The 144,179-nt window shown below is 39.1% G+C and overlaps 6 protein-coding genes and 2 long non-coding RNA genes across 8 annotated transcripts; all 8 read right to left on the bottom strand.

Moving 5' to 3' along the window:
* Positions 1–14,343: 14,343 nt before the first annotated feature.
* On the bottom strand, positions 14,344–16,501 carry LOC116264823 (uncharacterized). The gene is made up of 3 exons (XR_004174929.2): positions 16,079–16,501; positions 15,875–15,964; positions 14,344–14,816 (listed from the first exon to the last, which is right to left on the bottom strand). It is a non-coding gene; the product is annotated as an uncharacterized LOC116264823 (long non-coding RNA).
* A 21,853-nt stretch (positions 16,502–38,354) lies between these two features.
* LOC116264007 (peptidyl-prolyl cis-trans isomerase FKBP53-like) lies at positions 38,355–44,152 on the bottom strand. Its single transcript, XM_031643879.2, has 11 exons — positions 43,818–44,152; positions 43,620–43,693; positions 42,883–43,112; positions 42,648–42,793; positions 40,029–40,344; positions 39,717–39,917; positions 39,303–39,579; positions 39,077–39,164; positions 38,924–38,965; positions 38,787–38,835; positions 38,355–38,710 (listed from the first exon to the last, which is right to left on the bottom strand). The coding sequence occupies exons 1-11, from the start codon at positions 43,828–43,830 to the stop codon at positions 38,632–38,634; spliced, it is 1,515 nt and encodes a 504-aa protein (XP_031499739.1). The 5' UTR covers positions 43,831–44,152; the 3' UTR covers positions 38,355–38,631.
* Positions 44,153–46,440: 2,288 nt separating this feature from the next.
* Positions 46,441–48,281, bottom strand: LOC116263560 (peptidyl-prolyl cis-trans isomerase FKBP53-like). Its single transcript, XM_031643297.1, is given in 7 exon segments — positions 46,441–46,609; positions 46,684–46,732; positions 46,827–46,868; positions 46,975–47,062; positions 47,189–47,477; positions 47,606–47,803; positions 47,920–48,281. Coding segments are annotated over 7 exon segments (1,107 nt in total). The 3' UTR covers positions 46,441–46,530.
* Positions 48,282–54,542: 6,261 nt separating this feature from the next.
* Positions 54,543–55,871, bottom strand: LOC116263559 (protein PAT1 homolog). The gene has a single exon (XM_050080358.1). It carries the CDS (start codon positions 55,869–55,871, stop codon positions 54,543–54,545), a length of 1,329 nt encoding a protein of 442 aa, XP_049936315.1.
* Positions 55,872–69,677: 13,806 nt separating this feature from the next.
* Positions 69,678–74,006, bottom strand: LOC116264008 (peptidyl-prolyl cis-trans isomerase FKBP53-like). Its single transcript, XM_031643882.2, has 11 exons — positions 73,867–74,006; positions 73,670–73,743; positions 72,940–73,169; positions 72,704–72,849; positions 71,375–71,651; positions 71,027–71,224; positions 70,619–70,895; positions 70,397–70,484; positions 70,246–70,287; positions 70,102–70,150; positions 69,678–70,025 (listed from the first exon to the last, which is right to left on the bottom strand). The coding sequence occupies exons 1-11, from the start codon at positions 73,877–73,879 to the stop codon at positions 69,947–69,949; spliced, it is 1,473 nt and encodes a 490-aa protein (XP_031499742.1). The 5' UTR covers positions 73,880–74,006; the 3' UTR covers positions 69,678–69,946.
* Positions 74,007–76,187: 2,181 nt separating this feature from the next.
* Positions 76,188–76,785, bottom strand: LOC126410523 (uncharacterized). The gene is made up of 3 exons (XR_007574635.1): positions 76,753–76,785; positions 76,610–76,658; positions 76,188–76,535 (listed from the first exon to the last, which is right to left on the bottom strand). It is a non-coding gene; the product is annotated as an uncharacterized LOC126410523 (long non-coding RNA).
* A 335-nt stretch (positions 76,786–77,120) lies between these two features.
* On the bottom strand, positions 77,121–82,684 carry LOC116263558 (peptidyl-prolyl cis-trans isomerase FKBP53-like). Its single transcript, XM_031643295.2, has 4 exons — positions 82,624–82,684; positions 77,822–78,161; positions 77,532–77,729; positions 77,121–77,403 (listed from the first exon to the last, which is right to left on the bottom strand). The coding sequence occupies exons 1-4, from the start codon at positions 82,682–82,684 to the stop codon at positions 77,121–77,123; spliced, it is 882 nt and encodes a 293-aa protein (XP_031499155.2).
* Positions 82,685–86,184: 3,500 nt separating this feature from the next.
* Positions 86,185–142,876, bottom strand: LOC116264074 (protein PAT1 homolog). The gene is made up of 5 exons (XM_031644020.2): positions 142,308–142,876; positions 138,863–139,014; positions 123,077–123,133; positions 105,733–105,802; positions 86,185–88,776 (listed from the first exon to the last, which is right to left on the bottom strand). The coding sequence occupies exons 1-5, from the start codon at positions 142,378–142,380 to the stop codon at positions 86,726–86,728; spliced, it is 2,403 nt and encodes an 800-aa protein (XP_031499880.1). The 5' UTR covers positions 142,381–142,876; the 3' UTR covers positions 86,185–86,725.
* Positions 142,877–144,179: the final 1,303 nt, after the last annotated feature.

Below are 144,179 nucleotides of genomic sequence, written 5' to 3'. Positions count from 1 at the left end.
GTAATAATTTGATTTCTTCAAAAGAAGGGGACAAATAAATATTACTGACTGAAGCAAAACTGAACCATTTTGCAACAAATTCAGGTGATGTTCCTTGAAAACAAATAATTCTAGGATATATCCCTGAAAAATTTGTTAAGAAATTTCCTTGTGGATCTTCCATAGGGAGTTTATATAATTCAAAAAGATTTTGACCATACAAATTCACCAGTTCGGGATTTGTTGGAATCTTTTTCATTAAAACTTCTGCGGGGTTTTGAATTCTCGTAGTTTGAGGTTTCAAGACGAGGTCAGCCGCTGTATGACCAGAGGACTGTCCTTTATCTTTCTCAGTTACCCGAGTCAGATGCGACTTGTCTTCAGCCACTGAATTCTCAGGGGTCTGAATTTTCTCTTTCCGAGTTATTGGGTATAGAGGCAACTTTTTTTCCTCAACGATTTTACCCGTTAGAGGACTTGGTTTTGCAACCCTTGTAACCACACCTGTTTTAACCAGTGAGGTTAGTTCTTTCTCCAGATTATAGAGGTGATCTGTTATAATATCCTAGCTCTTTGAAAAATCAGACTGTTTTTCAAAGAACTCAGTCAGCAATCTCTGCTGTTGTCTTTTGAGTTCGAAGAACATATCAACTGCCTTCGATATTTCTTCAAGGATTCCTTCTATCTTTTCCCTGCAAATCAAGTAGTCTAGATAAGATGTCAGCAATGCTATTATCTTTACTTTTGATATGCTCAAAAGTGCACTGAGAGGAATACTGAGTTACAATATCTCTGAAATTTAGCCACCTTCTAGCAGACGACCTTTTATGTGTTTCATGCAGCTGTGAATGAAACTTAACAATTGCTTCACAATCAGTTCGTATTGTAAAAGCTTTTCGTAAGATAAATAATTCAAATGCTTTTAAGGCATAAGAAATTGCTAAGAGCTCTATATCTATGGAAGATTTATTACCTTTTTCTTGAAATTTACCAGACGCATACCTGCAAATTTCTTCACTTGATTTGGGATCATATTTTGATGGTTTAGCAAGTAATACTGCTCCCCATCCAAGATGAGATCCGTCAGTTTGGATTACCAAATAGTCAGTGCTAAGTGGTAACCTTAGAGGTTTTAGTTGTTGCACTAATTCCTTAATTTTCTTAACCTGGTTTACATTCTTCATTGAAGAATAAAACACTATTTGGTCTTAGTTTTGCATAAAGTCCTGACACAAGATTATGCATTTGTGGAATATAGGGTCTCGCATAATTTAAGACTCCTAAAAACTGTTGAAGCATCTTTTTGTCTTCAATTTTATTGGGAAAATCTTTTATGATTTTCTCAATAATGTGTGGCTGGAGTTTTATATATCCATTGCCAATTTCAGTTCCTAAGAATTTGATGTGAGTTTTCATCAGCTCCATCTTTTTCTTAGAAATTATAATACCATTTTTCTCAAAAGTTTCAAACACCTTTTTGGGATGCATAACATGTTCTTTCTTAGGTTTTGAGAAAACTAAGATATCATCAATATAAACTATAGAAATATCTTTGCAACTTTCCATAGCAAGATCCATTTTTCTTTGAAAAACACTAGGAGCATTTTTCAAACCAAAAGGCATTACAACCCATTCGTAGTGTCCTTGTGGGCAAGTGAAAGCAGTCCATGGAATTGAACTTTCTTCCATTCAGACTTGCCAAAATCCACTTTTACAGTCGAATTTTGAAAAATATTTTTTGTCTTGAATTCTTTGGAGCAAGGAATCTTTATCGGGGATATTATATCCATCATCCCGGGTATTATCATTCAACCTTCTATAGTTGATGACCATTCTTGATTTCCCTCTTACTTGCTCAGAGTGTTTATTTACAATAAACGCTGCAGACCTGTGAGGGCTAGAACTCATTCTGATAACCTTTAGGTTAATCAAATCTTTTATATGGTTTGCCATATCTTTTTCTTCTGCTAGAGAGAGTTTGATATTGGTTGTTTTTATCCTAAGATCAGGATTAATTATATCAAGTTTGCACATAACTTGGTTTTTCTCCCAATATTTATGGGGATTATCTCCTATGATTTCAAGTTTGGATAACCTAGAGATTAGGTCATCAATCTCTTCATAGCTTGAATTAATTCTAACCTGCTCGAAGCAGTTTAGAATTCTTTTTGTATCTAGAACATAGTCAAATGTTCCAAATCTATCAGAATCAATATCAACCAATCCTTCATATTTCGGGATTAGGTGGTATTTTACTTTACATTCTAGAAAGGTAGATATATATTCCTTATCCATGATGCTTTGACACATCATAGCTTGCTTTTTGCATTGTCCTTTAATGGGACAAGTGCATTCGTCTTGGAGTGGAGGAGGTTTAGATGGTGATGGTCCCACCATGCTTGTCTCGCACTCTGGATTTTGGACATTTCCTAAAGTAAAGGTTTCTGGTTTGTAGAAGATTTCATCAAACCAGCTTGGTGGTTCATGGAAAATCTGGAGTTGGTTTTTAGTGAGCATCATTCCGTGATTGACACCAATAAGAAAACTAAGGCCTATAATAAAATATATAGGCTTAAGTGGAGATTTCCAATATAAATTCTTAATATGTAAATGTATAATTATATATAAGTTAACATATGTATATATATATAAGAATATGAATATATATATATTATGTATATATAATTATATATATATATATTCATATTCTTATATATATATATATATATATATATAATTATAAATATACTAATAATATATGTATATGTAGTATACATATATGAATATATATTATATGTATGTATGTTATATGTATTATATATATATGTTATATACACATGTATGTTATGATATATATTGCATAATAATATATTACAGATATATTGTTATAGATACAATACAACTTATTATATTGTATATACATATGCACGTGGTATATAATATATACAACGTAGGATATATACATAGCATATTATATACAAACACACCTATATGTACACACATATATATAATATGCATATATACATATACTGTAACAAATAAAATATGCATGTATAACATGTGAACAATATATACGTATAAGTAACATATTTACAATATTATATGTTACATGATCTATACATATATTATAAGATATACTTGTATTATTACATATGTTGTCATGTATATAATATATTTATATAACAATCTGACATATATATGCGTAGATATATGTATATACAAATAGCATATAGGTTATATGTGTAACCATATATGTGATAACATATACATATAACATAATATATGTATATATGTATCGTACGTAAAACATATATATATGTATAACATGTACCATATGTGGCATACATGTAATATGTATGTATATACATATGTATTATACATGTATACATATATATATTCTCTCTCTCTCTCTCTCTATATATATATATATATATATATATGTATATATATATATATATATATATATATATATATATATATAACAATATGCATGTATGACAATATATACGTATATAGTAACATATCCATTCTTCTTCCATCTTGGGTTTTTTGTGGCTTCTGTGGGGTTTCTGAATAACATGTTATCTATATATATATATATATATATATATATATTCTGTTGAAGTTTTAGCTTTGGAAGGTTCAGTAGTTAAGCACGTTCTGCTGCGTGTTTTTTTGTGGTGTTTTGATAGCATTTGGAAGGCTCTGGTATGTGTATTGTGGACTGCAGTTCTGCTCCTTTGCAGGTAGATGGCCTCATTTGTAGATGATTTTTCTCTCATTTTCTAATCCTGTTTCCAAATTTCCTTTGTATTCTAATGTATAAAAGAGACGCATTGCATATCATGGGCTTTAGTAGATCAGATTTCGGTTTGCACTCTGAAGAAGATTGAATGGTTATTCTCCAGAAATTTTACTTGATTTTAACAAATGCCGAAATTTATTTGGCATGATTATAATCTTGATTTCAATGCTCTCGTGGTCTCTGAATGGCTGCCTGAATGTGCTATTCCGGCTCTGTTGTTCGCATGTCTGCATGTCTAAGTAGATCTGCTCCACTTGCTTGATCTGTACACTCTTGTCTGCATTGATGTATATTTTGGATAGTATATATTTTACAAATTATAATTTATGCTCTACCATACACATATTCTGATAGTATGAATGTATGTTAGATTTATGATATTAAACCAGGATCAAAAGAACAAAAGATATAGGACAGTGTGATGGTGGGGCTCTGCTCATGTGCAATATGATTGTCTTAGTCTTGGCACAAGATTCTTCACTTTCAAGCATAATTTCCTTCAGCATTATGGTGGCATCTTTCAAGCATGATATACTTCAGTGTTACTAGTGCACCCACCAGTACCACCAGATCTATGTTTGCACAAGCATGATTTCTCTTTTTAAAGATATCATTTACACATACATTGCATATGAACCATATCAATCTTACATTTAGTTTCTATTTGAATATATGCATATATTTCTGCGGCCTTCCATTTAGTGGTAGGATAGTTGATAGAATCTTGAGATGATTTTGAAATATGGAGTAGACTTGACCTGCCGTTTTTATGTGCTTCCAAGTGACTTTCTTTTTTCTTAACTAATTTATTGTCATTGCTTTCTTTAATCATTTTGTTGTTTTCATATTTTAAGTGAGAGTTATCACACCCTATAAAGCTCTGCATTTTTCTTTCTTATTAGTTAAATATGTATTTGTGTGTATATGATTGTGGGCATAGGATCACACACACACACACACACACACACACACACACACATATATATATATATAGATATATTTATATTTATATTTTTATATAATAGTAGACCTAGTTAAACCTGCAATTAAGTCATAACGAGGTAGCCATGTAGTCGCAAACAAGGGGATTACTACTTTTGCATGGATAATGGAATTAACAGAAATATCAAATGAGGCATTTAAACAAGACTACAAAAACTGAAAAGCCACCCTCTTTTATGAAAGTGTAGCAGCAAATTTGGATGAAAGCCTTGGTGCAACTGAAGAGGGCCTATTTGATCTTGTCCTGCAATAGTTTTGGTGGCCATTTATGTCACATGGGTGTGGGTACGGTACGGGTACGGCGAAGGGGTTTGCAGTCACTCTTTCTCAGCCTACGCATGACACACCAGTCTCTGCACTTTTGATATCAAGAAGACGTGGCCGTAGTTCTTATGGTAAAACTAGGGGATGTGGTATAGGCTGTGGTGCAGGATGCGGCGGAGTTCACTACTCTTATTGTGGCAAACTAGGTCATTTAGAGGACTGATGTTGGAACAAGCATCCTCTTCTTTGTTCTACTGGTCCACCAGGGCATGGTGGAGAGAGAACCATTGCAGAAAGAGGGACTTCTTCATCTAATGCAACTTCCTCACAAGCTACAGCTTCTATGGTTGAGTTCCCTACCTGTTCTCCTATACATCCATCATATTCTCTCAACTTAAGTAAGGAGGAATATGATCTGGTTCTAGCTCAAAGGTCCCCCTCTACATCTACTAGCACTGCTGCAATAGAGTCGGCTTTCACTTTTGATGCCCCTACCAATGGCCCAGGTATGATATGGATGATTGATTCAGGAGGCTCCAGGCATTGTTATAATCAGTCATAGATGTTTTTATCATTAACCAGGTTCACTACACCACAACACGTCATATTGTTGATGGCAAGTTGTGTAACACTCATTGTTTTTTGTAGGTGGGCCGGATCGGGTCCAGACCCAGACCCGAATCTAGCAGCCTGGGAGCCCAACGTCGCCCTCCTCTCCCTCGTCTTTCCCTCGTCTCCCTCGTTTCCCCTCTTTGTCTCTCCCTTTGCTACGACCACAACGCAAAGAAGAGGAAGGCGGAGGTCAGTGCAGCGGTAACGAAAGTGGACGGCGGTGGCGATGCTCAGGTAAATTAGCGGTCTCTCTTTCTGTCTCTTCCTCTCTCTCCCGTGTTATTCCCCTTTTTGCCAGCCCTCTCTCCCGCACACTCTATCCATGCTCTCTGCTCGATTCCTCTCCCCTCTGTTCGAGCCCTCTTTGCTCACCCTCTCTCTATGCACGCCCTTTTCCTCCCACGCATCCTTGCATGTTCTCTCTCTGCCTGCACTCTCCCCTCTCCATCAGCACCCTCTTCCCACGCCCTTTCCCTCTCTCACAGCCCCTTTACAACGACTGTTGGCCTCTTCTAACGACAAAACCCTCTCCTAAACCTTCTTTTCACCGATTTTGATTCTCTTATCACTGTTTGATCAGATTTCAGCATGGGGACGTGTTCTTCCCCCTCATAACAGTGGCTAGAACGCGTTGGTGGTGGCGGCATTGAGAGATTTTAGCCATTTGAGGACTTCTTGAACTCGTGAGTTGGCTGCCGGGAAGACCGCACCAGTTCGGATTCTTAAATAGGGGTGAGCAATGCCTAATTGAGCCTATATTGTTGTGTATTTTATGTTGGAGCACGTATAAATATTGTTTGGGCATGGTAGAATTAAGTATTGGTGATTTTAGGATGCATGTTAGCGACTTTGCTTTTTGGAGAAAGTTTAGGATTATGTTGGAGAAGCAATTGTTCATGTCTATAACGATCTTTTAAGCTTAAAGTGTTGATTTTCGAAGCAATAGGGAAGCATGGTAGAGATTGTGATGTTGTGGAAAAGATTTAGAACCGTCTTAGTGAGCACGTGGCGCATGCTTTTGTGAATGGGTGTATCTTGGCGTTATTTGGGGAAAGAATACGTAAGTTGGATGTAACTATTGGGTTGACGCCTCAACTAAAGAAAACAAATGAGAATTGTGTTAGTGATAGATTGATCGCAGCCTTGAGTTTTGACGTTTGGTGGCAACGTCAGGAAGTTGGGAGGAGGCCTATTGGAGGGCTTGTAGGTCGACACTACCCGTCGACACCCTCTTGAGGCGATGACATGCCTCACTGGTTATATTTTCTACTTGTATACATTGTAAAGCGAAACGAGTAGAGAACTTACCATTTGATTATGTTTGCAGGTACATCGGGCAGGTCAAGTAGGCCTTGAGCAACGTGGGTTGTAGTTCGAGGTGTTTAGTGGATGCGCGACAAGTATGGCGACATTCCAGGCAAATCCCTGCCTGAGGCCAATGTGTGAATATGTGTTCCTAGGATCGTGGGATCCTAAGATTGTGATGTGATTGAATGATTGTTCTGTGAGTGAATGTATGTATGCATGAAAACGATTTGATATATGATAAGTTTTGTTTTGGAAAGCTATTAGAAGCTTATTTTGAAAATGTTACGCATTGCATGTACATGCTAAAATTGATAACTGCTTAGGACAGATGAGGTGGGGTATCGAGTCCAGTGTCTCCTCGACCCCAATCGTGCATAAGAAAACATCATAGAATGATAATTGCCTAGGGCAGCTATGAGCCAATCACGGATCGAGACTACTCTTCGTGGTTTGGCTAAGTTTTGAAAGATGTGACTGATATGTGTGATTGTGAATGTTGTGAATTGTTGCATATGCATTTTCATGAAAAATGATCCAATTGAATGAATTGAAGGGTAGTTGTACTTGTATTGTTATGACGGCTAGCTAAGACTATTAATGTTATGTGTAGCCCTCGTGCGAAGGCAATTGGAGGTGTGGGTGCACTTGTGAAGTGAACCAACCTCATGAGCTACCCAGTCATTTTGTGAATGATTTGTCATGTGACAAGTTTTGTTTTGGAAAGCTATTAGAAGCTCGTTTTGAAAATTATCATGCATTTGCATGTGCATGCTAGAATTGATAACTGTTTAGGACAGATGAGGTGGGGTATCGAGTCGAGTGTCTCATCGACCCCGATTGTGCATTAGAGAGCATCATAAAATGATAATTGCATAGGACAGCTACGAGCCATCACAGATCGAGACTACTCTCCGGGATTTGGTTAAGTTTTGAAAGATATGAATGATGTGTTTGATAAGATGTGAGTGCTAATGAATGTGAATGTTGTGATTTGTTGCATGTGCATTGCCGCGGGCAATGATGCAAATGAATGAATTTGAGGGTAGATGTACTTGTACTGTTATGACGGCTAGCTAAGACTGTTAATGTTATGTATGGCCCTCGTGAGGAGGCAATTGGAGGTGTGGGTGAACTCGTGAAGTGTACCAACCTCATGAGCTAGCCAGTCATTTTGTGAATGTGCTATTATAATGATAATAATGAAAGATTAAGAGATGAGAGGCTAGTGGGATGTGCCTATGTGTTTGAGAGTTGTCCCACCTTCGCCACTGGTCTCGCCTGTTCGGAGCGCAGCCGGTGCAAGGCCCTAGGGTACTGTTGTGTGATGTGCTTGGAGCGTTGGGCTCTTGCCTTTCCAACCTGGGTGTCCTAGGGAAGGCTGAGTATCTCTGCTTGGAATTCACACACCCATGGATGAGTGCTCTACTGCTGCACTCTCGGCTATGGGCCGCCAATGGTGTGCACGTGCCTGTGTTTGCACCCACAGGAACTGTCAATTCACTAAAGCTAATGAAAATGAAAGTATGTGAATGAAGTGCATGTTATTGATGTGCATGTGAATTGAAATTGTGTTATCTTGGCCATTGAGTGGCCTTTACATGTTGTGGTCTATGTGAGGGGCTTTTTTGGCAAATGATGTGACTATGCCCCGACACGATATAATGATAATTTGTTTTTTCTTTTATGATTGTTATTATTACATATTTGAGCCCTACCCAAGAGGGTTTGGGATTTTCCTGGCTTGTTGCCATTCTGCGAAGGCTAAGTCTTCAGTTGTTTCTTTTTTTTTTTCAGGTTTTGGCGGACCTGGGGCAGCAGGTTGAGCAGATGGTTTCGCTCGCATCCTACTGGGGAGGTTTTGGGTCTTTGGTAGTGCCGCCGCGTCATAGTTTGGTCTCTTTGATGTCTTATTCTTTTTAGGCATCATAGTTGTGGTTTGGGGCATTTTTGTCATATACATAGATGTAATTTTGTACGAATTGAAATTGTTATATAAATGAAAGTTTGCCCCATTGTTTTGAAGGACATAGCTCCCTCCTTTTTGAGTTGTTGTGTAGTCGCACATCAATGCTTTATGTTTAGAAAAAAATTGTTTGAGGGTCAAAAGTCGGTGTGTGACAAGTTGTCCCCTATTCTGGGCAACAACTGATATCTACCTCACACCTTTGGGCACCATTACTCATGTGCTATATGCTCATCGATTTCCTATTTGTCTATTATTTATTAGGTAATTGGCTAGAGACTTACAGTGTAGTCATTTTTTTATCTTGGTTCATGTTCTTTTCAGGACTTACAAACTAGGAAGACGATTGGTGGTGGCCATGAACGTGAGATACTCTATTTCCTTTCTGTCCCAGTAGATGTTGTTGCATCCTCATTCATATTGAAGACCTCTCCTTTGTAGTGGCACCTCAGACTGGGTCATCCCTCTGTGTCCAAACTTCGTCACATGTTTCTAGATATTCCTGCATCAGAGTCTTTCTTATGTGAGGCATGCCAGTTAGGCAAGCATACACGTATCAGTTTTTCCTCGAGTCAGAGTCCATCTAGTCAAAGTCCTTTTAATCTCTTTCAGGTTGATGTTTGGACTTTGAGTCGGGTGTGTTTTTATTCACATTTCTGGCATTACCTTGTTTTGGTTGATGATTTTACTAGAGTCAGTTTGGTTTCATTGTAAAAAATATTTGACTAATAATGCTCTTGAATTTAAGTCTTCAGTTCTACTTCAATTTTATGCCAACCATGGGATTTGACCACAATATACATGTCCTAACATGTCCCAACAAAATAGTGTTGCGGAACGCAAACATTGATAGCTTCTAAATGTGACCTGCACCCTCATGTTGCATACTCATAAGGCAGCCTACTTTTGGGGTAATGCTATCCTTACTGCATGCTATCTTACTAACAGATTGCCCTCGTCTCCATCCAAGAATGCATTCTCATTCAACTACTATATCCATATTGACCATTATTTCATATACCTCTCAAAGTATTTGGATGCACTTGCTTTGCACACATTTTAGGCCCAAACAAAAAAAAAAACTTGCTTCCCAAGCTATCAAATGTGTGTTCATTGGATATTCTGCTAATCAAAAAAACTATCGGTGCTTTGATCCTTAGAACAAGAAAGAGATTATCAATGCGGATGTTACATTCTTTGAGTCTCATCCTTATTTTTTCACTTCATGTCCCACTATGTCTGAGCTCCCAGTTTCTATTCTCTTCCTATCCCCCCAGTATCACTTGAGTCTATTCCATCCTCTCCACCACTGTCAGGTGATTGTTTCCTTGATCCTCCATCAGTCTATACTCGTCGTCAAGGTCCTCTCTAAACTACCCACCAGAGTCTTCTCATGAGGTAAGTTCTACTGGTGAGACTGACTCAGGTAGAAATTACAACTATTCTGCAGATGATCTACCAATCGTCATTCGCATGGCCAGCGACAATGCACAATGCATAGGATCTCTAACTCTGTTTCTATGGTCCATTTAAGTACAAGTTTGGTGCAGTTTGATGGAGGTATGTCTAGTCACACTATGCCATCTTCTCACCACCAAGCCTTATTAGACTTACGGTGGAAGCAAATCGTGCAGGAGAAAATGGATGTTTTTCTTTCTAGGGAGACTTGGGGCTTGGTAGATCCACCGATGAATTGTGATGTTGTTGGCTCCAAATGGGTATTTGCCATCAAATATCATTCAGATGGTTCCGTAAAGTGATTCAAAGCATGTTTTGTTGCTAAAGGTTATACACAGACTTATAGGGTTGAATTCTTTGAGACTTTTTTGCATGTGATACGGTCATGTTCTGTTCACCTAATTATACCGCTTGCAGTTAAGCAAGATTGGCCTCTTTTTCAGCTTGATGTGAAAAATGCATTTCTATGTAGTGATCTCTCTGAAACTATCTATATGTAACAACCACCTGGTTTTGAATGACTGGGGGAGTGTTCCAAGGTATGCAAACTTAAAAAGACTATCTATGGACTTAAACAAAGTTCTCACACATGGTTCCATAAGCTAAGTGAGGTTGTCTTTAAGTGTGGATCTCGAAGATCCCAGCTTGAACATTCATTGTTTATCAAGCGAAGCACATCTATTATAGTGATATTGATTGTATATGTTGATGATATTGTTCTCATTGGGGAACATAATCAAGAGATAGCTCAAACAAAGGAGTTTCTACAGAAACACTTTGTCACAAAAGACCTTGATCAATTCTATTATTTCCTTGGTATTAAAGTGGCTCGTAGCAGTAAAGGGGTTGTAATGTCTCAGAGGAAATATGTTCTTGATCTTCTACAGGAAATAGGGTTATTGGGGGCCAAACCTGCCACACTTCCTACGAATCCTTGAATTCATATTCATGATGATGAATTAGAGACTTGTGACTCTCGATTTTACAGATCTCTGATAAGAAAACTCTTACATTTGACTATCACTTGACCTGACATTAGCTTCGTTGTGAATAAGCTAAGTCAATTCATGGAAAAACCTTGGAAAGTTCATTGAGAGGTTGCTTTAATGGTGGTAAAATACTTGAAATCAGCCCTGGGAAAGGGGTAATAGTTCAAAAAGGGAGAATGTGTGGACATAGAAGCATATAGTGATGCTGATTATGCAGAGTCAATAGATGATAGGAGATCTACTATAGGCTTTTGCATCTTTATTGGACGGAATCTTATTTCTTGGAGGAGCAAGAAACAGAATGTGGTTGCTAGATCTAGTGCTGAGTCTGAATATAGAGTTATGGCTCAACTGTAGTTGAAATATCATGGGTCAAATTAGTGCTTTTAGAATTGGAAATTTCAGTCAAACTCCCAATGAAGATGCATTGTGATAACAGAGCAGCAACCTGCATTGCAAATATCCATGTTTTCCTCTCAGAGAGAACGAAACACATTGAAGTGTATTGTCATTATGTTCGGGACTTGGTACAAGGAGTCATTAGCACTATTCATGTCTCTTCTAAATATCAAGCAGCTGATATGTTTACTAGGGCTCTTACCATCGGTGATTTCTTGAGAGGATGTAACAAGTTGGGCATGATTGATATCTATACTCCAGCTTGAGGGGGAGTGTCAAATACTCCTAGGAGTTGGTTAGAGTCTTTCTGAAATATTAGAAAGTTGAAATATATTTATTTTATTGTTATCTTATTTCTAGTGGACTGAATCTGTAATTTGGTTACCGCCACCCTAATCTTTTTTTAATCTGAGATTAGGGTTTCATGAATGAAAGAAAGTTCTCTCTCTCTCTCTCTCTCTCTCTCTCTGATCGCAACAAGGTTGATAACTTGACAAGGTGTTGGTTGATGAATTTGTGTTAGATTGATGAATTTGTTTAAGTATTGTTTGGTCATTTATTGGAACATCATATCCTTTTTTTGTGTGTAAATTAAAAAAAAGTGCTTATTGTCTTTTCTGTGTATATATTCTGCAAATATGTTTTTCTCAATCTTATAAAGCGAAAAGGACTGCTATATTATATATGCTTGCTTTCTTTGTCAACTTTATGGAAAAATAAAAGGTAGCTTTTTCATACTATTGGCAATGTTAAGCTAAGCGTTCCTCTTATGTCTATATTGACAAGGATAATTCTTTGATATTTCATTTGCTGGTCTGGCCTGCAAATAAAATTCTATACAAGCAAACTTGTGCAATTTTATAATTTATATTTAGTTGTGTTGAGATTGAGATTTATATGTGGTAAACATAAGCAAAATATGGTTACAAGTTTGTCATTTGCCTGTACTCGAGAATAGTATGGATATGAAGATGTTATGATGTACAACTAGAGTTGCCTGCAAGTTTGCCAGAAATTTAGCATGAAATCCTGAAGTTGGGTAGAATTTTCCTAAGCATGGTTATTATATTTCATCTGTTGATTTGTTCATAATAGTAGTTATGAATCATAGTATGTTTCCCCAATTTTACTTTTAACTTCTGAAAGTGGTGGAATATTCTCTGACACTTGTTATCGTAAGTCATCATCATTCTTTAATTTCATTTTTATTTTACCTCTACTTTTTCTTAAGATCAAATGCTATTGCTGTATTTTATTGTCTGACATTTTTTTAGTGTGCTGATGGATGCATGGGCCTTGTGATATCCCTGCAGTAAGAGGAAGAACAAGTTGTTCTTTAACATGAGAAGCTAATAAATACAGAGTTATCCTTCCAGTGAATAATCTTTAACTGCAGGCAATTCAAGTTTTTGGGAGCTTGAACTTGATGTTGACGCATATTAGACCAAAATGGTTGTCATGGAATGTGAAAGTAAGTTTTTTCAGATAAGCACTGGTTGAAGTTCTTCTTTCTTCTTCCTCTCTTCTTGGTTCCTATATATTTTCTTATTCTTATCTGTTTTTTCTCCATCGTTGGGTTTTTTTGTGGCTTCTACAGGATTTCTGAATGACATGATATATATATATATATATATATATATATATATATATATATATATATATATATATATAGTTTGAGCTTTGGAAGGTTCTGTAGTTAAACATGTTTTGCTGCGTGCTTTTTTATGGTATTTTGGTAGCATTTGGAAGGCTCCGGTAAGTGTATTACGGACTGCAGTTCATGCACATATAAGTAAGTAGTATATGTGCATATATAAATTATGCATGTTATTTTACTATTATATAACATGTATATATACTATTAATACATGCCCGTATTTATAATATATTATACACATTGTATATACATGTTGCATATATAGTACGTGTTATGTCACTATTGTAATACATTATATATGTATAATGTATTATGAATATAATGACATTTATTATGTTTCATATATGTATGTAACATATATGAAATAATATTATATGTATATATGCATATATATAGAACAAGGGAGCCTTACTTGAAACCCACATTCTGTACACTAAGGCCCATCTAAATTATGCGTTGTTGTTTTGACGAAGGAGTAATTTTATCTAGGTGCATTGAAGAAGATAAGGGTGCGTTTGATGCACAGGGAAGAATTTAACGTGGTAAATTTTCCTGGCAAATTTTACTGGAAAAAAAAATAGGATGAAATTTAACCCTCTTCCGATTTGAGGTCCTGTTTGATGCACTGGAAGAATTTAACCTGTTAATTTTAACCCTGTTTGATGCACAATGAAGAATTTAACCTGGTAAATTTAACCACATTTGATGCACATGATAGATAATTTAGGAGACTTTTTTCAGAAATGAAATAAGTTGTATGACAAACAATAAATAAAAAACATTCAACATAACATGGTGATTTACTTAAATGACACGTTCTGGATATAAGTCACATAAACAGACGGCATCAAAGTCGTTGCATATTGGAAGTTTAACGAGTATAGATTCACAAAAACATTCACCACAACTGGTTGTCCCATCCAGTACATAAGTTTGACTACAACCTGTATGAAAGTTTAACGAGTACAGATCCAACAAACTTTAAAACAAGAACCAAATAACATGTGTGTCCCATCCAGTACATAAGTTTAACAAGTACAGATCCAACAAAGTTTAAAACAAGAACCAAATAACATATGTGTCCCATCCAGTACATAAGTTTAACCAATCCAACAAAGAAACCAAGTAGTAACAAAACAAGCAATCAAGAAAAGTGGAATGTGAGTCCGTCCATTTGTCTTCATCACTTCTTTCTCTTCCGTTGCGTTGACATCGACAATGTCCAATGGCCTACATAATTGCACACCGTATTTGTTGTGCAGATATTCATTCATGTGATATTGAGTTGCTTCAAAGTTATGAAATGATCTGAACAGGGCACCCTTGTAGCGATACACTAATGGTTGGCACTGCTCCCAACTGTTGTATATTCCTCGTGACCTACAAGCATGGTTAGCACAAAACAAAGCAAGATTAGCATAGATTGAAGACTAAAATTTTTTCCGCACAGCATTTTTCAGATATTAATGACCTTCCTGCTAATAACCACAAAACTATGGCAAAAGAAGTGAAGCATTAAAACCTCAACTTTGCCAGATTAAACTTAAAACCACAAGTCAAATTATAATATCCCCCACAAACAATGTAATGCGAGTTTCAGCAACTTCTAATAAAAATACTCTGTAAGGAAGCAATGAACTAGGAACCACAACCGATATATACTAGTCAAAAAAACCTCAACTGAGATTAAAATCCTAAACTGTAAGAAGAAAAAAGCAACACATATAATTAAAAAAAAAACGAGAAATAAGAAAGAAATAAAAGAACAAAGAAAGCAGACAATTTTGTACAAGATTCTGCACCATAAGAAGCCAAGAATCCAAAGCCTAAGAATCTCCATTGATCAACATATAAGAAGCAGCAAATCAAAATAACCTCAAAACAGAGAAACGAGAGTTCAAAACTGAGAAACCAGAACCTCATTAATAAGTCAGTAACAAATTGTTACTGTTAATTTTCAGTGGAACAGACGTAAAGATTGGAGCACATTCGTGGTTCCTCAAACTTTTTGGGCATAATCACTGGACAATTACAATGGGTAACAAACGAACCCTAAATTTTACTTGTTGTGTCTGCTCATACCCCACTTAAACATCTACATGTCTCTGTTCGATCGCAGGGCATAGCAAAGATTCAAACTTCTACCTTAAACATCTGAAGGTATAGTTCTGCCTCTGGAAGTTCCCCCAGTTGTAAACATCAATCTTATAAAAAGGAAGAACAAAAGGGGATTTAAGACTGTTGAAAGGAAGAACCTTCTTCCCTGCCGGTGAAGAGCTATGCTCACATTAAAAAGGAAGAACAAAAGGGGATTTAAGACTCTGTCGAAAGGAAGAACCTTCTTCCTTGCCGGTGAAGAGCTACGCTCACATTAAAAAGGAAGAGCAACGTCCTTCTATGCTATTCTAAAATCACAAGAAAGGGGATTTGAGAAATACCAGAAGTTGAGAATACGAGGGCAAAAGCAACAGCGATGGCGGATCGGAGGAGCGGCGAACGTGGGGTTGGCGGCTGCAGCCCTGTCTTCCCTGCCGGTGAGATGCCAAAAAAAAAATATTAGGGCAACAGAGAAATGGAGATAAGGACGGCATCAGAGAGCAAGAGAGAAAGGGAGAAAGAGAGGAAGGGAGATGCCTCCGAACCTGCGAGCGAGAAGCTGTTTGCTGTGCTACAGAACTTAGGCCACCGATTAGGGCACTGACGCGGGAGAAGATGAGAGCAGCAGAGAGCAAGAGAGAAAGGGGGAAAGATCACCGGCAGAGAAGCGGAGCGGCGACCGTCAGTGCGGCGACGGCGGACCGGCGACGGTGGGAGCGGGAGATGCAGGCCTACTCTTCAAGCGTACTCTTCGAGCGAGAGGAGGAGCTGCGGGCAGAGGGACGAAATGAGAGGGAAAGTCGAGCGGGGGGGAGGGGATGAGTCTCGAGTGCGGTGTGGAATTCCACCCGCTCACGTTACGCGTTAAACGGGGTGAATTTCACCCCGTTTGACGCATGTTTAGGCGGGCGGGTGGAATTCCACCCGCCCGTCCAGTTTTTTCCGAAAAAACTGAAATCACCCAGGCAATCAAACGCCCCCTAAGGAAGTAGAAAAGGGGCTTAGTGTATAAATCAACTGCCCGTGGTTTTCCACTAGGAGGATTACAAAAAGTACCTTGGTGACTCACGACTCCCAATGATATGTTTCTAATGATATTTCAGGTACATCTTCATATTTATGAACATATTCTGTTAAATGCATAGATATTCTTAGACGGAAGCTTCTGGAATCTTGAGAAAAGAAAAAACAAATGAGCACCACGCTTTTTTTTTTTTTGGTCTCGTGGTCCTCATATGACTTTGCTTCACACCTTTCTTTATTCATTTAATCAAATTTTTTAATTTTTCCAAGTGCTCATCTTTTATGTTTATGTGTTTTGCTTTGGTAACAAAACTTTCATTTATGGGAGGGTTTTCTGACATTTGCATGGGAAAGCGAGAGCAGCTCACCCAGGATGCACATGCTTTTTATTGTGCCGTTTGCAAGTTTCCATGATCCCTAGACAATTTTTATGGGTCGGAGCAAAACTGGACTCATTCAGCCCACGGATTCTAACGTTGTTTCTTTTGATCCATATTAAATTTTAAATTTGGTCTATTCAAATGCAGCCCTAAAAGGGGCTTGATCTCCAACAAAAATACAAGAAAGAAAATGAGAAAATCAATTTTGTGTTTTCTAAGTTGCTTTTCTGTTTAATGATGTTTAATCTCTAAAAATTCGTAGTGTAAAGAAGAAACAATTAATTTGATATTGTCATATTTAACGAAAGTGATAACTACTTTTTTTTACAAAAAATGTGAAAAAAAATAATAAGAGCGAAAATATAAACTGGTGTCAAGTTGCAGTTGAAGTTATTCATGATTGAATATCTCATTATTTTCTGTTCTAATCAAATATCAACATAGGAAGCAGAGACGAGAGAGTTGGAAGGTGCAGATTGGTAACCACTTGTAGTTTTCTTTCTACTTTTATTTTGTTCATTTTGGAGCCAATACGATTCAAGCTTAGGTAAGCTTGGGTTTAAAATTCAGCAGTGCTCATAACCTTGATGTATGCATGAGTCCACTTCTTGAGAAGGAACAGTTTGGACATTGCTCCTTGGTAAGCTGGGAAAAAGTAATTGGCATCGAAGAATTTTACTTGCCTTTCAACAAATGCAAGTGGGTCACATTTAAGGAATTTTATACTTGCCTCCTAACAAATACAAATAGGTCAGATATAAGGAATTTTAGTCTCCTCCTTCAACAAGCAAAGCCCTAATGATAAAGACGAGGTCATTAGTGGCAATTTCTCTACATATATCTTCATGTGCTAAGTCTCTAATCTATTTATTTAAGACAACTACTCCACTTTGAGAGAACCATGAATGGCCTGTGAGTAGAGGGCAGCGAACAAATAACCTGCTCTGTTTTGACTGATGAGTCAAATTTGGTTTCACTGATGAGTCAATTCCAAGACCATTCAATGCAAGTGCCATTTTTCATACATGGAATCCATGTGACGGCATAGTGCTTTCTTATATCTCGAAGAAGATTGTTGTTTTTGGAGTATTCTCCCATTGCTTCATATAATTGGCATATTGACTGACCAATTTGCCAAATCAAAATTATGGGTCCAATACGATCCATATATGAGATGGATGAATATATCAGAGGACATTTAGTAACAAGAATGTTGCATTCTTTGAAATATGGTAGACCATAGATGTGCAAACTGTGTTCCAAAAAATGCAATGTTCTCATTTCGACATGCTCTCTTAGGGGTCGTTTCACAATATAGACACTTTGTGAGTGCCATAAATCTATTTCAAAGATTGGGCAGATTCACGGAATACTAGAATTATTGTTCCATAAACCTGCCCCAATTTCCAAGGCAAATTCATAGAACACTCACAAGTGTTCCTGTTATCAAACGGCCTTTTGGATATCATGGAAAATTATCGACATTCATGTTGAATCTTAGCACATTCGTAAGAGAAGCAATGCCATGGAAGAGAAGCACTAATAACGCCGGTCAAGTATAATTATGAAAAAGTTGTGCATGTTTACATAAATATGAATTCCCAACCACTAGAAGGGAGTTTCAAGAAAATGCCAATATGACATCCCTCATGAGTGCTCGTTTTATACTGACATCGTGTTAATATGACACATAGAATATTCTCACTTGTGTAACTTAACCTAAAATGAGATGGCCAAATTTTTATATATAGCTCACCTCTTGTTATGATGATACAGTCCCTCAGAATTTAAAACCTCGTCACTCTGTTTTATAATGTCGATTGACAAACACAGAACAAAGTCGAATGGTGTCATTTTGAGTTTTTTTTTGTTTTTTCCACAAAATTGTCAAATTCTGACACGATTACAAATGACAGCCTGACTGTGAAAATCATAGTCGTTTGTTTCATGTTAAGGATTAATTCTTAAGCAACGCAGAGGCAAGTGTGGTACTGTGTGGACAACTACTCACATTGGCCAACACATTTTTTTTATTTTCATATTGATTTTTAAAGAAAATTTTCTTCATTTATATATTGGTATTTTTTAAAATTTAAAATTTTACAGCTCTGTTATTTGTTGGCATGTGAAGTACTCTTCGACTTGGAAGATCCAATCTCTTACTTCGTTTCCATTGAATCTAGGAAACTCTATCTAACTTGGAAGATCCAATCTCTTACTTCGTTCCTATTGAATCTAGGAAACTCTATTCTAACTGATGGAGTTCGAATATGAGTTTGGTGTTGATTTGGTCTTCCTCTAGGCGGTTCACACAACATAAGGTTTTCTTCTTCGTCATGCCATGCTTGGTTCTTGCTAAAGTGCCCATGTTGGGGTTGCCCATAAGATACTCCATTCGGCCTAGGGGGTGGCCGAAAGGGGTCCTGCTGCTCGTACTTATGCCTGGGCTGTTGACCACAAATTGGTTGTGGCACTGGTGGTGGGTGTTGCTGCCCCTCACTGTTCAATCTTCCACCATTCCAACTAGGACCTGCTTGCGAGGCAAATGAGTTCACCTCGGGTGCTTGTAGATTGTTAGGCGTCCCACCTAGAATGCCTTTGCCTCGATCTGGGCCTGGATTAGGCCCTTGAACCGTCCTTTCTCCTTGAGTTTGACTCGTAAGTTGAGAAGTAGTTAAGGCCTGTAGCATGGCCTAAATTTCTAACTCGTTTAGCTTTGTGAGCTCTTTCCTATATCCCGACATTTCTTGCCTCATTCTAGACATTCCGTTCTCCATGAAAGCCATACGTTCGATTTGATAGGTTTGCATCTCCACAGAGTCCATGACTTGTTGCTCTTCGTGGCTAGATACCTCTTGGTGTATAGGCTCTTCTTGGACCAGTTGCTTTCCTTTCTTTACCATTTTGAGAGAGTATCTCGTCCAACTCCAAGGGAACAACACGATGAACTACTGAATTTAAGCTCTAATTGCTGAATTTTAATTTTAGAAAACAAATCCGACTGCTAACTTGGGGAATGTGAAAGCAAGGAGAACCTTCGTGATTTAAAACTGAAATCTAATGTTTATAGAAAACCGAAATCTAGAACCACTCAAATCTGATTGGAATAAGCTGAAAACTACCTGAAACTTCCAAGTTCTTCAACGGATAAAGCTGAAATCACACTTGATGCTGAAAACCGAATCTGAAATCAGTGATCTACTGATGAAAAATCACTAGAACTCAAATTCTGCTGTTGACAATGCCAAGGAACTGCTGTCAGGGCACCAGTCGCAGAATATTTCCAGAAAACTGGTTCAACTTGTAAATTCAATAACTTCCTAACCAAAACTCCAAAAATCGTGAAATTTTGTGGTAAAATATTAGACTCAAGAGGGAATCCAACGCCACCAATTTCTGCTTCTAACTCTGCTCCAGTGAGACACTCGTTCTTCTGAAAGTCACGCCTGGACCGATTATGTTCGGTCTGCGGCCTGTTGTAATCTGCGCAGGAATCTCTCCAGCGATAGGGGTTCACTAAAAAATTCATAACTTTTGATTACTAACTCCAAAAATTCTGAAATTTTGAACTTGAGGTTCTCAACACACTGGCGCTTCCAACGAGCCTATGCACGACCTTTTCTGACGTCGGAGCTGACAACGCCAACCACCAGAATCCGTTGGAGGTTCTGTTTTCATAGAATCTGTAATCAGCAAGCTGGAGATGTGTAAACTTTACTTTTGCAGACTCAAATGAACTCCGTTTCGCACCAAAATTGGACAGACTACGGGGAAATCTCCAGAACCAACTACTTGAACAGGTCGGACTGCTATTGCTTGGCAGAAATGATGCAACTCCCAAGACCAATAAGGCGTAACAATGGATATCCTGCTATTGCCGTAGAGAACGCCTTGCTGCTTACTTCTTGGCACAAAAGATATCTACTATCTAGGCTAACGTCTGAAAACTGCTACTCTCAACAACCTATGTCTACTTCAAACCAAAACCGAAACTGAAACTGCACCACTGAAATCCGACTATCTACTAGCTCAAAACTCCAAAATCTGAAAACACTTGCGGCAGTACCCTGATCTCGCTTTGATACCAAATTGGTAGATTTGGTATCAGCCGGTGTGAATTCCAAATCAGACGACACTCTACTGAAATCCGAAGTGATCACAAGCCGAAATACTCAAGCTGCTCCCAAGGTGGCTCTGATACCAAATTGATAGGATCTAACCTCGGAGTCGACCAAAACCCAATCCAAACTGTCTATCCCCAAGATCACTTGAGACAGCCTAAGCTAAACCTAGAACAAATTAAACACAATGACACTACCTGGCCGGACAGGACCCCGGTGCAACACCCAATAGGACAATCGATACAAGTCGGGTTACCCAAATCCCAAGCAAAACCTATTACAAAAACTAGAGTTGAAGAGGCCAGTACAAACGCGCGCGATACATCAAATGCACTCACATCTCACTCATCAAACCATAACAAACCATGCCTAAACGTACAAAACCACGCCCAATAACCCAATAAGAACGCTAACTCTCTTGTGTTCGTGTCTTTGGCCAATGGCCTCCGAGGTAACACAAATAAGAGTGGTGGCCAAAGCCGGTTAGAAAGCAAAGATGCAATACTCCCAACCCTCGAATCTATAGGGGGTTTAGGACATTACCAACCAAGTCAAGCTTGGTTATGATCAGCAAGGTACACCCGGGGTGAAAGCCAACCCTCGGGGAATGCAGCTACACGTACGAGAAGACCAAGGTCGAAAAAGATCCACCGGTTAATGCCGAGGATGAAGATTGCCTCCAAGCACCCGTGACCTCCAAGTCCTCAAGTAATAGAAGTAGCTCACTGCTCAAGATGGCTGAAAGGTGCTGGAATAAAGGCAGCCTCCTACTGCTATAGATTTCCAAGTAGAAGCCGGGAATTAATGCCGAAGATGATGAAGAACTCAGCCCACCTGGCTGATCGCAGCAACTAGGATGAAGGTTGCCAATGAAGCCCTTCCAACCACGAGTGAGGCCAAGGCGGCAAGGGAGTATGCGATCTGCCTTGGTGAGCTAGGGCTGTGGTTGCCGATGAAGCCCTTCCAACCACGAGTGAGGCCAAGGCTGCAAGGGAGTATGCGATCTGCCTTGGTGAGCTAGGGCTGTGGTTGCCGATGAAGCCCTTCCAACCACGAGTGAGGCCAAGGCTGCAAGGGAGTATGCGATCTGCCTTGGTGAGCTGGGGCTGTGGTTGCCTAAGTGAAGGGCTGAATAGGTTTAGGTTGACTCGGGTAGGCTAGGTGTAGGTGGGCTAAGCTAAGTCTAAGCTTGGTTGATTGTGGCTTGGCTTGGTTTAGGATTGACCAAGTCTAGTCAAGTTGACTAGATTCGGTCGGGTATACGTAGAGCAATTGTAGGGATTGGAAATGGAAATGTCGTGGGAAGTTGCTAGAATAGGATTAGGAGACCAAATGTGCGAAAGATAGGGTCAAACAAATGTGAGGAAGGTGGTCAAAAGTAAACTCCTACTTTTAAGGAAGGGTAGGTTGAGTGATTTAATGTTGGCTAAGTGAGCTAAAGTGTGATGCATGTAGGGGGAGGCTTTTCCTCAAATGTAGGTAAGGCCAGCTAGGTAGGAGGTGAACAGGAAAGAGATTGAGCAAATGTTGGACGTGGGGCCAAGGTCTCCCCAAATGCAAGGACTCTTGCTCTAATGGATCCTCAAATGTAGGATGGAAGTGGCACACATTTGCCAACAAATGTGGAAAAGCTTGGCGGACCAGCTCGAGTTCACACGTCCTAGGATGGAGCCACGTGTCCCTGATGGGTGGCTGCAAGCCCACACGGTCAAAGAAGAAGTCCACTTACCAAATGTGAAGAATTGGCAGCCATATGATCCAAATGTGCACCCGCGACTAAGGAGAAGAAACCCTAGGTGCACCTCCAACTAATCCACATGTTTTCCCACTTTGCCCCTTCCAAATGTAGTTGTTCTTTTGCTGGTTCAAGGGTAGACTTGTCCTCTGCAAAAGTTCACCAAATGTCTGCCAGAATAGTAGCAGAGGTCGCCGGAATTTCAGAATTTCGGCATGCACCAAAACTCCTCCGTTTGAACTCCAAATCGCACCAAACTTTGCCGTTTTCTTTCTCCTTATTGGGTGATGATACTCTTACTGGTTTTTCTTCTTTTTGATGCCTCTTTTGCACTGATTTAAAGATGTTTCTCTTGCTGATTTTCGGAGAGAATCTAAGGCCTAATCCATGGGATTTTGATGGAATTTCACCGGTGGAATTGCCTCAAACTCTCAAGTAGTAATACAATTATTCTAAGGATCCTTTGTGACTCGTAAGGAGAGGTTTAAGGCCAGTTTCAACCATAGAAATTGCTGCTCAAACTCTAGGGATGTCGCCTAGGGAGTGAACTCAATATACCTTGACCGAACCTAACTCTAAAACAGTCCAACAAGTTACACTTGATCTCCAAAAGAAATCACGTACTAACCTTTGAGATCTTGGTTGTAGTCGCACGCCATAATCACCCTCGTTGCCTTGGATGAGAATAGCCTTCCCTTAGACTAATCTGGCCTCTAACCTCCACTTGAGTTTGATGAAGGCTGCACCTAGATTGCCATGAATTGAATTGGGGAAAAAGTGAGCAGTTGAAGTTGCAATCCGCTGGAGCACACCTTGATCTTCTAGCCACCAATCCGTTGGTCAAGTGGATGAGGAAGAGAACAAGAAAAGAAGGAAGGGAAGAAGATTGACCATCGATTTTGAAAGAGCTTGAGTGAGGAAGGAAACCAGCCAAGGCCGGCACTTGAAAAAGGTGAAAGAGAGGAAGAGAGCGCACGAGAGGGAGAGAGGCCGAGAGGGACGTGAAGAGAGAGAGAGGAATTTGACAAATGAAATTCAATATTCTTGATTGCATACGAAATTGAATAATTTCAAAGTATTTATAGTCTTGGATCAAATACTGATAGAAACTGTAAATTCTCGAGGGATAGAGAAGAAAATTTTAGGCAAAAATGTTTAACATGGTTCGACTCTTTGTAGAGTCTACATCCACGGTCAAGAGCAATACTCTCTCAATCTCTCATCCATTACCATGAGATTGAGAGGTTCTATTTATAGAGATTTCACGGTTTACAAGATCTTTTACTGATAACTTTACATATGCAGATTTTGTAGGGGTTGATTTTCCCTTGTGCTGATCCATCCGACATTTGCTTCCTCGGATAGTGGCTTGATCCATATCTCCTTGATTTTCTCGAGTGATAGACCTATCCACATCTCCTTGATCTTCTCATGTGATAGGCATATCCTTAATAGCCCCCCTCAAATTAAGCATGGGAGACCGAATGCTTAATTTGCTGCGAAGTGCTTCAAACGGACGGTGGAGAGAGGCTTAGTAAACAGGTCGGCAATTTGGTCCATACTGGAAATGTAGCGAACTTGCAAATGACCCTTGGCAATGTCATCGCGGATGAAATGAACATCAATTTCGATATGCTTAGAGCGGCGAGGAAAGACTGGATTTGCCAAGAGATATATAACACTGACATTGTCACAAAAGATAGTGGGTACTTGCTAAGAAGAAATGTTCAGTTCCTGAAGAATGTATGTAAGGAAAAGAACTATTGTGGCAGTAGAGGCGAGCGCCCGATATTCAGCCTCACTGCTGGACCGAGCAATGGTCACTTGCTTTCGAGCAGACCAAGAGACAAGGGGGTCACCAAAAAAGACTGCATATCCCCCAGTAGATTTGCGATCATCAATATTTTCAGGCCAATAAGCATCAGTGTAGGCAGTTAAGTGAAGATGAGTGGACAGATGAAGGAGAAGACCATATCCAATGGTATGTTTGACATAGCGAAGTATGCATTTGACCGCAGTCCAATGTGTATCACGAGGAGCATGCATATATTGACAAACTTTATTCACAACATAAGAAAGTTTAGGCCGAGTAATGGTAAGATATTGAAGCGCGTCAACAACTTGATGATAAGGCGTCGGATCAGACAGAGGTATTCCATCATGAGCAGAGAGACAAGTGTTGGACGCCATAGGGGTGGATACCGGCTTGGCTCCGAGCATGTCATGACGCCTAAGAAGATCAAGCATATACTTATGTTGAGATAAAAACAGTCCTTCAGGTGTGCGATGAACTTCTATGCCCAAAAAATAGTGCAACTGACCCAGATCTTTGAGAGGGAAGTAAGCAGAAAACTTAGAGATAAGTCCTTCGACCAGAGAGATGGAGTGGCCTGTGATGATGATGTCATTGACATAAACAAGAAGGTAAATAAGGGTACCTTGTCGATCATAAACAAATAACGACGTGTCAATCTTGGAGCCGATGAACCCAATCTGCTGAAGGAACATATTCAGTTGATTAAACCACACCCTAGGAGCTTGCTTGAGACCATAAATGGCCTTACAAAGTCAACATACATAATCAGGAAATTGAGGGTCGACATAGCCTGTAGGTTGGGTCATGTACACAGCGTCAGACAAGTCCCCATGTAGAAAGGCATTGTTGATGTCCACCTGCCTGATGGGCCAATGACAACTGAGAGCAATAGTGAGAACAAGGCGAATGGAAGTATGCTTGACAATTGGACTGAAGGTATCAAAATAGTCAAGACCAGCCTCTTGGGTGAAACCTCGAGCAACCAAATGAGCCTTGTGATGCTCAATGGAACCATCTGGTTTGCATTTGGTTTTGTAGATCCATTTGGTATCAACAAGATTAGTTGCTTGGGAACGAGGAACCAATGTCCATGTCTTGATTTTGGAGGAGAGCATGAAACTCTTGATCCATAGCTTGTTGCCAAGGTGCGTGTTTCACAGCCTGGGAGAAACAAGTGGGCTCGATTTCTTGATGAAGGTGTACTTCAAGAGCAAGGGGAATGGGGTGCAGGGAAGAGGTATAAACCTTAGGTTTAAGAGAGCCAGTTTGGGGCCTAGTGAGCATATGGCGAGAGTGAGTGATGGAAGGGGTTTGCCATGGAATGGGATGGGGAAGGTCAGTTGTAGCTAGGTCAGGTGATGGTGAAGGTTGAAGGTCACTGGTGGGAGTCGAATTGGGAAGAGGAAGAGGAGATGGATGTGGTGGAGGGGGTAAGGGGGTCGGTTGTGGGAGAATGAGAGGTGATGGGGAAGAAGATAAAGGTAAAGGAATATGAACTGGCAGAGTGGCTGTAGGTGTCCGACGATTTGGTGATTAGGGCAGTTTTGAAAGGAAAAACTTCTTCATCAAAAATCACATTGCGATTCACCATGAGTTTCTGAGTTTGTTTGTCATAGCACATGTAACCTTTGCGTTGACTGCTATAGCCCAGGAAAACACATTTGGCTGAGCGAAACTGCAATTTGTAAGCAATGTAGGGTCAAACACATGGAAAGCAGGCACAACTAAAAACCTTCATAAATTTGTAATCAGGTGGTCGTCCGAATAAAACATGATATGGTGATTGCATTTTTACTGTAGAAGGCATACGATTGATTAGATAGACTGCGGTAGTGAAAGCAAAATCCCAAAACTGTTGCAGGACACCGGCATGAGCCATGAGTGTAAGCCTAGTTTCCACTATATGTCTGTGTTTCCATTCAGCACTTCTATTTTGTTCGTGAGTGTGAAGACAAGAGATTCTATGTTCAATGCCTTGGAGTTTGAGATAAGAGTGCAATGATCGATATTCCCCACCCCAATCACTTTGAAAAGATTTAATGCTGCACTCAAATTTGTTTTCAATTTTCTTCTGAAACGTTTGAAAAATGGGCAACACATCTGATTTATTTCTGATAACAAATATCCAAGTGTAGCGAGAAAAGGCATCCACAAAAGTAACATAATAACGATAACCATGTAAAAAAGCAACTGGAGCAGGTTCCCAAACATCCGAAAAAATCAATTCAAGAGGCGCTTCCACTATATTTTCAGACGAATGAAAAGGTAAAGCATGACTTTTTCCTAACTGGCATGCTTCACAAACTTTATTAGAGTCTTGGCAAAACACAGGCAAACCAAACTTAGATAAAATATGACTAACTACTTTCATGCAGGGATGTCCCAACCGATGATGCCAACCGTCAATAATGGTTTGTTCTCCTACAAGAGCCGTGGGTATGCATGACATCTTTTGTAGTTCCACCTGATAGAGTCCACCTTTAGTTTTTCCTTGAAGAAGAACTTGCCCAGTCTTGCAATCCTTAACAAAGCATTTGTCATAGTGAAACTCAAATATTGCATCATTATCTTTAGTAAACTGTTGGACCGAATGTAAGTTTTTCAAAATTGATGGTACATGTAAGATTCAATTCATACGAAAGTCTATATTGTCAACCTTAAAACAAGAATTTCCAATAGACGATATGAACAAACCTGTCCCATTACCTATTTTGAGTTGATCTTTGCTTTTGTAGTTTGAATTTGTTGTCAAGTTATTTAAATCAGCGGTGACATGATGAGTTGCCCCTGAATCTGGATACCATGCACTTTCTATCTCTTCGGATTCAGCTATAGCAGCATTGACCTGTGGTGGCTTGTCTATGAGAAACCAATATTCTTTGCAACGCAACGCACTGTGACCTGGTTGCCGGCATGCTTGACAGATGGTGCGACGATTGGTAACCATATGACCTGGATTTCCACGCCTGTGGCATACAACTGAGGACTTGCTCCAGTTCGACCAAAATTCAGATTTCTATTTCCACGACCTCGTCGATTGAAAGGCCTGCTTGAGTACCCTTTGTTTACTTGTTGATTGCCATCTGCAATATTGTTAATATGAACTGCATCAGTTTCAGGTTCATTTGCTTCACACTGAGCTTCATGAATCAAGAGAAGACTTGGAAAGTTGTAAAGACTTCTCCATAGTCTGCATTGATGATATTTTAGTCTTCTCAAAAACTAAAATGGATCACTTTATTCATCTCAAAAGGGTATTTGAAGCTTTTGAGAAAAATGGAATTATAATTTCAAAAAAGAAAATAGAGTTAATGAAAACCCACATAAAAATTTTAGGAACTGAAATTGGCAGTGGGTATATAAAACTTCAGCCACATATAGTTGAAAAAATCATAAGAGATTTCCATGACAAAATTGAAGATAAAAACATACTTCAACAATTTTTAGATTCTTGAATTATGCAAGACCTTACGTTCCATAAATGCATAACCTGGTAGCATGACTTTATGCAAAGTTAAGACCAAATGGTACCTTATTTTTCAACAAAGAAGATGTAAACCAGGTCAAGAAAATTAAGGCATTTGTACAACAACTAAAACCACTCAGTTCAGACTATTTGGTAATCCAAACAGACGGATCTCATCTTAGGTGGGGAGCAGTATTACTTGCCAAGCCTTCAAAATATGATCCTAAGACAAGTGAAGAAATTTGTAGATATGCATCTGGTAAGTTTCAAAAAAAATCTACTATATCTTCAATAGATATGGAATTATTAGCAATTACTTATGCATTAAAAGCATTTGAGTTGTTTATTTTGAGAAAAGCTTTTACAATTCATACTGATTGTGAAGCTGTTTTTAAGTTTCATTCATAGTTACATATACATATATATAACGTTGTAATACATATATATATATATATATGCAATGTTATCTGTATCATATGATACACATGCATATCATACGATACGTATCATATCATACGATACGTATCGTATAGGTTAAAGAAACCTATACGATATGCTTGTAATATGCGATACGCTCATGTATCGCAAGCGTATCACCTGTATCTCATGATACGGGTGCCGTATCGTACAATATGGGTGATACATCCCTGTATCGTACGATACGAGAGAAAAACTAAAAAGGGTTTCGACGGCCCCTTTTTATGTGTTCTTTTAAAACCTATGTTCCTCTCTCTCTCTCTTTTCTTGTTTCTAAACACTGCAAGAGACGTGGGAGAGATAGATTTTCTCCATTTGCATCAAGCTTTGCCGGTGAAAAAGCTTTCTTTCTCATAGTGGGAAGTGGGAACAGTGGGAAGCTTGGAGAAAGAGGGTTTTTTAGTTTCTAACACGAAGAAGATGAGAAATAACTCATTTTTGCCATTGATTCATTCATTTCTCTTATTTCCTACATTTATTTGTATGTTTTTACTTGTTTTGTGAAGATATAATGTTGGACCCTGCATGGCAGTGGTGTACAAGGGTGAATCCCAAAGATACGTAAGAGTTAAGTGTAATTATTGTAACCAAATCATATCAGGAGGGATCTCTTGTTTTAAACACCATATAGTTGGCACACACAACGATGTGGCTCAATGCATTGGCTCCCTAGAGAACCCATTGCCAGCCTATGTAAAGCACCAATGTTTGGAGCTTATTAATGCCATGAAAGCAAATAAGATCGAAAAGGAAATGCAAAATGCAGATGTACGATATAGAGACCCATATAAAGAGGAAGGAAGCGAAGGTGAAGATGTTGAGCTCGAAGAAGATGTTGGTGTCAGTTTGGGAACAGCTAAAGGGAAAGACATCATGCACACAATTAGTTCTTCTTCAACTACAACCAGAACAAGAAGAGGTTCAAGTGCAAGTACAATTTTACGAGGACGTGGCAGGAGTAATGGTCGTATTGGTGGTGGTAGAGTACCTACTATGAGGTCGAGTAATAGGTCTGTTTCGATCAAGAATTTTTTTTTCAATTATACTGTTGTTGGTGCTTAACCTGAGATTCGTACAACCATGTGTTAAAAAAATATTGTTGAAGCAGCAGATGAAACCATAGGAAGGTGGTTCTATGACGCAATCCATTCTCTTCAAACTCTTTTCATTTTCAGGCTATAGCAGATGTGATTGCTACTGTAGGCCGAAGGTATAAAATGTCCTCTTTTCATAAATTGCGAGGTAAAATTCTCAATAATGTAGTTAGAGATGTCAAGGCATATTGTGATGAACTGAAATTGGACTGGAAAGAGACAGGATGCAGTGTAATGGCAGATGGGTGGACAGACATCAAGAACAGAATATTAGTAAACTTCCTTGTATATTGTCCTTTTGGTACAGTGTTCTTAAAATTTGTTGATTTGTCTTATACTCTTAAGACTGCTGATGTTTTGTTTGAGGTTTTTGATAAAGTTATACAAGAAGTTGGGTCTCAAAATGTCATGCAATTTATCACTGGTAATGCAGCAAATTATAAAGCTACAAATGAAATGTTAGCAGCATGATATAAAACATTTTATTGGAGCTCATGTGCTACTTATTTTGTAAATCTAATGTTTTAGGATCTTAGTGAAAAAGATGATATGAAGTTAGCAGTTCAAAGATGCCAAGAAATCACAAAGTTTATTTATAATCATGCTTATGTCTTGAATTTGATGAGGAAATTCACAAATGGAGCTGAATTGATTCGACCTGCACATACACAGTTTACTGCAAATGTTTTGACTGTGCAGGGTATAATCAAGCAAAGAAATCCTCTCAGGCAGATGTTTTCAAGTAATGATTGAGCTGCATATCCACATGTCTATAAAAGAAAGGCTACGACAGTTGTGGATACTATATTCAATGTTGACTTTTGGGAATCATGTGTGAACTTATTGAAGATTTGTGTACCTTTAGTGAAAGTCCTCAGATTAGTTGATAGTAAAGATAGACCTTCTATTGGATATTTATATGAGGCTATGGACAGAGCAAAGGAGGCCATTAGAGATAATATGAAGGAAAAAAAGAAGTTGTACATGCCTATATAGAATATTATAGATGATATTTATATGAGACCATGGACAAAGCAAAGGAAGCCATTGGAGATAATGTGAAGGGAAAAAAGAAGTTGTACATGCATATATGGAAGATTACATATGAAAGGTGGTTTAGACAACTTCATTGCCCACTTCATGTAGCAACCTACTACCTAAATCCTGCTATTAGATTTCTTTCCACTTTTAAGAAGGACAGAGAGGTCGAGTATGGCATATTAGATTGTATTGAGGTATTAATAAGTGATTATAAAGAACAAGAAGCTATCCATGTGTCGATCAACAAATATGATACTTGTTCTGGTAGCATGGAGAGAGACACAACAATGAGATGCAGGTCATCTATGCGTCCAAGTATTAGAAAAATGGACATTATACTTCTTGGTTGTTATTTCATTTGTTGTTTATAGCTTCTACCTTCTCATATATTTATTCTATTTTGTTTTTACTTTCCATCTGTTATAAGATTTGTGGTGGAACCAGTTTGGGGTTGATTGCCCAGAATTAAAGAAACTTGCAAATAAAATCCTCAGCCAAACATGTAGTGCAACTAGATGTGAAAGAAATTGAAGTGTATTTCAGCACATTCACAGTAAGAAGAGGAATAGGCTGGAACATAAAAGGTTGAATGACCTTGTTTGCATTTGTTATAATATGAAGTTAAGACAAAGGTAAACATTGGTTATGTAAAATGGTAAATTCTAATATATATTTTAATTTCTAACAATTTGTTAATTTTTTCTCTTGTTACACTTTAGGTAACTAGAAACAACATCTATGAGGAAGCATCACACTCAATATGATCCTATCAACATTGACCATTTTGATATATTAGATTCTTGGGTTGAAGAAGAACCATCTGCAATACTTGTTGAGGACGATCTTGATTTTTTGAACCTTGAAGGAGCAGCAGAGATTATTAAAGACGGAGAAGCTGGGGAGCAATGGAATGTTGGTGTTGGTGACATTCCATTTCCAACAGAGGGGATAGAAGCACTTAATGAAGAAAATGAAGATGATGATGCAGATCACAATTGACGATGATTATCGTTGAATCATGAAAGATGATAACTATATGTTTTGACTTTTGAACTTATGAATTGTGATGTAATCTAATTCTCTTCGGGTGCTAAGAGGCTAAGAGTTTAACACTGATACTTATTATGTAATTTTAAATGTCTGATTTCTTATTTTGGAATGTGTTGTTCATACTTCATACTTCATATACATGAATGTTCCTTTAAATACATTTTTCTTGATTTTTTCTGATTTTTTTGAAATTTTTATAATTTTTTTCTATTTTGTATGCTTTTTTTTATATTTTAAAAAATTAAAAAATTAATTTTACGATACGTTACGGTATGTTTACGATACGTTACGGTACGGTGTATAGGTCGGCCCGACCAATATGCAATACGCTACGCCTTTTATAATATAGGTATATGTATAATATGTATAAAATATTTTATTATAGATACATTGTGTATATATAACATGTACATATATCATATATATCATAAAATATTTTACATAACATATCCTACGTATATAAAATTTACATCATTATAATATGTAACATATATATATATATATATATATATATATATATATATATATATATATATATATATATATATATATATATATATATATATATATATATATATATATATATATATATATATATATGTGTGTGTGTGTGTGTGTGTGTGTGTGTGTGTGTGTGTGTGTGTGTGTGTGTACGTGATAATTATACATACACAATACATAAGATATATGTGTAAATAACATATGTATATACATATGTTATAATGCATATAGATATAATAGATAAACATATTATATTTATGTACATACAATAGTAATATGTATAACATAATACGTATGCATATAATACATACTGAAATTATAGTAGGTATATAACATGCTAACATATTACATATATAATATGTTATAACATATTATATGTTACAATATATAATATAAAGTTATAAGTATATAATGTATATACTATTATATGTATATATTACGTTATATATTATGTTATGTAACATGTATATTATTGTAACGTGTATGTACATATACATAATATGCATTACACACACACACTCACAATTATAGATATCTACAATAATATATACATATACATAATATACATATATAACATTTTATATATATATATATATGACATACGCATATACGTATGTTATAATGTACATAGATATAATACATATATGTATTATATTTATGAACATATGTATAGTAATATGTATAACATAATACGTATGCATATATGATATGCATATAATACATACAAGGTGGTCGTTTTCAGGTGTAATCAACACACTTGTTGTATGGTGCATTCATGAGGGCGATTTATGTGTTATAGGGAGGCGTGAGGGGAGCCTCTCCCCTCATGACGTGCAAGCCCCTCTGGTTTGCATGTCACCAGGGGAAGGATTCCCATTACACATAACCTGCTTAGGTGCATTCGTGGGTCTGAGACTCTGGAGCAATTTCAAATAGTTAAAATGTGTAACACACTATCATGCTGATATCTGCCTTGACCAAGCACTACTCAGCACCACAACAACATCGATTGAGTGGTAAATGGGCTTTGAAACTAGTTCTTTTGAAGCATTCTATAGTTTATTCACATAAGGAATCAAATTAAAAAGTAGTAAGCATATTGGGAACCAGTGCTTACATGAGGACCAGAAACAAAATCTCTAGTTGTACATCATAACATCTTCATTATCCATACTATTCTTGAGTACAGGCAAATAACTTGAAACCATATGCTGCTCCTGTTTACCACAAATGAAATCTCAACCTCAATTGCAGCCCAAACCAGCAAATGAAATATTAAAGAATTACCCTTGTCAATATAGACACAAGTGGAGCTCTGAGCTTTGTCATCAGTATGAAAAAGATACCTTTTATGTTTTCATAAAGATAAAATAGAAAGCAAGCATATATAGTATAGCAGTTCTTTTCGCTTCATAAGACTTGAGACCATTGGTAATAAATTGTGACGACATAACATTTACATGGACAATACTAAGTTATGTGTCCGTACCAATTTTCATTAATGAACGTGTTTAAGACGATCAATGATCAATAACATCAACAAAATAACTACATAGAGAATATCTAGTTATATGTTTGTAACAAAATAATTCAAACTACCATTCATTTTTAAATGTGTTTAACATGATCGATGATAAATAACATCAACACAACATTTACGTAAACAACAAGAAGTTATATATTTGTAGCAAAATCAATGAAAGAAAAACTTTGTTAACAAATGTATTGTAGACAATCGGTGACAATTAACATCAACATTACATTAAGTAGACGACACAAAGTTAAATATTCGTAATCAAATCAATTAAACAAATATTTATTGACAAATTAGTTTATGACGATCAATGATAAATGACATCAACATAACATCTACATAGACAATACCAAGTTATATATTTATAATTAAATTAATTGAACTAATCTCTTCAACAAATGTGTTCAACACAATCAATGATAATACCATGTCATATGTTCATAGTCAAACCATTTGAAGTATTCTTCATCAACTCAATAACATCAATGTAAAATATATGTAGACAACACCTCAAGTGATATGTTCATAATCAAATAGCTATAGAACCTCTAAGAATTATGTTGTACTATTTTGATTACATATATCCTCACATTAGCAAATCACCAGGAGCTTCCACAACCCATTTTTCAATTTACATTTGGTCGAATTTAGATTTAAATGACCCATTTTTGTTGTTTCCTAGCAATTTCTTCACATTGGATAATTTGATCACCTGAAAAACTTAACTTTCAAACTTTTTCTAGTGTCAAACTGACTATTTTCAGTGAGACCACCAAATTTTGGGGCCAAAATGCCTTCATAAACCTTTTATTTCCCTCCATTTCAACTGAAATGAGTTCACTAGATCAGTGATTTGCATAATTCTCAGCACTAACACTAGTCTGGTGGAGCTCACATTAAAATTTTCGAGTGCCATAAGATAATTTTTGAAGTTATTTTCTGTTGACTCTTCCTAATTGATTTTTAGAAAGTTGTCCTAACATCAAAATCACTCTCTCTCTCCCCTCTATTTTGAGCGTTTTAGCTGAAATTCTCTCAATCTAGGGTCAATTAGCATCTGTCGAGCTGGCAACATGTTCTTCAGTATTAAATTAACTATCTTGAGCTTAGTTTGGATTAATTCATCCAGAATCAAGCTCATTGTTTATTTCCATTTATTTCTTCCACATGTATAGAGCTCTCAGTCATACCTCAAACTTTTGAACTGAAATTCTCAAAATCCATAATTTAAATTTGTGAATTATTCACATGAATGTGATCAGAAACATCCCAATAGAGTTTCAGCTTTAGTCTGGATGGAGCAATCCCAAATCATGCAATTCAACACTGCCTTGAGCCAGTCAAAGTTGTATGAATCTGGACATCATCACCTATGAGTTCATAACAATGTTGTAAGAGGCCTACGCCTCACACCAAAAAAACGTGATGTGTTTTTTAGAAAAAATGTACAGAGGCAAGGCTATGAGGTGCCTCACGTCCCTGAAGCATGCACCTCATTTGCTATTTAATTTTTTAACTAAAAAAATAAAAATAATATAAGACTGGTCAAGCGGGATTTACATGTAGCCCTAACTAAACCCCCTTTGTATCCCTAGTCCCTTTTTCTTTATCCCAAATCACCTGTGAAATTGAAGAATTCAACCATCTGTAAAATTGTATCACCCAATGTTGGAATTTCCATTTCTAAAGTCGGTCTTTCTCTCTCCCCATGGCTGGCACCGGACATAGGTGGCCACCTTTTCCTCTCCCTCTCTCTCTCTCTCTCCCTCTCTCCACGGCCATGGCCACCCTCTTATTCTCTCAACTCTTTGGCCATGACTGACCACCCTTTTTCTTGCTCTTTGTGTGTTGCCATGGCCGATCCAGCGGCTTACGGTGTGTGTCGCCGTGGCCGGTCCTGTGGCTTACAGTATTGTGATTTTTGCCGATGTTGTGGCTTCTGGTGTTGTAGCAATGCGGCTTAAAAAATTAGGACTCAAAACTTAAAACCGCCCTTTTTTTCATGCGTGTCATGTTTGCACTCATATTACGTGTTCATTCTGAGACGCTTTAATTATTCTTGTTTTACAATTGTCGTCATTTGGAGTTTGTAAGTGTACTCCATGGCTGGTGGTCCTCCTATGTTGCCAAGTGGTGTCTTAATTTATTATATGTCTTGACACTTTTGTTCTTAATTTATGACTTGGTGTTTAATGCATTATATACTTTATTATATTTTCTCTCAATTTTTTTGCGTGTCTTTGGTTCTACCATGTTCATCCATTTACGAGAGTATTTATTAAGTTTTCTCGTCTTATATAAAAAAATGAAGAAACAAGAAAATTTTACAGTACTACACTTAACTTTTTTGTTATATACTTTTTTCTGTCAATGTTTTTAACTTTTTTTGTTTGGGTTATATTATTTGCTTTCTTTTTCTTTATTTTTAGATTAAACATGTTCTCGTTTTGGAAGAGTTATCCATCTTCTTCTCTTCTGTTTAGTATGGTTATCATGTTAAAGAATATGACATCGGTAATTGATGCATTATGGTAGGCAATCAGTCCATATTTTTATGTATTTTTCAATAATTGTTTTGCATTAAGTTTGTAATATGATGTTACATTAAGTTTGTAATATCTTGTTGTTAATAATTCAAATTTGTCATATGGTGTTAATATTTGTTACATTACATGTTAATATTTGGGTATGTTTAGTCATTTGAGTTTTTGCATGCATACAGTGTAATTGAACTCAATGTTTATTGAACTGTTTTCCTAGTTTTTAGTTATTTTTTAGTCAATGATAGTTCTAGCTGTTTAGGACAAGTTGTGCTATGCACCAATTACGCAAGTACTTTGTATATAGGATATGTTGTGGATTGTTCTTTATTGATATGCTAAGCTAAGTATTGTAGTCAATAGTATTATAGTCATTTTTTTTATTATTATTTTTATAAATATTATATAATTCACAAATTTGTATGCTCCAATTAATGTCTTGCCTTGCCTTATCGCCTTTTACAACATTGCTTCAGAGCAAATTTTTTATCAATCACAGATTTTGGTTTTCACCCCGAGCACACCTGTGGATTCATCATCACTTGAATAGAGTATCAACGCATCCATTTCTCAAGGACAAGGCTAAAATCTTTTTTTTTTTTCACTTTGCCCTCCATATTTTCAATTTACAGTTTCATCAATTTTAAAAAATTCAACCTTCCAAAAGTAAATCAAGTCATTTTTTCATAAAATTTTACATGAACACATATTTTAGCATTGTTCATGATCCAACATAGTTTAACCTCTAACTTGACTCACACAACATGATTGTTGCACCAGGGGCAAAACCATTATTTGGCCAAACATGCATTATTTTAACGTTTTCTTAAGTTATGAACGGCATAAACCTAACCAGAACTGAGCCCGTTATGGATCACGTAAAGCCTACACACACCACAAACCCAGCCTGTAATCAATCAGCTCAGTTTGACATAAAAATGCACATAGTAGAGAACACGTCTCGAAAGCTTGGTCACACAAAGCCCCCAAAGCTTCAATTCTCGAATTAGACAAGTATGCCACATACACTCTGTTCAGCACCACTCAGATCTATTAGCCCCTCAAACCGTAGCTGAATATAGAAGCCCGTCAAAACACGTCATTCGTCTAACCGCCCATGCAACCATCCAAGTGAATTAGGGGCTAACCTAGCCTGGTCTTCGGCTTCAAGTGCCAAATTGGCACCAGACAGGAACCCGCGGTCCTTTTCAATGATTTACTGCCTCTGCTGCTTGGACTCGTACATTCACCAAAATTATACAACACAAAGTGTAAAAACTTATCTTCAACGGCTACAAGTTACCAAAAGAAAAGATGGGCACAAGTTAAAATTATTGATTCCAATAAAAGAGCCGTTGAAACAGATAACACATTGTTACTGTCAATAGTGTTTCCGTCCCATGAACCAACCTCAAAAAGAAAAAAATAGAGCAGAATCAAGAAACACTTATCAGATATTTTACGAATCTGACCCACTTTTTGAACAGGAGCAGGTTCAAGAGACAGTAACAATATATTACTGTTGCTGTTGCCAAACAGCCCCAATGACGACAGGATAAACTGAATTATAACACAACGTGAGGCACCCTGTAGTCCCGTGAAGTCTCCATCAAAACTAAGACTAATAGGAAAAGCAAAGGAAAACGTAACTAAAAGCAGAAAGTGTGAAAATAATTACACGAGCAGACGGGGCATGCTCAGCCAAACTCAGGAGGGCAATACGACTCGTTCCCACGAAGCATTTCTTAAGCAAGAACGGACGAGGAACGGGTAAAAAAAAAACAACATAGGATAAGCACAACAATAAGCAGACGAGACGAAAAATCTTAATCAGGTTCCAAAGGAATCAAGGACAAAGAGAATACAATACCTGAAAACAAAAAGGGATGGGGAGGGGAAGGTCCCTCGGTGTTTTCTAGGAATTCTTATTTCCAATCAAAAGACAAAGGGAAAAAACAAGAGAAAATGATGGCACAACCGACCACCCTTAAATTCATACAAGATCCATAAATTAAATGAAGTCACCATTCTCATATGAAAGGATGCAGAGAAAACGAATAAAAGCCGTTGAACCATAAGATTAGGGAGTAGCAGGTTCAGATGCTACAAAAGAATACAGGCAAAAATTTTCCTCCAACCAGGCTTCACCATAATCATATCCATGTCTCAAAACCAGAGTTCCATTTTGCAGATGACAAATATGCATAAGCCTTCGGCTCCGCAGAACATTAACAAAAAAGAAACCTCATTTCACTAGTCAGGTTTCAAAAATGACTCTGTAAAACATGATAAATGCAAGGTTAATGCAAGAAGAATCGCCTCATCGAACATTCACCAACTCAACATCAAATACCAGCCAAGCATTCCCTGGTATTTTTCCAATTCCAGTGCTTCCATACCTGCATACACAGACATCATATGCATCTCGACAAAGCAAATCAAAACCAAAGAGATTTTTAACAGGAATGCACATACCCCATGGATGGAGGGATGGTTAGCCTCCTCTTATCTCCAACTCGCATTCCTAACCAGACAAACCACAAATCAGAATAGAAAAAGAAGAAAGAAAGCAGATACGTAGACTTCATTTACTGGGAGGTGCAACTTGATACCATTTATTCCGACATCCCATCCTTTGATAACTTCACCTATACCTGTAAACAAAAAAAAAAGAAAGATAAAAACAGCTAAATTTCAAGCATAAAAGGAAAATTAACTTGGACACAGCTGTTGTTCCAAAGAATAAAGAATTAGCAACTATATACCTAGACAGAACTTAAAAGGTTTCCGGCCCACACTGGAATCAAAGATTGACCCATTCTTCTTCAGCTTGCCAATGAAGTGTACAGAAACCTAGCATTTAATTACTTACAATACTTTAATATCCAATCAACAGATGGCAGCCAAAAAAATTTGCTTAACTACTGAAAAGTATGCCCCCCCCCCACAAAAAAAAAGGAATTCAAGTGCCCACTACTAATAAGTACTAACCTTCATTCCGGGGGAGGCTCGCTTTCCATCGGGTTTACCCATAGATATCTCTTCAATAATCAAGCCATTTGGGAAGGTTCTCGCTTCATTTCTAAGTCGCCCATCTGCATGGTCTTCCAACAACGGAACCTCTTCCAACTCTCCTTTCTTACCTGAGCTTGCCACCTTGGACTGGTCAGTATCTATGTTTTGACCAGTTTCAGCACTATTCTTTTTCTTCTTTTTTTTCTTGGGCTCTTCAACTTCCAAAATACTGCAGTCCACTGCACTCTTGGAACTGCACCAGAATAAAGGACTAACGGTTAGTTATAAACCCATGCCAGGTCAGTGCCTAACCTGTCAGGCTGTCTATCACAAAATAGAAGCTCAAACAATCATCACTATTATCATCTGACCTCTCAATTTGATACTTACACGGCAATGTTACCATGTTCACCATCCCCAGCACCATGCTCTAGTCCACTTTGATCTTGAGAATTAGAAGCATTGTTAGATGCATTATCAACTGGCATGTCAGGTGCAGATCCAGGATCCTCCTTCATCATCCCTTTCTCTTTTTTCTTCTTTGATTTCCTACTATTTTCAAGACCTTTTTCAGATGAATCTCTTTTCCTGCTTGTGTTCACAAAGCATGGAGACAAAACCCAAATAAGTGAAAACACATGATTAATAATTTATAATAAATATATTAAAGAAAGAAAACAATTTCAGTATATAGATGCACACTTATTCTGATTTTTATCTAGAGCAAGAGAATCACTCTTCCGTTTTGAACCAGTAGAATGGCACTTTTCATCATTTGCTGGTCTTTCTCCAACATTTTCCTCCCGTAGCTGCCTATCTAGATTTTCATTAGCTTCAACAACTTTGGAAAGATTTTTTCTCCTTCCGGTACTTATGAACAAACCATCTTCATCTTCACTAGAGTCTTCTACAGTTAAGAATTTTCTCTCTGCAGTTGGAGAAGGTCGACGGTGCTGGAGTTTGGATCCATCATTAACCTTTTCGGGTTCTTCATCATCTATTATCTCTTCAATTTTAACTGTAAAATAAGAAAACACAAGTTATGAGATCAACTATTGTCGTAAGTACAAAATGCAAATTCAGTCTATCTGTCTGTGTATGATATTGTGAAACTAACCCATTGCTTCAAAATTAATCTCTCCAAAGTAAAAAAAATGATCGCCGAATCTTGAGTAAAAAACACTATACTTTGTCAGAACTGCAATCCTTATCAAACAAACTGAATATTTTACTTCAGTACCCCAGCTATCTGATGATCAAGGGATGTATGACGCAGTAGTCAGGTGATGTATATGTATGCCAATTTTATATGCATCTATAATCATAGAGTACCTTTGTGTAAATCTAACCTCAATAGTTTTTGTGGCTTTGTGTACACCAGCAACATTGTGCAAGGTGTGGATATCACACTGTAGTAGGCCCTCCGAGATAATTTCCATCTACCAACATTCATCCATTGATAACCTCATACAGTAATATCCAATAGTCACAGAAATCGCATTATTTTCAAAAAAAAAAGTGTGAAAATGAAATGCCAAAAAAAAGGGAAAAAACAAGAATTTTTTTAGCATGGCATCAAATGTAATTTTTAAAAATTCTAAGTGGTCGCTTAGGAAAAAACGAATAAAACATAAAATTTGAGAACTTAAAACCATTTTGTCAACAAAGTGGGAAAATGAGAAAACATTTTTAGGGTTTAGGATTTTCAGATTTGGGGGAACGTTAAACCCAAGCGATTTCCAATTTCCGGCGAGGTTTCCCACCTGAAACTCACCAACAGAGCAAACCAGCATCTCTTTGTTGGGCGGCTTCCGTCGAATGGCAAGGGGCAGCCACGTCAAACTTCCGTGCAGACCTCCGACATCCACATCCTACCACGCTCGCTCATGTAAGATTTCCATTAGATTTTTCAGTCCATTTGCATATGCACGTTGGACTTTTTGATGTGAATAACAAAACATGTAGTTTTCTAGTTTATATAAAAAAAATTTTGTTTTCAGTCGATTTGCATGTGTGGATATTTTAATCGGTTTGCATATGTGCATTAGAAACTTTGTACGCCTAATCTTCTATACCTCCGATTTTTTTTTGTGCATAAGAAACTTAGACTCAAACTTCACATATTCAAGTAGAGTCAGTATACTGAATTAATACATTTTGTTTATTACTGATTTTTTTATTTCTGTGGCACCTCATTTTTTAGAATGATTATGATTTCTGCATAAGGGGTTAATCTGTTCTCATTGTTTCTGATTTTTAGTTAATAATATGTTCAGTTTATTAAATAGTCACAAAAAACGCATTTTTCGAAAAAAAAAAACGCATAAAAAACACAATAAATTAAATGGCCATTTTTAACGTGTTATTTTTCACTTTGTTTTCACTTTTTTCAGTTTTTTTTAATGCCAAACAGTTTGTTGATAAGATTCAGTTTATTTCTGATTATTTTTTTATTTTCTGGAATCCTCAGTTTTAAGTGCACCTCTGGTTCCTGCAAAACGGGTGAATATGTTCTCTTTATTAGTTTCACATTTATTTTATCTCTTTCTAATTTTAGGATTTTTTAAAAAAATAAAACATTTTTAAAATTTACCATATTTCTGCTATTTTTCATTTTTTTAAAGTCCGCCATATTATACCCAAGAAAACCCCATTGTTTAAAACTCCAAAACGTTATTTGTGACTATAGTAACATCTGCCAAGAGTGAGAATCAAAGTTTCATAAAAGCCAATATTGGTGAAGCCCTAAAATATGGACTGACAACAACAGAAGGAAGAAAGAAAGAAAACAAATGCTTCCATAAGAGTCAACAGTCTCCTCTACAAAGGCAACTGAAAATTTCTCCAGCACAGGTAACTCAACCAGTAAATAGACAAACCAGATAGTTCAAAGCAGACCAGTTTTGAACTTTGAACATACAATCTGGACATAAATTAAGGTCGTTATCAAAAATAGCCTCAAGATATGATAACTTACATATTGTAGATCATGTGATTATTAATCGACAAATTATTAACAAGTTTTACCTGAATGTGTGAAAGATTTATTCAGGTCTGTAGCATAAAAACTTAAAACAAACGGGTGATTATGTTACACAGAAGGTACGAAGTTATGTTACATTTGCACCCAGAAAGGACAAAAGAAGAAAAAGTGCCATCCACAGTTCATTTGGTCCATCGTCTAACATTGCAACTGGGAAGAAAAATGAAAATTGTTTCACCAAGCAAAAAGTAAATCCAAAAATTTCATGTGAAAATGTCATTATGGAACAGGGATAGGCAACAAGAATAATTCTCCAGCTTGAAGACAGATGAAAATACCTCCACTAACATGTTTAGGTGATGTGTCAAATTCTAAAGACTCATCATCATCAACAATAAAATCATCGCATTCATCTTCTGAGTCATAATAGCTTGATTCTTCATCTGTTTCACTCTCAATGTCAATGTTTTCCCCATAAGAATCGCTATCAGAGGGTTAAAGACAAAAAATATAGAACTCAAACATAAAAAAGGTAATGAGAAAATTGCTGTTTGAAGCATATAATGTGGATACGAATCGTTCTCGTCACGAGTATGGCTGGAAACAATGTGATAACCGGAAAGGTGTATGCTCCTTGGACCCAATACAGAAAACACAACAACCTCCTCCTCTTCGAACTCAAGATTCAAGGAGCATGACTCCAACCTATCCGGAAGCAAGGAGCACAAAAGAACGGGGGCGTTCTTGCCAACGTTGCATTGGAGGATACTTTTCTTTGGCGATGAACCGTCACCCAAAGTAGCCTGCAAAAAAACAAAACAAGAAAAATCTATAAGCAGTCAAAGAAGAAGCAACTGAACGTGAGCATAAAAGCATCCATCGCGAACTAGCATGCCAAGAAGAAAGCAATGGAAAACTGGAAAACATGTTAATAGGAGAAATCACTTGCAGTAAAGGAAACTTCTCTTATGAACTACGACAGAGTTCTCTGGATACAAAGTTTCCTCTCGTAAGATAAGATGCACCCAAAAAAAGCAAAAATAACAAAACAAATGAAAAGGTCCAACAGTTACAAGCAAAATGGCTTTTAGTTGTGTAGCACTACTATTTTTATGTTGTCTATAGAATCATAGATTGATAACCACATAAAGAACAAACAATGAAGCCAATGAAAAAAGGGGGAGTCCCGCGAGCAAAATAAGGAAGACTGCTCAGAAGCAAAATCGCAGAGAAGGATCTTGGTAAATGAATAAGGCGAAAGGAACCCTTTGATATTTGATGATCAACCTGAGAAGATGGACTTTGCTGACCTGAGATATATGGAGCCTGCCGTTCTGGTTTGCAGATTGAAGGGTGAAGGGCTGGCCGGATCTTATCTGCACCCCTTTGGACATGGAGACCAACAAAAGTCAAAAACCCATTTGATCACGTTCATGAATCAATAGAATTCAGAAAGAAGAACCAAAAAGCTGAATCCGATAATAGAACGCAGAGTCCTTGTATCGTACCCCAGAAAGCCATTCTCTTGTTCACGAAGAAAACACCGTCCTTCGTTACCCCAAAAAGCAGTAGGGGTGTGCAGTCGACTAACCGTCCCCCTCAACTTGGTGGCCGCAGAAGCGAGGGAGAGGCCGTGAAGGTTGACAGGGTAGGAAAGCTGGGAGCCTGGGACCTTGGGCGTTCCCTACCCTGTGCCCGCCTTAAAACCTAGGAAGAGAGGCCGCTGAGTGTGGATCCGAGAACCAATACGAACGAACCCATAAATCGCTTCGTCTGCCCTGGGCCTGCCTGCAACGAGGGTGTTGGGCTTGTTGCCGCCTTCTTCCGGATGGTTAGTTAATTAAAGACGCGATGGGGCGCGAGCATGTGACCATTGGCCATTGCTAGGGCGGCGAACTATTTACCGAAAAAGCTCCTTTGTCGAGAATGGAAAACCCTCCACTTTTCGATAAGAGTCGTTTGAATGCATGGTATTTAAAAGCCTGCATTTAAAGTACCTACGAGGGATCAGAAAGGTGGTACCAAAGTTCCATCTTCAATAAACGTGGCTTGTTTGCATTGTTGGTATAATTGTTGTAGGTATTAAACTAACATGTTTGTTGCATATGATATTTAAATATCATCTCATCATCCCCACCAAGGGATAAACGAAGTCCTTCTTCATCTCACAAAAAAATTGATTTCAAAAAATACTGGGGGCTCAAGCGAGGAAAGCAGCAAATAAAAACAACCTCAAAATACAAAAGAAGAAGAAGAAAGAAGAACCAAATTTTGGGAAAAGCTTGACTTTCCATTGACAAGGGCTTATTTTTCAACCCATGCAGCGTCGTCTGCCGTACCAAGCCCTCACAGCTTGGCTTCTCTCATTATATAATGAGAGAAGTATGCCACACATATTCGGTTCACAATCATTCGGATCTATTAGTCCCTCAATCGTAGATGAATACAGAAGTCTGTCATAATTAGGGGTGAACAACGAGTCGAGCTACTCAAGACTCGTTAAAGCTCGACTCTTGAACGGATTCGAGCTGAGTCATTTGCTTAACGCGTTGACCTCGAGTTCACGAATTGACTCGTTTAAATAATCGAGTCGAGTTCGAATTCACTGAACTGTTAAAGCTCAACTTGACTTGAAAAATGATGTGTAGCGATTTTTTAAATATCCAAGTCGTTTTTTAATTAAAAAATCAGTATATTGACGTTAATCAATTATGTAAGTTTTTACAAAAGTTCCTTTAAATTTGTGAAGACTTATTCGAGTCGAGCTCAATTTATGGCAATTCAAACAAGTTTGTCAAGCCTTGATTGAGTCGAGCTCGAACATGTAACTGCCCAATCGAACTCGATCTGCTTTTGTCAAAATATTATCAAGCTTGAGCTGAACACAACTCGATGTTTCATTAGTCGAGCCGACTGAACTTGGATTCAACTCGGCTCATGTTCGCCCCCCAGTCATAATGCATCTAAACGTCCATGCAACCATCCAAGTGAATTAGGGGGAAGACTTTCCCATGGAACGTTTTAAGGGAAAAGAATCCTTGGGCCACCATGAGAAGATGTGGTTGCAGCTTATGATTCTACCACGCGCAACCCATCGGTGTATGTTCCAAACTAGCCTAAGGAGCTTCGACTTCAAGCGCCAAATTGGCACCATACAGAACCCATTGTCCTTTTCAAATATCTACTGCCTAGATCCTTTGCCTCGTACTTTCACCACAATTATACACATCACAAAGCGCGCAGTTTTCCACTTATCTTCAACCGCTACAGGTTACGAAAAGAAAAGACAGGCCATAAGAATATGGATCTCAATAATGGATCCGTTTGGTAATGTCCCATATTATTACTATCGCATAAATTTACCCGACAAAGTTTTAATGAGATGATAACATAGTATTATTGTAGCCAAACACCCTCAATGGGAAGGCGGATAGGCTTGAATTATAACACGACGTCAAGCAAAGTGGAGTCCCGTAAAGTCTCCAAATACAAGACTGATAAGGAAAAGCCATGAAAAACGGAGATAAAGGCAGCAACTACAAAAATTAAGTAAGCAATGAGCAGACAGGGAATGCTCAACGAAACTCAGGAGGGCAATATGACTCGTTCGCAATAAGCATTTGTAAAGCAAGGACGGGCGAGGAACGGGTAAAAACAAAAGATCGTAGGATAAGCACTGCAATAGGCAGACAAGACCAAAAATCTTAATCAGATTCCAAAGGAACCTCAAGGGCAAAGAGAGTACAATTCCTGAAAACAGAGAAAAAAAGGATGTGAGGGGGAAGGTCCCACGTGGTTTTGTAGGATTTTTTTTTTATTTCCAATCAAAGACATCGCCAAAAATCAAGAGAAAATGAAGGCACAACGACCACCCTTAAATTCATCCAAAATCCATAAACTAATTGTAGTCAACGTTCTTATATGAAAGGATGTGAACTGCCAACGGAGAAGAAACGAATAAACGCCGTTGAACCATAAGATTAGGAAGTAGCAGGTTCAGATGCTACAAAAGAATACAGGCAAAAATTTTCCTCCAACCAGGCTTCACCATAACCATATCCATGTCTCAAAACCAGAGTTCCATTTTGCAGATGACAAATATGCATAAGCCTTTGGCTCCACAGAACATTACCAAAAAAGAAACCTCATTTCACTAATCAGGTTTCAACAATGACTCTGTCAAACATTGATAAATGCAAGGTTAATGCAAGAAGAGTCGCTTCATTGAACATTCACCAACTCAACATCAAATACCAGCCAAGCATTCCCTGGTATTTTTCCAATTCCAGTGCTTCCATACCTGCATACACAGATCATATGCATCGCGCCAAAGCAAATCAAGACCACAGAGATTTTTAGCAGGAATGCACATACCCCATAGATGGAGGGATGGTTAGCCTCCTCTTATCTCCAACTCGCGTTCCTAACCAGACAACCACAAATCAGAATAGAAAAAGAAGAAAGAAAGCAGGTACATCATACGTAGACTTCATTTACTGGGAGGTGCAACTTGATACCATTTATTCCGACATCCCATCCTTTGATAACTTCACCTATACCTGTAAACCAAAAAAAAAAACCAAACAGCTAAATTTCAAGCATAAAAGGAAAATTAAGTTGGACACAGCTGTTGTTCCAAAGAATAAAGAACTAGCAACTATATACCTAGACAGAACTTAAAAGGTTTCCGGCCCACACTGGAATAAAAAATTGACCCATTTTTCTTCAGCTTGCCAATGTAGTGTACAGAAATCTGGCATTTAATTACTTACAATACTTAATATCCAATCAACAGGTGGAGTGCCAGAACAATTTGCTTAACTACTGAAAAGTATGCCGAAAAAAAAAAAGAATTCAAGTGCCCACTATTAATAAGTACTCACCTTCATTCCGGGGAGGCTCGCTTTCCATTCGGTTTACCCATAGATATCGCTTCCATAATCATGCCATTTGGGAAGGTTCTTGCTCCTTTCATAGGTGGCCCCTCTGCATGATCTTCCAAGAATGCAACCTCTTCCAACTCTCTTTTATTACCTGAGCTTGCCACCTTGGACTGGTCGGTATCTATGTTTTGATCAGTTTCAGCAGTATTCTTTTTCTTCGTTTTATTCTTCTGTTTCTTAACCTCTTCAACTTCCAAAACACTGCGGTTTGCTGCACTCTTGGGACTGCTCCAGAATAAAGGACTAACAGTTAGTTAAACCCATAGCAGGTCAGTGTCTAACCTGTCTGTCACAAAATAATAGCTCAAATAATCATCTCTATTATCATCTGACTTTTCAATTTGAGCACTTACACTGCAGTGTTACCATTTTCAACATCCTCAGCACCATGCTCCAGTCCACTTTGATCTTGAGAATTACAAGCATCGTTAGATGCATTATCAATTGGCATGACAGGTCCAGATCTAGGACCCTGTTTTATCATCCCTTTCTCTTTTTTCTTCTTTGATTTCCTACTATTTTCAAGACCTTTTTCAGATGAATCTCTTTGCCTGCTTGGGTTCACAGAGCACGGAGACAAAACCCAAATAAGTGAACACACATGATTGATCATTTATAACAAGTTATATAAAAGAAAGAAGACAAATTCAGTGTATTAGATACACACTTATTCTGATTTTTGTCTAGCGCAAAAGCATCGCTCTTCCGTTTTGAACCTGCAGAATGGCACTTTTCATCATCTGCTGGTTTTTCTCTAACATTTTCCTCTCTTAGCTGCCTATCTAGGTTTTCATTAGTTTCAACAACTTTGGAATGTATTTTTCTCCTTCCAGTACTTATGGGCAAACCATCTTCATCTTCACTAAAGTCTTCTAAAGTTAAGAATTTTCTCTCTGCAGCTGGACAAGGTTGACGCTTCGTGAGTTTGGATCCATCATTAACCTTTCCAGGTTGTTCATCATCTATTGAATCTTCACTTTTAACTGTAAATTGTAAAAGAGGAAAATATACGTTATGAGCATCAACCATTGTCGTAAGTACAAAATGCAAATTCAGTCTGTTTGTCTGTGTATGATATTATACACTGTTATACCATATATACTCATATTATATGTACTTATATTACATAATTTCTGTTCTTTAAGTACACTTTGTTGTACGTTAGGGCCTCTCCATTTATAGAGAATAGGAGAGTCCTAAATGTGATTGAGTCTCTAGGATTTTGACAAGTGTCAAAATTCTAAAGTCAGAATTTTGGAAAGTGTCAACACTCTAAAAAGTTAGATAATCGATGTGTCATCCATCTAAAGGGTCAACCTCAGATAACTAACATGAGTCAACACAATTTATTTGGATCAAAATTCTGGATTCATATACAAATTCATATCACAATATGGATTTAGGAGAGATCTAGATTAAGAACTAAAGAAGAATTTGTATCTAGGACTCCGACCAAAAGTCTAGATCGAGATCTAGATTGAGAAATTTAGATCTAGAGATCTGAAATTGATGTTTGGATATGAATCGAAGTATATTTTAGGGTTCGTTTGATGGGCCGGAAATTTCCTCTACCACAAGAAACATCCATCAAATTTTTAAAAATTTTCCTCACAGAAATTTTTTTTGGAACGTTGAAGCTAGAAACGAAAATATACATTCCAACCAAAAAGGTAGAAAGTTTTTTCGGAGACACAAAGGAAGAAGGGAAGGAGGGAAGAGGAAGAAGGGAGGCGAAGGAAAAAGGAAAGGAGGGAGGAGGAAGAAGGGAGAGGAGGGAAAAAGCAAGAAGGGAAGAGGAGGAAGAAGGGAAGGAGAGAGGAGGAAGAAGGGAGGTGCTCAGGAGCAGGGATGACTCGCAGATTTTTACAAAATCCGTCTGTCCTCCGATTAAGCTGAAATTTGGTTTGGAGCTTGCTAAGATGTTGGGGATCGGATGCCCAGAAGATCAACTTCAAATGAGCTTCACACAAGAATCGCGCTCAACCAGACGCTGTCTCGCAGTGAAAAATGTTTGTCGCATGTGTTCAGGCGCAGACATGAGTCTTTCCACTCGCAGATTTTTTTAAAATCACAGACAACTCCGATTTGCCTGAAAATTTGACAGTAGGTCGACAACAAGCTGAGGAGACGACACTCCAAATTTCACGTCCAACTGAGCCACACAAGAAAATCACGTTGAGATACAAAATCACTGTCGTGTGCGGGTAGTTCCTGAAACAGACGGCGGAGTTCAACTTCTGCACTGCCGCGCTGGCCGGAATTTCTTTCGAAGCTGATTCCGATGCTGTCAGAGGTCAAATTGCTCTCAAATCAGAATCTTCCTCTGCTCTGGGCGATCCTTCTACAAATGATCAATCATTCCAATTATCCACAGATCTCCCTGATTTGGCCGCTGATCAGACAATACCCCAAATCGGTATTGAAGAACAGAGCACTATCATGAAATCCCGATCAATCCTCCTTCGATCCGCCTCTTCCTTAGTTGATCCTCGATATTCAATATCCGGAATGATGATCAGACCGTGGATCAAGCCCAGGAGTCCTCCCTCCTTCCCCTCTTCCTCCCTCGCTCCCTTCTTCCCTTAAACCTGAAAATATATTTCTTTTTTCATCAAATTAAGAAATAAATTTCTGAAAATTTATTTTTCATTCATCACACACACATCAAAATAGAAATCGAAAAGATTTTTCTCATTCTATTTTTCTAGGAAATATATTTCTAGAAGTATATTTATAATTCCAGATTTCTAGGCCGTCAAATGGCCCCTTATGGTATTGTGAATTGAATCAAGGATATGAGAACTAAGCACCCAAACTAGGCTTAGTGTGGGTCATGTGGGCTCAGACTCAGTGTTTAGGAGGTGGACTTGGGTTTGATCTAGGTTTGAACTCAACTGGATGCAGGTCTAACTCGGATCAAGTCAAACTTGGTTTAGTTCTTGCAACTCAAGCTCACATAGGTTCAAACCTATTTAAGCTCAATTCTAGATTCAGAACTTGATGAGTTTTACTAGCCTGGCAAATGAATACACTAAGCTAGTTCATGTAACTTCAAACTTATGCTTATACAAAAATGTATAAAAATAATGCATGCATGTATAAACCCCTAGCATAGACTGGGTTTAGTTTAAAGGGTGGATCAAGTTTGACTAAAAAAATTCTTCAATTTGCCTTTAGAAAATCATACTTCGATATTGCCAAATTGTAATTAAACATATAAATGGAAATATGAAGGGAAAAATGAAAAACAGGGAATTTGGGATCATCAGCAAGAAGTGAACACACTGATACTCTCTTCAAGTAGTATTGTGCAATCAGATTAGAAATTGGCATTGATACTCTCTTCAAGTAGCATTGTGCAGTCAGAATAGAAATTGGCATTCTGGACCTCCCAAAAATTGGTTCAAAAGTCACTAGTGACAATGTTTGACATAGACATTCTAAGAGTGACTAGAAAACTGTAGTTGTGCTCAATCTAATATAGAATTATTCAAATTGATAACAAGATTGAAAATATGTTTCCAGCTCAGTACAAGCTGACTCACTCTAATCAGGTAGAAATTATCATTATATATATATAAAAAAGAGGGAAATCAGATACCACTTCTTAGAAATGGTTGTTCAGACATTGGAATTCAAGCTCGGAAATGAGAACTAGAACTAGACATACTCTGTTGACACTAGAGAGAAATTATTGTAGCCCTTTGACACTAGAGAGAAATTATTGTAGCCCTAATCATGTCTACATGTGCTTTAATGACTCGTTTTTCGGCCAATTTTTACCAAATGTAAGTTGCTAAACATGTTATGAGGTTCCTGTCAACTTGTAGAGATGAAAATAACCCTAGTTGGCCTTAGAACAATTCTCGGGATTTCCATGACTGTTCTATAAAATTAGAGAAAAATGAGACAAAGTGGTGGTGATAAGGGGAAAATGATCATTTTCCATGTGATAACAACTTGGCTGATTGGGGTCCTAATGTTAGATATCTAGGGTGTCTGATTTGCTTTGGTGGTTTATGGCCCTACATTTGATATCTGCTTGAAAAAAACAGTTCAAATCTCCTTTGTAGGGGGGGGGGGTTGTAAAATTATCATTTTTGCTTGTATAAACTTGGAGTGTCTACACACCTAGTCCATAACTTCAATCCAGATCTGTATTATTTTTCTGATTTGTAATCTGTACCTATTCATATTCAAATATCATGCATCAAATCTCCACTCCAAAACATAATATTATATCCAATACGTTTTGTAAAACTTTCTTTATATCCAGGTCTTGCTTTGGATCTCAGTATCATATCCCTATCCATTATCTAGATTCAATGAACATGGACGCATGCATAATACTTGGTTATGTGTCAAAATGTATCTCTCAATTTCAGAAGCCATGGCAGATGTCAATAGAAACATTTGTTCATGAAGTGTGCAGGTTTTGCTTCGGACATAATCAATTCTATGTTGAATTGAATTTAGAACAGACAAAAAACTGCTTTTTCGTGTAAAAATTGCTTGACGTAACATAAAGTTTTCTGAATATAACCTATGGTTTTGAGAGGGCACCTTTCCCAATGAAAGTTTACTCCTGTATCGGTTTTGGGAGAGAAATTTTCTCTCCGGGAGACTTGTAAAAAGGGGGCATCCTCCCTCTCTCTTGATGACTTCAAGAGCTGCTTTAAAGGCACAGTAAATCTTTTGAAAATTTTAGACGAGTGCCTATAAGCTTGGCTCATGAATAAATTAATTAGTTTAAGCTACTGACAAACCATGCTCACGTAGCTCAACCCTGATAATCCAAGCTCGTGCTCTGTAGGAGAGCGCAGTTCTTTTCATTTATTAGTTTTTCTAGTGGCATGCATTATTTATTTTATTTTATTTTTTACTTTGAAAACTTAGTTTAATTTATTTTCATGCTTACTTTTGCTGTAATTGTATTCCAGTTATTTCCCTGCTCTCGTAGGTAGTTTACTTTTCTATCTGTAAGCTAGACTTGGAGGTCAAGTATGCCTCCAGATTCAGATCCTCTAATATTACCTTGAATCTGCTCACTAGCAACTTGAAGTATCGCCCAAATGTTTATGCCATAAGGAACCATCAGTTTTTGTAGCAAGCATTGCTTAATTTGAGATAATCCATGATGAGGTGAGAAAATAATATTACAATTTAAATCTTGAATGAGATTCACAAACAAAAGATTGGCTGACAATTTTGGAACAACAAAGACATCGAAATGTTTCCACATTCAAGAAACTGCCCACTGCCGACACCCTCAACTTTCACTAGTGAACCATCTGCAATGACAACTTGATTATTGAAACAACTTTTGTCTATCAATAGAATTATCTGGATTGGATGCAGACACAACCATGGTTGATTTTGTCATTGAACATGTGAAGGTTTTGAATGAGGTATAGCGGGGTCTATAACAGCAGAAATATCAGGCAACTGAGGAAATGCAATTTGGGTTGACTGCTGCTTGTTTGACCGGGTGTAATTCATCTTCTAAGGTTTGCCATGAAGGGTCTAGCATCACTCATGGGTATCTTTATCCTTCTATAGCAATTGCAAGTGAATCAGTAGTGGAGCCACATATGGGCTGATGTTGGCAGTTGTCACACCATCCAACACATTTTCTTTATTTCACAATGATGGTTTGGTTATTTGCATGCATACATTTTGCCGTAAGGGGCTGTTTAGCATAAGTAACAATGTATTAGCCCTCCATGAATTTACCTCAAACATTAAGGTTGATTTATGGAACACTTGTTCAAATGATTTATGAATCTACCTCAAGATCCAGATTCATAGAACTCACACAATGATCCTCATGCCAACCTGCCCCTAAACGTGTGAACTTGTTTAAGTTAGTGTCTGTCAACGACACTAAAGTGAATTCTTTCCAACTTTTTTGGTCTAACACCCATATGGGGACGGACGCCCATAATGGGACACACACCCTTCCTTTTCAAGTAGAGTATTGCAAAAGGTCATTTTATCATCCCAAAAAGGAGCTTCATCAGTTGCATATGTGGAACACGCTATGTGCATGGATGAGCCATGTCTTGGGAGTGATGACCATCATGGTTAATAAGATGACATCGGGTCTCCCCATGCATGATCATGGAGAATATGGCGTTGATGAATATTTGTATTTCAAGAGATCACAAAATCCGAGTTCCCAATATTTCAAAATCATGTCGAAGGTAGGATAAAAGGTAAAAAACCTTTTTCATGTTTGAACGACATTGATCCATATGACTCATCTACATCCCACAGCGTTTTCAATTTGTCAAGATAATCAGAATGGATATTTCTCCAAGTTGTGAGTATAGTACAACTGATGAATGCGGACAATACTATTTTGATCTCGAGTTTTGTGCCAAATCTCTTGGGTGATACTCAAGAACAGGGACCGTTCATCAAACTAAGGTTCCGTTGAGTTTAGCAGCCATGACATACGGAGATGATTGACATTTCTACTATCACAAAATTTTGAATGATTATGTCTTGGTCTAGGAATTTCGCCACTAATATAGCCAAGTTTAAATCTACCACTGAGATAAAAAGTAACCGATTTCTATGAATATGGAAAATCCTTGCCATTCGAAAGAATAGAGAATACTTATGTCTGCTACCTATTCTTAAAGCAAAATCCGCCCCACTTACTTCCGATGTTTTATTTGCCGATTAACTATCATCACCAGCCATGAGTACAATAGGCTTAATCTCCTATTTTAATCATTTGAAGGATAAAACAAGAATTAAAAGAACAAAATAATCTTATGTGGTTCTGTCTTCATGACCTAAGTCCATGGCTGCAATGCTTCTTAGTCCCTTTTATTCATCATACCAAAACAATGACAGACCCTTTTCCTAATGCATCAATTGCCAAAAATGAAAAATGCAAACCATACAAGGGAAGTATCTTTCCAATGCAACAGTTTCTAGATTTACTAAGGATCCTAAGAAATGTGTGATATGCAAGATGCACAGGATAGATCAGGAGAGTATCGCAGAAGGTCTTATCCAAGTTGTCAATAGGATTCCATATAAGAATCCCAATCAACTGCAGAGACGGTCCTAGCCAGAGAAGTAGTCGTTTCTGCAGCACTTTGATCTGATGGTAGGCCACCAAATAGAAACCTCAGGTGACGGAATATAGCCATGGAAACAATCCGTGTCAGCTCTCCATCAGGGACAAGGAGATGGAGATACCTGGCGAGAAGCTTACGACCCTTTGGAAGAGACACCAAGCGCAAGAATACAAGGTCATCCTTTGGTGCCAAGTTGTCAGGATGGCTGCCTTTTGCTATGGCCAAGTGGATCAACCAGTTGCAAAGAGGCAGCTAGCCCCTCCAAAAGAACCTGCCTCCTCCGTCGAAGATGGGCACCACCATCTTGTGGCTGAGTAAATTGCAACACACGGTCAATATCATCAACATCCAGTAAAAGACAAAGTCCATCTTTAATCATGATCCTAGCTGCAAGCATAGGCTCTTGCTCAAGAGGTTTCTCAATAGGCTTTTGATCAAAGGTGATATCATTTGATGATGAAGGTGGATCAACTTCAAGCAAAGGACGAGGCCTTCGGATAGAAGAAAATGGAACACGCCCAAGTGCATCAACCTGCAAGTAGGCATGTGGTTCTGAATTTGCACGTGCACGTGGAGGCATATCCCTCAAATGTGAAGGGCAAAAATGGTGTTTCACCCTTGATCCAGCAGACTTTTGGGCTAGGCATGGTTGATGGTAGTAATCATCTATATATGGATCAGTGCAATGAGTAGCAGCATGCTGCATTCTAAGAATGTTCTCAACCTCTTCAGCTGACATGTACTTTGAACGAAATTGAGGCCAACCATTATCACTTCGTTGGCCACTTGTATCAAAGCTTGATTGACCAAATCGCGTATTGGCTGCTTGTTGGCGCCCCCAGTGGTACGGTTTTTGTCTTTGCTCTCTAACATCTGGCATCCCCAACATAGGTTCACACTTGTTCATCATGTGAGATGGAGGAGACGAATGCACATTAAATAACGGTGCCTGCATAGAATGCAGTCTTTGCTGCTGCTGCTGCAGTAACTGTGAAGACATCAACCCATTGGACGGTAACTGCTGATGCACGATACCAGGCAAAGGTGGCACATGATTTTCATAGAATACACTTCTCTGGTTCACCCAATTATTTTGATGGGTTCCATTTTTATTTGGAAGTCTATGAGGAAAGAACTGATGAGGCATGGCATTACCAGAGTGCATTCCGTAGGGAGGATGGGAAATGATCGGTCCAGGAAAAGACAGAGGATTTCCAGGAGAAAATTGCGACTGATTAGGTGAAGCATGGAGCTGACCACCAGGTGGAGGATACGAGCTGAAGGATGACTTGGGCACAAGAATGGGGTCAGAATGAGGATGATGTTGTAGTTGTTCAGGGTAAGATGAAGTTCTATACAGTTGTTCTTTTGATTCAGTGAGTTTCACCGAGGATGGATGCGGCTGAGATGACCATCTCTTTCCCAAATGGGTACTACTAGAATCCATCATTTTCTGGTCTGCCCAATTTGAAATATCTGGTTCCCGTGACCAATCAGCTGCAGATGAACCTGTAAGAGGAACCATGAAAGAATGTGTTACATAGTACAAAAATCAAATCAGGTGCTCAAAAAGTTAAAAACAGAATGATGAGCACAAAAATGATCTGCACCGGAATCTTTTAAGATTTAACTGCATAGTATAAAAAGGTCACCATTCAGGAATGAAGGAATGTCCGAGGAGATCAGACATCTGGTTTACCAATTATGCTTGTTACACATTGTTTAGTTTGTACATAAGGATCGGGTCACCGAGACCCGACCCATTTGATCCACATGCCCAACACATCATGGGCGATGGCATACTTGTAAATCTTATTGTTATTTTGAGTATTTTATGATGTACCCTAAATCGTGATTAGTATATAATGATAACAAGAGGCAGACGTCATTTGTTGCTGCTCTCTTTCATCTCTCTCTTGCTTGGACATGCAGCCCACTTTTCTCTTCCTCCTCTTGCATCTAACTTCATTCAGTGGTTTGGTATTAGATATCAAAAACTTACATGGTATCAGAGCAAGTTTTGCCACTGAGAATGTTCGGTAAGAATCTCTAATTTCTGACCTAATCTTTGTTTTCTTTCATGCTCTAATCCTCAAATTTCTATTTTCTGCCCTAATCCCCAAATTTCTGCCCTAACCCTATTGTCTGCCCTAATCTGCCCTATCGTCAGCCACCTAACCCTAATCTCAAAATTTCTATTTTCCTCCTATTTTCATATTATTGCATTTATGGATCCCCACCGCAATTCAAACATCTTGTCGTCCAATTTCCTCTCCCAATTCATCTCACAAAAGCTAAATCATACCAATTATTTGACATGAAAACGTCAAATAGTCCCGTTCATCAAGAGTCACCGTCTCTATGGACATCTCAATGGCACCACACTTGCGCTACCTGAATGAATTATGCGAGAGGTGAAGAATGTTGCAGGGCAAGTTCAAGAGACCATTGCAGAAATCAATCCTGAATATGAGATGTGGATGGCTCATGATCAATCTCTCGTTGCTTGTATCACCTCCACACTATCAGAGGAAGTTTTGGCGGGTGTTGATGATGATCTTTCAGCACTTGAGTTGTGGAATGTACTTGCTACCACGTATTCTCAAGTATCAGAAGCGAGATTTCTACAACTCAAGAGGCGATTTCAGGATATCAAGCGAGGCACACGTTCAGTCTTGGAATATATACATGAGATCAAAAATGTCAGCGATCAGCTTGCCATCATAAGGCATCCCAGTCAGTGACAAGGACAAGGTACAACAGGCTTTGAGTGGATTCAGACCAAAATTTGATGTTTTCTGCACTGCTTTAGAGGTATTGTCTGTTCTTCCCTCTTTTGAAGACTTGAAAGCAAAATTGATTCAGCATGAAGCGAGTCGTGTACAGCGACATGAATTAGTTCATTTTGGCGGTCACAATGTATTGGTCACTAGGGCCCATGCTTTACAAGAAAATCGTCCAAGAGTTTGGAACTCACAAGCAGGGATGGGGAGAGGTATCCTTCCTAAACCTGACACAAATGCACAAACAAATGTACCACGAAGGATACCTACTTGTTTTTATTGTAATAAGAGAAGTCATGTGAAGTCAGAATGTTGGCATAACCCACAAAACAAGGAAAAACAGGTCAGGCATGACAATAAGGCAGCAGGGTCATCTAGTTCGAACACGACTACGGTATCGAACATTTCCCCTGATGTGCAGCAGATTCTAATGACAACGTTGTCTAAAGTCAATTTCAAGCAAAATGAAGGACAATGATATGTGGATTCTGGTGCTGCAGCTCATGTAACTGGTGACACAGGTAAACTTTCTAGTGCTCTTCTTTATTTAGCTAAAGGCTCATGTAACTGGTGACGCAGGAGATGGTTGCCATCACAAAATATCACATATTGGAAATGCACACTTATCCATGGTTCATTCCTCAATACCCTTAAAGAATGTTCTTGTTGTTCCAAATGTCAAGAAAAATATCATTTTTGTGTAAAGCTTATTGATGATACTCATTCCTCTGTTGAGTTTACTCCTTCTTCTGTTTATGTTAAGGATGTTCGAACCAAGAAGACATTCACTGAGGGTGTTCGCAAAGGAGACATGTACGTCATTGAAGAAGCTCCAAAAGTGTCTAAGTCTTGTGTTTCATATTCATCATTTCCTAGTCATAGTGAAGTCAATATCACAAAGTATGATATGCCATCTCTTTGGCACGGTCATTTAGCACATTGTAGTCGGTCTTTCGTTGAAAGTCTTGTTGCAGACGGACTATTACAAAAGTTCAATCTAAGTTCTGTCAGTGAGTCTAGCGTGTGCTCAAGTTGTCATATTTGTAAGAGTCATGATCTTCCTTTTTAATCAATAAATAAGCGAGCTTCGAAGTTATTTGACACCATTTATTCTGATGTTTGGGGGCCTACTCCTATTTCTTCCTCTTCTGGGGGTAAATATTACGTTGTTTTCATTGATTCTTATTCTCGTTACACTTGGATCCACTTCATGAAAAGCAAATCAGAAGTTTGCCGCTTGTTTACCCAATTCCATGCCTTGGTCCAAAACAAATACTTTAGTAATATCGTGCATTTCCAATGTGATGGTGGTGGTGAGTTCAATTCAAATGAATTTACTAAGTACTTACTGAATCATGGGATCACTAGACAGATTTTCTGTCCACACACACCACAACAGAATGGTATTGCTGAAAGAAAACATAGGCACATAGTTGAAAGTGCTCTCTGATGCATAACACTAATGTGCCCATGACTTTATGGACTGAAGCCTTCTATACTCTTGTTCATGTTATTAATCGATTGCCACTATCCATGCTTGAAGGAAAATCTTCATTCTTTATTTTACATCAAGAACCAAATTATGATGAGCTAAGTATTTTTGGATGCATCTGTTATGTTCATGTTGATGTTTCTTTGAGAAATAAGTTTCAAAATCGAGCTGTCATGTGTAGATTTGTGGGTTATGTTGAAAATTATAAAAGCTATCGCTGCTACAATCCAAAAACCGGACGTGTGCATATTTCACGACATGTTTTTGATGAGCTCAGGTTGAGTGAGTTAAAGGAGCCACATGCAACACTTAATATTAGAAATGATGTATATGACTCATGGCTGAATGCTGAAATATTAGACCAAAGAGCTGATACACACCACGCACAAAGTGACATAACTATTGATGAGCTCGAGAGAACCACAAACACTCAGATGGACAGCATACCTTCATCTACTCAGACCAACAACATGAGTATAACTTCACCTAATCGGTTTTCAGGAGTGGTGTATAATCGATGATCAGTTTCGGCTGATCCAAAAACTGCCACTACTTCTCCATGTAGATCAGAACGTGTGCGGCACCCTATTGATAGATGGGTAAGTTATGGTAATTTCTCTTTGGATTTTCAGCGCTTCATGACAGAATTGAATAAAAAGGTGGAGCCAAAATGCTATGAGCAAGCATGCAAAAGCAAACATTGGATCGAGGCCATGAATGAAGAAATGGCTGCCTTAAATGAATGTCAAACATGGGAGATTGTTCTTCGTCCAGATGGTAAGAATGTAGTGGGCTCAAAATGGGTTTACAAACTCAAGTATAAACCTGATGGAAGCATTGATAGATATAAGGCTCGACTCGTGGCTAGAGGCTTCACTCAACAGTACGGGGAAGATTATGATGAGACTTCTAGTCCAGTCATCAAGATGGGAACGATCCGGGTTATCATCTCTCTTGTCGTCTCATATGGTTGGAATTTATATCAGTTGGATGTTAAAAATGTTTTTCTTAATGGCTTTCTAAAGGAAGAAATTTATATGGAACAACCTCTAGAATATGTTTCCAATGATCCAACCAAATAGGTGTGCAAATTACAAAACTCACTGTATGGGCTTAAGCAAGCAACTCGTTCATGGTTCGATAGATTTCCCCTCCATGTACAACAACTGGTTTCCTCAGAAGTTCATTTGATCATTCCTTATTCATCTATCATTCATGTGAAGTTACCACTTGGCTACTTATATATGTAGATGACACAGTTCTTATTGGAAACTCTTCATGTCACATATCCCGTGTTAAAGAGGTATTGCAACAAGAATTCAAGATGAAGGATCTCAGCGAACTACGGTATTTTTTGGGTGTTGAGCTTGATAGAAAATGTGAGACATTAACTCTTACATACACTCTTGATATTTTGAATAGGGTAGGTATGACAAGTTGCAAGCCCATAAATACGCCTAGTGTTCTCAACACAAAATTAAATGCATCTGATGGGAGTGATGCTTACCCAAATCCTAGTTTGTATTGGAGTATAGTTGGCATGTTGTAATATCTCACTTTTACATGCCCAGACATAATATATGTTGTGAATCAAGTCTCTCAGTTTATGCATGCACCCATAAAAGGGCATATGGATGCTACCAAACGTATTTTGTGTTATCTTAAGGCTACTCTTGGGGATGGACTTATCTACACAAGACAGTCAACTGTTTTGCATGGCCACAACATTTCCATTTATACTGATGCAGATTAGGCAGGTGATCTAGACGATAGACGATCAGTTTCCAGTTATTGTTTCTTCCTTGATTCCAATCTTATTTATTGGAGTAGCAGGAAACAACATGCAGTTGCCAGATCTAGCACTGAGGCAGAATATATGGTAATGGCTGCATGCATAGCTGAAACTTCATGCTTACGTCATCTGCTTGGGGAACTTTTTCTTTCCATTGCTCAGTCATCTCTATTTTGTGACAACCAAAGTGCGATCAAGGATGCCTTCAATCATGTTCTACATAATCGCACTAAGCATATGACAACCAAAGTGCGATCAAGATTGCCTTCAATCCTGTCCTACATAATCGCACTAAGCTTATAGAGATTGATCACCACTTTATTCGTCAAAAGGTTGCGAATGACGAGATTGTTCCCACTTATATATCCACGTCTGAACAAGTGGCTGATCTTTTTACCAAGGGACACACAGGGCACTTTTTCTGGGAATTGAAGAACAAGTTGCACATGATCAAACCTCATGCACAACTTGAGGGGGGCTGTTAAGTTTGTACATATGGATCGGGTCACCCAGACCCGACCCATTTGATCCACACGCCCAACACATCATGGGTGGTGGCATACTTGTAAATCTTATTGTTATTTTGTGTATTTAATGATGTATCCTAAATCGTGATTAATATATAATGATAACAAGAGGCAGACGTCATTTGTTGCTGCTCACTTTCATCTCTCTCTTGCTTGGACGTGCAGCTCACTTCTTTCTTCCTCCTCTTGCATCTAACTTCATTTGGTGGTTTGGTATTAGATATCAAAATCTTACACACATCTTTTCAAAAAACGTAAAATTATATTGCTTTAATCAGATAGACATACCCCATAACTAAATTCAACATCAACGACAAAGTAGCAAACTTTTAAAAGTGTTATTCCAGATTTATCTATATATTGATTACCACATAAAAGATCTCATGTAGCAACTGACTGATCATCTAATAGGTTGAAATAGGTCAGGATATTGCAGAAAACAGATATATCATTGCACCACAATTATGCTACCACACAACATATATGGAAAGTAATTGGAACTGTTAGAATTTAAGGACTAGACATTATGTAAGTATACATATGTATATTTCATATATACTGTCATACATCAAGTTTCATGTATGATTTGTATATATAAATATATATGGATGCATAAGTGTTTATGTATTTTATTTTATTTGTTTCTTTTTCCTTTTTATGTACCCTTTTGTTTCTTTTTCTATTTCTATCTTTTTTATTTTGTAAAGGGGAACTAGCTGTTGGACCAGCTTCCAATGGCTAGATTTTTAACCGTTGGAGCTGGCCCAACAGCCAACTCCTCCTTCTTCTCTCCCTTTCATTGTACTATAAATAAGGAACTCTTGTCACTTGCTTTGTTAAGGCTTTTAGGCCTCTTCTTGTGATTCAAGTTTTCTTCTCCTCAAGTTTGAGGTTTGTTTTGCATTACTTGTTGGAGTTGCTGGAATCTTCAAGAGTGTATCTCTTGAAGCATTTGGATTGTCAAGCTTTGGGCCAGACTTACACACGAACAACTGCATTTGAAATTGAAAATCATATTACAAAGAGTGATCTTAGTAAGATTAGAAGATAAAAATATTGACTGTACATGGTGGAATATGTCAATGATCACCAGGTCAGAGTGTGGCCCTCAACATACCAAGAAATGATGTCTAGCAGAAAACCTAAGTTGCACCAAAGCAGTGAACTAATGAGTTACATCAGTAGCATCCGCTTCCACCCAAAGGTGCACATGGTCTAAGCCAAGCCCAACACTTTCAATGTTCAAGCCCCACTCAACTCATTCAAGAGGTTGCCTCAAGCTTGAACACCAGTACTCGAGATCAGGGTAGCCTAACTCAACACTGATATGGTCAAACTGGTACAGCAGATAACATAATAAAAAGTTCGGTGCCTACCCGCTACCATGTGAATGCCTGCGGGTAATCGTAACTGGAATATGTGTGGGCTCATCACCTCCCTCACCCCCCCCCCCCCCCCCCCAAAAAAAAAAAGTAACATGAAAATTATTCAACAAAATGCACAAATTAGAATCCATAACCTATTAACAGCACACGTCACACAATCTCACCATAAACAATGTAGCACTAGTGTCCACTCAACATGACATAGGTGGAGGCCTGGACCTGCCCCAGACATAGTATCATTGCCCTGATCTGGACTTAGTGAACAACGTAATATTAAAGATGAAAGAGGATCGAGCAGGGATATTAAAACTTGGGCAATCTCTCAACCCTCCACCTCTACCAGCAATTTCAGGGCCTGGCACAACTGGCAGTTCGAGCATACTGGCAGCAACTCACAGCAAGGGCGGAGCTATGATTTTTTTTCTTGGGGACGCCGGTCATGACAAACAATATAGCTACATAAATTTTTCGAAAATTTCTACATGGGCCAATTGCATTTTTTCAAAACTTGCACAAAGGCCAAATTAGAACTTTTAAACACTTAAGCAGTAGAATTTTATTTATTGACCCCCCGTTACTTCAGCCCCTATTGACAGGAGGTAGAGGTAAAGGTAAGTTGTTCTAGTGGGGACACCTAGAAGGAGCCAATATGAAACTATCAATGTAGGTGGAATGGATAATTAAACATTGAAAATGATGACATAGTCATTGAAGTGAGCAACATAGTGAGCTGGATTTCAAGAGGGTAATGAAAGATGTGATTTGAGGAGCGGACCCTTCCACGGTGGGTACAAGCCAGTATGCTATGAGGGTCAGTGCACCACTAATCTCTAGTGCTTGATAGTTGATGGTGAGATGCAGGCCTTTGGCAAGATGGTATGGGATGAGAAAATCTTAGTTTGAACAAATATCAAAGAGACCATGGTGGTTCGGAATTATCTGTGCTAAAGAAGGGGAAGTTGAAGAACGTTTTAATGTTGTTGATCATGTAGACTTCCTTTCTTATAGTCTTGACAGAAAGGTGGATATTGGAAAACCTCAATGCCTTCATCCCTATGTCACATGGGTACAGGTGCAGATGCATGTGCAGATACAAGTGCAGACAAAATTCATTAAGATTTTACAAACCAAAAATACATTCATTAAGATTACAATCCAATACAATGCATATAATTATATTGTAATGTATTGAATATTAAATTCTTAATATGTTGTATATTGAACACATATTACAAATAAAGTAATATAAAACAGCATGTATGCAGCTGCAGTCACAAAAGTGGAAAAGAGAAGGCGGCAGTTGTAGTGTGATGCAGAATGGAAGGACTTAAATCGTTGGCCAATGAAAAGTGGGAAAAGAAGCAATGAAAAAACGACAGGACAATGTAAAAATGAAGATGCACGGAATGATGTAAAGGAGAGGAGCAGTTGGCTAAAAAAAAGTCAAAGTCGAAAAACTAGACGGAAGAGGAGTAGGTCAGTGAGAAATGGACGGAAGAGGAGTAGTAGGTCAGTGAGAAATGGACGAAAGACCGTGTCCAAAAATGGTCAGACACTACCTCAGGTACGCTCACTGTACCCGACACCGCATGCGCCGTGTCCAATGCGTGTCCATATCCGCACCCATGTCCAGCTTAGTCAACACCGACACTTCAGGTGCACAGCTGCCGTGTATCTGAGCTGCATCCCAAGGTAAGGAATTTAGGAAGCCAAAGTACGCCGTGAAGAAGACGGAAGTAACCAGGATGGGAGGGAGATTGGTATATTATACTGCTTGAGCACCCAAGCCAAAGTCCAAGCATTGAGGTTTAAGGCCATGGTTCATAGTGGTTTAACATTCTTGTAAGGTGGAGGGCAAATGAAAATCCTCCAAAAGTGTTCATGAAGTGCAAGAGTAAAGAGGTGAGCAGCCATTGTAGAACACACTAATAAGGATATTGTGAAAAAGCAGCACCTAGTCCTTGATGCAAGATGGAGCCTCCATCACGCACGCACACACACACAGAGAAAGACAGTAAAATTTTTAATTATGTGATTTAACAATGTAAGAAATATAAGAAACCAAGGAGTTAGAATACATCAGAAACTTGACAGGTTAATTCTAGTAAATCTATAACTTCAAATGGTAATTGTATGCTAAGACTTGGAGAACACCAGTCAACGTCATATATATACATCATAGTCACAAAAATCTTTGTTGTGTTTTAAAGGGAGAGGTTTTTCTCGGGTATAACAATACGGCAAGCTTGAAACAAACAGGAAAATGCGGTCAATTTTTCAAAAATAAAAAAAAACTAAAAATGAAGCAAAAGTAAAATAAGTGAAAAATTAATAATACAAACATAAAAAATAAGTATATTTTCAACAAATAAAAATTAGAAAACGAAAGAAAACAATTTGGCATTAAAAAGGTGAAAAAAATGAATAAAATGAAAAAACACGTTTTTTTCATTTTTAGCATTCTTTCATTTTAAACATTTTTTTGAAAAAACAGTGTTTTTTTTTTAGTTTTAAATGGCTATTTTATTTATCACTTTTCTTTTTGCTTAAAAAAAGACGTATTTTTTGTGACTATGAGTGTGTGGGAGGTGGGGAGAGAGAGAGCTCTAAGGCAACTGATTGTACAAACAGTACTTGATTAACATTTTTGACCGCTTTTAAAAGTATGTTTCATTGCCAATGTTTTAACTAATATCATTTACTACTTACAAAATCATGACCTTCATGCCTTATTGACAAGATTACTAAGTCAAAGCCCTATCACCCAAGTTTTTGCATCAAACAAAAGTGGCTCTTTGACATGTTTTTTCTTTTCATTATACTTGTCTATTCATTTGGTAGGGATAGCCGCCAAAAGGAGAGGTCAAAGTGAAATAGGATGTTTGTTTTCACATCCTGAAGAATTAAATCAAATCCAAAGAATGACAAGAACAAATGAGAAAAGTGAAAAGCCCCTTACCAGTTACCCTATTCCCTTCTATGGTACATCTTTGAATGAAAAATTTTTATGCATAGAAAATTCATGTCAAAATTTGTGGATTTTAAGTGAGAGAAGTGAAAGACATTTCTAATTTGATTAGTGTGGGTGCTATATATCAACATCTTAAATGGTGGGGCACAGTACTTAAGTTGAAAGGTACATGTTGCTATTGGTAATGCAAATCAAGCTAACACTCGGGAGGCAGGAGAAATAGGGGGACTTTCGGCTCTTTTGTGGGTGGTGGATCCTAATTCTCACTCACCCGAACGTAGGACCAATCAAAACTGACTAGAAAATGTTTGACTTATAAATTCGTTTATTTATGTTATGAATAAGTGTTGCATGGACATCCACCCATTGCATAGTTACCTTGGCGGTAAACACACCACCAAAGTCACGTGGGCTTGAACCTAAAATTCAGGCTGGCTTCCCTAATTTGTTGCATTCTTCTTCATGCTTGCTTCCCTTTTGGGTTTAGTAACATTATTTGTTTGAACTATTTGTCTTCCTCAATAAGCTCGGTTTTAGAATTTTTATTGGCAACTTTCACTTCTTTATGTCTATTTTTCTTCATAATTTCGAATAAGTTTTTGATATTTTGTCACGGACCTCAATTTTACTGATAACTATGTTATGTCATGTTGAAACATAGCATCATCCCTGATTTCTAGTTTTTGTGCATTTGTAAGTTGGAAAACGACTTTTTATGTTTATAAGAAACAATGAGTATCATTTCAATTAATATTATAGAAAAAACGATGGTAAGATGGGTAGGACATTCACTTTTTCATATTAATATCTTGAAAAAGGTTGAAAGTCCATAGTCACAAATAACATTTTGGAGTTTTAAACAGCGAGGTTTTTCTCGGGTATAATACAGTGAGCTTGAAAAAAAATGAAAAAAATACGGTAAATTTTTAAAACTTTTAAAAAACTAAAAATGAGGGAAAAATAAAATAAGTGAGAAACTAATAACATAAACATCAAAAGACAAGTAGATTTGCAACAAATAAAAAATAGAAAATGAAAAAAAACTATTTGGCATTAAAAAAACTGAAAGAAATGAAAAAGTGAAAAAAAACGCATTTTTGTTTTTAACGTTTTCTTCAAAAAAATGTGTTTTTTTATTTGAAACGGCCATTTAATTTATCGCATTTTTTTCACATTTTTTCTGAAAAAAACGAGTTTTCTGTGACTATTGAAACCATGTCTCACTCACATTTGTTACTCTTTTATTTATGTCTTTTACATGCCCAAAAATCATTACTATTTTTGGAAGGCAAAAAATATCAAAAAAGGGTCTAAAAATACAAAGTTCATAGTGAAACTTATTAACTTTGGCTGTAGAAGAAACAAGACCACAAAATATTGTGCAAATTATCATAGACAATGAAAGCAACTACAAGAAGGAAAAAATGTTCTTGAAGAAAACTAAATATTTTTACTACTGCACTTGTTGCTCATTTCGTCGAGCTAATGCTTGAAGACATTGATCATCTACATGACATGGCAAACATTATAAGCAAAGCTAGGTGGATTGTAAAGTTTATATACAATGGACAACAAGCTTTGTGTATATGTATCATGAGTTCCCGCCTAGTGCCTCGGCTACCACACCTCGCTCTCGGCCGGGCTCAAAAGTGGAGCCTAAATCGCTGCATCTTCCTGATGCCTCGGCGACGCACCTCGAGCTTAGCTACAATCGATTACGCTTGGTGCGCAACCCTAGCTCAGCCTATAGTGTTGGCAAGCTTGGCCGTGAACAACACACTATGAAAACTCCAAACCTGATCTAACCGAAAGCAAGAACACCAAAACCTTGTTCCCTTCTAGAAAACCAAAGTCCGAAATGCTGAAAAACTGCTCTACTCAATACCGAAAGCTGCAAACTACTCTTCTAGAAAAGTTATCACGGGCCGTTGGTCATAAATTGGTAGGACTTTCCCCGGTGTTGACCAAAATTCACTATTCCCCACTCAGTCTTGGTAGACTATAGCAACCAACGGCCCGTGATAGTTCTTGGGAAGAGGTGCAAAGTGGCTATACATCGTGAGTCTGTCTACCACCACAAATACGGCCTCTTTCCCTTCAGATCTGGGCATAGCATCAATAAAATTCATTGACACATCACTCCAAGGCTTTTCTGGTATAGTCAATGGATTCATATGCCCAGGAAGCTTGGTCGCCTCATATTTCTCTCTTTGACATGTAGGGCATGCTTTCACATAATCTTTGATGTCGGTTTTAAGACCCTCCCACCAAAATTGGGCCTTCACGCACCCTAGGGTCTTAGCTACACCCTCATGTCTGGCGGCAATGCATTATGGTAGGCATTATGGTAGGCAGTCAGTCAATATTTTTATGTATTTTTTCAATATAGTTTTGCATTAAGTTTGTAATATTTTGTTAGTTGTTAATAATTCAAATTTGTCATATGGTGTTAATATTTGTTACATTACATGTTAATATTTGGGTATGTTTAGTCATTTGAGTTTTTGCATGCATACAGTGTAATTGAACTCAATGTTTATTGAACTGTTTTCCTAGTTTTTGGTTATTTTTTCGTCAATGATAGTTCTAGATTTAACTGTTTAGGACAAGTTGTGCTATGCACCAATTACTATGTTGTGTATTGTTTTTTATTGATATGCTTAGTATTGTAACCAATAGTATTATAGTCATTTTTTTTAATTTTGTTATTATTTTTATAAATATTATATGATTCACAAATTTGTTCCTCAAGTTTACCCTTCAATTAATGTCTTGCCTTGCCTTATCACCTTTTACAACATTGCTTCAAACCAAATTTTTTATCAATAGCAGATTTTGGTTTTCACCTCAAGCACACCTGTGGATTCATCATCACATGAAGAGAGTATCATCGCATCCATTTCTCAAGGACAAGGCTAAAATCATTTTTTTTTTCACTTTGCCCTCCATATTTACAATTTATGGTTTCATCAATTTTAAAAATTTCAACCTTCCAAAAGTATATCATTAGCATTGTTCATGTTCCAACATAGTTTAACCTCTACCTTGACTCACACAACATGATTTTTGCACCGGGCAAAACCATTATTTGGCCAAACATGCATTATTTTAACGTTTTCTTAAGTTACGAACGGCATCAACCTAACCAGAACTGAGCCCGTTATGGATCACGTAAAGCCTACACCAACCATAAACCCAGCCTGTAATCAATAAGCTCAGTTTGACATAAAAATGCACAGAACACGTCTCGAAAGCTTGGTCACACAAAGCCCCCAAAGCTTCAATTCTCGAATTAGACAAGTATGCCACATACACTCTGTTCAGAACCACTCAGATCAATTAGCCCCTCAAACCGTAGCTGAATATTTAAGCCTGTCAAAACACGTCATTCGTCTAACCGCCCATGCAACCATCCAAGTGAATTAGGGGCTAACCTAGCCTGGTCTTCGGCTTCAAGTGCCAAATTGGCACCAGACAGGAACCCGCGGTTCTTTTCAATGATTTACTGCCTCTGCTGCTTTGCCTCGTACATTCACCAAAATTATACAACACAAAGTGTGAAAACTTATCTTCAACTACTACAGATTACCAAAGAAAAGATGGGCACAAGTTAAAATTATTGATTCCAATAAAAGAGCCGTTGAAACAGTTAACACATTGTTACTGTCAATAGTGTTTCCGTCCCATGAACCAACCTCAAAAAGAAAAAAATAGAGCAGAATCAAGAAACACTTATCAGATATTTTACGAATCTGACCCACTTTTTGAACAGGAGCAGGTTCAAGAGACAGTAACAATATATTACTGTTGCTGTTGCCAAACAGCCCCAATGACGACAGGATAAACAGAATTATAACACAACGTGAGGCACCCTGTAGTCCCGTGAAGACTCCATCAAAACTAAGACTAATAGGAAAAGCAAAGGAAAACGTAGCTAAAAGCAGAAAGTATGAATATAGTTGAAAACGTAACTAAAAGCAGAAAGTATGAATATAGTTACACGAGCAGACGGCGCATGCTCAGCCAAACTCAGGAGGGCAAGAACGGACGAAGCATTTGTCTCGTTCCCACGAAGCATTTGTTAAGCAAGAACGGACGAGGAACGGGTAAAAAAAAACATACGATAAGTACAACAATAAGCAGACGGGACGAAAAATCTTAATCAGGTTCCAAAGGAACCTCAAGGAGAAAGAGAATACAATACCAGAAAACAAAAAGGGATGGGGGGGAAGGTCCCCCGGTGTTTTCTAGGAATTCTTATTTCCAATCAAAAGACAAAGGGAAAAAACAAGAGAAAATGATGGCACAACCGACCACCCTTAAATTCATACAAAATCCATAAATTAAATGAAGTTACCGTTCTCATATGAAAGGCTACAGAGAAAACGAATAAAAGCCGTTGAACCATAAGATTAGGAAGTAGAGGTTCAGATGCTACAAAAGAATACAGGCAAAAATTTTCCTCCAACCAGGCTTCACCATAATCATATCCATGTCTCAAAACCAGAGTTCCATTTTGCAGATGACAAATATGCATAAGCCTTTGGCTCCACAGAACATTAACAAAAAAAAAATCATTTCACTAATCAGGTTTCAAAAATGACTCCGTAAAACATTGATAAATGCAAGGTTAATGCAAGAAGAATCCCTTCATCGAACATTCACCAACTCAACATCAAATACCAGCCAAGCATTCCCTGGTATTTTTCCAGTTCCAGTGCTTCCATACCTGCATACACAGACATCATATGCATCTCGCCAAAGCAAATCAAAACCAAAGAGATTTTTAGCAGGAATGCACATACCCCATGGATGGAGGGATGGTTAGCCTCCTCTTATCTCCAACTCGCATTCCTATCCAGACAAACCACAAATCAGAATAGAAAAAAAAGAAAGAAAGCAGGTACATTATACGTAGACTTCATTTACTGGGAGGTGCAACTTGATACCATTTATTCCGACATCCCATCCTTTGATAACTTCACCTATACCTGTAAACCAAAGAAAAAAAGATAAAAACAGCTAAATTTCAAGCATAAAATGAAAATTAACTTGGACACAGCTGTTATTCCAAAGAATAAAGAATTAGCAACTATATACCTAGACAGAACTTAAAAGGTTTCCGGCCCACACTGGAATCAATGATTGACCCATTCTTCTTCAGCTTGCCAATGTAGTGTACAGAAACCTAGCATTTAATTACTTACAATACTTTAATATCCAATCAACAGATGGCAGCCAAAAAAATTTGCTTAACTACTGAAAAGTATGCCCCCCCCAAAAAAAAAGGAATTCAAGTGCCCACGACTAATAAGTACAAACCTTCATTCCGGGGGAGGCTCGCCTTCCATCTGGTTTACCCATAGATATCTCTTCAATAATCAAGCCATTTGGGAAGGTTCTCGCTTCTTTTCTAAGTGGCCCATCTGCATGGTCTTCCAACAACGGAACCTCTTCCAACTCTCCTTTGTTACCTGAGCTTGCCACCTTGGACTGGTCGGTATCTATGTTTTGACCAGTTTCAGCACTATTCTTTTTCTTCTTTTTTTTCTTAGGCTCTTCAACTTCCAAAATACTGCAGTCCACTGCACTCTTGGAACTGCACCAGAACTAACGGTTAGTTATAAACCCATGCCAGGTCAGTGCCTAACCTGTCTGGCTGTCTATCACAAAATAGAAGCTTAAACAATCATCACTATTATCATCTGACCTCTCAATTTGAGTACTTACACGGCAATGTTACCATGTTCACCATCCCCAGCACCATGCTCTAGTCCACTTTGATCTTGAGAATTAGAAGCATTGTTAGATGCATTATCAACTGGCATGTCAGGTCCAGATCCAGGATCCTCCTTCATCATCCCTTTCTCTTTTTTCTTCTTTGATTTCCTACTATGTTCAAGACCTTTTTCAGATGAATCTCTTCTCCTGCTTGTGTTCACAAAGCATGGAGACAAAACCCAAATAAGTGAAAACACATGATTAATAATTTATAATAAATATATAAAAAGAAAACAATTTCAGTATATAGATACACACTTATTCTGATTTTTATCTAGAGCAAGAGAATCACTCTACCGTTTTGAACAAGTAGAATGGCACTTTTCATCATTTGCTGGTCTTTCTCCAACATTTTCCTCCTGTAGCTGCCTATCTAGATTTTCATTAGCTTCAACAACTTTGGAAAGATTTTTTCTCCTTCCGGTACTTATGAACAAACCATCTTCATCTTCACTAGAGTCTTCTACAGTTAAGAATTTTCTCTCTGCAGTTGGACAAGGTCGACGGTTCTGGAGTTTGGATCCATCATTAACCTTTTCGGGTTCTTCATCATCTATTATCTCTTCAATTTTAACTGTAAAATAGGAAAACACATGTTATGAGATCAACTATTGTCGTAAGTACAAAATGCAAATTCAGTCTATCTGTCTGTGTATGATATTGTGAAACTAACCCATTGCTTCAAAATTAATCTCTCCAAAGTAAAAAAAATGATCGCCGAATCTTGAGTAAAAAACACTATACTTTGTCAGAACTGCAATCCTTATCAAACAAACTGAATATTTTACTTCAGTACCCCAGCTATCTGATGATCAAGGGATGTATGACGCAGTAGTCAGGTGATGTGTATGTATGCCAATTTTATATGCATCTATAATCATAGAGTACCTTTGTGTAAGTCTAACCTCCATAGTTTTTGTGTACACCAGCAACATTGTGCAAGGTGTGGATATCACACTGTAGTAGGCCCTCCGAGATAATTTCCATCTACCAACATTCATCCATTGATAACCTCATACAGTAATATCCAATAGTCACAGAAATCGCATTATTTTCAAAAAAAGTGTGAAAATGAAATGCCAAAGAAAGGGGGGAAAACAAGAATTTTTTTAGCATCGCATCAAATGTAATTTTTAAAAATTCTAAGTGGTCGCTTAGGAAAAAACGAATAAAACATAAAATTTGAGAACTTAAAAGCATTTTGTCAACAAAGGGGGAAAATGAGACAGCATTTTTAGGGTTTAAGATTTTCAGATTTGGGGGAACGTTAAACACAAGCGATTTCCAATTTCCGGCGAGGTTTCCCACCTGAAACTCACTAACAAGTTTTACCTGAATGTGTGAAAGATTTATTCAGGTCTGTAGCATAAAAACTTAAAACAAACGGGTGATTATGTTACACAGAAGGTACGAAGTTATGTTACATTTGCACCCAGAAAGGACAAAAGAAGAAAAAGTGCCATCCACAGTTCATTTGGTCCATCGTCTAACATTGCAACTGGGAAGAAAAATGAAAATTGTTTCACCAAGCAAAAAGTAAATCCAAAAATTTCATGTGAAAATGTCATTATGGAACAGGGATAGGCAACAAGAATAATTCTCCAGCTTGAAGACAGATGAAAATACCTCCACTAACATGTTTAGGTGATGTGTCAAATTCTAAAGACTCATCATCATCAACAATAAAATCATCGCATTCATCTTCTGAGTCATAATAGCTTGATTCTTCATCTGTTTCACTCTCAATGTCAATGTTTTCCCCATAAGAATCGCTATCAGAGGGTTAAAGACAAAAAATATAGAACTGAAACATAAAAAAAGGTAATGAGAAAATTGCTGTTTGAAGCATATAATGTGGATACGAATCGTTCTCGTCACGAGTATGGCTGGAAACAATGTGATAACCGGAAAGGTGTATGCTCCTTGGACCCAATACAGAAAACACAACAACCTCCTCCTCTTCAAACTCAAGATTCAAGGAGCATGACTCCAACCTATCCGGAAGCAAGGAGCACAAAAGAACGGGGGCGTTCTTGCCAACGTTGCATTGGAGGATACTCTTCTTTGGCGATGAACCGTCACCCAAAGTAGCCTGCAGAAAAACAAAACAAGAAAAATCTATAAGCAGTCAAAGAAGAAGCAACTGAACGTGAGCATAAAAGCATCCATCGCGAACTAGCATGCCAAGAAGAAAGCAATGGAAAACTGGAAAACACGTTAATAGGAGAAATCACTTGCAGTAAAGGAAACTTCTCTTATGAACTACGACAGAGTTCTCTGGATACAAAGTTTCCTCTCGTAAGATAAGATGCACCCAAAAAAAAGCAAAAATAACAAAACAAATGAAAAGGTCCAACAGTTACAAGCAAAAGGGCTTTTCGTTGTGTAGCACTACTATTTTTATGTTGTCTATAGATTGATAACCACATAAAGAACAAACAATGAAGCCAATGAAAAAAGGGGGAATCCCGCGAGCAAAATAAGGAAGACTGCTCAGAAGCAAAATCGCAGAGAAGGATCATGGTAAATGAATAAGGCGAAAGGAACCCTTTGATATTTGATGATCAACCTGAGAAGATGGACTTTGCTGACCTGAGATATATGGAGCCTGCCGTTCTGGTTTGCAGATTGAAGGGTGAAGGGCTGGCCGGATCTTATCTGCACCCCTTTGGACATGGAGACCAACAAAAGTCAAAAACCCATTTGATCACGTTCATGAATCAATAGAATTCAGAAAGAAGAACCAAAAGCTGAATCCGAGAATAGAACGCAGAGTCCTTGTATCGTACCCCAGAAAGCCATTCTCTTGTTCACGAAGAAAACACCATCCTTCGTTACCCCAAAAAGCAGTAGGGGTGTGCAGTCGACTAACCGTCCCCCTCAACTTGGTGGCCGCAGAAGCGAGGGAGAGGCCGTGAAGGTTGACAGGGTAGGAAAGCTGGGAGCCTGGGACCTTGGGCGTTCCCTACCCTGTGCCCGCCTTAAAACCTAGGAAGAGAGGCCGCTGAGTGTGGATCCGAGAACCAATACGGACGAACCCATAAATCGCTTCGTCTGCCCTGGGCCAGCCTGCAACGAGGGTGTTGGGCTTGTTGCCGCCTTCTTCCGGATGGTTAGTTAATTAAAGACGCGATGGGGGGCGAGCATGTGACCATTGGCCATTGCTAGGGCGGCGAACTATTTACCGAAAAAGCTCCTTTGTCGGGAATGAAAAAACCCTCCACTTTTCGATAAGAGTCGTTTGAATGCATGGTATTTAAACGCCTGCATTTAAAGTAGCGACCAGGTATCAGAAAGGTGGTAACAAAGTTCCATCTTCAATAAACGAGGCTTGTTTGCATTGTCGGTATAATTGTTGTAGGTATTAAACTACCATGTTTGTTGCATATGGTATTTAAATATCATCTCATCATCCCCACCAAGGGATAAACGAAGTCCTTCTTCATCAATTTGCGGATGCTGGTGAGAGAACCGCCTTCATCTCACAAAAAATTGATTTCAAAAAATACTGGGGGCTCAAGCGAGGAAAGCAGCAAATAAAAACAACCTCAAAATACAAAAGAAGAAGAAGAAAGAAGAACCAATGATTCAACAAAATTTTGGGAAAAGCTTGATTTTCCATTGACCAATGGCTTATTTTTCAACCCATGCAGCGTCGTCCGTACCAAGCCCAGAGCTTGGCTTCTCTCATTAATATAATGAGAGAAGTATGCCACACATATTCGGTTCACAATCACTCGGATCTATCGAATTCACTGAACTTGAACTGTTAAAGCTCAACTTGGCTTGAAAAATGATGTGTAGCGATTTTTTAAATATCCAACTCGTTTTTTAATTAAAAAATCAGTATATTGACGTTAATAAATTATGTAAGTTTTTACAAAAGTTCCTTTAAATTTGTCAAGACTTATTCGAGTCGAGCTCAATTTATGGCAATTCAAACAAGTTTGTCAAGCCTTGATCGAGTCGAGCTCGAGCTCAACATGTAACTGCCCAATCGAACTCGAGCTGCTTTTGTCGAAATATTATCAAGCTCGAGCTGAACACAACTCGAGGTTTCATTAGTCGAGCCGACTGAACTTGGATTCAACTCGGCTCATGTTCACCCACAGTCATAATGCATCTAAACGTCCATGCAACCATCCAAGTGAATTAGGGGGGAAACTTTCCCATGGAACGTTTTAAGGGAAAAGAATCCTTGGGCCACCATGAGAAGTTGTGGTTGCAGCTTATGACTCTACCACGCGCAACCCATCGGAGTATGTTCTAAACTAGCCTAAGGAGCTTCGACTTCAAGCGCCAAATTGGCACCACACAGAACCTATTGTCCTTTTCAAATATCTACTGCCTAGATCCTTTGCCTCGTACTTTCACCACAATTATACACATCACAAAGCGCGCTGTTTTCCACTTATCTTCAACCGCTACAGGTTACGAAAAGAAAAGACAGGCCATAAGAATATGGATCTCAATAATGGATCCGTTTGGTAATGTCCCATATTATTCCTATCTCATAAATCTACCCGACAAAGGTTTAATGAGATGATAACATAGTATTATTGTAGCCAAACACCCTCAATGGGAAGGCGGATAGGCTTGAATTATAACACGACGTCAAGCAAAGTGTAGCCACGTAAAGTCTCCAAATGCAAGACTGATAAGGAAAAGCCATGAAAAACGGAGATAAAGGCAGCAACTATAAAAGTAATTAAGCAATGAGCAGACAGGGAATGCTCAACGAAACTCAGGAGGGCAATATGACTCGTTCGCAATAAGCATTTGTAAAGCAAGGACGGACGAGGAACGGGTAAAAACAAAAGATCATAGGATAAGCACTGCAATAGGCAGACAAGACCAAAAATCTTAATCAGATTCCAAAGGAACCTCAAGGACAAAGAGAGTACAATTCCTGAAAACAGAGAAAAAAAGGATGTGAGGGGGAAGGTCCCACGTGGGTTTGTAGGATTTTTTTTTATTTCCAATCAAAGACATCGGCAAAAATCAAGAGAAAATGAAGGCACAACGACCACCCTTAAATTCATCCAAAATCCATAAATTAATTGTAGTCAACGTTCTTATATGAAAGGATGTGAACTGCCAACGGAGAAGAAACGAATAAACGCCGTTGAACCATAAGATTAGGAAGTAGCAGGTTCAGATGCTACAAAAGAATACAGGCAAAAATTTTCCTCCAACCAGGCTTCACCATAATCATATCCATGTCTCAAAACCAGAGTTCCATTTTGCAGATGACAAATATGCATAAGCCTTTGGCTCCACAGAACATTACCAAAAAAGAAACCTCATTTCACTAATCAGGTTTCAACAATGACTCTGTCAAACATTGATAAATGCAAGGTTAATGCAAGAAGAGTCGCTTCATTGAACATTCACCAACTCAACATCAAATACCAGCCAAGCATTCCCTGGTATTTTTCCAATTCCAGTGCTTCCATACCTGCATACACAGATCATATGCATCGCGCCAAAGCAAATCAAGACCAAAGAGATTTTTAGCAGGAATGCACATACCCCATGGATGGAGGGATGGTTAGCCTCCTCTTATCTCCAACTCGCGTTCCTAACCAGACAACCACAAATCAGAATAGAAAAAGAAGAAAGAAAGCAGGTACATCATACGTAGACTTCATTTACTGGGAGGTGCAACTTGATACCATTTATTCCGACATCCCATCCTTTGAAAACTTCACCTATACCTGTAAACCAAAAAAAAAAACCAAACAGCTAAATTTCAAGCATAAAAGGAAAATTAAGTTGGACACAGCTGTTGTTCCAAAGAATAAAGAACTAGCAACTATATACCTAGACAGAACTTAAAAGGTTTCCGGCCCACACTGGAATAAAAAATTGACCCATTTTTCTTCAGCTTGCCAATGTAGTGTACAGAAATCTGGCATTTAATTACTTACAATACTTAATATCCAATCAACAGGTGGAGTGCCAGAACAATTTGCTTAACTACTGAAAAGTATGCCGAAAAAAAAAAAGAATTCAAGTGCCCACTATTAATAAGTACTCACCTTCATTCCGGGGAGGCTCGCTTTCCATTCGGTTTACCCATAGATATCGCTTCCATAATCATGCCATTTGGGAAGGTTCTTGCTCCTTTCATAGGTGGCCCCTCTGCATGATCTTCCAAGAATGCAACCTCTTCCAACTCTCTTTTATTACCTGAGCTTGCCACCTTGGACTGGTCGGTATCTATGTTTTGATCAGTTTCAGCAGTATTCTTTTTCTTCGTTTTATTCTTCTGTTTCTTAACCTCTTCAACTTCCAAAACACTGCGGTTTGCTGCACTCTTGGGACTGCTCCAGAATAAAGGACTAACAGTTAGTTAAACCCATAGCAGGTCAGTGTCTAACCTGTCTGTCACAAAATAATAGCTCAAATAATCATCTCTATTATCATCTGACTTTTCAATTTGAGCACTTACACTGCAGTGTTACCATTTTCAACATCCTCAGCACCATGCTCCAGTCCACTTTGATCTTGAGAATTACAAGCATCGTTAGATGCATTATAAATTGGCATGACAGGCCCAGATCCAGGACCCTGTTTCATCATCCCTTTCTCTTTTTTCTTCTTTGATTTCCTACTATTTTCAAGACCTTTTTCAGATGAATCTTTTTGCCTGCTTGGGTTCACAGAGCACCGAGACAAAACCCAAATAAGTGAACACACATGATTGATAATTTATAACAAGTTATATAAAAGAAAGAAAACAAATTCAGTGTATTAGATACACTCTTATTCTGATTTTTGTCTAGCGCAAAAGCATCGCTCTTCCGTTTTGAACCTGCAGAATGGCACTTTTCATCATCTGCTGGTTTTTCTCCAACATTTTCCTCTCTTAGCTGCCTATCTAGGTTTTCATTAGTTTCAACAACTTTGGAATGTATTTTTCTCCTTCCAGTACTTATGGGCAAACCATCTTCATCTTCACTAGAGTCTTCTAAAGTTAAGAATTTTCTCTCTGCAGCTGGACAAGGTTGACGCTTCGGGAGTTTGGATCCATCATTAACCTTTCCAGGTTGTTCATCATCTATTGAATCTTCACTTTTAACTGTAAATTGTAAAAGAGGAAAATATACGTTATGAGCATCAACTATTGTCGTAAGTACAAAATGCAAATTCAGTCTGTTTGTCTGTGTATGATATTGTGAAACTAACCGATTGCTTCAAAATTAATCTCTCCAAAGTAAAAAAAAAAAAATGATGGCCAAATCTTGAGTACAAATCACTATACTTTGTCAGAACTGCAATTCTTATCAAACAAACTGGATATTTTACTTCATTACCTCAGCCATCTGATGATTAAGGGGTGCCATCAATTGCTTAGTTCTTAAGGCGTTGACTAGTCCATGCCTAGGCGTTGAGTCCACACCTATCGCCTAAGTCCATCACTTAGGCAACATGTGTTGGACTGCCGCCAATGTGTGCCTAGGCTGGACTAGACGCTAGCACACCTCGTTCATGAGAAGGTGATAAGCCACCTTCCCGTCAAATTAAGTTCTATAATTTTATTATACACTGTTATATCATATATACTCATATTATAATAAGTACTTAACATAATTTATGTTCTTTAAGTACAGTTTGTTGTACGTTAGGGCCTCTCCATTCCATTTATAGAGAATAGGAGAGTCCTAAATGTGATTGAGTCTCTAGGATTTTGACAAGTGTCAAAATTCTAAAGTCAGAATTTTGGAAAGTGCCAACACTCTAAAAAATTAGATAATCGATGTGTCATCCATCTAAAGGGTCAGATAACTAACATGTGTCAACACAATTTATTTGGATCAAAATTCTGGATTCATATACAAATTCATATCACAATATGGATTTAGGAGAGATCTAGATTAAGAACTGAAGAAGAATTTGTATCTAGGACTCCGACCAAAAGTCTAGATCGAGATCTAGATTGAGAAATTTAGATCTGGAGATCTGAAATTGATGTTTGGATATAAATCGAAGTATATTAGGGTCCATTTGATGGGCCTGAAATTTCTTGTAGCACAGGAAACATCTTTCAAATTTTTAAAAATTTTCCTCCTTAACAAACACAGAATTTTTTTTTGGAACGTTGAAGCTAGAGACGAAAATATACTTTCCAACCAAAGAGGTTTTAAATTTTTTCTGAATTTTTTTTTTACCATTAGGAGGAAGAAGGGACAGAGAGGAAGAAGGGAAGGAGGGAGGAGGAAGAAGGAAGGCGAAGGAAAAAAGGAAGGAGGGAGGAGGAAGAAGGGAGGCGGAGGAAAAAGGGAAGGAGGGAGAAGGAAGAATGGAGGCAGAGGAAAAAGAGAAGAAGGGAGGAGAAAGAAGAAGGGAAGGAGGGAGGAGGAAGAAGGGAGGCGGAGGAAGAAGGGAAGGAGGGAGGAGGAAGAAGGGAGGTGCTTAGGAGTAGGGATGACTCGTAGATTTTTACAAAATCCGTTCGTCCTTCGATTAAGCTGAAATTTGGTTTGGGGCTTGCTAGTTGGGGATCGGACGCCCAGAAGATCAGCTTCAAATGAGCTTCACACAAGAATCACGCTCAACCAGATGCTGTCTAGCAGTGAAAAATGTTTGTCGCAGGTGTTCAGGCGGCAAACATGAGTCATCCCACTCGCAGATTTTGTAAAAATCACAGACAACTCCGATTTGCCTAAAACTTTGACAGTAGGTCGACAACAAGCTGAGGAGTCGACACTCCAAATTTCACGTCCAACTGAGCCACACAAGAAAATCACGTTGAGATACAAAATCATTGTCGCGTGCGGGTAGTTCCTGAAACAGACGGCGGAGTTCAACTTCTGCACCGCCGCAAGGGCCTGAATTTCTTCCGAAGCTGATTTCGACGCCGTCAGAGGTCAAATTGCTCTCAAATCAGAATCTTCCTCTGCTCTCGGTGATCCTTCTACAAATGATCAATCATCCCAATTATCCACAGATCTCCCTGATTTGGCCACTGATCAGACAATACCCCAAATCAGTATTGAAGAACAGAGCACTATCGTAAAATCCCGATCAATCCTCCTTCGATCCGCCTCTTCCTTAGATGATCCTCGATATTCAATATCAGGAATGATGATCAGACTGTCGATCAAGCCCAGGAGTCCTCCCTCCTTCCCTTCTTCCTCCCTCGCTCCCTTCTTCCCCTAAACCTGAAAATATATTTCCTTTTTCATTAATCACACACACATCAAAATGGAAATCGAAAAGATTTTTCTCATTCTATTTTTCTAGGAAATATATTTCTAGAAATATATTTATAATTTCATATTTCTAGGCCATCAAACGGCCCCTTACTGATTTGAGTTATGGTATTGTGAATTGAATCAAGGATATGAGAACTAAGCACCCAAACTAGGCTTAGTGTGGGTATTGTGGGCTCAGACTCAGTGTTTAGGAGGTGGACTTGGGTTTGATCTAGGTTTGAACTCAACTGGACGCAGGTCTAGCTCGGATAAAGTCAAACTTGGTTTAGTTCTTGCAACTCAAGCTCACATAGGTTCAAACCTATTTAAGCTCAATTCTAGATTCAGAACTTGATGAGTTTTACTAGCTCAGGTCTGGCAAATGAATACACTAAGCTAGGTTCATGTAACTTCAAACTTATGCTTATACAAAAATAATGCATGCAAGTATAAACCCCTAGCATAGACTGGGTTTAGTTTAAAGGGTGGATCAAGTTTGACTAAAAAAATTCTTCAATTTGCCTTTAGAAAATCATACTTCGATATTGCCAAATTGTAATTAAACAATAAATGGAAATATGAAGGGAAAAATGAAAAACAGGGAATTTGGGATCATCAGCAAGAAGTGAACACACTGATACTCTCTTCAAGTAGTTTGTGCAATCAGATTAGAAATTGGCATTGATACTCTCTTCAAGTAGCATTGTGACCTCTCAAAAATTGATTCAAAAGTCACTAGTGACAATGTTTGACATAGACATTCTAAGAGTGACTAGAAAACTGTAGTTGTGCTCAATCTAATATAGAATTATTCAAATTGATAACAAGATTGAAAATATGTTTCCAGCTCAGTTCAAGCTGACTCACTCTAATCAGGTAGAAATTATCATTATATATATAAGAAAAAGAGGGAAATCAGATACCACTTCTTAGAAATGGTTGTTCGGACATTGGAATTCAAGCTCGGAAATGAGAACTAGAACTAGAAATACTCTGTTGACACTAGAGAGAAATTATTGTAGGCCTAATCATGTCTACATGTGCTTTAATGACTCATTTTTCGTCCATTTTTTTACCAAATGTAAGTTGGTAAACATGTTATGAGGTTCCTGTCAACTTGTAGATATGAAAATAACCCTAGTTGGCCTTAGAACAATTCTCAGGATTTCCATGACTGTTCTATAAAATTAGAGAAAAATGAGACAAAGTGGTGGTGATAAGGGGAAAATGATCATTTTCCATGTGATAACAACTTGGCTGATTGGGGTCCTAATGTTAGATATCTAGGGTGTCTGATTTGCTTTGGTGGTTTATGGCCCTACATTTGATATCTGCTTGAAAAAAGCAGTTCAAATCTTCTTCGTAGAGGGGGTGGAGGGGGGGGGGGGTGGTTGTGGTTTGTAAAATTATCATTTTTGCTTGTATAAACTTGGAGTGTCTACACACCTAGTCCATAACTTCAATCCAGATCTGTATTATTTTTCTGATTTGTAATCTGTACCTATTCATATTCAAATATCATGCATCAAATCTCCACTCCAAAACATAATATTATATCCAATACGTTTTGTAAAACTTTCTTATCCAGGTCTTGCTTTGGATCTCAGGATCATATCCCTATCCATGATCTAGATTCAATGAACATGGACGCATGCATAATACTTGGTTATGTGTCAAAATGTATCTCTCAATTTCAGAAGCCATGGCAGATGTCAATAGAAACATTTGTTCATGAAGTGTGCAGGTTTTGCTTCGGACATAATCAATTCTATGTTGAATTGAATTTAGAACAGACAAAAAACTGCTTTTTCGTCTAAAAATTGCTTGACGTAACCTAAAGTTTTCTGAATATAACCTATGGTTTTGAGAGGGCACCTTTCCAAATGAAAGTTTACTCCTGTATCGGTTTTGGGAGAGAAATTTTCTCTCCGGGAGACTTGTAAAAAGGGGGCATCCTCCCTCTCTCTTGATGACTTCAAGAGCTGCTTTAAAGGCACAGTAAATCTTTTGAAAATTTTAGACGAGTGCCTATAAGCTTGGCTCATGAATAAATTAATTAGTTTAAGCTACTGACAAACCATGCTCACGTAGCTCAACCCTGAGAATCCAAGCTCGTGCTCTGTAGGAGAGCGCAGTTCTTTTCATTTATTAGTTTTTCTAATGGCATGCATTATTTATTTTATTTTATTTTTTACTTTGAAAACTTAGTTTAATTTATTTTCATGCTTACTTTTGCTGTAATTGTATTCCAGTTATTTCCCTGCTCTCGTAGGTAGTTTACTTTTCTATCTGTAAGCTAGACTTGGAGGTCAAGTATGCCTCCAGATTCAGATCCTCTAATATTACCTTGAATCTGCTCACTAGCAACTTGAAGTATCGCCCAAATGTTTATGCCATAAGGAACCATCAGTTTTTGTAGCAAGCATTGCTTAATTTGAGATAATCCATGATGAGGTGAGAAAATAATATTACAATTTAAATCTTGAATGAGATTCACAAACAAAAGATTGGCTAACAATTTTGGAACAACAAAGACATCGAAATGTTTGCACATTCAAGAAACTGCCCACTGCCGACACCCTCAACTTTCACTAGTGAACCATCTGCAATGACAACTTGATTACTGAAACAACTTTTGTCTATCAATAGAATTATCTGGATTGGATGCAGACACAACCATGGTTGATTTTGTCATTGAACATGTGAAGGTTTTGAATGAGGTCTAGCGGGGTCTATAACAGCAGAAATATCAGGCAACTGAGGAAATGCAATTTGGGTTGACTGCTGCTTGTTTGACTGGGTGTAATTCATCTTCTAAGGTTTGCCATGAAGGGTCTAGCATCACTCATGGGTATCTTTATCCTTCTATAGCAATTGCAAGTGAATCAGTAGTGGAGCCACATATGGGCTGATGTTGGCAGTTGTCACACCATCCAACACATTTTCTTTATTTCACAATGATGGTTTGGTTATTTGCATGCATACATTTTGCCGTAAGGGGCTGTTTAGCATAAGTAACAATGTATTAGCCCTCCATGAATTTACCTCAAACATTAAGGTTGATTTATGGAACACTTGTTCAAATGATTTATGAATCTACCTCAAGATCCAGATTCATAGAACTCACACAATGATCCTCATGCCAACCTGCCCCTAAACGTGTGAACTTGTTTAAATTAGTGTCTGTCAACGACACTAAAGTGAATTCTTTCCAACTTTTTTGGTCTAACACCCATATGGGGACGGATGCCCATAATGGGACACACACCCTTCCTTTTCAAGTAGAGTATTGCAAAAGGTCATTTTATCATCCCAAAAAGGAGCTTCATCAGTTGCATATGTGGAACACGTTATGTGCATGGATGAGCCATGTCTTGGGAGTGATGACCATCATGGTCAATAAGATGACATCGGGTCTCCCCATGCATGATCATGGAGAATATGGCGTTGATGAATATTTGTATTTCAAGAGATCACAAAATCCGACTTCCCAATATTTCAAAATCATGTCGAAGGAAGGATAAAAGGTCAAAAACCCTTTTCATGTTTGAACGACATTGATCCATATGACTCATCTACATCCCACAGCGTTTTCAATTTGTCAAGATAATCAGAATGGATATTTCTCCAAGTTGTGAGTATAGTACAACTGATGAATGCGGACAATACTATTTTGATCTCGAGTTTTGTGCCAAATCTCTTGGGTGATACTCAAGAACAGGGACCGTTCATCAAACTAAGGTTCCGTTGAGTTTTGCAGCCATGACATACGGAGATGATTGACATTTCTAATATCACAAAATTTTGAATGATTATGTCTTGGTCTAGGAATTTCGCCACTAATATAGCCAAGTTTAAATCTACCACTGAGATAAAATGTAACCGATTTCTATGAATATGGAAAATCCTTGCCATTCGAAAGAATAGAGAATACTTATGTCTGCTACCTATTCTTAAAGCAAAATCCGCCCCACTTACTTCCGATGTTTTATTTGCCGATTAACTATCATCACCAGCCATGGGTACAATAGGCTTAATCTCCTATTTTAATCATTTGAAGGATAAAACAAGAATTAAAAGAACAAAATAATCTTATGTGGTTCTGTCTTCATGACCTAAGTCCACTGCAATGCTTCTTAGTCCCTTTTATTCATCATACCAAAACAATGACAGACCCTTTTCCTAATGCATCAATTGCCAAAAATGAAAAATGCAAACCATACAAGGGAAGTATCTTTCCAATGCAACAGTTTCTAGATTTACTAAGGATCCTAAGAAATGTGTGATATGCAAGATGCACAGGATAGATCAGGAGAGTATCGCAGAAGGTTTTATCTAAGTTGTCAATAGGATTCCATATAAGAATCCCAATCAACTGAAATATCAGAAACCAACTTTTTAAATTTAATTAATAGTTTTGTGGAGAAGGGGCGCAGCTTAACAATCTCATAAGCTATTCAATTTTGTAGCTTCGTTGCCTACTTGAAGTTATGCTAAATTTTGCTTGGGCACTTGTATAATTTAAATAAATACAATGCAACTTTAGGAATGAAATGCAACAATTAATAATTAATAATAATGAGATGCAAAGTAAAGAAAACATCTTTGGGGATACGTTGGAGGTCAGGACCTTCGAGTGTGTTTCAAGACTTATCTCCATAGCAATAAATCAGCCACTCATCAATTGATGTAGATAAGAACTATTTTAAAGGGACATTAATTAGTTCCAGAATCCCTTGTAACACCTTCTCTATTTAGAAAGTTAGCTGATTCGAATGCAATAAAGGCTCATATATGAGTAAAGACAACCCGCAGTTACAGAACGTGGACCCCAAATATTTCTGAGGCCTTACAGGCGTTAAACCCCATGTCTTAAGATGATTTGTGCTAGGAAGTGATGTTTATGAAATGCGAACAACGTTGACTCATTTGACAGCCATGATTAGACCCACCATGCCAACCTCTCTTTCAGGCTGATTGGTTTATGCGGACTACTATAGAAAATCAGACTTTTTCATGCACAAGGAGCACGATGTCCGAATGTCACGTCACATGGTTTCTGCGTGCGGCTGCGGTGCTGCTATGCTGATAACCCTTATATCAGGTTTTTAAAGTATTGTACAAATCATTTTATGGATGACAGAAAATATTTAAAATATCATTTTCGAAAGAACATATACGTGAAACTCGAGTCAGCCACCGCATTGAACCAGTGACAGTTGATTCAGGGCGACTTCCATAGCAGCAGGCTACTTCTTTCAACAAAGAGCAAAAGAAAACGAACCACCCCATACCCTGATCAAAAGCTGGGTGCCAGCGTTCAATACCAACAAAGGACTAAACTGAATCTCTGGGAAATTTTGCTCCACAGCACCCGAATTGTGAGGCTTTAAAGAACTTCGATGAGGAATGGTCAGACGAAAAGCCCAAATGGTGAGAAAGATGAACTGCAGAATACTTCAAACGACGACAATGAGACTAATGGTCAACAGGCCAGCAGCATCCACTAGAAATACAAACCCATTAACATTGAAGACCAACATATAGGAAATATCAAATTGCAACCCGCTAGAAATCAGTTTATCGCCTCAGTTTACAGCATTCGCCAACCATGCTTGCATGGACATTTCATGTGCACCATCTATTCCCATACGTAAGGGAAATGAAAACGCAAGTAAATGTTTTCATCAAATCCCAGCTTATCAAACCAGATGGTCAATGTTCAACAAACTCCAACAACGCAGAAGTATTTAATCTTCCATGTCGCAGATGGTGACTACAGAAAAATATCTATTTCTGAAACGGGAGTCGCTACCAAGTTACCCGATGGATACTAAATCTGGCAGACTAGACAGGTCCGTCACCATTACCCCCCACAAGCTTGAAAATATGCGCATGGCAGTGCCCTGAAAATAAAGAAATAACACTCCACATTACCCTGTCTAGTGGTACAGAAAGATGAAAATGCAGCCAACAAACTCCGATTCCGATACAAGAAAGCCTGGTTCTGCTCTAATATACATATCACCCCTAAAAAAAACTCAGCGATGACGATATCAGAACCATGTCCAACTGACGCTAACCATTTTCTTCCAAGAAACGAGAAAAGAAAAACACAGAAAAGGGCATCCAAATGATATCGGCCCCTGTACATACTGTTCCCACTTTACTGCCTGCAATTTTAAATTCAGAGCACCAAAATACAGCTCTCACAAAGGCGACCAGCCTCCTAAAAGTTTTTTATCCACTTTTAAAATGAGGACATTTCAGAGGACGCAAGATGAGTTTTAAAAATTAAAGAAAACAACATTAAATAAGACTCGCTGAAGGCTTATTCTTTCATTTTGGCATGTGCATCTGGAGCAGCCCTGTGCAGCCTTTGCAACAGCTGGACAAGAAGCAAAATAGCTTGCATCCACGAACTCTCGTTCAAATGCAACTGCATTTCTTATCCCTGCACAGATTCTGAGCTTACATGTCCATGGAAACCAGAAACAGGCATGGACCGCTGTGCGAAATCTGACAGCAACTTGCGCTGATGCTCATTTGTGTGTGGAATGCTGGCCCTAAGCAATTCGACTGGCATTTCCCTGCTTATTGCTTTTGCTGCCTCAGCCCCAACAGCCGGTGTGTTGGCAGCATGGACGATCAATGAATGGATGATGCTGTCATACTTACTCAGGCAATAACTAGTGAGTAACTTAAAGAAGGCATTGAATGATGCCTGCCAAAGAGCACGATTAGACATGTTGTATGTGGCAGCCATGTGAGGGTCAGTAAAGAGATCCGTTGCTCTATCAAGAACAGATTTCAAGATGATGGAAGCACCATCACCGGCAGAACTTCCAAGTGGGCGCAGAGGTGGTTGCTCTGATGAACAGGCAACTGCAGCAAGGCAAGCACTCAATGAACTGAGATCCATGCTGCACACACATGCAGAGGCGGTCCTAGCCAGAGCAGTAGTCGTTTCTGCGGCACTTTGATCTGATGGTAGGCCACCAAATAGAAACCTCAGGTGACGGAATATAGCCATGGAAACAATCCGTGTCAGCTCTCCATCAGGGACAAGGAGATGGAGATACCTGGCAAGAAGCTTACGACCCTTTGGAAGAGACACCAAGCGCAAGAATACAAGGTCATCCTTTGGTGCCAAGTTGACAGGATGGCTGCCTTTGCTATGGCCAAGTGGATCAACCAGTTGCAAAGAGGCAGCTAGCCCCTCCAAAAGAACCTGCCTCCTCCGTCGAAGATGGGCACCACCATCTTGTGGCTGAGTAAATTGCAACACACGGTCAATATCATCAACATCCAGTAAAAGACAAAGTCCATCTTCAATCATGATCCTAGCTGCAAGCATAGGCTCTTGCTCAAGAGGTTTCTCAATAGGCTTTTGATCAAAGGTGATATCATTTGATGATGAAGGTGGATCAACTTCAAGCAAAGGACGAGGCCTTCGGATAGAAGAAAATGGAACACGCCCAAGTGCATCAACCTGCAAGTAGGCATGTGGTTCTGAATTTGCACGTGCACGTGGAGGCATATCCCTCAAATGTGAAGGGCAAAAATGGTGTTTCACCCTTGATCCAGCAGACTTTTGGGCTAGGCATGCTTGATGGTAGTAATCATCTATATATGGATCAGTGCAATGAGTAGCAGCATGCTGCATTCTAAGAATGTTCTCAACCTCTTCAGCTGACATGTACTTTGAACGAAATTGAGGCCAACCATTATCACTTCGTTGGCCACTTGTATCAAAGCTTGATGGACCAAATCGCGTATTGGCTGCTTGTTGGCGCCCCCAGTGGTACGGTTTTTGTCTTTGCTCTCTAAGATCTGGCATCCCCAACATAGGTTCACACTTGTTCATCATGTGAGATGGAGGAGACGAATGCACATTAAATAACTGCTGCTGAACCACAGGATAATGAGACATGGGTGCCTGCATAGAATGCAGTCTTTGCTGCTGCTGCTGCAGTAACTGTGAAGACATCAACCCATTGGACGGTAACTGCTGATGCACGATACCAGGCAAAGGTGGCACATGATTTTCATAGAATACACTTCTCTGGTTCACCCAATTATTTTGATGGGTTCCATTTTTATTTGGAAGTCCATGAGGAAAGAACTGATGAGGCATGGCATTACCAGAGTGCATTCCGTAGGGAGGATGGGAAATGATCGGTCCAGCAAAAGACAGAGGATTTCCAGGAGAAAATTGCGACTGATTAGGTGAAGCATGGAGCTGACCACCAGGTGGAGGATACGAGTTGAAGGATGACTTGGGCACAAGAATGGGGTCAGAATGAGGATGATGTTGTAGTTGTTCAGGGTAAGATGAAGTTCTATACAGTTGTTCTTTTGATTCAGTGAGTTGCACCGAGGATGGATGCGGCTGAGATGACCATCTCTTTCCCAAATGGGTACTACTAGAATCCATCATATTCTGGTCTGCCCAATTTGAAATATCTGGTTCCCGTGACCAATCAGCTGCAGATGAACCTGTAAGAGGAACCATGAAAGAATGTGTTACATAGTACAAAAATCAGGTGCACAAAAAGTTAAAAACAGAATGATGAGCACAAAAATGATCTGCACCGGAATCTTTTAAGATTTAACTGCATAGTATAAAAAGGTCACCATTCAGGAATGAAGGAATGTCCCACGAGATCAGACATTCTGTTCACCAATTATGCTTGTTACACATTGTTAAGTTTGTACATAAGGATCGGGTCACCGAGACCCGACCCATTTGATCCACATGCCCAACACATCATGGGCGATGGCATACTTGTAAATCTTATTGTTATTTTGAGTATTTTATGATGTACCCTAAATCGTGATTAGTATATAATGATAACAAGAGGCAAACGTCATTTGTTGCTGCTCTCTTTCATCTCTCTCTTGCTTGGACATGCAGCCCACTTTTCTCTTCCTCCTCTTGCATCTAACTTCATTCAGTGGTTTGGTATTAGATATCAAAATCTTACATGGTATCAAAGCAGGTTTTGCCACTGAGAATGTTCGGTAAGAATCTCTAATTTCTGACCTAATCTTTGTTTCCTTTCATGCTCTAATCCTCAAATTTCTATTTTCTGCCCTAATCCCCAAATTTCTGCCCTAACCCTACTGTCTGCCCTAATCTGCCCTACCGTCAGCCACCTAACCCTAATCTCAAAATTTCTATTTTCCCCCTATTTTCAGATTATTGCATTTATGGATCCCCACCGCAATTCAAGCATCTTGTCGTCCAATTTCCTCTCCCAATTCATCTCACAAAAGCTAAATCATACCAATTATTTGACATGAAAACGTCAAATAGTCCCGTTCATCAAGAGTCACCGTCTCTATGGACATCTCAATGGCACCACACTTGCGCTACCTGAATGAATTATGCGAGAGGTGAAGAATGTTGCAGGGCAAGTTCAAGAGACCATTGCAGAAATCAATCCTGAATATGAGATGTGGATGGCTCATGATCAATCTCTCGTTGCTTGTATCACCTCCACACTATCAGAGGAAGTTTTGGCGGGTGTTGATGATGATCTTTCAGCACTTGAGTTGTGGAATGTACTTGCTACCACGTATTCTCAAGTATCAGAAGCGAGATTTCTACAACTCAAGAGGCGATTTCAGGATATCAAGCGAGGCACACGTTCAGTCTTGGAATATATACATGAGATCAAAAATGTCAGCGATCAGCTTGCCATCATAAGGCATCCCAGTCAGTGACAAGGACAAGGTACAATAGGCTTTGAGTGGATTCGGACCAGAATTTGATGTTTTCTGCACTGCTTTAGAGGTATTGTCTGTTCTTCCCTCTTTTGAAGACTTGAAAGCAAAATTGATTCAGCATGAAGCGAGTCGTGTACAGTGACATGAATTAGTTCATTCTGGCGGTCACAATGTATTGGTCACTAGGGCCCATGCTTTACAAGGAAATCGTCCAAGAGTTTGGAACTCACAAGCAGGGATGGGGAGAGGTTTCCTTCCTACACTTGACACAAATGCACAAACAAATGTACCACGAAGGATACCTACTTGTTTTTATTGCAATAAGAGAGGTCATGTGAAGTCAAAATGTTGGCATAACCCACAAAACAAGGGAAAACAGGTCAGGCGTGACAATAAGGCAGCAGGGTCATCTAGTTCGAACACGAGTACGGTATCGAACATTTCCCCTGATGTGCAGCAGATTCTAATGACAACGTTGTCTAAAGTCAATTTCAAGCAAAATAAAGGACAATGATATGTGGATTCTGGTGCTGCAGCTCATGTAACTGGTGACGCAGGTAAACTTTCTAGTGCTCTCCTTTATTTAGCTAAAGGCTCAGTTGTCACAGGAGATAGTTCCCATCACAAAATATCACATATTGGAAATGCACACTTATCCATGGTTCATTCCTCAATACCCTTAAAGAATGTTCTTGTTGTTCCAAATGTCAAGAAAAATATCATTTTTGTGTGAAAGCTTATTGATGATGCTCATTCCTCTGTTGAGTTTACTCCTTCTTCTGTTTATGTTAAAGATGCTCGAACCAAGAAAACATTCGCTGAGAGTGTTTGCAAAGGAGACATGTACGTCATTGAAGAAGCTCCCAAAGTGTCTAAGTCTTGTGTTTCAGATTCATCCTTTCCCAGTCATAGTGAAGTCAATATCACAAAGTATGATATGCCATCTCTTTGGCACGGTCCTTTAGCACATTGTAGTCGGTCTTTCGTTCAAAGTCTTGTTGCAGGCGGACTATTACAAAAGTCCAATCTAAGTCCTGTCAGTGAGTCTAGCGTGTGCTCAAGTTGTCATATTTGTAAGAGTCATGCTCTTCCTTTTCAATCAATAAATAAGCGAGCTTCGAAGTTATTTGACACCATTTATTCTGATGTTTGGGGGCCTGCTCCTATTTCTTCATCTTCTGGGAGTAAATATTACGTTGTTTTCATTGATTCTTATTCTCGTTACACTTGGATCCACTTCATGAAAAGCAAATCAGAAGTTTGCCGCTTGTTCACCCAATTTCACACCTTGGTCCAAAACAAATACTTTAGTAATATCGTGCATTTCCAATGTGATGGTGGTGGTCAGTTCATTTCAAATGAATTTACTGAGTACTTACTAAATCATGGGATCACTAGACAAATTTTCTGTCCACACACACCACAACAGAATGGTATTGCTGAAAGAAAACATAGGCACATAGTTGAAAGTGCTCTCAGTATGATGCATAACACTAATGTGCCCATGACTTTATGGACTGAAGCCTTCCATACTGTTGTTCATGTTATTAATCGACTGCCACTATCCATGCTTGAAGGAAAATCTCCATTCTTTATTTTACATCAAGAACCAAATTATGATGAGCTAAGTGTCTTTGGATGCATCTGTTATGTTCATGTTGATGTTTCTTTGAGAAATAAATTTCAAAATCGAGCTGTCATGTGTAGATTTGTGGGTTATATTGAAAATTATAAAAGCTATCGCTGCTATAATCCAAAAACTGGACGCGTGCATATTTCACGACTGTTTTTTATGAGCTCAGGTTGAAGGATTTAAAGGAGCCACATGCAACAGTTAATATTAGAAATGATGTATATGACTCATGGCTGAATGTTGAAATATTAGACCAAAGAGCTGATACCCACCACGCACAAAGTGACAGAACAATTGATGAGCTCGAGACAGCCACAAACACTCAGATGGACAGCGTACCTTCATCTACTCAAACCAACAACATGAGCATGACTTCACCTAATCGGTTTTCAGGAGTGGTGTATAATCGATGATCAGTTTCAGCTGATCCAGAAACTGCCACTACTTGTCCACGTAGATCAGAACGTGTGCGGCACCCTATTGATAGATGGTTAAGTTATGACAATTTTTCTTTGGATTTTCAGCGCTTCATGACAGAATTGAACAAAAAGGTGGAGCCAAAATGCTATGAGCAAGCGTGCAAAAGCAAACATTGAATCGAGGCTATGAATGAAGAAATGGCTGCCTTAAATGAATGTCAAACATGGGAGATTGTTCTTCGTCCAGATGGTAAGAATGTAGTGGGCTCAAAATGGGTTTACAAACTCAAGTATAAACCTGATGGAAGCATTGATAGATATAAGGCTCGACTCGTGGCTAGAGGCTTCACTCAGCAGTACGGGGAAGATTATGATGAGACTTCTAGTCCAGTCATCAAGATGGGAACGATCCGGGTTATCATCTCTCTTGTCGTCTCATATGGTTGGAATTTATATCAGTGGGATGTTAAAAATGTTTTTCTTGATGGCTTTCTAAAGGAAGAAATTTATATGGAACAACCTCTAGAATATGTTTCCAATGATCCAACAAAATGGGTGTGAAAATTACAAAAATCACTGTATGGGCTTAAGCAAGCATCTCGTTCATTGTTCGATAGATTTTCCCTCCATGTACAACAGCTGGTTTCCTCAGAAGTTCACTTGATCATTCCTTATTCATCTATCATTCAGGTAAATTTACCACTTGGCTACTTATATATGTAGATGACATAGTTCTTATTGAAAACTCTTCATGTCATATATCCCATGTTCTCTTCATGTCATATATCCCAAATCCTAGTTTCTATCGAAGTATAGTTGGCATGTTGCAATATCTCACTTTTACACGCCCAGACATAGTATATGTTGTGAATCAAGTCTCTCAGTTTATGCATACACGCCCAGACATAGTTTCTTCCTTGATTCCAATCTTATTTATTGGAGTAGCAGGAAACTGCGTGCAGTTGCCAGATCTAGCACTGAGGCAGAATATAGGGTAATGGCTGCATGCATAGCTGAAGCTTCATGGTTACGTGATCTGCTTGGGGAACTTTCTCTTCCCATTGCTCAGTCATCTCTATTTTGTGACAACCAAAGTGCGATCAAGATTGCCTTCAATCATGTTCTACATAATCGCACTAAGCATATAGAGATTGATCAACACTTTATTCATCAAAAGGTTGCGAAAGACGAGATTGTTCCCACTTATATATCCACGTCTGAACAAGTGGCTGATCTTTTTACCAAGGGACACACAGGGCACCTTTTCTGGGAATTGAAGAACAAGTTGCACATGATCAAACCTCATGCACAACTTGAGGGGGGCTGTTAAGTTTGTACATATGGATCGGGTCACCCAGACCCGACCCATTTGATCCACACGCCCAACACATCATGGGTGGTGGCATACTTGTAAATCTTATTGTTATTTTGTGTATTTAATGATGTATCCTAAATCGTGATTAATATATAATGATAACAAGAGGCAGACGTCATTTGTTGCTGCTCACTTTCATCTCTCTCTTGCTTGGACGTGCAGCTCACTTCTTTCTTCCTCCTCTTGCATCTAACTTCATTTGGTGGTTTGGTATTAGATATCAAAATCTTACACACATCTTTTCAAAAAACGTAAAATTATATTGCTTTAATCAGATAGACATACCCCATAACTAAATTCAACATCAACGACAAAGTAGCAAACTTTTAAAAGTGTTATTCCAGATTTATCTATATATTGATTACCACATAAAAGATCTCATGTAGCAACTGACTGATCATCTAATAGGTTGAAATAGGTCAGGATATTGCAGAAAACAGATATATCATTGCACCACAATTATGCTACCACACAACATATATGGAAAGTAATTGGAACTGTTAGAATTTAAGGACTAGACATTATGTAAGTATACATATGTATATTTCATATATACTGTCATACATCAAGTTTCATGTATGATTTGTATATATAAATATATATGGATGCATAAGTGTTTATGTATTTTATTTTATTTGTTTCTTTTTCCTTTTTATGTACCCTTTTGTTTCTTTTTCTATTTCTATCTTTTTTATTTTGTAAAGGGGAACTAGCTGTTGGACCAGCTTCCAATGGCTAGATTTTTAACCGTTGGAGCTGGCCCAACAGCCAACTCCTCCTTCTTCTCTCCCTTTCATTGTACTATAAATAAGGAACTCTTGTCACTTGCTTTGTTAAGGCTTTTAGGCCTCTTCTTGTGTATCTTCTTGAGATTAATTCAAGTTTTCTTCTCCTCAAGTTTGAGGTTTGTTTTGCATTACTTGTTGGAGTTGCTGGAATCTTCAAGAGTGTATCTCTTGAAGCATTTGGATTGTCAAGCTTTGGGCCAGACTTACACACGAACAACTGCATTTGAAATTGAAAATCATATTACAAAGAGTGATCTTAGTAAGATTAGAAGATAAAAATATTGACTGTACATGGTGGAATATGTCAATGATCACCAGGTCAGAGTGTGGCCCTCAACATACCAAGAAATGATGTCTAGCAGAAAACCTAAGTTGCACCAAAGCAGTGAACTAATGAGTTACATCAGTAGCATCCGCTTCCACCCAAAGGTGCACATGGTCTAAGCCAAGCCCAACACTTTCAATGTTCAAGCCCCACTCAACTCATTCAAGAGGTTGCCTCAAGCTTGAACACCAGTACTCGAGATCAGGGTAGCCTAACTCAACACTGATATGGTCAAACTGGTACAGCAGATAACATAATAAAAAGTTCGGTGCCTACCCGCTACCATGTGAATGCCTGCGGGTAATCGTAACTGGAATATGTGTGGGCTCATCACCTCCCTCACCCCCCCCCCCCAAAAAAAAAAAAGTAACATGAAAATTATTCAACAAAATGCACAAATTAGAATCCATAACCTATTAACAGCACACGTCACACAATCTCACCATAAACAATGTAGCACTAGTGTCCACTCAACATGACATAGGTGGAGGCCTGGACCTGCCCCAGACATAGTATCATTGCCCTGATCTGGACTTAGTGAACAACGTAATATTAAAGATGAAAGAGGATCGAGCAGGGATATTAAAACTTGGGCAATCTCTCAACCCTCCACCTCTACCAGCAATTTCAGGGCCTGGCACAACTGGCAGTTCGAGCATACTGGCAGCAACTCACAGCAAGGGCGGAGCTATGATTTTTTTTCTTGGGGACGCCGGTCATGACAAACAATATAGCTACATAAATTTTTCGAAAATTTCTACATGGGCCAATTGCATTTTTTCAAAACTTGTACAAAGGCCAAATTAGAACTTTTAAACACTTAAGCAGTAGAATTTTATTTTCAAAATCCTGGGGGAAAGGGGGCATGGCCCCTATTGACCCCCCGTTACTTCAGCCCCTATTGACAGGAGGTAGAGGTAAAGGTAAGTTGTTCTAGTGGGGACACCTAGAAGGAGCCAATATGAAACTATCAATGTAGGTGGAATGGATAATTAAACATTGAAAATGATGACATAGTCATTGAAGTGAGCAACATAGTGAGCTGGATTTCAAGAGGGTAATGAAAGATGTGATTTGAGGAGCGGACCCTTCCACGGTGGGTACAAGCCAGTATGCTATGAGGGTCAGTGCACCACTAATCTCTAGTGCTTGATAGTTGATGGTGAGATGCAGGCCTTTGGCAAGATGGTATGGGATGAGAAAATCTTAGTTTGAACAAATATCAAAGAGACCATGGTGGTTCGGAATTATCTGTGCTAAAGAAGGGGAAGTTGAAGAACGTTTTAATGTTGTTGATCATGTAGACTTCCTTTCTTATAGTCTTGACAGAAAGGTGGATATTGGAAAACCTCAATGCCTTCATCCCTATGTCACATGGGTACAGGTGCGGGTGCATGTGCGGATACAAGTGCAGACAAAATTCATTAATATTTTACAAACCAAAAATACATTCATTAAGATTACAATCCAATACAATGCATATAATTATATTGTAATGTATTGAATATTAAATTCTTAATATGTTGTATATTGAACACATATTACAAATAAAGTAATATATAACAGCATGTATGCAGCTGCAGTCACAAAAGTGGAAAAGAGAAGGCGGCAGTTGTAGTGTGATGCAGAATGGAAGGACTTAAATCGTTGGCCAATGAAAAGTGGGAAAAGAAGCAATGAAAAAACGACAGGACAATGTAAAAATGAAGATGCACGGAATGATGTAAAGGAGAGGAGCAGTTGGCTAAAAAAAAGTCAAAGCCAAAAAACTAGACGGAAGAGGAGTAGGTCAGTGAGAAATGGACGAAAGAGGTGACCGTGTCCAAAAATTGTCAGACACTACCTCAGGTACGCTCACTGTACCCGACACCGCATGCGCCGTGTCCAATGCGTGTCCATATCCGCACCCATGTCCAGCTTAGTCAACACCGACACTTCAGGTGCACAGCTGCCGTGTATCTGAGCTGCATCCCAAGGTAAGGAATTTAGGAAGCCAAAGTACGTCGTGAAGAAGACGGAAGTAACCAGGATGGGAGCGAGATTGGTATATTATACTGCTTGAGCACCCAAGCCAAAGTCCAAGCGGTTTAAGGCCATGGTTCATAGTGGTTTAACATTCTTGTAAGGTGGAGGGCAAATGAAAATCCTCCAAAAGTGTTCATGAAGTGCAAGAGTAAAGAGGTGAGTAGCCATTGTAGAACACACTAATAAGGATATTGTGAAAAAGCAGCACCTAGCCCTTGATGCAAGATGGAGCCTCCATCACGCACACACACACACACATAGAGAAAGACAGTAAAATTTTTAATTATGTGATTTAACAATGTAAGAAATATAAGAAACCAAGGAGTTAGAATACATCAGAAACTTGATAGGTTAATTCTAGTAAATCTATAACTTCAAATGGTAATTGTATGCTAAGACTTGCAGAACACCAGTCAACGTCATATATATACATCATAGTCACAAAAATCTTTCTTGTGTTTTAAAGGGAGAGGTTTTTCTCGGGTATAACAATATGGCAAGCTTGAAACAAACAGGAAAATACGGTCAATTTTTCAAAAATTAAAAAAAAAAAACTAAAAATGAAGCAAAAGTAAAATAAGTGAAAAATTAATAATACAAGCATAAAAAATAAGTAGATTTTCAACAAATAAAAATTAGAAAACGAAAGAAAACAATTTGGCATTAAAAAAGTGAAAAAAATGAATAAAATGAAAAAACACCTTTTTTGCATTTTTAGCATTCTTTCATTTTAAAGTTTTTTTGAAAAAACAGTGTTTTTTTTAAGTTTTAAATGGCTATTTTATTTATCACTTTTCTTTTTGCTTAAAAAAAGACGTATTTTTTGTGACTATGAGTGTGTGGGAGGTGGGGAGAGAGAGAGCTCTAAGGCAACTGATTGTACAAACAGTACTTGATTAACATTTTTGACCGCTTTTAAAAGTATGTTTCATTGCCAATGTTTTAACTAATATCATTTACTACTTACAAAATCATGACCTTCATGCCTTATTGACAAGATTACTAAGTCAAAGCCCTATCACCCAAGTTTTTGCATCAAACAAAAGTGGCTCTTTGACATGTTTTTTCTTTTCATTATACTTGTCTATTCATTTGGTAGGGATAGCCGCCAAAAGGAGAGGTCAAAGTGAAATAGGATGTTTGTTTTCACATCCTGAAGAATTAAATCAAATCCAAAGAATGACAAGAACAAATGAGAAAAGTGAAAAGCCCCTTACCAGTTACCCTATTCCCTTCTATGGTACATCTTTGAATGAAAAAATTTTATGCATAGAAAATTCATGTCAAAATTTGTGGATTTTAAGTGAGAGAAGTGAAAGACATTTCTAATTTGATTAGTGTGGGTGCTATATATCAACATCTTAAATGGTGGGGCATAGTACTTAAGTTGAAAGGTGCATTGTTGCCATTGGTAATGCAAATCAAGCTAACACTCGGGAGGCAGAAGAAATAGGGGGACTTTCGGCTCTTTTGTGGGTGGTGGATCCTAATTCTCACTCACCCGAACGGAGGACCAATCAAAACTGACTAGAAAATGTTTGACTTATAAATTCTTTTATTTATGTTATGAATAAGTGTTGCATGGACATCCACCCATTGCATAGTTACCTTGGCGGTAAACACACCACCAAAGTCACGTGGGCTTGAACCTAAAATTCAGGCTGGCTTCCCTAATTTGTTGCATTCTTCTTCATGCTTGCTTCCCTTTTGGGTTTAGTAACATTATTTGTTTGAACTATTTGTCTTCTTCAATAAGCTCGGTTTTAGAATTTTATTGGCAACTTTCACTTTTTTATGTCTATTTTTCTTCATAATTTTGAATAAGTTTTTGATATTTTGTCACGGACCTCAATTTTACTGATAACTATGTTATGTCATGTTGAAACATAGCATCACCCCTGATTTCTAGTTTTTGTGCATTTGTAAGTTGGAAAACGACTTTTTATGTTTATAAGAAACAATGAGTATCGTTTCAATTAATATTATAGAAAAAACGATGGTAAGATCAGTAGGACATTCACTTTTTCATATTAATATCTCGAAAAAGGTTGAAAGTCCATAGTCACAAATAACGTCTTGGAGTTTTAAACAGCGAGGTTTTTCTCGGGTATAATACAGTGAGCTTGAAAAAAAATGGAAAAAATACGGTAAATTTTTAAAACTTTTAAAAAACTAAAAATGGGGGAAAAATAAAATAAGTGAGAAACTAATAACATAAACATCAAAAGACAAGTAGATTTGCAACAAATAAAAAATAGAAAATGAAAAAAAAACTATTTGGCATTAAAAAAACTGAAAAAATGAAAAAGTGAAAAAAATACGCATTTTTATTTTTAACGTTTTCTTCAAAAAAATGTGTTTTTTTATTTTAAACGGCCATTTAATTTATCGCATTTTTTTCACATTTTTTCTGAAAAAAACGAGTTTTCTGTGACTATTGAAACCATGTCTCACTCACATTTGTTACTCTTTTATTTATGTCTTTTACATGCCCAAAAATCATTACTATTTTTGGAAGGCAAAAAATATCAAAAAAGGGTCTAAAAATACAAAGTTCATAGTGAAACTTATTAACTTTGGCTGTAGAAGAAACAAGACCACAAAATATTGTGCAAATTATCATAGACAATGAAAGCAACTACAAGAAGGAAAAAATGTTCTTGAAGAAAACTAAATATTTTTACTACTGCACTTGTTGCTCATTTCGTCGAGCTAATGCTTGAAGACATTGATCATCTACATGACATGGCAAACATTATAAGCAAAGCTAGGTGGATTGTAAAGTTTATATACAATGGACAACAAGCTTTGTGTATATGTATCATGAGTTCCCGCCTAGTGCCTCGGCTACCACACCTCGCTCTCAGCCGGGCTCAAAAGTGGAGCCTAAATCGCCGCATCCTCCTAATGTCTCGGCGACGCACCTCGAGCTTAGCTACAATCGATTATGCTTGGTGCGCAACCCTAGCTCAGCCTATAGTGTTGGCAAGCTTGGCCGTGAACAACACACTATGAAAACTCCAAACCTGATCTAACCGAAAGCAAGAACACCAAAACCCTGTTCTCTTCTAGAAAACCAAAGTCCGAAACGCTGAAAAACTGCTCTACTCAATACCGAAAGCTGCAAACTACTCTTCTAGAAAAGTTATCACGGGCCGTTGGTCATAAATTGGTAGGACTTTCCCCGGTGTTGACCAAAATGCACTATTCCCCACGTAGTCTTGGTAGACTGTAGCAACCAACGGCCCGTGATAGTTCTTGGGAAGAGGTGCAAAGTGGCTATACATCGTGAGTCTGTCTACCACCACAAGTACGGCCTCTTTCCCTTCAGATCTGGGCATAGCATCAATAAAATTCATTGACACATCACTCCAAGGCTTTTCTGGTATAGTCAATGGATTCATCTGCCCAGGAAGCTTGGTCGCCTCATATTTCTCTCTTTGACATGTAGGGCATGCTTTCACATAATCTTTGATGTCGGTTTTAAGACCCTCCCACCAAAATTGGGCCTTCACGCGCCCTAGGGTCTTAGCTACACCCTCATGTCTAGCGGCACTAGAATCATGGAAGTGCTTGAGTAAAACTTGCCTTACGGTCGATCCCCTTGGCACTACCATCTTTCCTTTCCTGCAAAGGATATCACCCCTTAACTTGTAATGGGGTATCGAGTCTGGATTCTGCCTAAGGGACTGCTTCAACAACCTTAGGTTAAAATCCTCACTCTGCTCGTGGATCAAGCGATCTCATAAGTCTGTCTCAAGAACTGATAACGTCATTAGGTGCTCAGGCATGCGTGAAAGTGAGTTCCATGTTCCCTACTTGTACTCTATGGTGAAATCATAGCCAAGGAATTTGGCCAGCCACCTTTGTTGTGTAGGTGTAGAGATAGCTGCTTTACCATTTAATGCGGACTGCTATGAACAGTTTTAACAATGAACCTGCGCCCAATGAGGTAGGGCCTCCATTTTTGCACGGCCAACACAATGACCAACAATTCCTTCTCATAAGTAGACAACGGTTTAGCCTGCTGGTCAGGGCTTTAGACATAAAAGCAATAGGGTGGCCTTCCTGGCTCAAGACTGCACCAACCCACCCCTATATCACTAGCATTTGTTTCTACCACAAAGTCCTTCGTGAAATCTGGCAAAACCAATACGGGGGCACTCATCAAGGCTGCCTTTAATTTGACAAAAGCCTCCCTAGCCTTACCCGTCCATGAAAATCCCCCTTTTTCAACATGTGCATCAACGGGTACGCAATCAAACCATACACCTGTATGAAGCAGTGATAATATCTTGTCAAACCAAGAAAGCCCCTCAAGCCTCGCCGTAACATGCAGTTTCTCTGGGTCTGCACTAACTCCTTCATGAGACACTATGTGTCCTAAATACCCGATGGAAGCTTGCCCAAAACTACATTTGGACATCTTAGCAAAGAGGGTATTTTCCCTTAACGCCTGTAAAACTGTGCGGAGATGACTGACGTGCTGCTCAATACTTCGGCTATATACCAAGATATCATCAAAGAACACTAAGACGAAGTCTCGTAGATATTGGCGATAGACATCGTTCATGCACCGCTTAAATGTAGCCGGAGCATTGGTGAGGCCGAAAGGCATGCAAGGAACTCATAATGATTAGCATGAGTTCGAAATGCCATTTTAGGTATATCCCCTTCTTCCATCCGGATCTAATGGTATCCTGCTCTGAGATCCAACTTAGAGAAGATAGAAGCACCCGTCAATTCATCCAAGAGCTCAACAATAACGGGGATAGGGTGTCGGTCCTTGACTGTGGCATCGTTCAGAGCTCTATAACCTACGCAAAATCTCCATGTGTTATCTTTTTTCTTAACAAGTAGAACTGACGATGAAAAATGACTAGAGCTAGGTCTAATGATACCAGTTTCTTTCATCTCCTTCACCAACCTCTCAATTTTTGCTTTCTGTGCATACCCATAGCAGTAAGGTCGCACATTCACAAGTTCAGCTCCATTCGTTAAGACAATGCGGTGGTCATATGATCGCCTAGGTGGTAAACCCCTTAGGTTCAGCAAAGATGTCACCAAATTGGTAGGACTTTCCCCGGTGTCGACCAAAATCCACTCTTGACTGCCGATCCTACGTAGAGCCTCTCGGCGCTACAAGGCTGCAGGCGGCAGTCCTCATCTGCATCTTCTACCAACGGGCTCCCTGCATCATTGGCGACATTTCCTTGTAGCTGCAATACCCGAGGGCTGATATTCACCTCGGGTTATCCCTGCTAAACATAGCCAAGCTACGATTGGCCGGTGACATTTCTAAACCCCCTAGACTCGTGGGTGGTAGTTTTGCATCTTTGTTTTCCAAACCCAACTTCGGCCCTTGCTCATTGCGTGACACCTCCAAGGCTTCAAGAGCCATGGACATGGTCGCTAGGGCAGCAGCCTACCTAGTGGGTTTTGGGTGTGGTTTGTTCGATTAGGCATGGTTTGTTCGATTAGGCATGGTTTGTTGAGTGAGTTGTAAGTGTATTGATTGTATTGCATGCGCTTGTACTAGCCTCACAACCCTTTTAGTCTCTTGTAGTAGGTTCAGCCTTGGGTTTTGGGTAAACACACATTTATATTCATTGACCTAGGGGATTTTTGGGCCGGGGTGCCTGTCCGGCCGAGTAGTGTCTTGTATTGATTTGTCCTTAGGATTAGTTCTAGACTGTCCCAAGTTGATCTTGGGGGTATTTTATTTTAAAGCAACAAGAAGGATTAAGGTTCATGTTGCATCTAATGAATGTAGACACGTAGAAGAAGTGGAACAAGCCGATTCAAAAGAACTTACAAGTCTTACCCAAAATCAAAAATTTTGGAAAAATGGAAAAAAAATAATCATGTTAGTTGAGTCAATAATGAAAGTATTGAAAATGGTAGATGGAGAAAAAGCTACTGTGGGATACTCGTATGAAGCACTTGATAGAGCCCAAGAAGTCATAAAGACTGCAAGCAAAGGTTAAAAAAAAAAAAAAGTGTATGCCATATTGGAAGATAATTTACGTAACTTTTACAGTCCAATACATGTTGTTGCTGCCTATTTAAATCCTCATTTATTTTGGAATGGGTTAGTAAAAATGGATCAAGAAGTTCGTGAAGGCTTGGACTTGGTGACCAAAAAATTGCTATATTATAAGGATGGTTCAATAATAGCCAATGAGTTGCTCAAGTATCATAACAGGGATCCTTCATCGTTTCGTGAAGGGTTAGCTATGAATCTTATTCACTCTGCACATCCACGTAAGTAACTTCATACTTCATAGGCCATTAGCTTATTGTTTCACAATTCACATTAATGATTGATCAAATATCTTAATTGCAAGGATATTCTAAATTTTATATTTGTTATTTTCTTAATTTTCTTTAGGGCTTTGGTGCGAAATGTTTGGATCATCTCTTCCTATACTTCAGAATATAGCAATTAAAATTTCAAGTCAGTCATGTAGCACTTCAGCTTGTGAAAAAAAATGGAGTGCATTTGATGCCGGTAACCCAAAGAAAGAGAAATAGTCCAGCACCATCAACATTGACCGACTTGGTATACATTAGGATGAATATGCATGTGCAAAACATGGCTGCAGAAATACAGCAGATGCAAATCCAATCAATATAGACCATCTGAACCCATTTGCTAAAGAAGAAAATATAAATACCGAGATGGAGAACTATTCTTCTTTAGATGATAAAAAAAAAAATAATGATGCTTTGGAAGACAAAGAACAAGATGTGAGTGTAGGATAAATGAAGACTCTGACCTACTTCACGGGATAAAGATTAAGACTTGATCATGGTTGTGTATTTTGTCAATTTCTATTTTCTAATGTTCATATATAGCTTTGTTAGTTTGCCATATTGAATATGGTATTGTGATTGTTAAATGTTAGTTTTATGTTCTCTCCTTAGATTTTTGTGTATTTTACTTTTACATACCATTTTTTCTATTTTTCAAACAAATGCTGAGATTTTCCTCAGATTTTTCCAAGAAAAATAGCTTCACCAAAAAATAACCGAGAAAAACCTCACCGATATTTTTCCAAGAACGATTCTGCGGCCATGATATATATATATATATTGCTCCACTACACCCATACTAACATTGATTTGACATAGTTAACAACTTTGTCAAGTATAAATTGCAACCCAGTTGAGTAACATATAAATTGTAAAACATGAATGAATTATTACTATTGAATCTTTTAAAAAAGAAAATTATGTACAAAACAAGGTCTTGAGTTAAAGGACGCAGCAAGGATCCCTAGGAATTGCCAGCTTGAGAGCCAAAGCAAGCAAAGAGGTACAAAGATCAGATGATAGTTTGTGAGAAAGTCACCAATAGTTTAAGTGTATTGAATTAGAAAAAACATATAGGATAAAATCACCTACCTTAGGCTTAGCTTTGACATTTTTTTCGGAGCCAATTTGTGTTGTGTGCATGTGTGTGTGTGTGTGTGTGTGAGAGAGAGAGAGAGAGAGAGGTAAATGGTAAGAAATCAAGCAACAATAACACATTAACAACAATGACATGCAGAATAAGGCCCACCATCTCATCCTAAAGTAGTGATCATGATGCCCCCATGAGGGCTGGCCTTTCCCAAACATTTTACAGTTTGAGCATTACTTTCAAGTTTCAAGATACGAATGTGGAATTTGTAGAAAAAATTTGATACTTAGAAGGTAGAACCAATATTATGAAAACATATACGAACCTGATATGAACAAATTCTTAATGGACAACAGGTCAAAGTTTGTGCCTTTCTAACAAGCATAAGGGCATGTCAAGGAATCAGACCACTACAATCTCATAAATGCTGAAGCAGTAGTAGTGACCTGGTTGATGTGGACATGGGGGAAAATCTTGACCAAGGTATTGGTAGCAAGAAATTCGAGGGAAAAAATGACCTTGTAACTTCTTACCATGGTCCCAAATACAGTCCTTGGTTCTTATTGGAATTTTTTTCTTCAGTATTTTTTGTCAAAGTTGTTTTCCCCCAGAATTCACTAACTTAAAAAATATATGATAAAATCATAAAAAATATTGTGAAATTAAGAGCTATATAACAATTTTCTTACAAGTATTGATAAGGATTCAGAATAAATTTTTAAAAAATTAAAATAACAAATGAATGAAGACATGCAGTAAAAATACATAACAAAAAGCTTCTTTTACATAAAGGGGAAAAACATCGCATTAATATCATGATAATATCATGAGAAATATTTTTTTCACCAACACATTCAACATATCATGGGATTTTCCCTTTAAAAACAGCTTATACTGTTCTTTCAGGTAGCATTTGAAATTTTAAATACCTAGAACTAAAAATCAGGGCTTAAAACTGTTGAGTATTTAGTACCAGATACTTCTTTGGTGGAATCTCTGTTATACCTTCCATTTACCCCATTTGTTTGTCAAATTGAGAAGTTAACAGGGAAAAGATTTCTTCCAGCATTAAAGTTCCACCTTTTCAGGTAGAACTTTAATGCCAGTACTAAAGTTCCATAATGGCTTCAAAACTCCCAGCACTAAAGTTCTGTGTTTGTCTGCGGCTAGAACTTTCAACCAAATTTCAACCAGAGTTCCGTCTCAAGTTCCATGTATTCAGATGGGCCCTCATAAAAATGTAACGTTTTCAAAATATTGCCTTGTGACTGTGCTCCCTACTATGAACGTGATGATACTGAGGATATGACAAACACCGAATTTTTGTGCCTCATATCATATAGCAAACAAGGAGATCTCAAGGTACTATCTGTAACTAACTGATGTAATAACTATTTTACCTTGATGTGAAACTGCTGATCATGAAAACTTATAAAAAAACAAAACCATTTCATTCAAAAAGTTTCTTTAAGATAGAAATCAGATGTGATCAGACATATGTTGGAATCATGGATGTACCAGGAACTTTTTGTGTAAATGGTACCACCCAAATTAGGACCAAAGTAAAAAGAAGCACCATCTCTTCTTTTGCATTAGAAAGATGAAAATGGGGAACAAAGGAAAATGACACCAAATGTTTCTTTTGTTTTAACAACAGGAAAAGAAAAATCATCCGGCCTAGACTAGATCTACTAAAAATTGTGTAAATGATAGCATAAATTAGAAAGAACACCTTATCAAATTAGTTACTTACTTTCTCTGGACAAAAACTCACGATTTCCAATGCTCTCTATGCTCCTTGGCTCCTCATCAGCCTTGTTTAGCTGTTAAAAGAAATGGTCAGCTTAATAAAGGAAGCAGCACTTATCTAAATCAATATATATATATCTATATATATGTGTGTGTGTGTGTGTATGTGCGCACGCGTGCATGTACACATATGCATAGGGACATTTAAAAAAGGTACTGAATAAAACTATCTAGGCAGGAAATTGGGTCCTATAAAGTGTTGTAATCTTGTAGGTAATGGAGTGCAACATGGTACAAACCAATGTTATAAAAGGTGTAGCGTATTGCGTATCGGTCAGGCCGACCTATACGCCGTATCGTAACGTATCGCAAACAAAAATCCCAAAAAAATTTAAAAAAATCATTAAAAATTTGAAAAAACTAAACAAAAAATAAAAATCAATAAAAATGTTTTCAAATATCAAAAAGATCATCATACATAAGGAACATTCATTTGTATCAACAACACATTCAAAAATAAGAAATCAGAGATTCAAAATAACATAATAAGCATCCATCACAATTTTAAACTTGAAAATTTTATAGAATCTTAGGACTTAGAGTCTTAGGACTTGGAGTCTTAGGACTTAGATTACATCACAATTTCATAAGTTCAAAACATATAGTTATCATCTTTCATGATTCAACGATAATATCTCCCCAAATCGATGAATCCTCGGTTATTTTTTATGAAAATGGGCAAAATCTCTCCCTCCCACGTCTCTTGGAGTATTTAAATATAAGAAGAAAGAGAGGGAGGAATGTTTAAACTTTAAGAATTAAATAATTTTGTGTTTTTCCCCATATCGTACGATAAAGGGGTGTATCGCCCGTATCGTACGATATGGTGTCTGTATCGTACGATACGGGCGATACGCTTACGATATACAAGTGTATCGTGTATTGTAAGCGTATCGTATAGGTTTTTTAGACCTATACGATAAATATCGCAGACACGCGTGTGTATCGTACGATACGGATAACATTGGTACAAACATAAAAAACTGATTTGAGACCAAATTTGTGCATGCAAGATCAATCTTGCATTGAAGAAAGGTATACACACATTGAATGCATGGGAGGTTGGTCTCTACCTATGTCACATAGGTACGGCTGCCGGAATGGCCGCGGGTACGGCCATATATATATATATATATATATATAAGATGAAATACTTAGAAAATATATATCAAAATAAAAAATATATACCAACATAAACAAATAAACAACATAGAAAATATATATCAACGGATCTTGCAGCAGCATTTTTAAGAAACCTATGAAAAACTTTAAACATATGGACAACCGAACAGCCCCTTAGACAGTCAAATATAAACATTAGTCGAATTTTCCTGTAGGAAAATAAAAAAAACTAATAAGAACAACAATAAAAAGAAAAAATAGTTCATGCAGGAAGGTCGCAAGAGGTTGCTGGAGGTCGCTGACGTCGCCCACAAGTTTGTCGAGGCTCTGCGTTTTTGAAAGGAAATAAGAAAACAAAAAAAACCTAAGTTTGGACGAAAATGAACGCGGTCAACATTGACCGAATCTGTTTTTGGACAGATACAGACCTGGGTACGTTGACTGTATCCGATACCTATTGACTGGTACCTGAGCCACACCCGACACCGTACCCGCACCTATACCCGTGTCGCACCCGACTGGTACAAGTACTCCACCAAAATTAAGGTACCCATATTACATAGGTCTCTACATGAAAGGTACTAAATCCTTCATTTATTGCAAACTTTTGTTGTTTCAAAGAGATGACTTCAAATGACACTCGCATGGCAATGGTCTACTTCTATGCAAGTTGAAAAATCACTTGTTCTTTGTGTAAAGTTGATTGCCAAGAGGGTCATTTAGTTGAAACCATTGTCACATATATCATGTACGGGTACCATATGGCAAAGTTGTATATCTCGAAAAAATCTCTGCAAATTTTTTAAAAATTTAAAAATCTTTAAAATCATAAAAAAATTAAATAAATCAGAAATTCATAAAAAACACAAAAAAAGGCAAAAAAACGTGTATAATACACTTTTTTCGTGTTTTTTATAGTCTAGTGTTCTTAAAGAAAAAAGACACCGTCTTATTGCCGTTTCATATGGCTGGCTTATTTTTCGCATCATTTTCGACTAAGATGCGATATTGTGACAATGGTTCAAACATTATCTGGCCAGGACACGTAATAATGTAGCCTCATGCAATAGACAAATTACTGTATAGATCATGTCCTTGATGCGGTAGCCTTTTATCTAAATTCTGCACTTAGACATTCACCAACATTCAAAATGGGCAGAAAAGTGAACAAAGAAACATTAGACTGTGTTGAGACTTGAGACATTAGGCCCTGAGCTTGACATGCAACATGCACATTCGAAGAGGGATGGAAATATATGATAACGTTCAAAGAGACATAAGAAAAGAAGCCACCTGGAACAAGACAGCATTGTGTCCAGATACTTGAAGTTCATTATTTGTTTAATTAATCCTTTGTTTTTGAGGATTGATTTGTTTAATTTTTGCTTCTTCATAAACTTTTGCAATTAAAACTCACTCAGACATCACAAAGAGGAATTGGAGTAAGATTAAATGACCTCGTTTATGTTCCCTACAATATGCAACTGAAATAGAGGTAATAAACTAATATGCACTTATAATATGTTGACAGTTGACACTAATGTACACCTGTTCTAATATGTGTTTATTACTTTTCAGTTGTTTAGGCTATTGAAGAAAACATCAACAAGCTTATAAGCAGTTTAAGCCTATAAGCTTGGTGCACTTCAATGTAATGGATGCATGAATTGAAGAAGAACCTGCTGCTATATTTCAACAGAAACATGTAGATTGGATAAATGATTCGACATTGAAGGACCATTAGAAGAAAATAGCAAGGAGGTATACATTGAGGATGATATAGATATTGGAATGGGAAAACGAAGAAAAAGAAGATGATCATGAATAATAATTTGATATACTGGTCTTTTGTTGATTACAAGTTCACACCAAACCACAAATATAGCGATATTTTCGAAAACATCGCGATATTTACGATAAAAACAAGGAAAACAAAAAAACGGCAAAATATTGCAATAAAAATGCATTTTTTCATCGTTGTCTGACATTCACTCAAACAGGGGCATTTTTGGTATTTTTTGAAAATTTTTAAAACTTAAAATGCGTGCTCCATTTCATTTTTAAAAATGGTAGTGTTCATAAAGAAGAACTTTTGAAGGGCATTTTTGAACTCCTTTTTTCTTTTCAATGGCAAAAATGGGAAAGGGAAAGAGGATTAGGGCTTTTAAGCCCTTTTCCCCTCCACGATAGGGTGGGCCTTGGTCATCACTGCTCTTAAGTCAGCGAACTTGGAGATGTGAGAAGAAGACCTGCGTCCAGCGGTAGGTTTTATTTTTTGCAGCTTTTTTTTTTTTTAATCTTCATTGTAGCTTTTCCTTCACTCCCACCTTTTGCACTCTGCAGATATATGGAATGCATACTTCGATTAGAAATAAGGACACAGCAACAAATGCCTTTGTTTTCTACTCAGATAGACATAACTTTAGAAGGTGTTATTGTTTTTGTTGATGATATTTTGGTGTACTCAGAGAGTGTGATAGAGCATAGAGATCACTTGAGAAGTGTATTGGGTCTTTTGCGCAAGCATAAGTTATATGCCAAGTATTCAAAATGTGAATTTTGGCTAGAGAAGGTAAACTTTCTGGGTCATGTAATCTCTAAGGATGGAGTATCCGTCGATCCGGCTAAGGTGTCAGCTGTGCAGGACTGGAGGACGCCATGCAGTGTAACTGAGGTTAGAAGCTTTTTGGGATTGGCAGGATATTATCGCAGGTTCATACAAGACTTTTCGAAAATAGCTACACCAATAACTAAGCTATTGAGAAAAGGAGTAAAGTTTGTTTGGAATGAAGAGTGTGAGAAGAGTTTTCAAACTCTGAAGAACAAGCTTACTGCTGCTCCTATTCTGACGCTTCCATCAGGTCATTCGGGTTTTGTACTGTACACGGATGCATCAGGAATCGGTTATGGTTGTGTACTGATGCAAAATGGCCGTGTGGTGGCTTATGCATCAAGGCAGTTGAAGACACACGAACAACACTATTCCACTCATGATTTGGAGTTGGGAGCAGTTGTGTTTGCACTAAAGATTTGGAGGCATTATCTCTATGGGGCAACATTTGAAGTGTTTACAGATCACAAGTCTTTGAAATATATATTCTCCCAAAGGGATCTTAATTTGAGGCAAAGAAGATGGATTGAATACCTAAAGGATTATGATTTCACTATATCATATCATCCTGGCAAGGCGAATGTGGTGGCAGACGCGTTGAGCAGGCATGCCAAGGCAACAATGTGCAATATGTTGACTCGTTCTTGGACATTGTTGCAAGATGTGATAGCTTGGCAGCCTCACTTTTGTGGCGAGAACAAAGCAACGATGAGTGCCGTGATACAACACCCTTTGATGGAAGAGCTTGTATTGAAGCAAAAGGAAGATCCTGATTTTGCTAAGAATGTGGAAGAGTGTAAGAAGGTAGATGCTTTTTGGCATCAAGATGAAGATGATTCATTGCTGTTTCGACATAGATTGTGGGTCCCTAGAGATGAAGGGGTGAAGCGACGGTTGCTGGATGAAGCTCACAAATCTAAGTTTTCTATACACCCTGGCAGTACAAAGATGTTTCAGGATATGAAGAGAAATTTTTGGTGGCCTGGAATGAAGCGTGAAATTACAGAATATGTGGCAAAGTGCTTAGTTTGCCAACAGGTAAAAGCAGAGCATCAACGGCCCGGAGGCTTGTTGCAGAGAATCGATATCCCGATGTGGAAATGGGAAGACATTACAATGGATTTTGTGGTTGGATTGCCACACACCCGAAGACAGCACGATGCCATATGGGTGATTGTTGATTGACTGACGAAGTCCGCTCATTTTCTGTCTATTAGAATTAATCAGTCTTTGGAAAGTCTCGCAGAGTTATATATTGGCGAGATAGTGAGATTGCATGGTGTGCCAAGGTCTATCATTTCGGATCGAGACCCACGTTTTACTTCTAGGTTTTGGGGGCAATTGCAGAAGGCTTTGGGTACCAAGCTTAAGTTGAGCACAGCGTTCTACCCCCAAACTGATGGACAGTCTGAGAGGACTATTCAGACCTTAGAGGACATGTTGCGTGCATGTGTCTTAGAGTGGAAAGGACAATGGGACAAACATGTGAAATTGGCAGAATTTGCTTATAATAACAGTTACCACTCTAGTATTGGGATGGCACCTTTTGAGGCTTTGTATGGAAGGCCGTGCAGATCGCACGCTGGTTGGACTGAATTAGGTGATGGTAAGATCGAAAACTCTTTAGTTTTGAAACACTACACCGACCAAGTGCAATTGATAAGGAAAAGGTTGTTGACTGCTCAGAGTAGACAGAAAAGCTATGCCGACATTCGTCGTAGAGAATTGACTTTTGAGGTTGGTGATCATGTGTTTTTGAAGATTTCTCCTACTAAATGTGTTTTTCGTTTTGGTGTGAAGGGAAAGTTGAGCCCGAGGTTCGTAGGACCTTTTGAGGTATTAAAGAAGATTGGAGAGGTGGCCTACAGATTGGCACTACCACCAGACTTGAGTCATGTTCATGACGTTTTTCATGTTTCCATGCTTCGAAAGTACGTACCAGATCCAACACATGTGATTGATTTTCAAGGTATTCAGGTGCAAGATAATCTGACTGTTAGAATATGTTGTTGTGGGAACCGGGTCCATATCTGGACCCGGTTCTATGGGGCGCGGGTACCGAGGCGGGCTCGGTACCCTAGGCGGCTTCTCCTCTCTCCCTCTATATATTGTCCTTATGTGTAAGTGTTGAATTAAGGGGAATAATATTTTCTCTCTCCTAGGGTTGCGGTTGTGCACCTAGGTTAGAGCTTCTCCGTGGTTTTTCACCTCTCTTTGAGGTTTTCCACGTATATTGTGTGTTCCTTCTCTTTCTCTCCATCTTGGTGTGTGTTTTTACATGGTATCAGAGCCAACGCGTGAGAGATCGTTGGTGTGATCGTCGTGTTTCCGCCGGTTTTTTGCCGCTGCTGTTTCCTCCTTTTTTCTCTGCCGCTGCTGCGCCGTCGCTCTCTGCTGCGCCGCCAGCGGCGCCGCCATCGTCCGGCGCGGTTGTTCTCTGCTGCGTTGCCGTTGTCCATCACTGCCGTTGCCCACTTCAGCGCCGCCGTCGTCCCGCGCCACCGCTGCCCATCGCCGTCGCCGTCCATCGTTCCCAGCGTCGCCCAGGAACGTCGCTGCCTCATTCCCGTCGCCTCTGCCTAGTTCTCGCCGCTGTGCCTCTTGTTGCTGTGTGCGTGTTTGTGATGGCAGACGCGATGGGGACTCAAAAAGATGCTGTTCTTGACGCGGGCAGCGCCTCCAAGACTGAGAACGTGCCGATCCAGGTCACCTCCATCCGTCTGACCAAGGACAATTACCTATCTTGGTCTGCCGCTCTCGAGATTGGGATTACTAGCCGTGGGCGTCTCTCTTACATCACTGGCGACAAACCTGCGCCCATCAAATCTGATCCTCATTGGGCAACGTGGGCGTTGGAGGACAGCCAAGTGAAGGTATGGATTATCAGATCCGTGTCCTCCGATATCCAGCCCCTCATTCTGCGGAAGCCGACCTCTTTTGATATGTGGACTGTGCTTGCGAAGATGTATGGTCGCAAGAAGAGACATCTGCGTACCTATCAGATTAAACGCAGTATTTACTCCCTGACACAGGGTGATTTGTCTGTTGCTGCCTTCTATGCTGCCCTGAAGACCAAATGGGAGGAGCTAGATTATCATGTGACTGATGAGTGGAAGTGCGGTTCAGATCATTCCCTCTACTGGGAAAAGGAATGGATGGACCGTACGTTTTTGTTTCTGGGAGGCCTGCGGGATGAATTTGAGTCTATTCGTAGCCAAATTCTTAATGGTGATGAAATTCCGGGGATAGAGGAAGTATATGCCCGCGTTGAGTATGAAGAACAACGTCGCCAGGTGATGCATCTTGACACCGGTCATGGCCCTTCTGCCTTTGTCAGCCGTGCCTCTGGGACTGGGCAGCGTCCTGCCCGGCATTGCACTCATTGCAACAAGTTGGGGCATTCGGTGGATTTCTGTTGGGATCTTCATCCCGAGAAGAGACTGGTCAGAGGTCGTCCTCCCTCTGGCAAGCGTAGCCCTTCTGTGTCTGATTCCAGTCAGAGCAATTCTTCTAGTGGTGCAAAGTCCAAGCTGTCCCCTGCTCAACTCAAGGAGCTATAGGCGTACATCAGCCGCCTATGTACTACCCCTGAGGAGTCCTCCACGTCTGAAGGGGCTCAGCTAGCCCAAGCCCTCGTTGCCTCAACTGATCAAGGTAACCCTTCTCTTGGTGATTGGATTGTTGATAGTGGAGCCACTCACCACATGACAGGGGACTCTAAACTCTTTCAAGAATATCAACTTTCCTCTGGCAAGCAACGCGTGTCTATGGCAGATGGGTCTTCTATCTCTGTGGCTGGGAAAGGGAGCTTGTCCCTGTTGAACAAATACCGTCTCCACAATGCCTTGCATGTTCCAAATATTCCTGTGAACCTACTCTCTGTCAGCAGTATTACTAAAGAATTAAACTGTAATCTAATTTTCTCTGCTGATCATTGTTCCCTGCAGGACTTGGTGACGGGGAAGAATATTGGGATTGGTTCGGTTACTGACGGGCTCTACAGATTGCCGGTACAAGTTGCTTCAGCATTGATTTCTGCCACGAGTGGTCACTTGTCTGGTGTGAATGATAGATCTACTGTTCTGCGATGGCACGAGCGTCTTGGACATCTCCCATTTCCGTTAATAAAGAAGTTGTTTCCTCATTTGTTTGCTTCTGTTTCCATTGACTCCTTCGCTTGTGAAGTGTGTCAATTGGCTAAACATGTCAGGGCTTCGTACCCTATCTCATTGAATAAAACCACTCATCCGTTTGCCTTAGTTCATTCCGATGTTTGGGGTCCTTCTGGAGTACCCACGTGTGGTGGTTGTCACTATTTTTTGACGCTTATTGATGATTACTCTAGATGTACGTTCGTGTACTTATTGCGAGACCGTAGTCAGGTTCCAGCAGTTGTGAAAAACTTTGTTGCCTTTGTTGAGACTCAATTCCATACAACTGTTCAAGCTTTCCGTACGGATAATGCTCGGGAATATGTCTCTCAATCCCTTGATGATTTCTTGAAAGGCAAGGGTATTGTTCATGAAACCTCTTGTAGTTATACCCCTCCTCAAAATGGTATAGCTGAACGTAAAAATCGTCACCTTTTGAATGTTACCCGGGCCATTATGTTCCAACGCCATGTCCCGAAGCGGTATTGGGGTGATGCACTTCTCACTAGTGCACACCTCATTAACCGTATGCCTACTAGGGTGTTGGATGGTCAGTCTCCTTATTCTACCCTGTGGCCCACTCAGAATCCGTGGCCTCTTACTCCTCGTGTCTTTGGGTGCAGTTGTTTTGTGCATAATCATAGCCCTACTCTCAAAAAGCTTGATCCCCGGTCTATTAAAGGAGTTTTCTTGGGGTACTCTTCCACTCAGAAGGGGTACAAATGTGTGGATCCCACTACTTCCAAAGTGTATGTTTCGAGGGATGTCACATTTCATGAACATGAGTCGTATTTTTCAGGGAATCCTCTTCAGGGGGAGTGTATTGGGCACAAAGGGGAAGAGTATTCCTCTAATCAGCTGATTCAGTTTATGGAGTTTTTGGACTACAAGGTTAGTCCCAATGTGATTGACACGGTCACGGTCAGTAATGAGAAGGGCAGTTATATGGAAGGGGTCACGGTGGATGCTCAGCCCACTGTTGCCAGGGATCACTTGTTTGGCCAGGTTTATGTCAGAAAGGAGAAAGCTACAGTGGAAGATGTTGGTGATGAGGATAGAACCAATCCCAATCCTGTGATCTCCCTGGATGACCCAAGTCCATCGAATGGAGAGCTCCCCATTGCTTTGCGCAAAGGCACCAGGTCATGTACTTCTCACCCTATTCAGAGATTTGTTTCTTATGCTAAGCTCAGTACAAATTACAAATGTTTTATCACAACCTTATCCAAAGTTGTTATTCCCAGGTCGGTGGATGATGCTAAGGATGATCCCAAGTGGTTACATGCTATGACGGAGGAGATGGGTGCGTTAGCTAAGAACAAAACATGGGAAGTGGTTGATATCCCTAAAGGGACACACTTAGTTGGCTCTAAGTGGGTGTACAACGTGAAGTATAAACCTGATGGCACTGTAGATCGATATAAAGCTCGTCTGGTTGCAAAGGGGTTCAGCCAGAAGTATGGGATTGACTATCTTGAGACTTTTGCCCCTGTTGCAAAGTTGAAGACCGTGAGGGTTATTCTTGCTCTTGCTGTGCACAGGAAGTGGCGCATGGACCAGCTTGATGTTAAAAATGCATTCTTGAACGGCCATCTGGAGGAAGAAGTCTATATGAGCATGCCTCCCGGGTATGTTCAAGAGGGAAAATGCTGTCACCTCAAGAAAGCTTTGTATGGCTTGAAGCAGTCGCCGAGAGCTTGGTTTCAGAGACTAAGGATCGTTATGAAGTCTACTGGGTACAAGCAAGGAAATGGAGATCATACCCTATTCATAAAGCAGAGAGATGGTCTGGTGAGTCTTCTCCTTGTCTACGTTGATGATATGATTGTCACTGGCAGTGATGAGGAAGAAAACAGGAAGATGAAGGAGAGATTAGCTAAAGAATTCGACCTCAAGGATCTGGGTAAACTGAGATACTTTCTGGGGATAGAGATTGCTCGATCAGAGACAGGGCTGGTTATGAATCAAAGGAAGTACAATCTTGACTTACTAAAGGAGACAGGTAAACTTGGTTGTCGGCCCTATCTTACTCCTATGGAATCGGGGACTAAGATAAGTATCAAGACAGGCACTATTCTGGATGAGGAAGGAAAAGGGCGATATCAGAGGCTAGTAGGTAAGCTTATCTATCTTACTCTTACTCGCCCTGATATCACGTATGCGGTAAATGTGCTAAGTCAATTTATGCATGCTCCCACGGATTGTCACTGGAAGAGTGCAGAAAGAGTGTTGGGATATCTAAAGAATGACCCAGGAAAAGGACTGCTGTATACTCGACAAGACAAACTTACTATTGAGGGCTACTCAGATGCAGATTGGGCAGGTTGCACTGACACAAGGAGGTCCACTACAGGGTATTGTATCTTTCTTGGAGGTAACCTAGTTGTCTGGAGAAGCAAGAGGCAAGAAGTGTGTTCGAGGTCTAGTGCTGAGGCTGAGTACAGGGCTGTTGCAATGGGAGTTACAGAGATGCTGTGGCTGAAGATCCTTTTGACTGATATTGGTGTGGAACTGGAAGATAAAATGAAGATGTACTGTGACAACAAGTCTGCGATTAATCTTGCCAATAATCCAGTTCTACATGACAGGACCAAACATGTGGAGATTGACCGTCACTTTATCCGAGAACGCATTGACTCAAAGGAGCTGATTCTGCCATATATGAAGTCTGAAGATCAAGTTGCAGACGTCCTAACTAAAGGGCTTTGTACTTCTTCATTCGAAAAAAATGTTAGCAAGCTTGGCATGTTTGACATGTATGCCAAGCTTGAGGGGGAGTGTTAGAATATGTTGTTGTGGGAACCGGGTCCATATCTGGACCCGGTTCTATGGGGCGCGGGTACCGAGGCGGGCTCGATACCCTAGGCGGCTTCTCCTCTCTCCCTCTATATATTGTCCTTATGTGTAAGTGTTGAATTAAGGGGAATAATATTTTCTCTCTCCTAGGGTTGCGGTTGTGCACCTAGGTTAGAGCTTCTCCGTGGTTTTTCACCTCTCTTTGAGGTTTTCCACGTATATTGTGTGTTCCTTCTCTTTCTCTCCATCTTGGTGTGTGTTTCTACACTGACGATGGAAGAAAAACCTATTAGAATTGTGGATCGAAGAGAGCAAGTGCTTCGCACGAAGAGAATTCCTTTAGTGAAGGTGGAATGGCAATATCATGGATTGAAGGAGAGCACATGGGAACCTGAGGAGGACTTGCGGAAGAGATATCCGCACTTGTTCTTGCATTGAGGTATGATCTAATTTCGAGGGCGAAATTTTTTTTTTAGGAGGGTAGGATGTAACGCGCGGCGTTTGGGGCGAATCGGGTCGGGTCCAGATCCAGACCCGAACCCAAACTCGTGAGGAGCCCGACGCGAGGGCCCTTCTCCCTCGAGTCTCCCTTTTCTTCCTCGTCGCCTTCATTCTTTCGTTTCGCCCGTGTGAGACCAGGAGGAGGACGAGGGAGCAGTGGCGACGCTGGAGTCGGCGGATGAAGGAATGGCGGCGGCGGCGCCGGCGTCGGCATTTGGGTAAGCCCTCAACCTCTCCCTAACTCTTCCTTCTTCTCCTCTTCCCTCTCCCACTGTCTCTCGTCTCCCTTCTCCACCGAACGACTCTTCCCTCTCCCACTGTCTCTCGTCTCCCCTCTCCACCGAACGACTCTCCTCACTCTCCACCGTCTCTCTTTCCTCTCACGCGCTCTCACCCTCACTGCCTTTGTTTTCCTTTTTTTTTTTTTTGTATGGCAGACCCCTCCCTTGAGGCCCCTTTTCACTGATTTTGATTTTATTGTGGGTTTGGTCGTTTTGCAGCTAGGGGAAACGTATTCTTCCCCTCATAGCAGCGACTAGGTGGTGGAGTCTTGGCATGAATTTTGCCGTTTGGGGATCGATTGGACGCTTGAGGTGGCTGTCGGAGACGTTACAACAGTTCGGACTCTCGTTTTGGGGTGAGCAAGATCTAATCAAGCCCAAACTATTGAATATTATCGATTAGGGCATGTATAATTACTGCTTGAGCATGCTAGAGTTTAGAATTGATGATTTGGGACACATGTTAGAGATTTTGTTTTTGGAGAAAGTAGGATTATGTTGGAGAAGCGTTGATTCATGGCTATAATGATCATTTGATTTGCGCATGATGGGTTAATTTTTGAAGCAATAGGGAAGCATGGTAAAATTTGAGATGTTGTGGGGAAGATTTAGAACCGTTGTTGCGAGCACGTGGCGCATGCTTTTGTGAATGAATGTATTTTGGCGTTATTTGGGAGGAATACGTATATTGGATGTATCTTTGGGGTAGACGCTTTAACTATAGAAAGCATTTAAGAAGTGTTAAGGATGGAGTGATTGAAGCATTGTGTTTTGACGTTGGTGGCATGCAATGGCAAGAGGTTGGGAAGTGGCCTATTGGAGAGCTTGTGGGTCGACACTACCCGTCGACACCCTCTTGAGGCGATGACACGTGCCTCAATGATTTTGTTTTGTTTTTGTTTGAATTGTTGAGGTATGTAGTAGGAATCTTATCTTGTGTTTGTGTCTGCAGGTACACTGGGTACGTCCCGTCGACCTTGAGCTACCGGATTCGATAACTGTTTAGGACAGATGAGGCGGGGTATCGAGTCGAGTGTCTCCTCGACCCCCAATTGTGCATTAGAAAGCATCCTAGAATGATAACTGCATAGGACAACTACGAGCCCACCACAGATTGAGACTACTCTCTGTGGTTTGGCTAAGTTTTCAAAGATGTGATTGCTATGATGATGAATGTGAATGTTATGTTATTGAATACTCATTGCCGCGGGCAATGATGCAAATGATTGCACAGAGGGTAGTTGTACCCATATTGTTATGACGGCTAGCCAAAACTGTTGTGGTTATGTGTAACCCTCGTGTGGAGGCAATTGGAGGTGTGGGATCACTCGTGAAGTGAACCAACCTCATGAGCTAGCCAGTTAATTGTGTTTGTGCAAGTATAAGTATAAGAATGAAAGAATAAGAGATGAGAGGCCAGTGGGATGTGACTAGGTGTTTGGGAGTTGTCCCGCTTTCGCCACTGGTCTCGCCTGTTCGGAGCGCAGGCGGAGCAAGGCCCCAGGGTACTGTTGTGTGATGTGCTTGGAACGTAGGCTCGCCTTCCCAACCTGGGTGTCCTAGGGAAGGCTGAGTATCTCTCCTTGGAATTCACACATCCATGGATGAGTGCTCTACCGCTGCAGCGGATAGATGGATCCATACTGTTCTGGGCCACCACGGGGGTTGTCTCTCGGCTGTGGGCCGCCCGCGGTGTGCACGTGCCTGTGTTTGCACCCACAGGAACTGTAAATTCACTGATAGTAATGAAACTGAAATGTATGTGATTGAAACGTACAGGATTGTTGTGCTTGTGACTGCTGTGCTTATGATTGCAAGTGACATGTTGAGGATGTCTTGCATGTGATTGAAATTATGTTATGGTAGCCATTGAGTGGCCTCTGCATGTCGTGTCCTGACACGACATAATGATAGATCGTTCTGATGTTTGCTTGTATATTTGAGCCCCACCTAAGAGGGTTTGGACTTTTCCTGGCTTGTTGCCATACTGCGAAGGCTAAGCTTTCAGTTGTTTCTTTTTTTCAGGTTTTGGTGGACCCGGGGCAGCAAGCTGAGCAGATGGCTACACTCACGTCCTACTGGGGAGGTTTTGGGTTTTGGTTTTTGTAGTGCCGACGCGTCGGGTTTTGGTTTTACTGATGCCTTGTTTTTTATTACGCATCGATGTTGTGATTTTGGGACATTTTTGGTCAAATGTACAGTTGAACTGAAGGCTATATAAAATGGAAAGCTTGCCCCATTGTTTTGAATTGCTTGGCTCATTTCTTTTTGAACTGATGTGTAGTCACACCTAAATGTTTGGACTGTCGCCAGCCGCAGGCAGCTCAAACAGAACAGGGCAGTCGGGCTGAATCTTCAAAAATCCGCCAAAAATCACCCAAAGCTCGGATTGAGCTGAATTTTGGACTGAAGCTTGCTAGGATGATTAGGAAGGGACGCCCAAAAGATGGGATCCAAAAGGACTCTCTAAGTGCCAGTCGTTGAGGAGTGAAGGTGCTGGACTGTCACCCGTCGCAGGCAACTTCAGTACAGGGCAGGGCCGTGTAGAGCTCCTCCATGCAATCTCAGCATGTATCAATGATAAATCCAGCTCAAACAGCTAGTAGACATCAAAAGCAACTCAAAGGAGAGATTAGGGAAAGTCAGATCACCGTTGGGAGAGTTTTCCCCAATTTTCTGTCGAAGATTGGGGTCACTGCCGCCGGTTTGGCGGATTTCATTTGGATTCACCGCTTGTGGGCGCCAGATTCCGGCAGGGTTGGATTTCTCAGCCGTGGATTGTTGTCTCCTCCTCAAATCTGGTCCAGAGTGTCGCCAGAGAGTGGGGAAGACAACGGTGGTGCCTGCTCACTGAGATTACTTCCCAGATTGGGGCAGCGTGGGAGAGAGCAGAGGTGTATGAGTGGCAGGAAGGGGTCTGCGATAGGACAAGCTCCTCTAACCGTGGCTTGCGTGGGTGCTGTTTGGGCGTGAAGTGGATAGCGTCAAGGGCAGGGACACCAAACAGAAGAAGGGGAGAAAAGGAAAACGAAGAAGAAGAGAAGAGAAGAAGTAGAAGAAGGAGTAGGGGGAGATGGAGAAGAAGTTGAAGGAGTAGAGGACCAGATCCTCTCGGGTGGAGGAGATGAAACCCTCACGGTGGGAGAGGAAGAGACCAGCTCAGGAGGAAGAGAGAGAATGAGAAAAGAAATTTCATAGCATAAAACATTCGATAGATCAAAGATGTCCCATTACACACTAATGTCTAAGCTTATAAGCTTGAGTGACCCGGGACTATTCCAACCCGTACCGGTACGTTACATAACAACATGAATACTCAAACATATAAACATATATAAATAATAAACCCTGACCGTGTGGGTCAGTCAACAAAGTCAAAACAACGCCCACTGCTTGGCCTGGGTGTCTGCCGTGACGCTCGGTAAGGGTGCAACTCCTTCACCCCGTCTCGGCCAGGGTGGTCTCCTCTCGCGTCTCTGTGAGCTGGCCGTCCTCCATGTGCGCCTGTCCCTCGCTCGACGGGATGCTCAGCTCCTGGGTTCCACTCGTCCGTGGCTAGTCACTCGGCTGGCTGCAAGAAAGGTTAGCCTCACAGAAAATAATACCTGCCTCGACAATGGGCTCCTTCCCTGCGCGGCGCGTAAACCCAGCGCCTTTCACGCTCGACGCCCCCTCGGCGTCCGCTGGCCTACGTCTCTCGACACCGCCTTCGGCCAATAAAGGCCACCTTCGGCGTCCCTCGACGCTGGCACTGCCTACCCTGGTCGACGACCCACGGCCCCTCTCATCACGATCTGGCGCTGCGGGGTGCGATGCACCTGGGGTGGCCGTCTCCTCTACTAGCCTCGCTCGGCCTTTGGGCGGCACAAGGCGTGATACTCCACTCCCTCGGCGCTTGGCCGGTGTGGCTCGCCGTCTCTCGACATCGTCGTCCTCGTCCCTCGGCGGGCTCCTAGGCTGGCCCGTATCAGATACTCACGGCTACGTTGTCTTTGTCTGCATTTAACTGTTGTCTTTCTTGTGTCTGTCCATGGTGACCAAGCCAAGGAGCCGTGTAGTCGAGGGAGCCGGCCATGCGCTAGGAACTCCTGCTGGAGCAGGGACCGAACCGTGCCTACTACTGGACTGCCAAACCATTGTTCAGCTATTGTAACTGCAGTCTCGGCTATCGACCGCTCCTGCTGAACAACCATCATGGAGGCCCAACCACTGTCCAAGGGTGGCTTGCTGACTACAATCGTCGCTCCCGAGCCTGGCCGAGAGACGGCCCCCATCGTCACAGGAGGCCACCGTGCTGTGCAAGTGTCCTTCCTCTTGGGCGCAGCCGAACCCTCCTACTGTAACCCAGCTTGCACTGGGCGAAGCCCGGGAGGTAATCTCTAAGCCCCTTATAGAACGCGCGGGTGGGAAATATTTTTTGGGGGCTTCATTTTTTGTTGATTGTCATTTTATTATTTATTTTTGTAAGAGAATCAGCTTATTAAATATGTTATGACCACATGAGATACTAGCATTGTCACCAAGTCATAGTGGTACATGGGAAAGGCCCACGTACCCGTACCAGCATACCGATATGACAAAACTAGTAGGGGGGGTACGACTGGGTATGTTTGGATGAGTTCTGGGTGAAAACCGATCCAAACCATAAAAAAAAACATTGTCTTAGTCTATTTATGTTTTTTTATGAAATTATATGTAAGAACTATGAAAAGAACATTGTCTTAATGATGTGATGATACCAATTGTGTTTTTTGAAATTAAAAATATATAATTACCACCATACCACCGTACTAAGATTGGGAAAAATGTCGTACCCGTACCCACTTCCCTGTACCCATACTCATAGACATAGATTGTCACAAAAACGCGTATTAATAAAAAAAACGTGTTAAACACGCAAAAAAAAACAGCCAGCTGTTAAAAAACGCTAGCAAATAAAAAACAAGAAAAAAACACTAAAAATAAAAGCTGCAAACTTTTTTTTTTAAGCACGAGGTCTGTTTTTTAAATAATGGCACTGCATGTAATATTGAAGAAAAGTTTGTTCTTTTTAAACTTGACATCCCCTTTCAATGGCAAAAAAGGTACCTTTAAGTAGAAAAGAGAGATTAGGTTAAAATAAAAAATTGTTCAAGTAAAAAGGGGTTTTCAACTTTGAACTTGAGAGGGGAGTCACCGAACGAACGAACACCGAGAGGGGACGACGGACGGAGGCTGACCGTGAGAACTTGAAGCTTGAAACCTGCGAGCATCGATAGGAGTCACCACACTGAAGATAAGTTGTCGTCAAATGTCAGATAGGTTGAACCGTTGAAGGCTTGAAGCCTGCAAGCAGCCACAGCCACGATAGTCGTCGGACAAAAGGTAGGTTCTTCCTCTAATAAGTAATAACTAATATGCTCTTGTATATTCTAGTTTTCTACAAATATTTTTATTATGTTCATGTTTCATAACTTTATGCTCGTCACTTGGACGGTTCGTCTCTTCATTTTATTCACGTTTGTTGTGTTGGTTGATGATTACTCATTTCCCGAGATTTTTTCGAAAAAATATAATTTTGCCATATTATATCCAAGAAATAACTCACCTTATCATACCTGTAAATGATATATATGACAATGCATTTCATTCGTCACTAACAAAAGGGAAACAAACAGTCAATCCCTATTGGAAGTGTCCAAATGTGGATCAGAAAAGAATCCTAATCTCAATGACTAATTTTTTTAAATATGAAGTTTTATGTAGAAAAATATGGCGAATGATACTGTTGTCAGAAGATCAGTGATGCATCTAATTTGTATTAAATTGCTGAAGTAGAAGACAGACCTTCATAAATGTAGTGGCAAGATCATCAAGCTCAGAAAAACCTTCCATGCCTTCAACCTGAAAATAGGACACAATTCTAGGCTAAGAAATTACAGCAAAATTACAATTAAAATTCTGAAACAACAAAAAAGAGAAACATGCAGAAGCATAAAGTAGATATATATTCCAAAAAGTGATGCAGAATAAGTAAGTTCTTGTACATAACAGATTGGATTCACATAAAGTTCACTAAATATTTACACTTTATCAAGAAACTAAAGAGAAAAACTGCAGTAGTTTTATCAGAATATCAATACATGCATACTCCTGTTTAGCTGTTGTAACCTTTTTTATGCTCAATGGCTACTATTCTTGTAACGTTATTCTTTTTTTTTTAGCAGGATCGATTTGGATCGGGATCCAGACCCGGACCCAAACCCATCACGTGTTAGCCCAACACGTTTTTCTCCCCCGCCTTCATCAGCGCCTCCTTCTTCTTCGTTCTCTCATCTCTCGTGGGTTTTGGCGACACTGAGAAGCAGGTAAATGAAGAAGGACTGTGGCGACGGAGGCGTAGGGCGGTGGCGGCATCGGTGCTCAGGTGAGCCCTCTCGACCTCTCCCTGTTTTTCTTCCTTCTTCTTTCTTCTCCTCCTCCCTCTCTCGTTGCTTCTGCCGTCTCCCCTCTCAGCCGCAAGGCCTCCCTCGTGTGCAACCCTTTCTCTCTCGTGCTATTCCCCTCCTCCGCCACTCTCATGCTCTTTTGCCCTCTCTGCCTGCACTCTCCCCTCACCGTCAGCACTCTCTCTACTGGTTGTCTCTCTCTGCCAATGCCTTCTTTTGCTCGCCTCTCTCTCTCTTCTTCTCCTTCCCGCTAGCTCTCTCCCGCACGGTCCCTCTCCTTTGTTACTCTCTTGCCTCCTCCACTCTCTCTCCTGTGCGCTCTCCCCTCTGCCCAAACCCTCTTGGTCAGACCCTCCTCTTGAATTCTTTTTCGCCCCTTCTCACTATTTTTGGGGCTGTTGGTTTGGATTGCAGTTTTGGGACACATCATTTTCCCCTCAAACCAGCAAGTTGAAGGTTTGGGAGGTGACGACGACAGTTAATTTTGGTTGTTTGGGGAATCACTCGAACTCGTGAGGTGGCTGCCGGGAGGACTGTAGCAGCTAAGACTTTGAAATTGGGGTGAGCAAGGCCTAATCGAACTTAGATTGTTGTATATTTTTTGTTGGAGCACGCATAATTATTGTTTGAGCATGCTAGAATTAAGGATTGATAATTTAGAATGCATATTAGCGATGTTGCTATTTTGGGGAAAAATTAGGACTATGTTGAGTAAGACAAAGGCCCACGTGCATGTTTATCTCTTTAGCATTATAAGTTGATTTGCAAAGCAATTGAGGAAACATGGTAGAAATTATTGTGGTGTGGAGAAGATTTAGAACCGTGGTAGCGAACTCCTGAAGTGTGTTTGTGTCGAGGTGCACGTAAGTTGTTGTTGGGGACTTGTAGGTATGTTAGGTTGAAACCTCAACTAAGAAAGCAAGGGAGAAATGGATTAGTGATCGGTTCAAATTGAAAGCACGAAGCTTAAACCATTTGGTATTAACCTCTAGGGCTGAGAAGAGGCCTATTGGAGGGCTTTGTGGGTCGACACTACATGTCGACACCCCGCCCCCTTGAGGCGATGTCATGTGCCTCAATGATTTTGTTTTATATTTGTATAGATTGTGAAACTAAACAAGTAGAGATTTTACCACTTGTGTATGTTTGCAGGTACACCGGGCACGTTCGGTAGACCTTGAGCAACCAAATTCAAAGTTCGAGGCGTTTTGGGTGTTTGTGGACGACAGGTATGGCGGTATTCCAAGCAAATCTCTGCCTAAGGCCAACTTGTGAATGTGTGTTCCTAGAATCGTTGGATCCTAGGATTGTGATGTGATTGAATGATTGTAAAGTGATTGAATGAATGTATGCATGAGAGTTTGATGATTATGTGATTAGTTTTGTTTAAAAATTTCTACGCAATTGCATGTGCATGCTAGATTGATAACTGCTTAGGACAGATGAGGTGGGGCAGCGTTGTACGTATCGTACGATACGTATCGTACCGTTTTGAAAATACGGTACGATGCACCCCCCGTATCGTAAATAGGGGGTGTATCATTCCTGTATCGCACGTATCGTGCGATACAGGGCCAGCATCGTACGATACGGGGCGATACACCCGTATCGTACGATACGGGCTGATTTCGGAGAAACCAGCCCGAGACCTACTTATTCGACTTCTTTTTGAAAAATACCCTCTGCTCTTCATTTCTCACGCTCGGATACTGCCATCAAGGAGGACGATCGTCAATTTTCACCATCAAAAAGTTGATTTTCACCGTGAAATCAAATATTAAAGGGTCGATTTGTGCGTGGGTGGTTGTTTTTCGTTGGGAGGAAAAGGGTTTTCTTCATTTCTTCTTCGTAAGGTATGAAATCTCATGTTTTTACCATACATTCATAATTTTTTACCGTACAATCGTAGATTGAAAGAATTTGAATGATTTTCATTAAGTTTACCATAGGATTTCGTTTTTTTTTTAAGATATAGATCCTACATGACAATGGTGCGAAAGGGTGAAGGAGAATAACCGCTTGAAACTCAAATGTAGCTTTTGTGGGAATACATTTTCAGGAGGAATTAATAGAATGAAACACCATTTGGCAGAGACCTCCAAAGATGTGTCTCTTTGTGTTGGAGGACCAAACAAACCTTTGCCTCTATTTGTGCGTCAGCAATGTTTAGATATGTTTCATATTTTACGTCAAAAGAGGATACAAAAAGAAATTGAAGAGGCAGATGTAGGCTATAATGAGCCTTTGGAAGATGAAGAAGAAGAGGAAGAAGCTTATGAATGTGATGATGAAGATGATAGCAGTTTAAGAACAGATTTGGAGACCTCAAGAGGTAGAGATCGTAGAGGAAAAGGGATCGTATATGAAGGAGGTCGATCTGGCATAACGGGAAGGAAGAGAAGAGGCACAACAGATATTAGGGCCAGGCGTGGATGTAGGCTATAATGAGCCTTTGGAAGATAAAGAAGAAGAGGAAGAAGCTTATGAATGTGATGATGAAGATGATAGCAGTTTAAGAACAGATTTGGAGACCTCAAGAAGTAGAGATCGTAGAGGAAAATGGATCATGTATGAAAGAGGTCGATCTGGCATAACGGAAAGGAAGAAAAGAGGCACAGCAGATATTAGGGTCAAGCGTTGTATGCGACCACCTAGTGGTAGAGTTCCTACTGGTAGGTCTAGTGTTGGTTCTATTAAAAGCTTTTTCCCTTCATATACTAGCCCAGGTGGTCAGCCATAGATTCGTGCTGCTATGACATCTAAAGATATGTTATATCAAGCACAAAAGATGATAGGAAAATGGTTTTATGATGTATGTATTCCATTTAATGCAGTTAATTCTTTTCAATTCCAAGCCATGGCAGATGCAATTGCTTCTATAGGCCCCGAATTCAAAATGCCATCATATCATCAGTTAGGTAAAATTCTTCAAAATACGGTGAAAGAAGTGTCTGAACATTGCGATCAATTGAAATTATCTTGGAAGAAAATAGGTTGCTCCATTATGTCAGATGGATGGACTGATACAAGGTCAATAACACTTGTAAATTTTCTTGTTTATTGCCCTAAAGGGGCAATGTTCTTGAAATCTCTTAACTTGTCTGATGTTCCTAAGACTACTGATATTTTGTTCAATGTTTTTGATAATGTCGTACAAGAAGTTGGACCTACAAACATTGTATAGTTTTGTTGATAGATCGTATGTTTCGGGTCCGGATCCATACCCGACCCGCCTTGTAGCCCGTTTTGGGCACTACTTAAGTCATGTAACCCTAATCCTTAATGAGTTAATGAAATCTTAGAGAGAGAGAGTCGGGCGGCTAGTGGGCACCGGCTCCTCCTCATCCGTGGTTTTTTTCCCCTCTAGTTGAGGGGTTTTTCCACGTTACATCGTGATCGTTGTTTTCTTCCTCTCCTTGTTCGTGTTTCTACATGGTATCAGAGCCATGAAGTTCCGGCGTTACTGGTTGGTCATTTGTCTTTTGTTCGTGTTGGAGGAGGATTCGCCCGACACTATTCATCGCCTGGCACTGTTCATCGACTCGCCCAGCACTGTTCATCGTCTCGCCCGGCACTGTTCATCGCACACACCCGACGCTGTTCATCGCCTGTGCCCGACGCTCGTGCCCGAGCTTCGTCCGTCGCAACCGACGCCTCCGCCCAGCGACGACCTGCTCAGCGCCGCTCAAGTTCCGGCCGCCGCCGCCCAGCGGTGTCCCTCTCTTCCGTTTTTTGTTACCCGACGCATCGCCCAGCGCCGCCCGTTTTCCGGCGATCTAGCGACGCCCTCTGCTTCCACCTGGTTCTATATCCCACCCAGCGCCGCTCTGCCTCTTCCTCCGCCTGGTTCTGACGACCCGCCCAGCGCCGCTCTCTCGTTTTTCCGGCGCCGCCCTCTTGCTGTCTCTACCGCCGGTGAGGTTTCGGCGTTCTCCTCCGTTTTATCCGTTGCCTGCTTCCTGCCTATCTGCTATTTTTTTTTGTGTTGTGTTGTGCTACTGCTTCCTGTCTCCCTTGTTGCCGAGACTTGCTCCCTGTTGCTGCCCTTGCTGCCAACCGAACATCGTCCTTTGGTACTCCGCCGGTGCCTCTCGTGTTTTACCGCCGCCTGTGCCCGTTGCTAGACTGGTCTGTGATTATGGCAGCTTCTTCCACGTCAACCGTCAACACAAATCAAACTGAAATCGGGGCTTTTAGAACTGAGAATGTTCCCATGCAGGTCATCACTCTTCGCCTTACAAAGGAGAACTATTTCTTGTGGTCGCCTGCTATGACTATGGGGATTGCTGGCCGTGGTCGGATGGCCTATATCGACGGGAGCAACCCCGAACCAGCAAGAACAAGTGGTGTGTGGCATACTTGGTTTCTTGAGGATAATCAAGTGAAAACTTGGATTGTCAACTCCGTCTCCGCCGATATTCAGCCCCTTATCCTTCGGAAGAAGACTGCTAGAGACATGTGGGTGATCCTAGAGCAAATGTATGGCCAAAAGAAAACGACAATTCGTACTTACCAAGTAATGAAGACAGTCTATGGCATTCGACAAGGGAACTCTTCTGTTGCAGAGTACTATGGGGCTTTGAAAGCCAAGTGGGAAGAGCTTGACTATCATTCTGATATTCCTTGGCATTGTCCCCATGATCAGGCACTTTATGTTGCTCATGAATGGGAAAACAGGGTGTTCCTCTTTTTAGCAGGTTTAAATGATGAGTTTGAAGGTGTTAGAAGAGGAGAGGTGTCTAGTATTGAAGATGTGTACTCCTGTGTTGAAGCGGAAGAACAGAGAAGGCTGGTTACAAATGAGGAGAAGAGGGAACTTGTGCCCTATCATGAGAGATCCGCTCTTGTGAGTCGTGGTCCTGGCGGCCCGTCTAGATCCCTTCGCCGGTGCACTCACTGCAAGAAAACTGGTCACACCGTGGATTATTGTTGGGATCTTCATCCAGAGAAGAAGGGAAACAAAGGGAGGTCTTCTATTGGGAGGACGCCTGTGTCTGAGGTGCAAACATCCAGTGGAGAAAAAGTCTCCATTTCTGCTGACCAGCTTCGTGAACGGAGGGCCTACTTGGGTCGGATCGATGTCAACCAAGCTGCGACACCTGATGAGAAAAAGGCTAATCAAGCTCTTGCAGTTATTGGCGATACAGGTAACTCTTCTGTGGGGGAATGGATTGTCGATAGAGGTGCTACTCATCACATGACAGGTAATCCAAAATTGTTTCATGAGTATAAGTTGTCCTCGGGAAAGGAACGTGTTTCTCTTGCAGATGGTTCCTCTGCCTGTGTGGCAGGCGAAGGCACTCTGTCCTTGTTGGACAAATTTCATGTGCAGAGCGCTTTACATGTTCTCCAGTTTCCTTTAAATCTCTTGTCAGTCAGTAGACTTACTAAAGAATTGAATTGTGAACTTATTTTCACTGTCGATCGTTGTGTTTTGCAGGACTTGGTGACAGGGAAGAGGATTGGGATTGGTTTAGCTTATGATGGATTATATCGTCTTCCCATACGTGTGGCTACTGCTCTGTTGACAACGATCCGCAAGACTGATAAAAGAAGAGAAGATTGTCTTCAGTCCTTTATGTACTGGCATGAACGTTTTGGGCATTTACCTTTTGGGATTTTGAAACATTTGTTTCCAGACTTGTGTTCCTCCATTGATTTGTCTTCCATTTCTTGTGATGTTTGTCAGTTTGCCAAACATGTGAGGGCTTCGTACCCTCTTTCTACTAGTTGTGTTAATGAAGCTTTTTCCCTGATTCACTCTGATGTATGGGGACCTTCGGGAATTCATACCCGTCAAGGTTTCTAGTATTTTATCACTTTCATTGATGATTTCTCTCGTGCTACGTTTGTGTACTTGTTAAAAGACCGCAGTGAGGTTCCTCGTATCATCGAGACATTCATTCTTCTTGTGCATACCCAATATGGTGCGAATGTTAAAACTTTCCGGTCCGATAATTGAGGAGTTTCTTAGACAACGGGGGATTGTTCATGAGACATCTTGTAGTTACACCCCCCCTCAAAATGGGGTAGCTGAAAGGAAAAATCGTCAACTTCTTAATGTCACCAGGGCTCTTTTGTTTCAGAGAAATCTTCCTAAACACTATTGGGGTGATGCTGTTCTTACTAGTGCCTATCTTATTAACCGCATGCCCAGTCGTGTTTTGAATGGTAGGACTCCCCACTCGTTGCTTCCTGGCAGTCGTCCACCATTCCCTCTTCCTCCTCGTGTTTTTGGTTGTGTATGTTTTATCCATGATCACAGTCCAAATGTCAAGAAACTTGATCCTAGGTCTATCAAAGGTGTCTTTGTTGGATACTCTCCTATGCAAAAAGGATACAAATGTATTGATCCTATTACTGGTCGAGTTTATGTTACGAGGGATGTTACCTTCTTGGAACATGCCTCTTACTTTGGTGAGAATCCTCTTCAGGGGGAGCAGTCTGTGAGCAGGGAAGAGTATTCTCAGAGACAGGAACTTCAGTTTATAGATTTTTTGGACTACAAGAAAGCAGAATTGCTTACTACTATTGATGTGCCTGAGAAGGAGGAAAGGTGTGACACTAGCATTGAGAAGGAAGGCCCTCGGTTGTTTGGACAGTTTTACTCTAGACGAGGTACTCGGACAGAGATGATGACTTGTGATGCTAGATCTACTTTCAATCCCAATGCCACTCCTTCCTTGGATGAACCAAGTCCTACCGTGGAGACCGTGGAGACTCATGATTAGGTTGAAAAGAAGAATGAAGATCTTCCCATTACCCTGAGAAAGGGTGTCAGGTCATGTACTCAACACCCCATTGGTAATTTTGTTTCTTATTCCAGACTTGAAAAAGATTACAAGTGTTTTGTTTCTACTTTTTCTTTGGCTGTGATCCCCAGGACTGTTGCTGAAGCTCAAAGTGACTCCGAGTGGGCTGATGCAATGAAAGAAGAAATAGATGCCCTGAGAAGAAATATGACATGAGAAGTGGTGAAGATTCCTGAAGCCGCTCACTTAGTTGGATCCAAATGGGTGTATACCATCAAGTACAAACCAGATGGGAGTGTTGAAAGATATAAAGCTCGACTTGTGGCCAAGGGATTTAGCCAGAAATATGAAATTGATTACTTGGAAACCTTTGCTCCTGTTGCGAAAATGAAGACAGTGAGGGTGTTTATATCCCTAGTTGTGATGAAGGAGTGGAAGATGTATCAACTGGATGTTAAAAATGCATTACTCAATGGTGACCTCGAAGAATAAGTATATATGCATATGCCTCCAAGATATGAAGAACCAGGAAAATGTTGTAAGCTGAAAAAGGCCTTATATGGCCTTAAGCAATCGCCCAGAGCGTGGTTCGAACGACGGAGAAGAGTGATGATACGTGATGGATACAAACAAGGAAATGGAGATCACACTCTCCTGCTGGTCTACGTAGATGACATGATTGTCACAGGAGATGATGAGGAGGAGATTATCAAGCTAAAAGGGTTACTGGCTACAGAATTCGATCTCAAAGATCTTGGCAAGCTAAGGTATTTTCTTGGTATGGAGGTTGCTAGGTCTAGTACTGGTCTTGTACTAAACCAAAGGAAATACACATTAGATCTGTTGGAAGAAACTGGTAAATTGGGATGTAGACCTACTCCTACCCCATTTGACACTGGGCACAAGTTGAGCCTTAGAGATGGAGAGCCTCTCTGTGAAGAAGACAAGGGAAGATATCAATGGTTGGGAAGTTGATTTATCTTACTCTCACAAGACCTGATATCACCTTTGCGGTGAATGTTTTGAGCCAATTCATGCATGCACCAACCGATGCACATCTGAAGGCTGTGGACAGAGTGCTATGCTACCTGAAGAAAAATCCTGGCAAGGAACTCCTGTATGTGAAACAAGAGACTGTGAAAATTGAGGGTTATTCTGATGCGGATTGGGCAGGTTGTGGTGATACCAGACGATCTACTACAGGGTACTGTGTCTACTTGGGAGGAAACCTTGTTGTATGGAGGAGCAAGAGACAGGATGTTTGCTCTAGATCTAGTGCAGAGGCAGAATATAGGGCAGTTGCTATGGGAGTGTCAGAATTACTATGGTTGAAGATATTGTTGACTGACATTGGAATAGAGATTGAAGGACCTATGAAGATGTACTGTGATAACAAGTCTGCAATCAACTTGGCCAACAATCCTGTTCTTCATGACAGAACAAAACATGTTGAAATTGATCGTCACTTCATTCGGGAAAGAATTGATGCGAAAGAGTTGATCTTACCTTACATGAAGTCTGAAGACCAAACTGCTGATGTTCAGACGAAAGCTCTTCCTTCAGCTTCATTTGAGAGGAATGTATCCAAGTTGGGCATGTTTGATATGTATGCCCAAGTTGAGGGGGAGTGTTGGTAGATCGTATGTTTCGGGTCTGGATCCATACCCGACCCGCCTTGTAGCCCGTTTTGGGCACTACTTAAGTCATGTAACCCTAATCCTCATGAGTTAATGAAATCTTAGAGAGAGAGAGTCGGGCGGCTAGTGGGCACCGGCTCCTCCTCATCCGTGGTTTTTTTTCGCTCTAGTTGAAGGGTTTTTCCACGTTACATCGTGATCGTTGTTTTCTTCCTCTCCTTGTTCGTGTTTCTACAAGTTTATTAAGATAATGCTGCAAATTATAGAGCTGCAGGAGATTTGTTATTTCAAAAGTATTGGAGTCCATGTGCCACTCATTGTGTTAATCTTATGCTTCAAGATCTTAATGAGATGCATAATATGAAATTAACCATTGACCAATGTCAAGAGGTAACAAAATTTATTTATAATCATGCATATGTATTGAGTTTGATGAGAAAGTTTACAAAATGAGTTAAATTGATACGACCTGCACAAAGTTTTCTCTTATGTAAAGTAGAGAATTACAAAAAACAACAGCAAGGAAGCACACATCTCAGTTCGATCCTATCAGCTTAGAAAACTTTGACGATCTGGAACCATGGATTGAGGAAGAACCAGCTACAATATTTGATGATGAAGATCTTGAATGTTTTAACCTTCAAGCTGAAGCAACAAAAGGCTTTGTTGATGAAGGAGAGTCTGCTAGCGCTACTGTTGGTGTTGAATATGTTGGTGAAGATCTTCCAATTCTTGACGATGAAGATGAAGATTATGAAGATTATGAACGATAAATCATTATATGTATCGAACGACTTAAGAGTTATGAATCTATGATTGTTGAACACTTGAATGTTTTATCACTTTATGGCTTATGCTTTGTTGATTGAAATTGAATGATATTGTTATGAATTTTGATGTTTATGAAGTATGAATGATGAACCGTGAACGCGTAAGTTTATAGCATTTAGCAATAATAAGTCTATCATTATCTAAAACGTGTTTTCTATGAAGAATTTATTATTTTTAATTATTTTTTATTTTTTATGAATTTTTCGATTTTTTTTAAATTTTTTTGATTTATTATTATTTTTTAAAAAAAATACGATACGTTACGATACGGCATATCTTAAAGCCCAACCGATACGGCTTACGATACGCGTCATTGAGGTGGGGTATCGAGTCGAGTGTCTCCTCGACCCCAATTGTGCATTAGGAAGCATCCTAGAATGATAACTGCCTACGACAGCTACGAGCCAATCACAGATCGAAACTACTTTCTGGGATTTTGCTAAGTTTTGAAAAATATGATTGATGTGTTTGATAAGATGTGAATTTTTATGAATGTGAATGTTATAATTTGTTGCACATGTATTGTCGTGGGCAATAATGTAAATGAATGAGATTGGAGGGTAAATGTACCAATATTGTTATGACGGCTAGCTAAGACTGTTAATGTTATGTATAGCTCTCGTGTGGAGGCAATTGGAGGTGTGGGTGCACTCGTGAAGTGAACCAAACACATGAGCTAGCCAATCATTTTGTAAATGTGCAATTATAATGATAAAAATGAAAGAATAAGAGATGAGAGGCCAGTGGGTTGTGGCAATGTGTTTGGGAGTTGTCCCGCCTTCGCCACTGGTCTTGCATGTTCGGAGTGCAGGCGGTGCAAGGCCTCAAGGTACTATTGTGTGATGCAATGTTATAAAAGGCATAGCGTATCGCGTATCGGTTGGTCCGACCTATACACCGTATCGTAACGTATAGCAAATGTAGTGTAGCGTATCGTAAAATTAATTTTTAAATTTTAAAAAATATTTAAAAATCATAAAAATAGAGAAAAAACTGAAAAAAAATCTGAAAAAAATGAACAAAAAATCAGAAATTAAGAAAAATGTATTCAAATATAAAAAAGATCATCATACATAAGGAACATTCATGTGTATCAACAACACATTCAAAAATAAGAAATCAAATCTTCAAGAATAACATATAAGCATCCATCACGATTTTAAACTTGAAAATTTTATAGAATCTTAGGACTTAGAGTCTTAGGACTCGGAGTTTTAGGACTTAGATTACATCACAATTTTATAAGTTCAAAACATATAGTTATCATCTTTCCTGATTCAACGATAATATCTCCCAAATTGATGAATCCTTGGTTATTTTTAATGAAAATGGGAAAAATCTCTCCCTCCTACATCTATTGGAGTCTTTAAATACAAGAAGAGAGAGGGGGAGGAGTGTTTAAACTTTTAAAAAATAAAGAAAATACGGCCCCCGTATCGCACGATACGGGCGATACACGTACGATACGGACGCGTATTGTGTTTCAAACACGTATCGTATAGGTTTTCTTGACCTATATGATACGTATCGTACGATACACATTTGTATCATACGATACGGATAACATTGGTGTGATGTATTTGGAGCGTTGAGCTTCCGCCTTCTCAACCTGGGTGTCCTAGGGAAAGCTGAGTATCTCTCATTGGAATTCACACATCCATGGACGAGTGCTCTACTGCTGCAGCGGGAATGAATCCATACTGTTATGGACCACCACGAGGGTTGTCTCCCGGCTATAGGCAGCCCGCGGTGTGCACGTGCCTGTGTTTGCAGTCACAGAAACTGTCGATTCATTGAAGCTAATGAAAATGAAAAGAATATGAATGAAAGGTATATGAATGATGTGCATGTGAATGAATTGAATGAGAATGATATGTTTATGCATGTCTTGCATGTGAATTGGAATTGTATTATCGTGGTCATTGAGTGGCCTTTACATCCCGTGGTCTATGTGAGAGGTCTTCTTGTCAAGTCATGTGACTATGCCCTATCACGACATGATGATAATTTGCTTTTATAATTGTGATTACCTCATATTTGAGCCCTGCCTAGGAGGGTTAGGGATTTTCCTGGCTTGTTGTCATACTGCAAAGGCTAAGCCTTCAGTTGCTTCCTTTTTCAGGTTTTGGCAGACCCGAGACAGCAGGTTGATCAGATGGCTTCACTCACATCCTACTGGGAAGGTTTTGAGTCTTTTGTAGTACTCGCGCGTCTTATTTTGATTTTATTGATGTCTTGTTTTGTTAGGCATCAATTATATGGTTTGGGGCATTTTTGTCATCTACAGATGTGATTTTGTATGAACTGAAATTGTTATATAAATGAAAGTTTGTCCCATTGTTTCGAATGGCATAGCTTCCTCCTTTTTGAATTGTTGTGTCGTCGCTCTTCAATGCTTTATGTTTAAGAAGAAAAAAAATTAATTGAGGGTTAAAAGGTTGGGGTGTGACAATTTTGACACAAATCTTCAAGTAATCAAAATCTGCTACTACGCATAAATCTGTCACAAACAGAAAACATGCACGCTCAATAAAAGGATGTCAAATATCTGCTCTAGAAATATCAGTTGGTCTGACAAATTGAACACAATGACACATTCAGATTACCTCAGGTGTTCAATTATATTGTATCTCATATGCACAAACCATATCAAGCGAGACAAACTCCAATTATTTTCTTCCAAAGCAATTAAAGGCTTGGAACTCTCTTTTAGATAGCCCCTCTCAGTAAGGAGAAGGGAAATAATTAAGGATATTCAACAAGTCAAGCCAACTCAAGCTCGACTTCAACTTACTCAGCTAAGATTGACTCGTCTATTAAATGAGTCAAATTCAGTCAAGACATCAACTCGCTTAAATAAACAAGTGGAGCTCGAGCTGCATAAGCTTCGCTCGTTAAAGCTCATGGTAAGTGAATAAGTAAAAAAAAGTTTCACATCTTTGTCATAAAGGAAGTTGGTACGGCGGTTTTCCCTGTGACTATTGAAGGACAGGTCTAGAGTTCAAGTTCATGTGTATACCTTTAATGAAAATTAAATTTTAATAAGTTGATTCGGCTAAGCTCGAGCCAATCTCAGCTTCAGCTTAACCAGGCTGAGTTCGAGCTCGTTAAGCTCACGCTGAGTTCAAGCTTGGGGTTTGCAAACTCCGAGCCCCTGCAGCTAAGCTAGAACTGAGCTTGTGAACACCCCTACAAATAATCTTTGACAATATCATATTCAAAGACAGACACTGATAGTGGCAGGAAACATGAAACACTTTTACATCTCTTGAAGCCTCCCACCCTTTTGAGAGTAACAGTGAAATAAAAAGATCCCAATGATCTACTTACACAAAGTACGACATACTTCCTCTTTCTTCCTGAAGTTTCCTTGGATTTTCTTTACACAAATCATTTTTTATAAAATATATTAGGAATTGAAAATATGAAATCTCAAGAAATTTATAAGGATATTCATTACATAAGAGATATGGCCTAAAAAAACCAATAAATTGAAGGTCTATTTGCAGTAAAATTCCAAGGCAACCACTTGCAAACCATTTGAGGGTTGACCATTCACGTGCTCAAACAACTCAGATAATATATTAACAGACCGTGTAACAGGAAATGCAAAACGCACTTCCATATTTTGCCAAACAAATCTTGACATTGAAATTTTGCTTAATTCAGAAAAGGATATGCCAGAGAAAATTTGCATCCGAATGATTCCATCAACCTTGAAAACAAATAAATCAGAACTTTCGCCACGGTAGACTAAATGTCGTGTTGCATATTTGTACCAACAATATATATATATATATATATATATATATATATATATATATATATATATATGCATTGAGAAAATATAAGAATTATGTAAACTGATCTATAAACTGTCTAACTATGGTTTACAAAGTGTCACATGTAAAGTCTTGTTTTTGTAAGATCAAAGTCCACCTTGTTGCTCACTTTGGAAAACTAAATTTACATGTGGTACCTTATATATCATCAATCAAGATAATTGGACAGCTTGTAATCAGACAACATAGCCCTCACATTTGCTCAGTCACAAACAGACACACACACACACACACAGAGAGAGAGAGAGAGAGAGCAAACTATTAGCAGTATACAGCATCTATGTGTGCAGTACATGCTGAAACTAACAATTGGAAAGTAAATGTAGAGAATCGAACAAGAGGATAGAAGAAATATACATGACTAAGGTATGCATGACAGAAACTTAGATGTCATTACACTTTACAGTCAATATGTTCTCTATAAATGAAGCTGCAAGAAATGCCAAGGAAAACATCTTTCTTCAGTATGATTTCTAACTGGAAAACATATAGGTGTCGGCATATATATTGGTTAGAGAACATGTTATTTTCTACTCCTAAAACATCACTAAGAAAAAAAAAAACTTTTCATGAGCACCATCCGATCATAGTTGAATCGACAAAGATGAATACACTGGCAACATTGCATCTGAAACCAGTTATTATGCACACAATTTTAAAATCTCCAATTTCAAAGGAACCGTGTTAAAAAGGGACAACAGGTTGCAGCACAAAAACTTGCATACTAAATCATGACTATAATTGTATTCGCCTGGAGGTAGCAAAAGCTACTTTGGTATATTAACATCTCATGTTACACAACACACAAATCCAGTAATTCTAAGTGGATGTCATCATTCAAGACCTCAGGCCCATGGATGCAGCTACAACCAAAGAAGGCAAAAAAAAAAAAAGTTTGACTACAAAAAATGCGTGCCCCAAAAGAAACCCACAAAGGCCAAGGAGGAAAAACATAAAAGTAACCATAAGATGAACGGTGCTTAAGAATTTGCTAAGTCAACTAGCTCCACTCAAACACTACCAAGTCAACCAAGTATAGAGACTCATTCTATCGACTAGAAAAATACTTTAAGATTTTTTTCATAAAATGGATGAAAATATATAAAAATAATTAGAAATAAACAATTTGTACGATATTTTAAAATATTTAATAAATGACCATGGAACTCTTGAATTGGTCATCTGAATAAATCCATTTGCGGGTAATTAATTCATACAATATGATTGAGGTCAATTTCGATAAACATCACCTATTCTTATTTTCAATAATTTATGCCATTTTTTCATTTTTAACTGCATGCTTCAAAATTAGGTTCACGACAGATCAGTTCCAGTATAATAGAGTGCATCAAAGCTGGGACGAAAATTGGATCCAGTACATTTAAGTTAATCAAAGCTTCAATTATAGAGTAGCTTAATTGTGCAGTTTTTTCTTATTACATGAGTAGATATAACTGAATCATGGTTTCACTTGATCTTAAATTCACCCATTTCTGAATCATGCAAGTAATCAGGTCATTGTGCAACCTTTTATGTTTAAATGGCAAGTTATATATTTTTTTTCCTTCAGAAACATTAGTTAGAAAATCTAAAAGAGAAGTCACCAAGTTAAGCCGCAGAGTCACCGGATGAGGGGAGTCCCATGTCACTGGGTTCCAAAACATTGTATACAATGTCCTTGGATCGATGAAGCTTGTGAAAGACCCGAGTTCAAGATTGGCCTTATGATCAGGGCCATGATGGAATTCCAATACAGGAAAAATCACGCCTCCTTGTAAGATGTTCAAACAACTGGTTAAAGACAGAAATATCACATTTTCCTTCAACCTATCTGCTAAGAAGACAATGTAAAGGAAATAAGGGGAATGAATATGGCTGTGATGATGTAAATAATTCCAATCACAATAACAAGGATGAGGCCCACAAGACCAATAAGAGAAGGAAATTAATGGTATAAACAATAGCTGCAGCAAATCAACAAAGTTAACAAGCTTTATACCGAAAGAGCAAACCAACTGGATTAGTACGCCAAATACTAATTTAAGTACTCTAATGGGAATTCAGCGAAGCAAAATAATCATGGATTTAGCAATTTGCTCTGTTCAAAATTAGCAAATCCCACCTCCTCTCTCTCTCCAATTGAAGAAAATCGATATTCCTCATCATCAAATCCGACAAGTAAATCATCAGCATCATCCAAACCACCCAATTCAACTTCTTCAGCAACATTTTTCCCAAAAAATGCATATTGGGAAGCATCAAACCGCGTGTTGCCTGCAAGATTGGAACATTTCTTGTGTTAAATAAAGTCAAAAAAAGAGTTTCGGGGGTTTTTGGGGGATCTCCTTTTGCCAAGGAAAGACCGTACATGCAGGATTTTCTCTTCAAAGGAAATGAAGCATAAGCTGGCATATGAACCTACATTAAGACCTTACGGGTATACTACTATATTATGAGTACCAATACAATCTAAAATAATGAACATGACAGCATAACATTTCATTGACAAATATCTATTACTAGAATTTTTTTAGAAAAAAAAAAAAAAAAGTGTCTGCATGCTAAATGAAATCCTGCTCCATCAATACATTTGACTTCAATAGCAGCCACATTACTTTGATTTGGACATCCTTGAACTGCTAGCCAACATAGACAAGGCTCGTGTATCTACGTAAGAGACAGGACAATGCAGGAAGCTGCATCCTCTGCTTTAGAAATATCATAAATACATATACTTGTCACCTTGCCTATGGAGAAAAACCAATGGACACACCATTATGCTTGTGTGGTCAACATGGTGACATTTTTTTTCTCTAAAAAATGAATCAATAACAATGAAAATAAATCTCAACTCTCTCAAAAGAAAGTCTGTTTAGTTGTTAAGAACTTATCCAACAAAAAGTAAAAAGATGACATCAAAAATTAAAAAATCTTGAACCAGATAGAAAGCAGCCTAACAGTTTGTTGCCTATGTTGTCAGTGGAGCATAGAGAGTGACTTGAGCCTACAGCCTGGGGAGGTCTAGGCGCATGAACCAAGCCCAAAGAGTACCAATAAAAGAAAATATAAATTTGTAACAGTAGCAAGAACACTGAAGCATTTCTCAATGAAAAAACAATGATTTTCAACTTAGAATAATCAAACACTTAAAATGCATGATCAGACTCACTTAAACATCTCATAATATCATAGTGGACATAATAAAAGATTGAAAGAGCAGATCTAATAAAGTTGAACAATTAATTTAAAGGTTATACGCAGAAAGAAAACAAGTTGATGATATAACACCACTGCTTTAGAGCATGCAAAATCTTTCAATTTTCTTAAATATCAACTATTAAATCTCTAATTCGTGTTTCTAAGAACTAAAAGACTAAACTAAAGCACTAACAAAATAATTCATTTGATTTTTCTAAAGAAAGAAACCAGGAAAATAGCTCCTCAACATAATCAACCTTGTTCGTCCTCAACACAATTAACCTTACTGGTCATAAAACAAACTTCTATTAAAATCTCAAAGAAAACTACCAGAAAGCTCATATCTATACATACATACACACACACACACATATATATACGCAAAGCAAATACAAGTTCTTTCAATTATTCAAAGTATAATACATATGAACTGCAATGTTAACTATAATAACTAATAAATACACAAAATACATAAATGTATATGCTTCTAATTCCCACAAAATACATAAATAGATATGTTTCTAATATCAATTACAAGCAGCATTAGAAAATAATGATAAAAAGGAAATATCAGGATGACGGAAAAACAAGAAACTAGTTCATATCACAGAACGAGAAGAAGAAGAAAAGAAAAATTATATCTTAGATAGCAACAGAAGAAGGAAAAGGTGGGAAAAAAACTAGTCTATTGAGTGTCCAAGACGGCCTGGGTGTTTTGAGGTGGCCGATCACATAGTAACAAACAGCATCGGTGACCACTATCCTAGAGGGCTTGGGGTAGCACATTTCAACAACATAATTTGTTGAAAGATGTAAACATCAGGACAACCTAAGCTCTGAAGCATAAACAAGAATACAGACTGAGATAATAAGCTCAAGCACCTCAGGCACTAATTGTTAATATATGTATGAAGCATGCGGACAAGTAATGAGCTTAAGTGTTATAATAAAATCTCATGCTTGGTATATGCAAAAAAGCTGATCAGGTATTCAAAATATTAATGTATGAAGCATGTGGATAAGCATTAGAAAGCAGAAAAGCAACCATATGACCTCGAGCTATTACTTTAGATGAGACTAATCCAAATCATAAACACAGAGGTGAAGACGTATGTGCACATGCAAGCAAAGAACCACAATTAATTTACACAGAAAGTATAGCAAACGAGCTTGAGAACCTTTAATAAAACAGATCATGTACAAGGAGAATGACAATGATTAATACGCAATGACTGACCACAACCCATTTCCAGTTTTGTCACTGTTGGCATTTATGTCAAACTAAACAGGAACAACAACAATATGCACCTCAAATTTATGAGCAAACAACAAACTAATCTCCCCCTACTATAAAACTAAAGTTAGGACGAGATAGCATTACTAGACGTAAATCCTACCTTTGACATATTAACCGTCTCAATTTACAACATATTTGCATCCATCACAAAAGCAGGAAACCAAGAAAAGACTAAACGCAAAGTGCAGTTGTTGTTTCATCTTTACAGAAACTAAGTTTAAACTTTAAAGATGTAAAGAATGTGAGAACAAATATCTAAAATTTTGGTGCATGGAATGCAAGAAACTGGACATCAAATAGCAAGGCAAAATAATTGTGACAAGAGACAGGAACCTACTGCATATTAATTGTGAGGAAACAGACCCAAGAATGAATCCGTTCTAAGCTAAAGATGATAAAAAGACAATTTTCTTTATCAATAACTATGTTTCCTTCAAACAGTTCATATTACGACATTCTGCAGGATTGACAAACAGCTCCATCTGGTGGACTGACCAGCACCGTCCCAATTAGCTAAGGTTACAAACTAATACTAGCATCATATAATCATACAATAAATTGAATTGAGTTCGTTTGGTTAGGAAACTATATTCTGAGCAAGAAGATCCTAAACGAATCCACAGGAAACATCAAATGTGCTTCAAATGTCCGAATTGTTCATTTCTATTGCACGCCGCATGGTTTCAGTTGGTGTTTTATGGAAGGAACACGTGATCAACTCTCCAGTACCGTCTTAGAACGATTGGTCAGGGTAGTCAAACGAAACGGACTGCCGTTCCACCAGAACGATGGAGGTAACGTTTTCTGCTAATTATCCCGACCAAAATTTCCAAGACCCACATATCAATCAAACAATGCCATGCTCTTTCCCTGCTTGTATTGGCAGTAATGCATGTAACTTGCAATGGGTTAATGAAAGCGAAGTGATTAAATAAAACTGGAGATTATGAAACTCAACAATCAAACAAAAATTTTGACAACACATGAAAAAGAAACACTTGGATCTACAGTAAACACAGCACAAGAAAACAGAAAAAGCTAACCTGCAGCCGAGGTCAAATAGAAAACCAACCTGAGAAACCAGCATCGCGAAATTCCTTAGGGTTTTCCTGAGAGGAGGTACCATCATCGTCGGATCCCTCCATACCCTTTCTCACGGAAGCCCTAAGGCCGTAATCTGGAATCCAAAAACCCTAGCTCCAAAATCAAGGATTTTCTCCGCAGTTTGGATCCGAAATCAGCCCAGATGCGAGATGGGAAAGAAGGAAAATACAACATGAGGGTTTTCCTTCACCGTGCAATTTTTAAAAAAAGAGAGCCTGAAGAGACCACAACCAATTTGGCGGTTGAAAGTAATGGATATAAGATGCGAGATGAGTTGCCCAGATAGAGAAAGAAGAAAGGAGCAAATCAGAGAGAACGAACGAGGTGTCGGAAAGGGAAGAGAAGGAAGTACCAGAAGAAGAGAAACAGTGGGGTGAATTGGGTAGTCCTTAAGAAATCTGGAGAGAGAGTTGAGGAGGAAGGAAGAGGAGGGCTTGTCTGCTTCGATGAGGTGCCCCCTTTTCTATTTCGGATTTTACGTTCCTTTCCTTGTTTGTTTTATACAATAAAGACAGTGTGTGTGAGAAAGAAAGAGGGACAGCCATTACCCACCCAGTCGCCTTAGCTTCATTATATAGACGTTAACAACAGTAAAATGTTAATATGATAAATAGGAAACAGGATCTTAAAAAAGAGAAGAGTGAGGAGGAGGGAAGAAGGATCGGGAAGAAGAAAGAAAAAAATAGATCCTATGTTCTATAGGAGAGAGATTGTCACTTACTGTCTGTTATTTAAAGTTTATTTACTCTAACATAAATGATGATTGTTGATTGCAGACTTGCAGTAAGTGGGGCAGGGCTTTGGCCGTCCACAAAGTTAAAAGTTTTGCGAAAGCCACCCGGGTTGAGGGAGGAGGGAATGCAACTAGATTTCATTGCTTCCCTTGTGACGTGTTTGATAGGTGGAATCAGCTTTACTTTGTGGGAAACTTGTCTTTGTGGTGATATCTCGCGTCGCCTCGACTCGGAACGGAACGGCATTAAACACTCTTTTGTCCAGTTACTGTTAAAAAATCCTGTCCGGTGGGTTGGACTTTCTTTCAACCGCGAATAAGACTTCATGGCAACATCACGTGTACCCAAGTGTGAAGCTTAATCCCTTGAAGGAAGCGGCAACACACCTCCCTCTTTCCCTTTCCAAAGGAAATTCCCTTTCCAAAGGAAAATTAAGCAGAAGATGTTTAGGTCCCATTCCTCCAAATGAATGAAACAAAAGAGAGAGAGGGAGGAGAGAGAGAAAGATCACCGCCAATTCTCCCACAGCCACAATTGCCGATAATGAATAAAAAAATAAGAAAATACTTGTGAAAGGCGAGTTTGGTGAGCAGGAGAATATTTTAAAAAGGTGTACAGTGACCCAACAATAAAAGAGAATTGTTTTTTAGCAGGTTTCCCAGTTGTTGTAGAATAGGTCCGCAGCGTTGTTCACAATCTTCAAGTCAATGGAGTAAAGTGCGTCATAACTGCAACTTTGACTCTCGAAAACAATGCCATGAGACGCTCCATTTGCTTGTAACATTGACAGGGCACTAAGAATTCATGAAATATGTGGAGGAGCTGCAGATGAGTACCTCATTCTTGTCCTATTCAACACCCCTTCCATGTGACCCATATGTTTCAAAGCGTAAAATGCTTAAATCATTAATTTGTTTGTTGTATTCCTGCAAGCAAGCAGCGTATTCTTGGACAACTATTTACTTACTCTTTCCTAAATTCAGAGTGGTGCTGGCGGGTGGGATCATGCGTGCCCCGATGCACAAGAACCAAACCTTGACTAAGGAGCAGTACAGTTCCATTAAATCATTTCCAGTATGCAGTGTTACATCTGAAATTACTTTGTT

The sequence above is a fragment of the Nymphaea colorata genome, chromosome 11 (assembly GCF_008831285.2).
Source record: "Nymphaea colorata isolate Beijing-Zhang1983 chromosome 11, ASM883128v2, whole genome shotgun sequence".
In the NCBI taxonomy this organism is placed as follows: Eukaryota; Viridiplantae; Streptophyta; class Magnoliopsida; order Nymphaeales; family Nymphaeaceae; genus Nymphaea; species Nymphaea colorata.
This window is presented reverse-complemented; position numbering and strand designations above follow the sequence as displayed.

Bases quoted from the DNA above. Each gene is read 5' to 3' on its own strand.
- LOC116264007 (XM_031643879.2), bottom strand. The intron at 39,580-39,716 runs GTAAGTATCAAA...ATTCTGGTGCAG, and splicing joins GAACATGGTAACATTGCCGT to TTCCAAGAGTGCAGTGGACT. The intron at 38,836-38,923 runs GTATCAAGTTGC...TTGTCTGGTTAG, and splicing joins ATGGGATGTCGGAATAAATG to GAATGCGAGTTGGAGATAAG.
- LOC116263559 (XM_050080358.1), bottom strand. From the start codon at position 55,871: ATGGTTCCTCTTACAGGTTCATCTGCAGCTGATTGGTCACGGGAACCA.
- LOC116264008 (XM_031643882.2), bottom strand. The intron at 70,288-70,396 runs GTATATAGTTGC...TTTGGTTTACAG, and splicing joins ACCTTTTAAGTTCTGTCTAG to GTATAGGTGAAGTTATCAAA. The intron at 70,151-70,245 runs GTATCAAGTTGC...TTGTCTGGATAG, and splicing joins ATGGGATGTCGGAATAAATG to GAATGCGAGTTGGAGATAAG.
- LOC116263558 (XM_031643295.2), bottom strand. From the start codon at position 82,684: ATGGTTCCTTATGGCATAAACATTTGGGCGATACTTCAAGTTGCTAGT. The intron at 78,162-82,623 runs GTAATATTAGAG...TACAATTTACAG, and splicing joins TGCTAGTGAGCAGATTCAAG to TTAAAAGTGAAGATTCAATA. The intron at 77,730-77,821 runs GTTTTCTTTCTT...GAACCCAAGCAG, and splicing joins GTATCTAATACACTGAATTT to GCAAAAAGATTCATCTGAAA.
- LOC116264074 (XM_031644020.2), bottom strand. From the start codon at position 142,380: ATGGAGGGATCCGACGATGATGGTACCTCCTCTCAGGAAAACCCTAAG. The intron at 123,134-138,862 runs GTGGGATTTGCT...TCCTATTTTCAG, and splicing joins CAATTGGAGAGAGAGAGGAG to GTTGAAGGCATGGAAGGTTT. The intron at 88,777-105,732 runs GTAAGTAACTAA...TTCCTCTTACAG, and splicing joins TGAGTTTTTGTCCAGAGAAA to GTTCATCTGCAGCTGATTGG.